Genomic DNA, 120,156 nt, shown 5'->3' with positions numbered 1-120,156 from the left:
GCAAACATTTTCTAGGAGGTATTAAGACTGGTGTTAAGTGTAACTAAGGTTTTTAAGCAGGGAAGATGTTGAATGCAGTACTTTAAGAAGGGGGAGTAGTGTGCAAGGTAGCTGGTTTTGCGAATAGTTTTTACTTTGACATGGTAGAGCTTATGAAATCTTTTTCAGTGCTTGTGATTGAGACAAGAAAATATTTTGCAGCAGCAGTTCTTTTAGCAGAGAAACTTCATTTTGAAGGCTAGGGAAAACATTTCTTGATGAGTCTTTTCCAACCCTTTCTGAGGAGTTTCCAATTCATCTACATAGTCTGGTCATAGTCTTATTTGGGGATATGTAGTGTTTCTCTTGCTTGTAGTGGGGGTATTGTAGCACCTTTTTTTGGAACTGAGATAGAATTCCATTGTTCTTTTTTAATACCACCACCACCACCCCCGATTTCATCTCTGCATCCCATTTCATAGAGATTTTAGAGTTAGAAAGGACCCCAGGGATGGATCATCTGGCTCACAGGAGTTGTGTCATAATGCCTAAGGAGTTCAAATTGTTACAGTCAAAATCTCTAGGTCCTGAAATCTGTTTTAAGATGTTCACTGGGGGATTCTGATGCTGAGTCAAGACTGTTCAAGTCTAATATGTTTCAATTTATAGCTTGCTTTAGGACTTACCAGTGGAGCTTTTTACCTGCTTCTCCTTCCTCCTGTGTCTCTGCCTCTTTCTCTCTCTATCATAAATAAAAATAAATAAATCTTTAAAAAAGGGGGGGGAGGATTCCTGGGTGGCTCAGCGGTTTGGCGCCTGCCTTTGGCCCAGGGCGCGATCCTGGAGACCCGGGATTGAGTCCCACGTAGGGCTCCCGGTATGGAGCCTGCTTCTCCCTCCTCCTGTGTCTCTGCCTCTTTTTCTCTCTTTGTCTATCATAAATAAAAATAAATAAATAAATCTTAAAAAAAAAAGGACTTACCCGTGGAGCTTTTTAAAAATGTAGAATACCCAGCCCTAACCCCAGGGACTCTGAGTAGATTTGATGTTGAAGCTGGGCAGGTATAGCTTGATAAATTTCCCCAGGTGATTCTAATACAAAATTACCTGTAAGAGATTAGTATCAGCTCTCCTTATTTTCTAGATAAGAGAAGGAGATCCCAGACACAAAGCCCTGGTTACTTTCACCCCAGTCTTTCTGTTACACAGTGTCAAAACTTGGTTTGGTTACTTCTGTTTGAGTTCAGCATGAGATTCATGAGTATAGCTTTTTGCTTTACACAGTAAGCTCACTTCTGCCTTTACCAAGCTGGGCCCTTGCTGACTGGATAGGATATGTGGACTCATTTTAAGTTTCTTTTTACAGTTTTTACTTCCCGGGATGAATGTAAGATCTTAATTTGAAATCATGAAGCAGGAACTTAATCTGGAGTGTTATTTATGGTTCTGAGAAACCGGTGCCTTTGAAACAGTTTTGTTTTTAAGTTTCTAGTTTGTAATATATTGTAGGGACTGGACTATTCCACCTTTGTCTCACGTGATAGTTTTGGTTGCTCAAATAACAGTTGATTTAACATTTGTATTTGCAGCACTTAAAGTAATCCATAAGCCACATCTATGATTAAGTTAACTAAAAAGTGCATTGCTTCTGCTACTATGGTATAGTTTAGTTAATAATATAGTATATACTTTAAAAAAAAAGATTTTATCTATTTATGACAGAGAGACAAGCAGGGAGAGCAGCAATCAGAGGGAGAGGGAGAAGCAGGCTTCCCACTGAGCAGAGAGCCCTACATGGAGCTTGATCCTAGGACCCTGGGATCATGACCTGAGCCAAAGGCAGACACCTAACAGCCTGAGCCACCCAGGCGCCCCTAGTAATAATGTAGTGTAAAGTACCATACTTGGGTAAAGATTCCAGATTAAAATGCTTAAGGTAACAGGTTATGTAAGTCACAGCATTCAGTGGGAAAAGGGGGAAGTTAGGTCTGACTTAGGTCTTACTCCTTGTTACTGCTAGGCTTTATGTTGAAATAACTCTTGGGAAAGCAAAGCTACTACTGGTAATGTATTTTGTTTCAGAATCATAGGAAAAGGGAAAAGGCTTTTAGTAAACCAGTCCCCCTGCCCCTAACTCCTGTGATATTAACTTGTAAATTAAATTTGTGACTTAACAATACCATTCACTTATGTTGGTTTTCTCTCTTACTTGCAGGGATTGATAGTTCTTGGGGAGGCACCTCCCCCGGAGCATACAACAACAGATTTATTTCTTCCACTTAGTTCTGAGGTGAAGACAGATCATGGGAATGATAAATTGGTAAGTATAAAAGACAGAAAAGGGGGAATGAGTAAGAATTCCAAAGGTAGCATCAGTACACAGTTTATTCTCTTTAACAAGGATCCTTGGCATTGGCTGAAGGAAGGGGACTGTATCCTCTTTTATCACTTTTGGCATTTCAAGGTCTGAATTCCTGAATTAGAGCAGCATAGGGCCCCTCCTGCAGCTGTGTAGTTGACCTTGAATTTAAAAGCAGCTCCTAACTCCAGACAAAACAGCCAGAGCAAGTGTGGCTTTATGGAGTATTACTGAGAAATCAGGAGACCATGTGGCTCTGATGCCTTTAACAAATAAGGCACTGTTTTGGGGCCACTACAAGATGAAAAGGTTGGACTAGAGGTGTAACTCACAAAGATGTAAAAGTACTCTGAGTTACCCCCTTTAATTTTGTAATGAGGGTAAAGCTCTAATTTTCTGTAATCTTCTCTATCCTTAGAGCCTAGCCCACATCTCCCTCTACCATGATTCCTTCCCTTTTTCTATTTCTCTCAAAACCCAAATTAATTCCTTTAATTTCTGAATCCCAACAGCTTTTTTTTCACTTTTTTATTGGCTTTTATGAATATTAACATTTTTTTATTTAAGTCATTCATTAGAAATTCCAAAGTCCCATTGACAGTGGTTTGTTTGGGAGGCTAGAGTGCTGGCTCTTTAAATTCTGAGTTAAACCAGCTAGTCTTTTTGCATCTGTAAATCAACAAAGCTTGTTATCCTTTATTATTATCATCTTTAGCAGGAATTTATGTGATAATGGTGGAAACTAACTTTCCTAATGAGAGAACTTAAAGCCAGGGATAAATGTGAAGACATTTAGAGATTAATGGTTCTTAACCGGAAAATGGTTTTAAATAAAGAGTAGAATGCCAGATTTTGCTAGTATTCAAGTCCTCAGTTTGAGTTCATTATATGCTATCTATAGAATTATTTTTTTTACAAATGATTTGTGAAAACTGCTTTAGTGATTGCTCTAGCCAAGATAAAAATTGATGCAAGTCCGAGAGAAAACATGGTTAAGTTGGAAGGTCATCTGGTGCTTGGTGGTATGAGGTACAGGAAACATGAGATTTGAGGCATATGTGATTGAGAGTGAGTTTTGTGAAGATACTTACATATTCATATATTTAGGGATTCTAAAAATGTTTGGACCATCTCTTGTAGTCAAGTTTTTCTCAACCTCGGTGCTTGTGAAGGATTGAACATGACAGTCTCTCATTATGTATCTCTGATTTTGGTTGGTTGTATTTACACATGTTCACATATGTGCATGTGTGTGTACCCCTTAATGCCTTGTCCCTTTCCTACCTCCTATTTACTTGCATGTGTATGACCCAGTATTAGATTGTATGATTCTTTTTCTTTTTCTTTTTTATATACAGATTTTATTTAAGAGAGAGAGAGAAATAGATAGTGACAGAGAACACAAGTGGGGAAGAGAGGGAGAAACAGACTCCCCGCTGAGCAGGGAGCCCAACATAGGATTCCATCCCAGGACTCTGAGATCATGACCTGAGCCCAAGGCAGATGCTTAACCAACTGAGCCACCCAAGTGCCCCTAGATTGTATGATTACAATCTAACTGTAGGACAAAACCTACAATTTTGAAGGTCAAGACAACTTCCTGATGCCTAATATTTCAGCTGCCAAGCATAGTTTTTCATTGTAAGAAGGGCTTTTAAAGTTCTTACATTATAGGGACTGGACTATTCACTTTTGTTTCATGTAGTAGTATTGGTTGCTGAAATACAATTGGTTTACTTAGAATTATATTTGTGGTACTTAAGATGATCCTTAAGCCACATCATTAATTTTGCCTTTTTGTTATCCAGCTTTTTTTCTGAAAAGTGATTTATACCTTGTCTTTTTAATTTCGCTTTAAGAATAATCTTAAGTCATACTTGACATGGGCAGCTGTAAATTTTCATACTCCTGTTTAACCACCCTATTTTCCATTTCTATTTTGCCTGTTAATTTTTTTCCAAAATGGAAATATTTATTGCCCCCTCTCACCTTTTTAGTCCCTTTTGAAAAGCATTTGAAGACTTGTGGTTTAAGAATAATTACATCAGAAGTGTTTTAACTGTCAAAATATAGTTTTAGGAAGTTAAATACAATTCTCAAAAGAAAGATATTGTGACTTACTGGTGAAGGTGAGAATGATGAGTGCTGGAATGATATTACTCAGTAGCCTCCAAAACTTTATAATTTTCTCTAAGAATAATAAAGCCATTACCTTTGGAGATATGTTTTCAACTAGAAACAGATCAATTTTAACTCCTCGATGTTCTAAAATTAAACACCCAACCTAAGACATCTGGTATCTAATCAGGTGTAAAGAGTAAGTAAAACACAGTTAAGTAATTTATTAAGAGTTATATGACCCTAGGAAGGCTTTTGTTTATTAGATGATGTTCAAGTGTTACACTGAAAGGATACATATTCATCTTTTTGCCTTATTTACAAACTGAATGAGTGTTCCTTGATTGAACCAATATATATCTGCTTTGGTTATGAGCACAGGATAGGGACGCCTGGGTGGCCCAGTGGTTGAGCATCTGCATTCGGCTCAGGTTGTAATCTGGGGATTGGTCTGTGATCTCGGGATTGGTCCCTCATTGGGCTCCCCATGGGGAACCTGCTTCTGCAGAACTCTGCCTGTGTCTCTGTCTCTTTTTGTGTCTCTCATGAATAAATAAACTTTTTTTAAAAAAACAGTACAGATATTGCAAAAACTGAATTATTTCGAGACAAACAGGAAATGTTCTCTGAAATGGAGTGGGTTTTATTTTTATACCATAGAGTAGTAGGGGAGAAGAAGGGAGAAACTCTAGAAAAATGCCCCTTTAAAAATAAAAGAAAAATTCAGTCTGACTTCCAACTCAAAGGCAGTTTGAAAGGTAAGAGTAGATGGAGGAAATTAAGGGCCTCTGGCTTTGCAGGTGCTGATAAAATCAACTGCTGCACTAATAAATTCTGATATGGCATAAAAAGCCTTCTGAACAAAATGGGTGTGTTCCTGGAAAGAGGAAATGCATAAAGCTGTTGAGAGCTGTTCTCCCATGTTCTAAAACATGTCCTTTCCTTCTTTCTCCTCCCACTTCCCTCTCCTGAATAAATAGTAGTCCCTTTTCCTCCAATTAAGAAAGAACTCATGAGTGAAAAGAGCTAACTTGGAACTTAGGCCTATTACTAAGTAGGAAGAATGCACTTGAAAATTACCAAAGAAAGTCAACAGAATTTCAGAAAATTTTCTGAGATGAAGGCCTCCTCAGTCCATTTGGCTCAGGGTTTTCAGAACTAGAGAGCCACAATCTCATGAGCTTTCAGATTGTCAGGATAGAGGTCACAGCTGCCAAGTAGCTAGAAATTGAGGGAGGGAATAGTGGCAAAGGAGGGAGTCATGGAGGGGTGGTGCTTAGCCCCACAATCTGTAAATCCTTCTCAGATCCTTTAACTTTACCCTTGAACTGTACCTGTTTAATGGAATTTTGACAGAGCCTAGTATTGGTAGGCTGAAAGAGCTGAACAAAGAATGTAGTCACTGCCCACTGCAGTGAAGACAGAATTTTGGAGTTTCAATACTCCCAAGTCTTGGTAAATATTTTGGACTTGAGCTTGACATTGAAACCAAAGAAAGTTCACGCTTTTAGGAGTTTAAGACTTTCCCAGGACTAAGGGACTCACCATAGAATCAAGGAAAAATCCAAAATAGTCTATACTGTGTTTCTGTGAAAGCATGGAAATAGTTAAACAAAATCAAGATTCATTTGGTTTCTAACCAATTAGAAATTTGCCTACTAGAGCAAAAATCAACATGCTTCTGGGAAAAAATAACTGAATCCAGGGTCTGTAACATATCATATACAATATATTACACAATAACAATTTATTACACGTCAATAGAAAAATTGTGTCTCTTAGTCATGAGAAAAGATAGAAACTGATCCTGAAATGACTCAAATTGGAATTAGGAAATAAAAATTTAAAAGCATCTAATAAAAATATGTTTGAAGATTTAAATTTTTTTTTAATATTTTATTTATTTATTTAGGATAGTCACAGAGAGAGAGAGAGAGGCAGAGACACAGGCAGAGGGAGAAGCAGGCTCGATGCACCGGGAGCCGGACGTGGGATTTGATCCCGGGTCTCCAGGATCGCGCCCTGGGCCAAAGGCAGGCGCCAAACCGCTGTGCCACCCAGGGATCCCAGTTTGAAGATTTAGAGTAAAAGCAAGCATGGGGGGATCTCAACAGAGAATTGAAAACTAAAAAAGAGTCACATGGAACTTGTGGAACACAAATTGGAGAATTAAAAAGTACAGTATCTGAATAAAAAGTCTACTGATAAACTAAGCAGCAGATTGAAAACTTAATGGAAGAGAAAGGATCGCGGGGCGCCTGGGTGGCTTATTTGGTTAAGCATCTGACTTGATTTTGGCTCAGTTCATGATCTCAGGTTGTGAGATTGAGAGCCCCACTCTGGGCTCTGCACTCAGCACACAGTCTGCTCTTCCATACCCCTCTGCTCCTTCCCCTGCGCATGTGTTCTCTCGCTGTCTCTCAAATAAATAAATAAAATCTTAAAAAATAGTACACATAACAGATCAGTGGAAATTATCCAACCAAAAAAGGAAAGACTGAATGTAGAACTGCTCAGGAATGAACATAGTCCTGGGGAAATGGTAAGTATGTATACTTAGAGTTCCAGAAGGAGGAGATAACTGAGTGGTACCAGTGGGGACGGGTGGTGGGTTAAGGAAATAATGGCTGAATATTTGAATGAAAAAGATAGTTTTATCGATTGAAGAAACTCAAAAAATAGTAAGCAGGAGAAATATAACATGGTGAAAAAAAGATCTTGCAAGCAGTCAGATGGAAAAAAGATGAATTCTATATAAATGAATATTGATAAGGGTAGGTGACTTCTCAGAAACAATGGAGGACAGAAAACAGTGGGGATGGGATCATTAAAATGGGAGGAGGATGGGTTGCTTCTCAACATTCTGTACATGGCCAAAATCACTCTTTAGAAATAAAGGTGAAATAAAGTCATTTTTAGATAAAAGAAAGTTGAGCGGAATCTGTTGGCAGAATATCTGCACTGAAAGAAATGTTAAAGAATTTTCTTTAGGTAGAAGATGAATAATAACAGTTGGAAGCTCAGATCTGTGGGGAATAAAAGAACAGGGGAAGACACACTTCATGAACAACAAGCATAAGAAAGCTGCTATGAGTGTATTAATACTAGCAAAATAATTTTTAAGACAGAAATACCAGAAATAAAGACAATTTTAAGGGACACCTGGGTGGCTCAGCGGTTGAGTGTCTGCCTTCGGACCAGGATGTGATCCTGGAGTCCCAGGATCGAGTCCCACATCGGGCTCCCTGCATGAGGCCTGCGTCTCCCTCTGCCTGTCTCTCCCTCTATCTCTGTGTGTCTCATGAATAAATAAATAAAATCTTTAAAAAATAAAAAAAAAATTTTTTTAATACAGAGTTTTAAGACAATTACCAGAGATAAAGGACATTTTTACATTGATAAATGGGGTCATTTCATCTAGGAGATAGAAAAGTCATAAAGGTGGATGCTTCAAATACAAGAAGCATAAATATATGTAGATAAAGGATTAGACAAAATCCACAATCATATTTAGAAATATTTACACTTTGAACTCAGTAATTGATAGAATTACTAAACAAAAAATGAGAAAGTAAAAGATCCAAAGAGCAACCAACCATCTTGACCTGATTCACATGTATAGAACACTACCTTTCTCCCACAATACCCATACCTTCTTGTGCAAAGTAGGAATAATAAAGCAATTCCTTACTCTTGTTATCTCCGTTTCCAAACTCCAAAGATCTACATGGTTTTCCTAAGTTCTGCATCAGGCTCATTTGGTGGTAGAATTTGACCTGAAGTGATATTTGTTAAGACTGTTAATATTTTTAATTATCCCTAACTTTTGAGGTAAAAATATTACTTATTTTATAATTAAGACTATTTGGCAGGGAGCAGGTTAAGGTTGACAACAGAATTGAGCAGAAGGTAGAGATTTCTCATATATCCCCTCCCCAGCATAGTACTGCCTTGGGTAATCTCTTCCATGGTCAATTTCCCCAACAAAGTGGTATATTTGTTGCAACTGTTGCAGCCTACTTTGACACATTACAATGGTCCCAAGCTCCATAATTTACCTTACAATTCACTCTTGGTGTTTACATTTTTTGGGTTTGGATTTGTGTTTATGATTTCAAAACACTTAACTCAGTGTGTACAATGTATGACTTGTATGTAAGTTTGTATGAATTTCCATGACACATCAGCCCTCAAAGGGTCTTAGGTAAGAGTTGCTCGGTTTCTGTACCTCTTTAGAAAGTTGATAATTAACTATTGAAGAAGTATAATATGCTTATAATAGCATTTGGTCTGTAATAACATTTGGGTAAAAGCTTACTATTCCAAACTGTGCTGTGTGTCTAGGAAACACCTATAAGCAGAACCAAGGTATCTTCCCTTGAGGGCTTTATAGTCTTATAGCAGGCCTGTAACAGGGGAATATGGGGAAGGGAGGAATTCTCACTTCTAAGGGAAGTCAGGAAAGGTAGCATAATAGAGAAGGATGTACTTGTACTGAGTTCTTGTAGACTTGTTGAAGGATGGCATTGAGAATGAGTTCCAACGGGGGGGGGGGGGGGGGGGGGAGTACTGCATGTATAATATGAAAGGCTTGAGAGAGCCTGACATTGTAGAGGAACTACAAATACTTTAATTTGATGGAGTGTTGGATGAATGGGCCATTTCATAATGAATTTTGTATCTATCTTAATGAGCTTATATACCTCATCCTGTAAGGTAACAGGAAGCTGTAGACTGATACTAGATTTGTGTATGAATGAAATTTGCTTTATTTAATAATAATAGGTAAACTTTTCATTAAAAAAAAAAACTTCTTTTTTTAATGGGTAAAACTTTTTAAAAAATTTATGGTTAAACAGGACACCTGGGTGGCTCAGCAGTTGAGCTACTGCCTTTGGCCCAGGGTGTGATCCTGGAGTCCCAGGATCGAGTCTCACATCGGGCTCCCTGGATGGAGCCTGCTTCTTTCTCTGCCTCTCTTTCTCCGTGTCTCTCATGAATACATAAATAAAATCTTGAAGAAAAAAAGAAACTTACAGAAAAGTTTAAAAAGTAGCACACAGTCCCCACAAACCTTTCACCAGGCTTCCTGTAGTGTGGTTAACTTGCATAACCATTGTACAATGATCAAAACCAGGAATTAACATTGATACAGTACTATTCAGATTTTATTCAAATTTCACTCATTTTCTCACTAATGTTTTTTCAAGAAAGGGGATCCAAAATCCCACACTATTCGTTGGGAATTTCGTTGTCTTGTCTCTTTAAATCTCCCCAAATCTGTGATGTTCCTCCTCTTTGTTGTCTTTCATGGCCTTTGTATTAAGGCCATGTATTAATTGTATTAAGACCAGTAAAAATACTGGTCTGTTCTTTTGTATAATGTTCCTCCCAGTTGGAATCACTTGATGCTTTACCATTGCTAGAAGTTACACATCTGTCACAGTAATAACACAGAAGTGATACTGCGCCCTTGTTAGTATTTTCCCCTTTGTGTAATGGATGTCTATCTCATGAGATACTAGGCAATACTCTCACTCATTATACTTAATCAACTACTAGTGGGTTTTGCCTGCAACAGTTTTTACTGTGGTGTTTACCAAATGGTGATTTTCTATTTCCTGCTTGTTAATTGGAATCCTTTTAGGAAGAACTATCTTTTCTTATTATGTGTTTATTCAGTTTATATCAGAATGGATTCACAGATACTTTATTTTATGGACTATAATCTGTTGTTGTTATCATTCATTCAGTTGCTCCACTTGTTGAGACAACTTTTAGTATTGGACTTCTTTCATCTTGGTCCCTGTGTCTTTTCAGCATGCTCACCTCAGTTATTAGTATTCCCTTTTCAGGCACCAAAAGATGTGCCAAGCTCATCTTGTATTTTACCTGTTCCAGCCCTGGTTCTTTTTACTGGACAACAGAGTTTAGAAACCAAGATCTGGGTACTAGTTGTACTCATTGCTACTTGGTGTCATTGCTTCTAGGACTTCTCAGTGACTAAGCTGGGAAATCTACATTTACATGAAGGTGAATATATATATTAAAAATTGTAGGGCAATATATATATTAAAAATTGTAGGGCAGCCTGGGTGGCTCAGTGGTTTAGTGCCACCTTCAGCCCAGGGCCTAATCCTGGAGACCTGGGATCGGGTCCGTGTCGGGCTCCCTGCATGGAGCCTGCTTATCCCCTCTGCCTATCTCTCTCTCTCTCTCTCTCTCTGTCTCTCATGAATAAATAAATAAAATCTTTTTTAAAAATTGTAAGTTCATTTCGATAACAGTCCAACACAGCAGCCTTCCTCTCCCTTATTGGTACTCATTTCTACCATATAAAGTAGTTTCATAATTGCTAGTTCATACCCCTTGTGAGAAAAAAATTTACTAATCAGAGGACTATATTATGTATGATATCTTTGCCCTATAATATGCAGTCAAAATACTGTTTTCTGAAGTTATGCTTAAGTTAGATTTATTTCTTCTTCTTTGAGTATAATATGTAATTGTTTTAATACAGTATGGTCTTTTGTTAACTATGGTATTCCACTTTTTCTCTCCCACACACAATAGTTGATTTTTATTATTACATGTTTTTTTTTAGTGTGTGAAGCATTACTACAGTTCTAAGAATCAAAGCTGTACAAAAAAGACCATCATTCCTACTGCCTTCTTCCCATTGTTCCCTTCTTTCCTTCTGTTCCCACTTGCTGTAGGTGACTATTTTTATTAGTTTTTGGATTATCTTTCCTATGTTTCTTTTGCACAAATGAGTAAGTGACATGTATATTTTCTTATATCCCGTTTTTTTCTTCCAGGAGAGGTAATTATTGGATAAATATTTTTTAAAGGACTAGGTTTGAAATTGGGATTTGTTTTAGCAAAATATTACTTCTGTGGCTTTTGACAAATGACTTCATTATTGGTGTTTCTTTTTGTAAAATAAGCCTCGTTTCTTTTACCCTTTCCTTACTTTGTGGAGTGATGATGATAACAAGTCAGAGGATAAATGCTTTCTCAGAAGAAAAGCATGCTAAAAATGTAAGCTATTGCCTTTTTTAAAACAGTCCAAGCTATAATCTTCTACCATTAGGTAAGCAGGAACCTCTTTTTTTTTTTTTTTTTTTTTTTTTGAAGTTTTGTGCTCCTCAGGGACCATGAATGGTGTGCCCTATGAAGGTTTTTGAGATAGAGAGTAGAGTGATAGATATTGGTTGAGGAATATTTGACGCACCATATTTAAAAAAAAAAAATTAGGACTATTAAAATAGGGCTGTGGATAGATAGTTGAACAAGAATTTATGACTTTTTGCAGTTACTGTATTTCTCTTGATTTTTGATGCATATTTTCAATGGTGTTGGTAAATATAAATCTTAGGTTTAGTAGCCTTTAGGCTTGTATGTAACAGCCTTATGCTGTTTGAAAATTTTCAAAGTAAATAATTCACAGATGCTTGGTTGGCTCCAATCAGAGGAGCAAGTGACTCAGGATCTCGGAGTCATGAGTTTGAGTCCCGTGTTAAGTGTAGAGATTACATACATACATAAAATTTAAATTTATTTTTGTGTAATCATATAGTTTAAAAGATTTACCTGTTAGAGAGAGAGAGAATGTGTGGGCATGGGAACAGGAAGGACGGGGGTGGGGTGGGGTGGGGGCAGAAATAGACACCCTGCTGAGCTTGGAGCCCAGCATGGGCCTTGATCCCACAAATCTGAGATAGATTGACCTGAGCAGAAACCAAGAGTTGGACACTTAACCAACTGAGCCACATAAGCTCCCCTGTATAGATTTTTCTTTTAACTTCAGTACAGTAGGGGAAATTGAGGCATATATAGTCCCCGTTTTGTATGTGCTAAAATGGAAACTTAGTTAAGTAACTTGATGGAAGTGGAATTTTCAGAAAGTTCCATTCCCAGTTTAGCACAATTTCCTGGCCATGATACTAGTTCATGGAAATGACTGGTGTGCACTGTTTATGGCCAGCAATATTTTGTTGATTTTAAGCAAGACTATATTGAGTATTATTGAGATGAGCTTAAAACATGAAATAATTCGTATAAAACCAAAAAGTAATTTATTTTGAACTAAGAATAAAGTTGAATTTTTAAGATTTTGTTCATTTATTTGAGAGAGAGGGAGACAGAGATAGCAACATAGAGCACAAACGGGAAGGAGTGGGAGAAGCACACTCCTCAAACGAGCAGAAAGCCTGACCCGGGGCCTCAGTCCCAGGACCCTGAGATCATGACCCAAACCAAAGGCAACACTTAACTGACTGAGCCACCCAGGTGCTCCTGAAAGTTGAATTCCTTAGTTTGCTTTTTTTCTCCTTTTTGATAACGTTGGTCAGAAAACCAGTAAATAACCAAAATGGAACTGTTAAATTTTCTGAACAAATAAATGTGTTGCACTTAAAAATTGCTATTTTAAGCAGTTATGACCTGGTATTAATTGAGTGAATTAAAGATACATATTGTGCAGATTATGTGTTTTTAAGTGTGTGCCTTTGATATTTACCCTTTTGCTTTCTCTACTTTTTTGGCAGAGTAAATTGAATGCGCACAGATTCTTAGACCCCAGGAAAATCTACCCCATAAGACTTTAATTTAATTTAACTTAATTTGGTCACACTAATTGGTCTGGCCAAAAGACTGGAGTGATGGATCAGACAGATATGTACTTTCTGTGAATAACAAATTTGAATCTCATTGCTGTGTTATTTTATTCCATATACCTAGCCCTTTCAGTCATGAAAGAAATCACTTCAGTAACCCTCCTTGCTACTAAAAGTGGCATCTCTAAGATCACCCCAAAAGGTAATCCCCTGAGTCTCTGCTTTTGGGAAAAGGGAAATTAACAAATTTTCTATCTCTTCAGCTTTTCTCCTCTTTTCTTTCTGGATGTGGGATGCATACACCCTGAGTCTATCTGAACACATACAATTCAAGAGAAGCTCAATAACAACTCCTGCTTTCTGCATGGGAGAGCATTAAAATCTTTGATCCTTTTTACAGTTTCCCATTGGAAGACTGATAATCTGAATCATGCATTACTTCCCTGAAAATACTAATGATGTAAACCACTGCAGTAGTGATGATCAAGCTTAATTTAGTATGTGATTTTAATATTTGTGAAGTATTTATTAATGTATCTACTCTGCCTTTGCACTCTTTGGGACCACAGGATAGGGAGTGTTTGCTCTTTCTTAAGTGTGAATGCAATTAAGTAGCTTTAAGTAAAATTGTGCGTGTTGTGAGTTGTGTTTTTCTTTTTCCAGATGGAACACTGTTGGAGGATTGGTCTTAATATTTTAAGTTCTTTACATTTGAGAATGAGTGATGAACCTAATTGCCCCAATGCTCTGCTATTGGATCTCAGCGTGATTATAGAATATCCTACCATCCTCTGATAATTCAGTGCCTGCTTGTATGGTTGTGACTGGAAGCTAGGCACATTCCCTCTTTGTGGTTCATGCTCTTGATTGCTTGCTCTGTGCTTGTGCTGTTTTATCTTTGACAAGCATTTCCATGCTAAATAATGTTTTCCCTGTTGACTTCAGTTTTAATTTGGGGGCTGAATTGCCCCCAAGAAAAAAGTTCAGGTTCCTCTAAGAAAATCAGTAAAATTCACATTGAATATTAATGGCATTCAAGTATATGTATCTTATAGGCATGAAAAACAACATAGGCTATTAGCAGTGGTTATCTGTAGGTTGTGAAATTACTGATGATTTGTGCTTTTCTTCAGACTTTTTGTAAGAAAGATAAATTTGTTTTGAAAAGAGATTTTGCTAAAGAATGGCAACATTTAGTCTTGATAGGTGTCCTTACAGTTTATTGTCCCATAATCTCTACAAAAGAAACTAATCAAATGTAGATTCATCCTGTTATTTATATGTGACACCTTGTAAAATATGTAAATGTATAGAATATATCTGCCGTAATGTTAAATGCTAGTATTTAAATAAGCATGAAATTGACTGAAGTTCGTAAGATCAGCATACCAGCAAAAAGTTCACAGTCACAGAAATTCATGTTGAAAGGACTTCTGTAATCTTAGGAAAGCTGTTAACATGCCAGGAGTCACACATCGGCTCATTAATGCAAACCTGGATATTAAATCCTTTTGATTATCTAGTCCTTTGTCGTTCCATGAAGTTTGTTCGGGCTTTTTGAGGTTCCCCCTGAATAGTAAATATTTGTTAGCATTCAGGTGGATATTTGGGATTATCAACTTTTTTTAAAGATTTTATTTATTTATTCATGAGAGACCCACAGAGAGAGAGAGGCAGAGACACAGGCTGAGGGAGAAGCAGGCTCCCTGCAAGGAGCCCGATGTGGGACTGGATCCCGGATCCCAGGATCACGCCCTGAGCCAAAGGCAGACAGACACTCAACCACTGAGCCACCCAGGCATTGCTTATGTACTTTTTTATTTTTTATTTATTTATTTTTTTAATAATTATGTACTTTTTTAAATGTAAAAATATTATCTAAAAAAATTTGTTCTAACACCATTTCTGTCCTGTCATTGTCTATATATGTACATTTATAGTCATCACAGTTGTATTAAAAATATTTTTAATCTTTTTCTAAAATCATTTCTACATAAAAGACTTTTTAAAAATATTTTAAATATCATTTTGGTGTAAAGGAAAAAGAAATGTCTTTTGTGATTATATTTTACATTCTGGTTTACTATTCTACAATTTATAACTGTGCCTCAGATGTTGAGCATTTATATTATTGATATATAGCATTACAGTGACCATCTTTGTGTATAAGATTTTGGGAAATGTGTTTATTGGATTATTTCTTTAAGATAGATTTTTAGAATTGAGTGATAGGAACATCTTTATAAGTCTTGCTACTTAACAAGAGGAGATTGGTGTAGTGTTAAGGCAATGAGTATGTGTGCCAAATTTACCATAATTTTGACATGATTGGCTGATACAGTTGCTCAGGATTTTTGTAGTATTTTAGTACATGTACAAGATACATATAAGAGCATTTTCCCAGTGTTCACTTGTTGTAGTTTGCTTATGTCTTTTTTGCATGTATACTTTGATCTAGTTTTTTGGATAATTTGTATTAAAACATTTTGGTTAGCTTCCCAGTCTATTGTCCTTTCTTGATACTTGCCTACAGCTGGTTTCAGGTCTGCAGATTCTTTGGTGTTTTCTCCCTGGGGGTGTAAAGATCAAAAGAAATTGAGCAATACTGAAAAACAGAATTTCAGCCTCAAAATACTGGCTTTGATATGAACTGGTAACATTTACAGGAAGAAGAACCTAAGAACACCCTAAAGTCATTTTGAGTGTAAGCAGACAAAGCCTACTGCCTTTCTGTGATATTCCAGCAGCAGCAGGGTGGAGGGATAAATGTATCTGTGGCCTTATTGCCTGTAACTCAGAGACTCCACATGACTGACATCTCATGGCTGTACCTATCCCTTTTGAGCCTAATGAGTACATAATTTATTTTGAAGTAGTCCCATTCAAACTTTTCCAGATTCTTTCCCCACCTCCCTTTTTTCGGTTTATGTCCTAAGTATATATTTGATTTATGTAGTTCAGAGATAGTAGTTACTACCTGATAGCATTAGGTAATTAGTTACAGAGCTTTTATTGGTTTTTTTTTTCTATCTTATCATATGTATGTGTATTTACACAAAGTACAATTTTCTGGAAAGAGGTTTCCAGCATCTACCATGAAGTTAAGCAGGTATTAACTACATTCACCTTGCGTCTTAGTTGCCTTGGTAGTGAACCTATGATCCTTACTTGAAGACTCTTACTATGTAATTATTTTACTAAGCTTCTGTTTCATGGAATCATTAAGTCATTTCCCGATCAGTGAGTACTTCATATTAGTCTGTTAAATATTTTGGTTCCTTACTCTTCTTTACCCCAAAGTGAAAGCCAGTTCTCTTAGTTATTTTCTTTTTTCCTCAGCCATATGAGTTTTGTTTTTTCAAATTGGTTGTCAGAAATTTTAGGTGTTTAATTTAAATGATATTGTGCTGATTTTCATTCTGGATGCTATTGGTTAAATGTTAACAATGTATTTTTATCTTTCTCCTTTAGATTGAGTCTGTTTCTCAGCCACTGGAAAACCATGGTGCCTCTGGTCATCCTTCAGAGTCCTTGTCTACCAAATCATGTGGAGCATTGAGACCTGTCAATGGAGTTATTAACACGTAAGTTGTATGTCTTCTGCTTCCTAAACCACTAATCCTAGTTTTAAGACCGAAAACTTATCACTTAATAGTATTGTGCATGCTTCTTACTGTAGCAAGTATATTTTAATTAGCATGCTAATATATTTCCCTTTTATTTATGGTAGCCTAAAATTAACTTACCATGGAGGAAAAAATAAAAGGTCCTACTGTTACTGTGAGTCGTTATGGTTGGTCCTAGCTTGGTAGAATTCTTGAGAAGTGTTTACATAAACTCTCTTACTCTTAGGACAGATTATTAGCTCCCTAAAGGCCATGTTTGTGAATTTGTATTTATGAAAATTGAAGGAATCCCCCTATGTTAGAATAGTGTATACACATCCTTTAAAGTCAGATTTCACAGAAGAACTGATTTTTGGGAAACCCATTAACATTAATGGGTTAAGATTAATCATTTGGGCATGATTAATCGTTTTCTTACCAGTTGCAATTTTCTTGGATTTTTTTATTATTATTATTCATGTTTCTGTTATAGAAGAGAACTCAATCACTTGGAACCTGAGTTTTTCACTTACTAACTTGCACTTTTCAGACATGATGTTAATGTCCACCAAGATTCTTAAAAATAAGCATATACTGTGCTTATTTAGGAAGTGACATGCATCTGCTCCAGAATAATTGTGTCTGTGAACATTTGTAACCAGAGGAGGTTAAAGCGATATCAGAGGCTTTGTTTCCTTGTCTTCTGAGAAGTGAATATTCTTCTTTCCCTTTGTATAGTCTACAGCCTATCTTGGCAGACCACATTCCAGGTGACATCTCTGATGCTGAGGAACAATTACAAAAAAAGCAACGACTCAATCTAGTTTCTTCATCAACTGATGGCACCTGTGTGGCAGCCCGAACACGTCCTGTGCTGAGCTGTAAGAAACGAAGGCTTGTTCGACCCAATAGCATCGTTCCTCTTTCCAGGAAGGTCAGTACCAATGAGACTTGGTTATTGTTAAACAGTGAGCCCAAATGCTCAGATAGAATTATTAGTCTTTTGCCAAGTTTGGTTCATTTGACTAATATTTTCTAAACTTGGCTAACCACCCAAATTTCCTGGGAAGCTTGAGAAAATGCTGGGTTCCTGACAATTGTTTCTAGAAGTTATGTCTTCATTGTTCTAAAGCTGGGCCTGGGACTCTTTTTTATTTTCGGAAAGCAGAAAAACTCCCAGGTATTTCTTGAGGCACGTTTGGAAATCACTGACTTGAGCTTTGTAATAGAAATGGGAAAGAAGAGTTAAGTGCTGCCATCAACACTTAAGAGGAGAGTGATGCACTTTCCACTTGTCCTGTTACCACTGGAAATGGCAATGTGGCATGCGTTCCTGTCAAATAATCTGTGTTAAAATGTTTAAATTGATGTGATGAAATGAATGTTGGTCTTCACAGAGAAAATGGAGATTAATTCACAAATGTAGGAAACTTTTGATTGCTGCCTCTTCAAATAGAGTTGGATTTATTCCAAAACTAATGAAATAATACTTCGGTAAAATTAATACCATGCAATGGTATTAACTTTGAAGAAGATAAACCTGGGTTTGGATCATGACACTGCCATTTAGTAGTTGTGTGATGTGAAACATGTTAACACCCCCTTAATCCCCTTCCCAGACCCTTCCCTTCATCCCAAGCCTCAGATCTCATAGGGTTATTAGAGAGCTCAATGAAATACATGTAACTTACTCATGGGGGTGTCTGGCTGATAAATTACTGGTACAACGTGGCTGTTCCTGTTAGTATTTTGGTTATTATTCACTTGTTCATTCTTTCAATAAATATTTATTGAGCTCCTACAGTGAACTAGGTCTGTTCTATGCAGTGGGAATATGACACTAAAAAACAGATAAAAATATTTCCACTCCTGAAATACTCTAGTGAGTAGAGACAGAAAAGAAAACAACAAAATAAGGATAATGGTATGTCCTATAGTATTAAGTGCTAGGGAGAAAAATGTAGCAGATGAAGGGAATAAGGACTGCTGGGGAGCTCAGATGGAATTAAGCCTTGAGACATTCCAAGGATAAGGAAGAGCCTAGAAAGGAGTGACTAGTGAAATAGAAGGAAAGTGAAGAAAATGAGACCCATGAACAGTAAATGAAGAACATGTGTCAGAGAGGAAGGAGGATGGTGTATGGATGCTGTAGACAGGTCCAGTTAGATGAAGACAGCAAACTGACTCTTGGATGTGGCCGGATTAGGGCTGTTTGAGATCTGTATAAGTTCTTTTGCTAATGGGAGAGAGTGAAATTCTGCTTGGAGTGGGTTTAGGAGAGGATGGGAGGCAAGGAATTGGGGGGGAACTGTTTAGGATAATGCTTTCAAAGAATATTTCTGTAAAGGAGAGCAGAGAAAAGTTTATGTGAAGGGAAATCTTTCTTATGATAGAGCTTTTACAATATATTGCTGGTGAAAAAACTGATGACGAAGAAGGGAGAGAATTGTTGGAACCATTAATATTTGGGCAGTGGATTTTCAGTGTTGGGCCTATCTTATGCAATTGGACTGAAGTGTTGTGGGGTTTTTTTTTGTTGTTTTTTGTTTTTTTTTTTTAAGGAAAGTATTGTAAGTAAAAATTTAACTATCGGGTTGTGCCATTTTTCTCTTGTCAGTTCCTCAGAATTCCTAAATTACCAAATACCAGAAAAAAAGATATTTGGCAAGATTCTCATTGATATTTGAGTCTCAATGTTTTAATTAATATTTCTGTAAATCTAAATTATTTTCTTAGAGGTTGAGGGGTTGATTTAGGAAAAGCAAGAAAACTATATTTAAAGAAAAAAAAAGAAGACGACAGTATATTACTGTCAAATGTAAGAAAGTAGTTTCTGATCATGACTGATGCTTTCAACAACAGAAAAACCTCAACCAAACAAAACCAAAAACCTCACAGGGAAATCGTGTCCTTCCTCTGTTTTGGCAGTTTGCTAATTCCACTATGTCATGATATCTAGGGGTTTTGTAAAAAGTTTTGTAAATTTTTTTTTTCTTCTGTGATGTAGGGTGGCCTCCTGGATTCTTTTTAATCTGTGAACTAGCAAACCTTGTTTCTATTGACAGATTTTTCTGGTCTGTGCCTAAAATCTAATGTACTTTTAGAAGAGACACATAAAGCATACTAAAGACTCTTCGGTCCCAATGCCAGTTTCTAAAAACACAATCATCCTGACCTACAAAAGTGAAAAAGAAATAAATTGAGTTTGGGAAATAAACCATTTGCTGGTTATAGCAGAAATGCAGGAGTTCTGTCAGTGTTGGAGGCAAAGGCCATTCTGTCTGTCTTGATTGCTCACTGTGTCTCCTTGCTCAGTGATGTTTGCTGATGAGCAGGCATCTTGCCTTTTATCATCCTGTGATGCTGGATTTGCCAAGCAAATTTATTCAGTACTTTGTCAAGTGCCCACGTTGTTCCAGGTATTCTTTTTTTTTTTTAAGATTTTAATTTATTTATTCATGAGAGACATAGAGAAGCAGAGGGAGAAGCAGGCTCCACGCAGGGAACCCGACGTGGGACTCCATCCTGGGTCTCCAGGATCCCGCCCTGGGCTGAAGGCGGTGCCAAACCGCTGAGCCACTGGGGCTGCCCTGTTCCAGGTATTCTTGAGATTTCATTGTTGAATAAAGTGCTTGCCTTCGTGGAGCTTACTTTCTAATGACTGACCCTAGATAGCAAAGATGTTAATAGATAAACCATTTTCTGATGTTGGTGAACTTTTTTTTTTTTTAAGATTTTATTTATTCATAGACACACAGAGAGAGAGAGAGAGGCAGAGACACAGACAGAGGGAGAAGCAGGCTCCATGCAGGGAGCCTGATGTGGGACTCGATCCCGGGTCTCCAGGATCACACCCCAGGCTGCAGGCGGTGGCAAACCGCTGCGCCACCGGGGCTGCCCGGTAAGTGGTATTGAGTTCACACTTAACTGTAATAAGATTTGCTTCCAAGTTAAAAAAGAATAACAGGAGCTTGGGCAGCCTGGGTATCTCAGTGGTTTAGCACTGCCTTCAGCCCAGGGGGCCTGATCCTGGAGACCTGGGATCGAGTCCCATGTTGGGCTCCCTGCATGGAGCCTGCTTCTCCCTCTGCCTCTGTCACTGCCTCTCTCTCTTTCCCTCTCTGTGTCTCCATGAATAAATAAATAAAAACCAAAAAAAAAAAAGAAAAAGAATATCAGGAGCTATATTTTCTGGATTAATTTGTTATTGCCTCTCCCACCACATTCCTACCTGCCCAGGAAAGGTGGTTACTAGTATATTTACAAGTATAGAATACAAAAAACAGATGTTTAATGTCAGTGTTACTGGCTTACCTACATATTTTAAATTATCTCTACTACATTATAGAACCAAATATAAAACTCACTTTAGGGAACTTACTCAGTTTTACAGGACAGTCATCTTAGTTGAATCACAGCTGGAATTTTTATCGAGTTTTACCAACATTTCTGAAATTACAATATATGTTAAAATTGAGATATACTTTTAGTGTGATAGCACATTTCTTTTGCTCTTAAAAGGCTATTCTTATGTCATTAGTATCTTAATTCAGTGATACCATGAAGGGTTCAGTAAGATGCACTTGTTGGAAATAAACAGGAATGAGACCTATCAGTAAATAATGAAAGGCTTTGAATGCCCAAACTGTTGATTTGGGTTTTATCAATTAGATTTTAGAGGATTTTTGTTTTGAGCAGTGAGGTGCCATAAGCTATTTTTAAAAGATAAAGTGTGCGGGTAGTTTATGTTTGGAGTCGATTGGCCATAAAAGATACTAGAGTCAATAAGAAAGAGTAGTAACAATAGTAATCCTAGAGGAAACAATAGTCAGACTCAAAGCTCTCAGAATGTAAGAGATTTCAAAACTAGTCCTAAGGAAGAATCACCAGGGAGGGTGTTTCAATATCAAAGTTGTGAAGACAGAGAGCTTTGAGATTGGGAGAATGGGATTATCTTCCACAGAAATCAGTAAGGCCCAGGAGAATTTTATCATCATTTTATTGTAATATTAGTGCATATCGTAATGAGTTGCCTGTACTACTGTGTATTGCATATCTTATGTCTGTTAGGGATCTGGTTTGGTAGATGTTAGCAGTTAGGTAAGCCCCTGAAGAAACACTCAAGTGGGAAATTTTTATAACATGTATCACTAATGTTTATTTCTTGCCCTGCTGCTTCTATGAGGTATGTACAGCTTAATCTAGAACACTAGGTTCTAGGGGCCCCTGGGTGGCTCAGTTGGTTAAGTGTCTGCCTTCAGCTCAAGTCATGATCCCAGAACCCTGGGATCAAGCCTCACATTGGGTGCTCTGCTCTGTGGGAGCCTGTTTCTCCCTCTCCCTGCCACTACCCCTGCCTTGTGCGCGCATGTGTGTGCTCTCTCTTTGTCAAATAAATAAAATCTTTTTAAAAAATGCATTCTTTATTGATGGGCTTGTTATGATAGATTTTGGAGGCCTAACTTTTCAATACTAGTCGAACTTTTGGGAAGAAGCAGGGGTGCCATGTGGACAATTGCAGTCATTATAGAATACAAAATAAATTTTGAAAGGCTGAGATAAAATAAATAGAAGCTCTGATATTTTATTTGTAAACTGTCCTGAAGCCGAAAGAATTTTTTAATGCTTTGAACTAATCTGTGATTTAACAAATGATGAATGAATAGAGTTTTACTTTGATAGTGGAATTCATCCATGGGCATTGCAGTGGGTTTTTAATGGAAATTCCTTTAGAGGGGATCCCTGGGTGGCTCAGCGGTTTCACGCCTGCCTTTGGCCCAGGGCGTGATCCTGGAGTCCCGGGATCGAGTCCCGCGTCTGGCTCCCGGCAAGGAGCCTGCTTCTCCCTCTGCCTGTGTCTCTGCGCCTCTCTCTCTCTCTCTCTCTCTCTCTCTATCATAAATAAATAAAAATAAATCTTTAAAAAAAAAAAAGGAAATTCCTTTAGAGAGAATTAATATAATTTAAAGTATTAAAGGAAAATAGAATTTCTCCATGTATCCAAGTATTCTATTTCTTCATTCAGTTTTTGTTTTCCTACATTCTTGATATTTTTGTGATGCAAATGAGATTTTTTTTCTGTTACTGTTATGAGTGCTGTTGATTTCTATAATCGAACACTTTGAATTGTTTTGGTTGATTAATTTTCTAGATAGGCTATCAGCAAAAAAATAAATCTGAATTTATATTTATTTATAAATATGAATAAATATAAATATGAATGATACCTCTTTATACACTAATGATACCTCTTTATACACTACTTACTCCTTTTCCTTGACCAGATGTACTTACAGAACAGTGTTAAGAAATAGTTGGTCATAGCTGGTTTTAATGGCAATACTTTGAGTTTTGTTTTGTTAGGGAGAGGGAAGGAGAAGGAGAGAATCTTAAGCAGGCTTCACGCCCAACTCCTAATATGGGGATTGGTCTCACACCCTGAGATCATGATCTAAGCCAAAATCAAGAGTCGGATGTTTAACCGTCTGAACCACCCAGGTGACCCTCATGATGATACTTTTATCAGTTCAATATTAATTTTGATATAGGGTAACTTCTTTTTTTTTTAAGATTTCTTTCATTCATTCATTCATTCATTCATGAGAGAGACAGAGGGAGAGAGGCAGAGACACAGACAGAGGGAGAAGCAGGTTCCATGTAGGGAGCCCGATGTGGGACTCATTCCAGGATCCCGGGATCATGCCCCTGGACGAAGACAGGCGCTAAATCACTGAGCCACCCAGGGATCCCCCCAATATAGGGCAACTTCTTAAAAAGAATTGGGACACTTTACCATTTGCTGTGCTTTAGAAAACTTTAAAGTGGGAAATTTTTATAACATGTATCACTAATGTTTATTTCTTGCCCTGAGAAATTCCAAAAGAATATACCTCTGGAAAACTATTAAACAGGTTTGGTAAAACAATGAAACTTCTCAGATCTCCAATAGAGTAAAAGATAATAGAGCCTTTCTCAGATAATGGTTTTTCAGATAAACTCATACAGAATTGTAGAAAGCATTCTTAATTTTTAAATCCTTGTTATCTGTGGTTGTGTGTCCATTCCTCAGTCTTAATTATAGTTGTCTTCTCTTTCTTGATTAATCTTGTCAGCAGTTATCCTATTTTATTGGTTATTTCAAAGATTGGTTATTTGCTGGTAATTTCTTCTTCCTGTGGTCTTGGTTGGTTTTGTTTTGTTTTTCTTCCCTCCTTTCTGTCTTTATTCAAATGCTTAATTTATTTTCTGTTCTTTCTTACGTAATAATAAAAACATTTAACTTTTTGAATTTTCTTTTGAGTGTAGTTTTGGATGTCATTCCACAGCCTTTTATGTGTGAAGTACTCTTTTTGCTATTTGTAACTTGCCTTTGAGTTTTTGAGTTTTCCCAAGATGTACAATTGAGTTTCCAATCTCTGTGAAGGCTTTGATTTTTTTTTTTTAAGATTTTATTTATTCATGAGACAGAGACATAGGCAGAAGGAGAAGCAGGCTCCCAGTGGGGATCCTGATGCAAGACTCCATCCCAGGACCCTAGGATCACAACCTGAGCCAAAGGCAGACACTCAACCACTGAGCCACCCAGGTGCCTGAAGTCTTTGATTTTAATGGATATTTTATTAAATAAAAGTTTTTCGTTTTATATTCAGTTTTTAAACTAGATTTAAAAACTTATTTAGGCTTTTTTTTTTTTAAGAATTTATTTATTTATTCATGATAGTCACACACACAGAGAGAGGCAGAGACACAGGCAGAGGGAGAAGCAGGCTCCACGCAGGAAGCCCGACGTGGGATTCAATCCCGGGTCTCCAGGATCGCGCCCCGGGCCAAAGGCAGGCGCCAAACCGTGGCGCCACCCAGGGATCCCCTAGGCTTATTTTTATTGTAACATTTCATTATTTATTAATAGTCCTCTTATACCTTAATATGCCCATTTATTGAGTTCTTAATTTTAATTTGTAGTTTCTCAGGATCAGAACAAGAGTTTGACCATGTTTCTTAGCTCATAACTCTGTCCCTTAATATTGTTTCACTGTCTTTTGGTGGTAGGGGGAAGGTGATTATTTGTGTTTTGTTTTGGCATAGAATTAAAGTGGTGTTATTTTCAGTCCTTTTATATTGGTTGGTAATCAATTCTGCTCTGCACTGTTCCATGTGGTAGCTCCTATAGCCTTGTGTAACTATTTAAAATTAAGATAAAAAATTTAGTACCTTATTTGCACAGCCACATTTCAGATTTTTGGTAGTTACATGTGGCCACCATATTTAACTCACACAAATATTGAATATTTCCAGTATGGACAGTGTGGCAGGTTTTTTTTTTTTTTATGGCACTATCAAGTCTTCTTTTGTAATAGCTTTGGGTTTTGATTCCCCTAAGTTTATAGTTGCAAATGGAAGTCTTCCAGTTATCTCTGTTACTGTTTTCTGTCCTGTTTGGCTCTTACTTCCTGCTCCTCGGTGTCCTCATTAAATTAAACATGGAAGCGATTGGCATAGTTTGGATGAACATAGTAAGTATTCAGATGTTAGCTGTTAACATTTCTGTCATTGTTTTCATCTCTTTGGTCCTTCCATAGTGTAAAGGAAGAAAGACAAGTTTATTGCTCACATCCTATTTTAATTCTCCAAATCATTAGTTCTGACCTATAGTTCCTCTTAGGTAGGTTTTAGTTCTGCTGCCATGAGTAATTAAGATTTTTTCTTTTCAAATTTTATATTTCCTTTCTGTGTCCTCTTACTGTCCTTTCATCTTCCCTATTTCCATGTGATTGAGGCTCTATTATCTTTTACTCTATTGGAGATATGAGAAGTTTCATTAATTGTTTTACCAAACTTGTTTTATAGTTTTCCAAAGGTATATTCTTTTTGAATTTCTCAGACTTGCTTCCCTATACCTTGTTCTGCAGTGTTTTGCTCATAGTCCTCATGCTGAGGGTTTTTTTCTTTCTTTCATTATTCTTAAAAAATGAGTTGATCTGTTACTTTGAGATTTCACTAGAAAAATTTAGTACCTGAGTGTATTTGTTTCCTGTCACAGTTCTTGAGGCTAGATGTTTGAAGTCAGGATGACAGCCCTTGCTACCTCTGAAGTTCTCTAAAGAATCCTTTCTAAATGCCACTTCCTGCTTTCTTTACTAGTGGTTGCTAGCAAATCTTAGCATTCCTTGGCTTGTGTCAGTGTATCTCATGTCTCTGCCTCTGTCTTTACATGATCATCTACCCTATGTGTCTGGTCTTTGTGTTTTCACATGGTCTTCTTATTAAAGATACCATTCATTGGATTTAAGGCCACCGCAACTCAGTATCACTTCATGTTAAAATTAATCACATCTGCAAAAGCCTCTTACAGATAAGGTCACATTTTGTGGTTCCGGTTGGAACACTAGGGTAGGGTCTGGGATAGGGGGTACTATTCTACTCTGTACACTGGCCATTAGTCTTCGTCTCTGCTACTCATTTGATGGTTTAATCTTTTTCTCAGTTCTAAGCCTGGAAAGATGTTATTCCTAATTCAGTTCCTGGGTTTCAGCAGCTTTCGTATTTAGCATATCTGTGCTCTAGTTAGAGAAATAGTTGGACTTCATTTTACTCCCACTGCCAGTTTTCTAAAAGTCTTCTGCACCACTGAATTTTTTTTTTTTACCACTGAATTTATTTGAAAATTTTGAATTCCCTGTATATGAAAAAACTTAATCAGGTTTACCTGCCTCTTTCCCTAATTTTTTTTAACTCTGTAGGATATAGAGAATAAGATAACAAACGTACATACCACCTTAAATATTAATATCTTGACTTTTTTAATATTTAAAAGAAAATTATAAATGAACATTTATCTTCTGTCATCTCCGCTACCTGCTTCCTTCCCCAGAGGTAACCATTATCATGAATTTGGTGTTTATACTCCCAGTTCAGGTTCTTAGATTTTTACTACATGTATGTGTATATATATCCATGAGCAAAGTGCAGTGTGTATTGTTTCGTCTAATGTTCATATACAAATTTTTATAAATGCCATCATGGTGTACGTATTCTGCAACTTGGTATGTGTTTTTTTTTTTTTAATTCACTGTTGTCTTTTCAAGATCCTCCATATTGATAGACATACTTTTAGTTCATCTTTTGAAAATAGTCCACACTTCCTTAAAAAAGACAATGTTTGTGTGGGTGTGAGTATATCCATATCCCGTTGACTTCAGGGTTCTAAATTTAACTTCTATTTTGCGCTTAGTAATTGTGTTCATATCTTCTGTGTCCTTGGTCTGCTTTCAGTTTCTCTTCGAAATATATTTGGTAGGGCAGCCTGAGTGGCTCAGTGGTTTGGCGCTGCCTTCAGCCCGGGGCATGATCTTGGAGACCCGGGATCGAGTCCCATGTTGGGCTCCCTCGTGGAGCCTGCTTCTCCCTCTCCCTGTGTCTCTGCCTCTCTCTGTCTCTCATGAATAAATAAAATCTTTAAAAAAAAGAAAAAATATTTGGTATATACTATTGTGCAAATTTAAGGTATACGTGTTGATTTGGTCATTGATATGTCTGCCAATTCCAGCCTTAACTAACACCTCTATCATGCCATATGATTATCATTTCTTTCTTAAAGTTGAAATAATTAAGGTCCAGTCTCTTCCCATATTTATAATATAGTACTGTTGTCTCTGTAATCACTATACCATGTGTTAGGTCTCCAGGACTTATCTATTAACTGCAAGTTTATACTTCTAAACAACCTCTCTTATTTCCCCATCTCCCCTTAGATACATACAAATTAATGGTTTTTATTTGTTTTTGCTATCTTTTCTTTCATCATTGTCTTCCCCTTTTGGTCTGCAGTAATGATTTTACTTTAAATAGGTGTCTTGGGGCAGCCTGGGTGGCTCAGTGGCTTAGCGCCACCTTCAGTCCCGGGTGTGGTCCTGGAGACCCGGGATCGAGTCCCACGTCAGGCTCCCTGCATGGAATGGAGCCTGCTTCTCCCTCTGCCTGTGTCTGTGCCTCTCTCTCTCTCTCTCTCTCTCTCATGAATAAATAAGTAAAATTTAAAAAATAAACAAATAAATAAATATGTGTCTTGGTAAGTAAGTACTTGGTAGATCTTTTTCCGTCCCTTTGTTTTCATTTTTTGTATGACGGTTTGTTTTAGCAGAGAGAAATTTACATTTCTCTGATTACTATTAGATTTGGAATCATTGCTTTCATAATTTTTAAGTCTTGCCTTCTCTGTGCCTGTTTTTTTGCAGGGTCGGGGGGGAGCTCTTCTGCTATTGGGTTAATTAAGTCTTTAATTTTATTAAGTAGGCTCCACACCCAACATGGGGGCTTGAACTCACAACCCTGAGATCAAGAGACCTATGCCTTACCAGCTAAGCCAGCCAGGCCACCCCAGTTACCTTGTTTTTAAATACTTACCAAATTAGTCATCTGTAGATTCATAGTTCTGTTGACCAACACATTTGCCATTCTTGTTCGTGGTTGCCATCCCACTCTGTCCTCGCTGAACACTTCCTTCAGTAGCCTTCCAACAAGGGTCTAGTAAATTGTCAAGTCAACCTTTACATACTGTTTTGTGTGTAAATATATACATATGTGTAATTGCCATTATAAATTGCCTTTATTCTTGAATGATGGTTTAACTGCATGGAAAATTTTTTATTCAGTTTGAAGATACTGCATTGCGTTCCAGTATTTATTGTTGATGAAAATTCTTATGTCAGTTTCTCATTCCTCTATAGTTTATGTGTATCTTCTTTCAGCCCCAGTACTTTGAGTTTTGTTTCCATGTTTTACAGTAACAAGGGGCATATTTAGATGTATGAGTTAATTTTTAGCCACTTTGGTCTTAGCTTGTACCCTCATTCTGAGAGTTCTTGTCTGTCTTGAGTTTTGAAATTTGAAATTTATTATTTCTTTAAATTTTCCCTCTCTTTTCCTCCTTAATATAGTATATATATATATAGATTGTCATAGATCGTTTCATTCTCTCTTCTACATTTTCTTTTTTCTTCGTATTTCCACCCGTCTTGCTGTTGTTCTCTGTAGTCTTCTGTGACTGTTTCTTCTGTTCATCAGATTTCTCTCCAGCTATGTTTAGTTTACTATTAAACTTGTTAGTTGTTTGGTTTTTTGTGGGTTGGTTGGTTTTTTTTTTTTTTTTAACTTGTGTGTACTTTTCATTGAAAATTTGTTTATGGTTGCTTATAGAAACATCCCTTTTTTTTTTTGTTTTCATCCTTTCCTAGTCTTTTATGGTGTTCCTTCCTTTATCTTTTTGAACAACTTTAATATATGTACTGTAAAATTGCTTTCAGATTATTCCATTTCCAGAGGCGCCTGGCTGGCTCGCTCAGTAGAACATGTGACTCTTGATCTTGGGGTCCTGAGTTCTAGCTCCCATATTGGGCTTAGAAATCACTTTTTAAAAATTACTCCATTTCTAGTTTGTTTGAGAACAAATCTCCCCATTTTTGCATCTACTGACTGCCTCACATCATTTTTGTCTACTTTGTAATTTCTCAGTGAGCTCATCTGGGGCAGGAGTGAGGAAGGCATGTTTTCTGTAGGAGTCTTGTCTTGTGTGATCCCTAGACTGTGGAAGTGAAAAGCTGTGAAAGCACAGTTTTCCATTGGTCATCTTTTCCATTTTTTAAAAGTAATTCATTTAGAAATATCACCTTTGTTACATATTAAGCTGTCATGTATACTTTGGTCTAGGTCTCCGTTTAAATTTTCTGTAGCAGACTTAATTACTGTAACTTTAAAATATTTTGATATATATTAGAGCAAGTCACTCCCTTCTATTTTTGCTTATCAGAAATTTTATGGGGACTTTTCCCTTTAAATATATATTCTTTCAGTTACAGTTTTAAGATTATTTGTGTAAATCTTTCTTTCTTAATCATTAACAGCTTTAAAGAGCTTTAAGTTTACAAGTTCTAGAGTATTTTTTGTTATTGTTAACAGTCAAGAATAGAATCTTTTTTTCACTTGTATGTTTTTAAATTACAGTTATTTTTAAGAAGGTGACATTTCAGAAAAAGACATGAGGAGAATGGAAAGGCTCATGATCTGGAATTTTGCCTACCATATTGAGGAAATAGCAATGGTAGAGTGAGCAAGGAGAGAAACAGGAAATAAAAGGAAATGAGGTTAGAGAGGGGATAGAGGTGACAGATGGAATAAAGCTTTTGTGCACACCATTGCAAGAACTTTGGCTCTTATTCCTTATGAGACAGGGTACCATTGGAACATTATGAGCTAAGGACTGATGAACCAAGGTTACCCCTACAACTGTATTTTTGTTAGAAGGAGGGGGCAAACAGGAAGATAAGCTAGGAGTTATTTAAGAAATACACATGAGAGAGGCACCTGGGTGGCTTAGTCAGTTAAGCATCCAACTCTTGATTTCGGCTTAGGTCATGATCTCTCAGAGTCATGAGATCAAGCCACATGTCCGGCTTTGTGCTGGGTTTGGAGCCTGCTTAAGATTTTCTCTCTCCCTCTCACTTCCCCCTCTCCCCCTCCTCCTCTCCCTTCCCCTCTCCTCCTCCTCCCCCTCCCTCTTTCCCTCCTCCTCCCCCTCCCCCTCGCTTCTCCTTCCTCCTTCTCTCCCCTTTCTGTCCTCCCACCAAAAGAATTCATATGAGAAAAGATACTAAGACCAGGGTGATTGCAGTTGAGGTGGTATAAAGTGGTCAGATTCTGGATGCATTTAGAAGGTAGAGACTACAGGATTTCATGATTGGATAATGGGGTATGGTAAAAGAAGGGAGTTTTAGGATGAATTCAGAGATTTAGCACTGAACAGCTAGAAATGGGGAAGAGCAGGAGCTCAGTTTTGAACTGAGGTACCTGTTAAAACATCTAAGTGAAGTTGAGTAAGCAATTAAATATACAAATGAAATTATATTAATGGATATACTGATATTGAATAATCCTGATATCCAGAGGCAAATCTCCACTTGCTCAGGTTTGGTTGTTTATATTTGTTGTGATTTTTAAAAATTCTTTTCTTATAAGATACATGTTGTGATTTAAAAAGATAGGTTCTGGGGTGGCTGGGTGACTCCGTCAGTTAAACATCTGCCTTAGGCTTAGGTTCTTGAGATGGAGCCCCTCAGTGGGCTCCCTGCTCAGTGGGAGTAGGCTTCTCCCTCTCCTTCTGCTCCTCCCTGCTCATTCTCATTCTCTGTTTCAAATAACAAATAAATGATATCTTTTTAAAAATAGGTTCATGTATACAGTTTGGCATCTTATTTCTATGTGAATGTGTGTCTTTGTGTAGTTAATAAATATATCCATAGGATAAATTCTAACTGTAGATTTATGCAAAGCATGTGTGAATGAAGTCATTTTAAAGTTGTCCAAACTATCCTTCAAAATAGTTCAAAAACTTACATTTCAATAAATTATATTTAAGATACCTTTTTTTAAAACTTTATTTGAGAGAGCATGAGTGGGGTGGGGGGTGGTGCAGAGGGAGAGGGAGACTCCTCTTTCTGCAGGGAGCCTGACTCGGGGCTTGATCCCAAAACCCTGAGATCATGACCTGAGCCAAAAGCAGCAGCTTAACCAACTGAGCACCCAGGTGCCTCGTGATACTTTTTATATATACTCCTAGGTTATATTTATTAATATTTTACTTTACAGACTTGTTCAAAAGTGAGATTGATGTTTAAGTTACACGTGTGCACAAAGCCTTTGTCAAGTTTTAAGTTAGAATTTTATTTTTATGAAAGGACAGAGTTTTTATTTCTTTATTTTGGTATCAGCCATCTTAATTGAATAAAAAGTTATCTGTTCTTTAATGTTTTTAAAGATTTCACCAAGGAAATAGACTTGTCTGAGCCTCTACATTTTTTTTAGGCATACATAGGGTATTCCCTTCTTAGATGTAACACAAAAATATATAACATTTAAACATCACAGAAATGCATACTGTGTACACACATATTACATATATACACACAAAGTTCCTAGTTTTTCACTTAAATAGTGCTTTTTTGGGTTCTTACATGTTTGCATTTCTTTTTCTTTTCATTAAGCCAGTCTTAACAGTTTGATTCGTTGATCTGTTCCTGTCCACTCCACCCTTGAAAGTGGGTTTAGGAAGAAGGAAAAGGAAAACCCCCAAAAAACAGCTCTTAAATTTGCGGTTTCTGGCATCTGTTTCCTCTTTGGACAATTTTCAGCTGTTAGCTTAACCTCTTCCCTTAGTTTTACTTTATTTTTGCCATATTCTTTTTATTCTACATCTGATCTATTGGCTGTTGACTTAAGTTACACTACAGCCATAAATGAAATGTTCGTTTTTCATACAGACAACTAATTGATGCAGTGGGTTAGTTTATGAGGGAAAAACATACCTCCATTTTAAGATCTATTATTTTGATGTTGGTATATATTTCTAATCTCTTTTTAATGTTTTAAGTTTTGGTACAATTTCTAGATCCTGCCTAATTACCTAAATCCTTCCATTCGTTTACTGTGTCTTCTGTGGTTTTCATCCTCTGCCACCAGCTCTCTCTCAGCTCTCTATCTCAAAATGTTCTCTCTCAGAAAGCCAGCCCTGATTAAAACAAAGTGCAAGGGAGATTTCTTCCCAAAACAGTACCGGTTAATGTTGTCTACACAGTAGTGCCATGTTTAATTGGTATAATTCCCTTTCAGTGGCATCTACAACTGCAGCTTATTAGAATTCTTTTACTTTTGTCCATGTTGCCCAGTCTAACCTTCACCATACCTTCTTTGCATGCTGCCCATCTATGTGGTTGCATGATGAAGGCAGTTGGGGAATGTTGATAAAGACCACATTGTTCTCCTATTTATCTCTTCCCTGTATATGTCTGTAAAGGCAGATAGCTTTCAAGAGATGTATGTTTGTGCGGAAACTAAATGCAACTCTTGCAATTGTTGTTGCCTTTTTGCTAGCAGAGTTTCCATGCTACCCTTTTGTTTTTATGACCATACTACCCTTGCTCAGAGCATCCCCTTCTCATGGTGCTGTTCTGTGGGCAGGTCCTTTTCTTCCAGGATGGTATTGCGGTCCAAATGACTTTTTATGGGTCATGATTTGGCACATGCCAGACTTGTGTAGTCCTAACACTAGAAGCTAGGGATCCTGCATTCAGTAAGACCTGAAGTTCATTCCTCAAAGTATAAAATTGTGGGGGAGGGGAGAGACTTTTTTTAAAAAAACAATATTGTCTTTTGAAGAGTTAGATTACATTTTATTGTGGACTTAGCAGAAGAGGTTAGTTCTTATCCTGCCCACATGTGTACAGAAGAAGTTTAATGGGAATAGTTTCTAGCCCTTTGGATTTATTTATTTTTTTTAGCCCTTTGGATTTAATGTAACATATAAAGACTAGGGTGTGAATGCTCCCCATACCAAATTTATTTTCATTACTTAGGCATGAACTTTATAGCCGTGAATCTTAGGCTAGGTTAAAAAGTGGCTAATGATTTCTGTGTGTAATCCAGGGAAACTAGCGACCTTGTTTTGAGACCACCTGAAAGTCTTTAGGAGTTGTGAAAAGAACAGGAGAGATGTGATTGGTTTATTCAGGCTCCTAAGTGCATGAAATTGCCAGAGAGCAAGTCATGTCCATCTGGGAATCAAGTGCCAACTATTCATCTTAGGGACCGTTGAAAATATCAAGATGGTAGAAACCTTCAGGTTTTATAAGGTGTCCTCAGCACAGCTGCAATAGCTTTAAACTCACGAGTTTGGTACCTAGATAAGTGCTTAGGGCTACGGCTCCAAGTAACTGGATTTCATCATTGAAGAAGCAGCAGGTTTACTTAATTACTTTGAAGGTTAGCATGTTGGACAAAAGGGAATCTTTTAACAAACTAATTGAACTTCTGGTTATTAGTGGCATATAGAAAGGCCCTTTTGAATCTTTGGGATAATGAGAGAGAGCTGGTTTTTTTAGCAGTCACTGAACTGTCCGTTCTGTTTGGCTCTTCACAGGTTCACCGGAACAGCACGATGCGCTCTGGCTGTGATGTGAACCCCTCCTGCGCACTGTGTGGCTCAGGCAGCACCATCACCATGCCTCCAGAAATTCACTATGAAGCCCCTCTGTTGGAACGCCTTTCCCAATTGGACGCTTGTGTTCACCCAGTCCTAGCATTTCCAGATGGTAAGAAAGCCACACAATATAAAGTTTAAATGAGACTTAAAGGCTTCAAAGTGACAGAAAACCAACCAGGATCCTGGTACAACCCAGGTACTATCAAGGTATCAATTTCAGCCAACAGAATCTCTTAGAATTTTGCAGATAGGGTACAGCAGATCCACCAGACCAAAATATGCCACTAAAAGATTACAACTTGCCAGGAGAGAGATGGTCCCCCAGCCTTTCAAGTGGCTCCTGATCGAAAATAAAACCTTGCCTAGTTTTGCTTACAGTATGGTCCCAAGTTTTCCACTAAATATTTCCACTTTTACTAGAAGTCACATGGTAGCAGGAATACTAGATCAAACCCTTTCTTACGGTCAAGGGAGTTCTGATAAGAAGTCCTGAAGCTGTTGCAGGATTTGAGTAGGCAAAAAAAAATTCAATCATTTGAAGAACAGATAAAGGAGAAGGGATTATAGTAATCCTGTGTTTGATCGACTATCAAACAGAATAGGGTATTCTGTAGACTAGGGTGTCAGTGATATTTTTTTTTTTTTAATTTTTATTTATTTATGATAGAGAGAGAGAGAGGCAGAGACACAGGCAGAGGGAGAAGCAGGCTCCATGCACCGGGAGCCCGATGTGGGATTCGATCCCGGGTCTCCAGGATCGCGCCCCAGGCCAAAGGCAGGCGCTAAACCGCTGCGCCACCCAGGGATCCCGATATTTTATAAAGTTTTATTAGAACACATCCATGCTCGTTTGTGTACATATTGTCAGCGGCTACTTTTCTGCTACAGTGGCAGCAACATTACATAGTTGCAACCCAGACTAAACAGAGAGTGTGGCCTGCAAAGCCCAAATTATTTACATCTGCCCCTTTAAGAAAAAGTAAACCTTTGGACCATGTGGATAGCAAGCTAGGCAGGATTTTATTTTAGGTGGGGAGTGGTGGAACAGTAAAATAAACTTTAGAACATAAAGAGAAAACAGTAACACATCTTCCTGTCTACTTCAGATTCAGAGTTAGTTCATTGGCTTTTACCTTCTCTTGCCATTTGGATTATAGCTCATACAACTTAAAATTTTATTTAGTTTTCAAAGTACCTTCCTTGTACTTGTTTTGTTTACTTCTCAGTAAACTTGTAAGGTGTTAAACTTCAGTTTGGTAGATCAAGAAAAGGCTTAGAAAAGTGCTTTTTCTAAGGCTGAATGGCTACTGAATTTATAAATTCGAGTCATCTGGTGCCTACCCTTCGTTTCACTGTAACATGCTTCTTCCCCGCCAGGTTAATAAAATAGAGAAATCAGTTTTCTGTGCATTCCTAGACTTTGCAGATGGAGCCATCAGGAAGACTTAGAAATACTTCTTGGCTTACTCTCCTAGGATCACAGTGTTGAATTGTATGGTCTCATATTTGAGTAAAGAAGCCTGAAGCCTGTAGTTAATTCTGATTCTGATAAAGCCTCTTCCATTCTCGCTGAGTATCAGCTTATAAACATGGTGATCATTTGTCAACAGTGTTACCACATACAGTTGTGAATTGCCTTCCTCATCGCCTAGTCACATATGCTCAGACTGTTTGCCTGACAACTACTGCTCTTACACTTCCTACTCCATCCCATTTCAAGCAGCTGTAGTTAGCACTGATGGAGAACGGAGGGAAAGATGGGGAGATTCCTTTCTCTGGTCTTTACTTTCCTGCCTGCCTTTAAGTACTTTTTCTCCCTGTCTCACATAGCTCCTTACCATGATACTGGGGCTTGGGCAAGAGAGTTGGTCATTAAATCTCCTTACGAGACTGTAAAGGAGAATATAAATATTTTATTATTTCAAGTAGGATGTATGAACATATTTGCCTGTGGATAAATTAGACTTATGGATTGACCTGGGGAAGACAGTTACCATATCTAATATTGTTTTTGTTGGGATAATTTTGCTTTGATCCAAACAAATACCACATACCAAATGTTTGTAAATTTGTAAGATTTTCACAAAGATGCCCAACTCCAGAGGGCACCATTATTCTGTGTGAATAGCACCTTCTAAATATTGAGATACCCATATATCATTGTGTAGAATAGTAAGTAAGAGTGAAGATGAGCAGCCAGTGTAATACTGTGTGGGTCAAATACACATGCACCTGAGCTCTTGACCATCCGTTTACAGCCTCTTCTCTAGAAGGTAGAGATGGCAGGATTTTCAAGTAGTTTAGTAATGTTTCCTAACCAGTTTGTAGGTAGGGTGGTGACCAACTGCAGCTTTTAATCCTAGAGTTCTGTCCTCCATGTCGACCATACACCTCAGCTGTTCACATTAAGTGTGGCTAGAGATGAAAGAATTTGAGGAGCTGTGTGCCTGGCGGGAAGGTGGAGGCTTTAGGGTGTGATAACTCTTTAGTACTCCAAGGAGGAGGAGCTTGCTTCCTTATCAAGCCAGTTAATCCTTAGCTTGAAATAAAAAGGATGTTTAAACCTTTGTGGAAAGAATGTTAACTTGAATTTAGGCTTCATAAGAGCACCACCTGCTGGCCTTTGAAGATCTATGCTATTTTGAGAGAGTTTACCAAGACTGGTAGATATAAGTCTACTGCAGTTTACCAGCAGGAGGAGGAAGTGAGTATTATAAAACAACCTTAGAAAATTTGCTTGAGAAAATGGTGGAAAGTAATGAGCAAAACAATCAAGTGAATCATGGAATGTCAGACCCCGGTGAGCATGAAGTCAAGGTGTTTTCATTTTGTCTGAGGCAGTAGTAACTTAAAATGATATTAGTTTCCTTCTATTTCCTATTTCCTGTTTTAACACTTCTGTTTTCCTGTTATTGACCCTATCAAGCATCGGCACCCTCTCCTTTGATAATGGCACTTTAATGGCATGGCCTATGTGGGTATGGAATGTCTGAAGTCCTTTAGTTGAATGGGTCCCTGTTGTGTTCTCTTCCATTTCATACTTTTTCATTGCTTACTTTCAGGTCCTGCATATCTAATCCATTTCAGCCCTTTAGCTCTACATGGATCTCAGGTGTTATTACTTCTACTTAGAGCATGAACTCAGACCAGCATTTCCTAAGAGATCATTTTTGTTCATTAACTGGGAGATTTAACCGACTTCCTGTTCACTCTTATATGAAAGCAGTTAAACACATAGCATACTTCTACCAAAGTATAACAGCCTGAGTCCTTTCAGCAGTTTATTATTATCCCTAACTGCTTCTTCATTGGGTTTATAGGGGAAATTGCTCTTGATTGTGCTGAATATCTCAACTCCAAGGCACAAGGTGGTATCAATTGTAGCAGCTTCTACTTCAGAGCATTCAGGTGAGGGGAGGGGATTAGGTATGGAGCTGGAGTCTGAGATAACGTGTGCTTACTCTTATTGATTGATATTGGCTTTCTGGACTTAACTCCGTAATTTTTAAAGATGCACCTGAGGTCTTAGGGTGTAGTAGGAAAGAGTGTTATGAGTTTAGCTTTTGCCTGCAGCAGAGGGAGAGCTAGAACATGTGTGCTGAGACGTTACCTGCCCAGACCTAGGCCTGCCACCTCATTTTACAGATAAAGCTAAAATCTGGCTAAGTGGTTTGTTTTTATTTTCACGTTTTACTCAGTGATGGAATTAGGACCTGAATCCAGGCCTACTTATTTCCAGTCCAGTGCTATTTTCCATTATAAATCAGGTCGCTCATATTCCTTCCTACCTCCTTTATTCCTGGCTTAATTTTCAGGTTTGGGAGAGCAATGACAAGGGAAAATAAAAGGGAAAAAAATTAAATCATTAGTCTTTTGTTGTCCCATTATATAGACTTTGCCAATTTTTCTGTTGATAAGGGGTGTCCTGGGATATAGAGGAAGTGTTTTCCCCTTTCTGAGGCCCTTTAGACATTCAGCTTAGCCCAGCTTTCAGAGTACCTCCAGACAATGTTTTACTTTCTACATACCCTTTTCCCTAACCATTCTAAATTGCAACAAAAAAATATATACCAGTAATATGTCAATTCTATTTTTGATTATTAATGGGAAATCCTTTTTTTAAACATTTGACTTTGAAGGGGGGGATCAAACCCCAATCAAGTTTATTGAGGGGCTTGGGGGAAGAGTGGAAAGATTAGGAGGAATATGTGGTCTGGTTAGTATCTCCCTAGCTTTTAGGTTGCTGAATGCTAACCTTTATCTTTTAAAGGTTGGGATAGATGAATTTGTTTTTAAGTGTGGAAAAGAAAGCATGATTATGCAAAAAAAAATTTTTTTTCAGAAGATAGCACTGCCCTCACAATACTATATCTCAGTACTTGTGTGCATACAGCAAATATTTATTATCTCTAAAACTTTAGTAGTTTTCTTAGTTTGTTTGACTGCCATAAGGTCCAGTGGTCTATTCTCAGAACTAGAAAATAATATCTGGTGCTGAGGTTCCTTGCCCATTGGGGGAAAGCATCTCTGAGAACAGAACTATTTTATTCATTCAGGGATATATGTTCATTCCAGTTGTGAGAAGCCTAATGTTCACATTTGTCCCTAAAGTGTCATGAAATCCATGGTATATACTATAGGGAAAGGGTGTTTGAATGAACATGTTTTATATTTTAAAACGGAGCATAATGATGTTTACACCAAAATGAGATACATGTTGTAAGTTAATTAATTCTCAAGTATAAGGCCAATAAAATGAAAACTGCCAAACACTGCTGAAAGGAAATTAAAGAAAAACTAATAAATAGATATACCACATTCATGGATTGAGAGACTTGGTATTGATGGCAGAACAAAAGGCACTTCTCCCCAGATTGATCTGTAGAGTCAGTGTAATACACAACAAGCTCTTTTGTTTTTTGGGCTTTCTGCAAAAGCTTAAAAGAAGAAACAAACCCTACAATTAAGGAAGAATCCGATTCCACTTTATCTACAGCACCAGAGGTTAGAATACAGTTGAGTGACAGCTTTAAAGAAAGGTCTGAGAGAAAATGGTTTCAGTCTAGAAATACTTTTTCTAAAGAAATTACGCAAGGATACATTCTTAGGAAAATAAAAAATGAAATGATAGAAGAAATGGTAAAACAAAAAATAGTAAAAACTATTGTTTAAAAGATTAATTTTAATATTGAATATTAACTAATCAGCGAAAAAAGAAATCTCTAGGTAAGGGATGCCTGGGTGGCTCAGTGGTTGAGCATCTGCCTTTGGCTCAGGTGGGATCAAGTCCCACATTGGGCTTCCTGCATGGAGCTTGCTCTCCCTCTGCCTGTGTTGTGTCTCTGCCTCTGTGTATGTGTGTCTGTGTGTCTCTCATGAATAAATAGTCTTTAAAAAAAAATCTCTAGGTGAGAGGTAAGGAGCTAGGAGGGGGCAGATAGTACTCAGTAGATAATAAATATTTGTTGAATGAATATATCCCGATTAACTGTGTTGATAGGATTAGGTTTAAATGTTTTAGTGTCTAGAAAACTCCATTGATCTACCAAAAGGTGTTTTTAAGATGGGATGTTTAACTTGAAAATAAAAGGCAGAATCGACTTGCTGGTGAGTAAAGGAATGACTCAGTGAAGTTCAGATAAACAGATCTTCCATATGACAGTGCTTGCCCTACTGGGTTCATGCCACTGAGCAAATAGAAGAAGGGTGTGTGTAGATCTCTGCCCACTGGAGAGCCGGTTACTGGTAAACACATCTCAGTTCTTGAGAGAGGAGCCCAGAGGCCAGGTGTCTGGACTAACCTGCAGTGTTTCATGTTTCTTGCAGATGTTCCCACAAACCTGCACTTCCAGAGCATGCTGAAATCTCAGTGGCAGAACAAGCCTTTTGACAAAATCAAACCTCCCAAAAAGTTTTCACTTAAGCACAGAGCACCCATGCCAGGCAGCCTGCCAGATCCAACTCGTAAAGACAGGCACAAGTTGGTCAACTCCTTCCTAACAACAGCCAGTAAGTTTCAGGGGACTGACTTAAATCCTTCAATTATTTCTTTTTCTTTTATATTCTCCAGTTACTGTTTGCTCTGGTGGTATATTGGGGTTGGGAGAGGCAACTGACTGATACAAATTCAGCTCACAGTCTATTTCTACTTGTCTTGGATGTTCTCAGATGGATTTTGAAAGATATACCAGACACCACGCATCTCGGGGCAAGACCCAAAGTGCTCGATGAACAGCTAGCAGTGCCATGGCATTGGTTCCATCTGTGGGCAGGCTATCTTCTGTAGCCTGGTGTCCGATTTCTCTGGCTGAGGGCCCTGTGGGCTGCCTGGCCTATCCTGGCCCTTGTGCTATTTGCCAGGAGCTTCAGTCCCAGAGGACTCTCCTGCTGCCCTGGGTGTCTATCATTGGCCTAGAGAGAACTCAAGAGCTCAGAACTCAAATAAGAAAAGTTTGAGAGAAGATTTCACAGCTCTTTTTCTGTTCCCCTCTTCAGAGCTGTCCCATCACCAAACCCGGCCTGACAGGACCCACAGGCAGCACTTAGACGATGTGGGGGCTGTGCCTATGGTGGAGCGAGTGACAGCGCCAAAAGCAGAGCGCTTGCTCAACCCACCACCACCTGTGCATGACCCAAACCACAGCAAAATGAGATTGCGAGACCATTCATCTGAGAGAAGTGAAGGTAGGGCCAGGCCCGGCACCTCTACCTGCATTTGCATCTGCTCAGGGCTTTCTGGGGCAGCCTGGGCTTCTCTTAATTGCCCCAAGCTTTGTCCTTCACTTTCTAGGAAGGCAGAGTAGAGGGACCCTACCGCTAGTAAATGCAGGTTACTTCTTACTGCTGCAGCAACCTCTGCCCAGCCCCCTACCTCCCATCAACCAGTTTGCTTCACCTTTTTATCCTCTAGGCTTAGAAAGCATTATTGCTTTTACTGTGTATTGCTGGCATTTGTAGCTTGTGCTGGAAGTAGAGCCAGTTGAGGTAGCCATATATTGTTTTTTTGTTGACTTCTGCAGTGTTGAAGCATCACACAGACATGAGCAGTTCGAGCTACTTGGCGACCGCCCAGCATCCACCACATAGCCCCTTGGTGCGACAGCTCTCCACCTCCTCAGACACCTCTGCTCCCACCAGCTCTAGTCCACAGGTTGCAGCGAGCGCATCTGTAAGTACCTGCGTGGGGATGGCTGGACAGCCACTGTGCGGTTACAGCTCCTTGGGTGGCTCTGGAGTGGAGTTTGAGCCCCGGTACACTTGGGAGCACTCAGCTCCCCATAATGTGTTGTTTTTTAAGTTAGAGGGGCTGGTATTTGACCTGGTTTCCATGGTAGAGAGCTTGATACTGAGCCAGACTCTGAAGGTGGTCTGTGACTATTCACAATCTGTGGGGCTAGGTCTCACCCAGCACTCAGCAGTAGCATGGCTCTAATCTTGTTGGTCCAAGAAGTTCACCCGAGAAGGAGCAAGTAGAGGACAGATATTTAGGAGTAGTGGAGGCGTTCTTCTTCCTTATTTTTACTCTTGTGGGTGGGTCTGGAGTCCTGAGAACAGGCCCTGCTGTCAGGGGACTGGAAGGGAGGGGAGGAGGCAGGGCCTTGCTGGTGGTGCTTCAGGTGGTGCACCTAGAACGGTGGGCTCTCCAACCCCCATTAGCTTTCACGGTGCCTTTCTCTACCCCAAAAGCTGTTGGCACAGCCATTCCAGACACATATTCCTGCTGATTTCATATTTTAATTCCTCACTCTGTGCCTTCTCAGACACATACCTAGAGCTGCTTGGTGACCACTGATGGGTTCTTTCTGTGGTGATTATTATAATAATAGTGATAGGGATAATAAAGTGTTTCTTGTGTCCATTCTGCATGCTTTACCTGTGTTCCAACCTCTTTTGATCATGGTAACGCCCTTTGAGATGTAGGTGATATTAAGGATTTTACTTTGCAGGCAGGGAAACTGAGGCTTTTTGCAAGGTTAAGTAAATTGCATAAAGGGAGGTGACTTGTGAGGGTCGTGACTACAATTCAAACCCAGGCAGTGTGACCACAGAGCTAGGCTCTTCCACTGTTCCACTCCTGTGGGAGCCTGAGGCTGGGCGTCAAGGAGATCATTTATGTAGGAGTGCAGGTGCTGTGAGTCCCCCTCAGAGTGGACATCCAGGAACATAGAAGCTTACAAATGGGCTCACAGTGTTCTCTGTCTTTGTTCTTAAAAATCAGCCTTTTCCAAATAACCTCTTCATTCTTCCTTTCTTCACCTCCCATACCCACAAATTTGTCTAAATAGGTGTAGTAATCTGTCACAAACTCAGTTATCCATTAGAGGGTGTCAGACAGCTAAAGGACTTCAGTCTGAACTCTGAGATCCAGCAGTTGGAGAGACTTCAGTGTTTTCTCACTTGCCAGCTCTTGTGTGTCCGGAGGACGTTACTTTAAGGCTTGGATCATTTGAAATTTTTTCTTATTGTCAAGTACAAATTTTATATCTTTACTGACCCTTAAGGCTCTCACTGCCTGATGTTTTCAAAGAGTATGGATTTACTGAATAAAAAGAATGGGGGTGCCTGGTTTTTTCTTCTTTTTTCTTTTTCACTTTCTTTTCTTTTGGCAAAGCACTCCTTATCTTGCTTCTGAGGAACGACTTTCCATTCACATCATTTTGTTCTGCCTCTCTGGCTCTAATCAGGAGAGGGCAGTTGAATTAGACCAAATGAGTGCCTGGTGAAGGCAAGGCTCCATCCTATTGACCTATTTTTTGTTGTTGTCGTTTTTTTCATGGTAGAAAGGTTGATGACGAGGCCAACTCCAGGGATGTTGCCTTCAGCCCACTCCCATCTCTTTCCCTTAAAAATGCTAATAGCAGGCCCAAGAAGATTCAAGGAAAACACCCCTGTTCCTGTCAGCTTCACATTCATTCTTGACCAAGATGTAGGGAAAGCTATCTCTTGAGGCTCCCTTAAGGTATGCTGCTGATAGTGGGATATATAATTTCAACAGAGATGTGGCAGTGGCAGAGGCTTTCAGGTATGAGATCACTAAGCCTTAACTACAGAACTCAGCCAGGCAAGATTTACAGAATTCTCTTCAACCATTTTAGTTCTCCAGTTATTCTAAATTTGTGAGGCAGTGGCAATCTGTTCTCATTTGATAGAGAAGGAAATGAAAGTGAAAAAGTCACAGTGGTAGGCTGAGATCAGAGGTGACAGCAGCTGAAGTCTTGGCCCAGGAAGCACCTTGCCTTTTAACATTAAGACTGTCCTGAAGTGATGGGATGAATCAATCCTAATATTGCCCTGCAGGAACAGAGTAAGGTGATTAGTTTTAAGAAACAGCCTCTTCCTCATCTTGGTTTGCTGACCCCTTCCCTCTGAGCTGACCACAGTTGGGGCTTGGGTTTGAATACAGTCCTTTAGGTGTTTCCAGCTTCATTGTTGTCATGGCAGCACATGTGTCATCCCACTGTTTCCTCTGGCCTCTCAGTTGCCAGTGTCTGTTTCAGGGTGGGGTATTTGCCATCTGGACACAAGCAGCTGGTGGACTTTTTCCTGCATCAAGGCCTTCAGCTCTCTGCTTTAATCCTCCTCTGCCTCCAAGCTGCTGTAGATGCCCACCTCCTCCTCTGACACTGGGTCCTTGTTAGTCTTCTTTCCTAAGAGTTTGTGTCAACCTGTAGAAGGAAGTCTCCTTTCTCCAGGAATCTGAGCTGTGTAGCTAGGGCCACTTCCTCTGTTTCCCTCCACTTAGCTCCACTGATAGAGCTAGAAAACTCTCCACTCTTCCCCAAATATAAGAGCCAGAAGGAGGGGAAATCACATAGGGCTGAGGAGATGGTGGGTACAGACTTAGCTGAAGAGTTCAAATTTACAAAAAGGATGTGCTTTCATGATGTCCAAGGTTAGATGATGGATTGATTGGGGCCTGTCCTCTGAGATCTTTTCAGGATCTGGGAACTCACTTCTCTAACCTGAAGAGTCCCCACTAGGCTTAGTTAAGCATTGCTTTCAGGAGCCACTAAGGGACTAAGTGATAGAGATAACAAGGGGAAGCAGAAAGGATGACTATAAAGGTGGGGGCACAGTTAAGGTGTATGTGGAGTTGGAACCGTGGCACCTATCTTGAGGCCCCAGGGTGCTCACCCCTGCAAAATTTATTAGAAGTCTTCTCTCTTGTGAGCCTATGAAAGAACAGACTTTCATGTGAGCGGGAGGGCCTCCTTGTGGTCACCTGGCAGCTCTCCAGAGGACACTGTAGCAGGAGACCGTCTCCTCAGTGGTGGGGGAGCGGGGAGGGCTGTTGCAGGGCTCCTCCTCCGCCCCAGGACCAGGTGTCTGGGTGCTGGCCATCCTGTTTGACGTCGTATGTAAAAGGTATATGATTTTTTTTTTTAAGATTTTATTTATTTATTCATGAGAGACACACAGCGAGAGAGAGAGGAGAGAGAGAGAGAGGCAGAGACACGGGCAGAGGGAGAAGCAGGCTCCATGCAGGGAGCCCAATGCGGGACTCGATCCCGGGTCTCTGGGATCAGGCCCTGGGCCGAAGGTGGCGCCAAACCGCTGAGCCACCCAGGCTGCCCAAAGTTGTATGATTTGATGTTTGCAGATTTGCGCCTCCCTTTTAAATTCACCTTTGTCTTACAGCAGCCAGTGAGGAGAAGAAGGGGAGAGAGCTCATTCGACATTAACAACATTGTCATCCCAATGTCTGTTGCTGCAACCACTCGTGTAGAAAAACTACAGTACAAGGAGATCCTTACTCCCAGGTAGAGGCCACCGAGAAATAGCTCCTTGCCCTCTTCTTCCCGTTACTGCCCTTTCCCCTTATTTTGTCCCTGCACTTTGGGTTCTAGCCTTAGGTTTTGTCTTCTCTTTACGAGAAGTTCTTCACTGATAGGAGTGAAATTACTTCTGTCTCTCGTTCTTGCATTCCATTGTATGAGCACCAGCCAGACCTCAAGCCACATGCTGGCTGTGGCCATTATTATTTGACAAGACAATATGTTTTGAAGTAGTGAGTTTGTTGTCCACATCAAAGCAGGATTTCACATGTGAATCTTTATTTCTCGCTTTTATTAACAACTTAGGAAATTGGTCAGCGCCATATATGTACTCTCACAGGGTAGTAGTCAGCTGGTGCTGAGTCGTGCTCATCTCCTGTAAACCATTCCTTTGTGTCTGTCACAGTCTCTCAACCAGTTCCCTCTGTGTCTGTCCTTTACGGGGCTGCTGGGGCAGAGGGCAGGGTCATCGACAGGCGCCCTGCTCTCTCACCGTTGTCCCTTCCTGATTTTGCAGCTGGCGGGAGGTCGATCTTCGGTCTCTGAAGGGGAGTCCTGATGAGGAAAATGAGGAGGTAACAGCATGGTCATTTCTCTCTTAAAAGGACACACACGCACACGTGGGTGGGTACACACACCTCAAATGCCTTAAGACCTGTGGGTGTCAGGTACAAGCCCACTGTATTCCTTTCCTGACGGGAAAGAACCTAGTAAGGGCTGGGGTTGGTTCTAGAATTGCTCTACCCATGAACTTGGGTAAGCCTTAACTACAGAACTCAGCCAGGATGAACTTGGCTTGAACTTGAACTGGCTTTCTGGAGGGAAGAGGGAACACTGAAGCTGCTCTCTTGCAGGTTGAAGACCTATCTGATGCAGCCTTCGCCGCTCTACATGCCAAATGTGAGGAAATGGAGAGGGCTCGGTGGCTGTGGACCACGAGTGTGCCACCCCAGCGGCGGGGCAGCAGGTGACGGGGCAGGCACAGGTCACCAGGCCTGTAAGGGGAGGGTGGGCGGTAGGTTGAGCGCTATGTCCGTGGAGTTGCCACTGCTCCTCAGTCGCTGGGTGTATCCATCCACTGATGAGGGCTGAGAGTGCAAAAGTTTCCGGGATTTGGTTGGAACTAAAGAGGGTATGAACAGTCATGGCTGGACCTCTGCTAAACAGTCGGGTCACTGTCCAGTTTTGGCAAACTTGGTGTGATTTCCTAGGCTCTGGGTGTCAGCTGTCTGTGGCATTGAGGGGCCAGTTGAGGGTTGTGGTGACTTAACCAGAGGAGCTTTGGGGGCCTCACAAGTTTACCCTCCTTGGTATAGTGGAGTGGGGTGTTGTGGTCGTGCTTGAAAGAACTGGCCTGCCCTGTCTCCATTTATGGTGAATAGTGGCAGAAGCCCTCGGGATTCCTCGGAGTTCTCAAGTAGAAAGATTTATTACTTTCTTGTTTTTGCTTTTTTCCCTTGACTACAGTTTTCAGAGTCTAGACTAATTTCCCTTCCCTGTGAATTCACTGGGCACTGTGCCAGAGATTAGCCCCTGGCATTGTTGAGCCATGGCTTTTCTCTTGGGAGGATAGCTGCACCCAGTTCTTAAGATCGTGGTCTTGTGTACCTCCCCCTTTACACATCAGTGGGAGGGAACCAAGGCTGTTGGTGTCCATCTGCCTCAGCTCCTCTGCCTGGAATGTGCTTTTCATGCTTCCTCCGCAACCCCCCAAATAAACAGGGAATCCCCTCATCACCCAGGCACTCAGATTTGTACTCCCTGGTGTACAGGTCTTACAGGTCATCAGATGGCCGGACGACTCCCCAGCTGGGCAGTGCCAACCCCTCCACCCCGCAGCCCGCCTCCCCTGATGTCAGCAGCAGCCACTCCTTGTCAGAGTTCTCCCACGGCCAGTCCCCTAGGAGCCCCATTAGTCCAGAACTGCACTCGGCGCCCCTCACTCCCGTGGCTCGGGACGCTCTACGACACCTAGCCAGCGAGGACACCCGTTGTTCCACGCCAGAGCTGGGCCTGGACGAGCAGGTGAGGAGCACTACCTTTGCGTGGGGGTTGGCAGGGTCGGGGGGGATAGAACCTGCTGCAAATGGGTTTGCATCTCACCTCCCATTTTAAAGGGGACATTGACCTTCTGGAGGTACCGTGGAGCTGGGACTGGCTCCTCACCATGGCAGTTTGTCTCCCCACAGTCCGTCCAGCCGTGGGAACGGCGAACCTTCCCCTTGGCATACAGTCCCCAGGCAGAGTGTGAGGACCAGCTGGATGCGCAGGAGCGGGCAGCCCGCTGCACTCGGCGCACCTCAGGCAGCAAGACTGGCCGAGAGGCGGAGGTAGCACCCACCTCACCTCCCGTTGTCCCCCTCAAGAGTCGGCATTTGGCAACAGCGGTCACAGCTCAGCGTCCAACTCACAGATGAGCGGGATACGAGAATCTAAACAGACTCACTAACTATTGGCATTAAAGCTTCAAAAATCTCTGCGTTTGATATTCAAACATCATATGCCGGAAATTTTCACAGTTTTTAGTGAATTTAAGGAATTTAGATTCTACTTTGGTATTTTTTTTGTTTTGTTTTGATTTTTGTTTTGTTTTGGTTTTGGTTTCCATGTTTTGTTGTCACACACCTGAGCACTTCCTCCAGTTGGCAAACAGAAGTTCAGGATAAGACCCTGTTGGCCTGGTCCTGGCACATCCTCTGCACTGTTGAATCACTGGACGTAGCGGTGTTAGATGATCCCCCCTCTCCTCACACCTGTGGGCAGGTGGACCAGCCTGAGCAGCTAGACAGGATGGAAAGCTCCAGCTCCGCATGGCCGCCGGGGTTAGGGTGGGGAGAACAGCACGTTCTGGGCTCCTCCCCTTTTTCCTCCCCTACATCGGTGGCTTGGCCCAGCTCTGGCCCTCGTGGCTGGGTCCCTCTCGGTCATTGGTGCTTAGAGCACCCCCACCATAGCCTCTTGGCCCTAATCCACCCGAGCTCACTGAGCTCAGTCGACAGAATGGCTTCCCCTTATCATCCAGAACTTGGAGACCTAGTTGGGGTCTCCTTTGCATTTGGTCATCTCTGTTTTGACTTAACTGCAGTAACTAGCTGCGGCTGCTCAGGTCCCCACCCTGCCCCTTCGTGCCCTGTCGTCTGCCCCCTACACATACCATCCACACATCCGGACACACCAGTCCTTCTACTCGAACATTTTTACCACCTGTCCTCAGCTGTGAAGGTAGGATTAGGGCTACTTAACTTCCATTCCCACTTCTCTGCAAACTAGGGGGTCAGGGACACGAGCAGCCAGCTCCCCTGTCGAATTCTGTCGTCAAGGGTTGATTTAGTGCTGTTTCCTTCACATCCACTTCCCCGTCAGTGTCAGGCCACCTCTTCCAAGCTCCCCTTGCCTGTGGAACGTTGTCTGGTCCTAGCTGTGGTTCCCGTCGCTCCCTCCTCACCCCCTCGGTTAACCTTGTGCCTGTCTCATGTATGATCACATCACCAAAGGGGGGGCAATAAGGACTTCTTTATTTTTATTTTTATTTTTTTTTGTTGCCATTTTGTAATCGTATAAAAATAGTAGACAAACTGCTTAATGGTTGGGGTTTTTTCACAATTTTCAACATTAGTGATTTTTTTTGATTCTGTTTGCAAGTTAAAGGGTTTGTCATTGTTTCTTTAAAAAAACAATAATGCACCATATCCCTATGCATAAAGTGCTTCTTCTATTTATAAGGTTGAAAATTCTGAATAACCCTTTTAGCATTGTTAAAAAAAAAAAACAAAAACAAAAATGGAAAAAAAAAACCTTGTATTTTGTAAATATTTTCTTTTCCTGCTTTGAGCTGTGTATTGGCAGCGAAACATGTAGCTGTCTTTGTTCTATAGAAATGCTTTTCTTCAGAGAAGCTGATCTTTGTTAATGTCTTGATTCTGTTCGCAAAGCACAGACTAGTGCTTAAAAAAAAAAGGAAGGAAAAATTGAAAAAAATAATAAAAAAAAGTTACAGAATGTTGTGTCACTGGGCCTTTCTTGCCATCAGACCCAGTCTGTATGGCAGTGATGGCGGCTTAGGCCCCTTGCCCTGCTGGAGCAGTCCTCTGCGTGCCCGGACTTGCTCTGAACCTTGGGGAAGTCTCCATTCTGTCAACTGGGTACCCGGCAGGGTCACCTGATGGGTCACTGGGGCGAGGATACAGTGGAGGGCGGGGAAGGTAAGAGGTGCCCGGAGGACAGCATCTCTGTAGGTAATTTTTTTGTTGGATGTAAGAGATTGATCACCTCTTGACGTACCTTCCTTTAGTGAAACCGACAGTATGACATTTTATATAAAATTAGAATTCAATTCTAAATGGAAATTTGACCTCTCACTGTCGATTTTTTTCTGGGGCTGGTTTTTTTCTGGGGCTGGAGTCCATGAGAATGTATGTATTTTGTAGCATTTTTCTGAAGTGGCTAAGTGCTCAGTTCTCTTTGTACAAGACAAGTAGGCAGGCCTGATTCCGCCTTTACTCTTTCTTCTAACTGGTCATGGCAGTCAGGTTGATGCCAGCAGGGAAGCCCCGGTCCTAGCAAAGAATGCCATGAGTTTGGAGGTAGCATTTCTGTCTGTCCGGTGCCCTGTTGCTTCTGTGCCTGCGGTGAAGATCTGCACTGTGTCATTTTCTGCCTGCAGTGGCATAAACAAGCACAGGAGGGGATGGGAGGAGGGTGCGGAGACAACTTTTTGCGACTTTATTTATTTATTTATTTATTTATTTTAATTTTTTTTTTTTATTTATGATAGTCACAGAGAGAGAGAGAGAGAGGCAGAGACACAGGCAGAGGGAGAAGCAGGCTCCATGCAGGGAGCCCGACATGGGATTCGATCCTGGGTCTCCAGGATGGCGCCCTGGGCCAAAGGCAGGCGCCAAACCGCTGCGCCACCCAGGGATCCCTTTTTGCGACTTTATATGAAGACCGAAGGGTTCCTTCTCAGGACCTTGAGCTAATTACTAAAGAACAGTAATATCCATGGGCTACGCTTTTCTGTTTGTTTTCTTTGTGGCATTGGTGGGGGCTCCTTGGTGTTCCTATCCTGGTGGAGCAGACCTCTTCCCCCATCTAGTAAGGATCCAAGGGAGAGAGGAAGGCAGCTCCCTAAGCCCAGGAGGAATGCCAAGCCATTCATTCACCTGACTGGCTGGCCTAGTGTTCTGCTTCAGCCCCAGGACTCTGGGACAGAAAACCATCTCCTACACCTGCCCAGCCTCATCAGGTTTGAATACGCTGGTGTGGTCCTATGGACTCGGAGCACAGCCCTGTGAGGTCAGCCACAGCGGTATTGCCCTTTGATTTGAATCGGGATAACTTGCCAGCACCAGAATCAGAGAATCAACTCAAGTCAGAACTCTTCTTGTACCTCCAGGGCCCTAGCGAGAGCTGTTCAATCCTGATGTCCAGGTTTTAGCAACCTTGACATTTCCTGATCAGAGGTGCGCAAGTTGGAGAAAGACTTAAAAATCCTACATCTTGAGTCACTTTGTCGTTTGAATCCATGCACTGACACCTTGTTTAATCAGTAATAACTTTATTTCCAAATTCACTTTTACAGCAACAATCAGTGTAAATCATTTGTTAAAACACACAATACACCATATGGACATTCACAGACAGGAAGCTAAGCTAAGATGGTTTCATGTCCCTCCCCCCCCACCCTCAAAATTACCGAAGAAATCATGGGACTTGCAAGTGCCAGAAATTGTCCTGCCCAACATTGCAAATTCACGGGGCGAAGTCCGTTAGGAGGGGAGACTGGGCCAGTGCCCAGGGTAACCCTTTTCAAAGCTGAAGAGAAACCAGAAGTCTCGAAGCCACCGAGGTGTAGATGGGACCAGCCGACCACCTCCACCTCCACCCTCATCCCCACCTGTTGGCTTTGCTTGGGGACAGAACAGAGGAAGGAGGAGCTCTTGGCAGCTGCTAGGACAAGCTGCTTGTCTGGAGCTGGTGGGAAAGATGACACGGAGGTGCCAGCGGCTTAGATGGGAGGCTGGCGGGGGCTCCCCTCCCCCCGTGAGACGGCAGCTGTATCTGCAGGCTCCTGTGCAGGCAGCAAGGCCTGCACGTGGCTCGGAAGGAGACCGGGGGAGCCGACTGGATACCTGCCACGAAGGCCAAGCCCCAGGGACCTCGAGCAGCTGTGGGTGATCTGAAGAAACGGGTTACGAGGCAGCTGAACTGCTGCCCTCCAAGACTTCCTCGCCCTCGGTAACTACTTTACAGGTTCCTCCCCCCTCCCCCCAAGCGCCACAAGCAAACCGGAGACGGGCTCCGCACTGAAGTCAACGTAAATGGAACTACTGATAGGTGGGAGCGGAGGGCTGGGAGGAACCAGGCAGCCGAGCCCATCCGCCCCCAGCCCCGCGGGGGACGCTGACCGTGGACGTGGGGGATGCGGGTGGCAGAGTGCCGAGCCCTGGGAAGGGGGGAGGATTGTCCTCATTCAGGTCACGAGCCAGCTTCCCTTTGCAGTTTCCCTGCGGGCACCGACCGGTCTCTGCGCCGTCCCCAGCAGTCCATCCCGCAGGGAGGGGCCCGCGGCAGGAAGGCGCGGCCGAGTCGGCGGCGGCGGCGGCGGCGGTGGCCGCGAGTCTCCGCTCCCGCCTCCGAGCCGCGCTGCCCTGCCCTGCCCTGGCCCAGCCCTCCGGGAGCGGCGGCCGCCTCCGGCCCACACCTTCCCTGCTCGGGGTCGGGCTGCACGCGCAGCCTCCCGCCCTGCAGAGGCCGCTCTGGGCTCCCACCAGCCCCGGCCCGAATCCCGAATCCCGAATCCCCGCCCAACCGGAGCAGCTGAACCTCCTCCAACCGGCTTCGTAGAGGGGGGTCCCTGCGGCAGCCGACGGGGCTGGGGCCCTCGGGGCCGGGGCCGGGGCGGGGGCGGGGGCGGGGGCGAGGACGGGCTGCGGCTGGTCTCTGAGCCCCGGGCGGCTGGGGCTTCTGGCTGTGCCGAGGCGAGCGCGGCCAGAGGTGCGCCTCCTCCCCGGAGCCAGGGCCTCGGGCGTCAGAGTCCCGGGTCCGCCGGTCCCGGATGCTGGGGGAGCCTTTCCAGTCGGGAGGCCGCAGCAGGGCGGAGGCACAGCGGCCCGGGGCGGGGGTGGGGGACATCCCGGCCCCCGAGGGGTGGGTTAGAAACCTCTTCACAAGCATTTCAGGATACATGCGTCCTTTTTTCCCTTTTCGTCATCATAGTCACTCTGGTGAATCCAAGCATAAGCAGACAGATCCGACTACGAGGCGACAGGGTGCAGACGGGCGGGGAGGGGACGGCTATGTATATGCTCGGCTGCTCCGCGGGCAGGACCATCTCGGGGCGGGCTCCGGGGGGCTGGCAGTCACAGGCTTGGGCAAGGGGCGGGGCGGCGCTGCCCTGGGGACCCCGCGGCCTGCCCCCCGCCACCTCTGGAAGCGGAACAGCCGACCTGCTGCCAGCCCAGCTCCGAGCGGCCCAGGCCTGGGAGGAAGAGGCTCTCCGCGTGAACAGGCGTTGCCGAGCCCACCCCGGCCCGGCAGTGAGGAGACGTGGGGGGTCAGGACCTGAGTGAGGTCGCAGCTTCGTTGTGGGGGACACACCAGAGGGTGAGTAGAGACCGAGGTCGCACCTTGTGCCGGGCTTTGCCTTCACTCAGTTACCCCTAGTGGAGAGCAGGTGCCTCCTGCATCCAAACAAGGTCCGTGGCCGAGAAGGGGCGTGGTGAGGCCGGGAACTCGGGACAGTGACGTAATGAGGGGACGGCAGTGACTGGGCTCCGCAAGGCAGACACACGGCCTGGCGGGTGGGGCGGGGGGCAGACAGGTGGCTGCGGTGGCCCTGGGGGGCAGGAGGCTCGGGGCCCACCTCCCAGAGACGCCGGAGGCCCAGGCCGGGGGTGGGCGGGTGTCCCCACGAGGCACGAGTCCTTACAGAGAACGGGTTAGCCCTAAAGTCCCAGGTCTGTGAGGTGGCCAGAATCGTGGCTGCAGTTCCAACCTTCAGAACTCAACAAAACGGGGCTTCCGCGGGGCAGAGGGAAGCCCCTCAGCTCAGGACCCCCACCCTGCAGGGAAGGAGAAGGAGGCCAGCACTGGGGACACAGGGTCAGTCCTCTCGGAGGAAGTGATCCGCAGGGCGCCGCCCACCACCGCCCCTGCTCCCAGCTCGGAGGGGGGCCTGGAGCCCCCTCCCCCCCCCCCCCCGCAGGTGCCCCGGGGGGCGCACACTGACCCGCAGCGGACCCGGGCCACCCAGCGCCCGAGGCCACTTGGTCCCAGTTTGCTGCGGGCAGCCGAGGCAGTTTGCCCTTCCTGCTGCCCTTCCAGGCAGAGAGCAGGGCTCCTCCCCACTGAGTCCCCTTCCCCCCTCCCCCCAGCCTCTCCCGGGGCTCCCCACCCCCCGCCCCCGCCCCCACCCCCACCCCAAGGTTGACGTCGGCCCACGGCTCCAACAAGGCACCTGGTTTCAAATCCTTTGTTGCTGCCGCTGCCTCTGTGACCACCCCCCCACCCCCCCACCCATCCCCGATGGGGCAAAGCAGGGGCACCCCCAGTCCCTTGAGATTCCCCAGAAGCAGCTTTCAGAGCCTCTCCTCCCCCTTCTACTCAGAGGGGGGAAAAAAAAAGAATCAAAAGTAATTGCCCAAGGAAAGGTTGGGTGTGGCCATCTTTTTAAATTGTTTTAAAAATATTTTATTATTATTAGCCCACCCATCAATTTGGAAAGATGAAATTTGCTTTTTCCCGTCACTGATTTTGAAGTCCCGAGCCAGAGCCGAGCGACAAAAGCAGGTTAAGTGATTAACCGATTAACCGGTCTGTGAGGAGCAGCTGGGGGAGGGCAGAGGGCGAGAAGGGCCAGATCATTATTCTTTTTTTTTCCACACTCTCTTCTCTCCACGATCATTGACCGCCCCGGGGGCCTGATCACAAACCCTGCTTGGCCAGGGAGGCGGACACTTCGTCGGCTAGCGTGGCGAGCTGGGGCGAGTCGACCATGTCGATGCTGCCCGTGGAGGACACGTTGCTCAGGTGCCGCGGAGACGTGTCCCCGGACACCACGGGCGACTTGTACACGATCTCCGCCCCGTGGTCGGTCTTGGCTTTGGCGTTCTCACGGAAGGTCAGCTTGTGGGTTTCGATCTGGAAGAGAGGAGGCAAGGGGGGGTGAGTCAAGGCACGGAAGGCCATGGGCCTGGGTGGGAGGGAGCCGTGGTGGCCGCGGCGGGGGGACCGTGGGATCGCCTTCCCCGAGAGAACACCTGCACAGGGCTCCTCTGTCACCTGCCTGGCGGCCACCCACTCCCCTTCTCCCGACGCAGTGACCATGGTTGGTTTCTCGGGCACCCTTCCAGAGCAGGCGAGTGGGTACGTAAAAACCACCGTGCGTGTATGTTTAATCCACACAGTAACCATATCCACGTGCTTTATTTACACTTTGGGCTTTCGACCTAATACCTCCTGCTGTCAGTACCCGCTGTCCCCGATGCTAGCTGACGGGCGCACGGTATTCCACGGCCACGGGCCAAAATGCACCTGCTCCCCCACGGCGGTGGATGGCTACGCCCGCGGTCCCCGTCTTTCGCTATCACAAACACGCTATCACCGTGTCTGAATGAATAACCTCGTGTGTGCATCATTTCACGCTGAAGCGTGGAGGAGACGCCGGAGAAGAGGAAGGGCCATCCCCCGAGTGGCTGCGCGCCAGCCAGGAGCCCACGCGTTCCTCCCCGGCCGCTGCCAAGGACTGGAGGTGGCAGCGACTGTGCGCCGCGCCGGCAGGTGCGCTAGAAATCCTGACGTGATCAAGTCCTTTCTCAAGTAGAGAAGTGATGACATAATCAGGGGTCCGGAGGTCTTGGCTCCACGGATGCCCGGGACACTCAGGGAGGATTTGCCAGAGGCGTGAGCAGCTCATAACAATTCCTGATGAGCCCCCGGGTGGCGGACGAAGCCCTGGGCCCGCTGCGCGTCTGGGGAAGCCAGGAAAATGTATACACGTGTGCTCACCACCCACGGGTCTTCCACGCGACTTCAGAGGTCCGTGGGCCTGGGTAAGGAGCCCCTGTTGCAGGGGGCTTGGATGTGGGTGGAGAGAGAAGCCGAGGCTCCCATTTAAGCTCTACGCTTATTCTGTCCATTTTGGTTCATTGCTTTGCAAAAAGAACCTCGCCATATCGCTGTATTTGAAAGGCCGTTGGGACGTAAGCTTTGATAGGAACATTAATGTTAGTGTCTTGTAAAAGCTTTGTTCTTAAGAGGTCCTGGGAATGTCCCCAAATCTCCCAAACTGGAAGGAGCTCAGGCAGCAGGGGTCCCGTGCTCCACTGCTCCACACATCAGGAAGTGGGGGGCTGAATACGAGGGGCGCTCTGGGATCAGGACAGTGCCTTTGAGCGATGGGCAGGGTGAGCCAGCACAGAGGGGAGTTAAAATAGAAGTTCAGCGGGCAGCCCGGGTGGCTCAGCGGTTTAGCGCCACCTTCAGCCCAGGACGTGACCTTGGAGTCCCAGGATAGAGCTTGGAGTCCCCACATCCAGCTCCCTGCGTGGAGCCTGCTTCTCCCTCTGCCTGTCTCTCTCTCTCTCTCTCTCTCTCTCTCTCTCTCTCTCTCTCTCTCTCCTCTGTGTGTGTCTCTCATGAATAAATAAATAAAATCTTTTTTAATAAAATAAAATAGAAGTTCACACTCAGGCCTAACATTCTTAGACGGCTACAGAGTACCAGGAACCTTCTAGAACATGGTCTCGTTTGGATCTCCCCACCACCCTGGCGTGTGGATAGTTCTGTCCATTTTGCTGTGGAAGGATGAGCTGAGAGCACTTGCCCATCCTGCCCAGGATCACACCTCCAAGCGAGTCAAGCCCAAAGCTTTCTTTAGGACATAGAAGCTTCTAGAGATGGGTGGAGACCTTCCCTCACCCAGGAAGTCACCAATGCCGAGGCCTTAAACCAGGGAGGGGCAGGTGACAGAAGCTAGCAGAGCGGCTGGGCCTTTGCAGAGAACCTTCTCCACAGTCGCAGAGAACTGGGCCCTTCCCCACTTCCCTTGAGGTACGCAGCCTCCCGGGCCCTCTCTGACAAGGGACCCAGGCGCTGAGAAATATTCCTGCACCTTGGAAGCTGAGTCTGTGGAACCACTTCAGGTCCACCTTGGGGTCGAGGGGCCGCATGGGGCACTGTCGCAAGGTCATCCACAGCCCCATACCTTGTCCTCCGCGCCAGCCCACAGCTGTCGGGGAGCTCGGCTGGGGATCAGGTCTGTCCCCGGGCCTGAGTTTGCAGCCTCTGCTGTAAGACCAACCCAGCAAGTGCATCTCCCAAACTGCACCATTGGGCTTTCACCTCAAACCCAACACGGGGTGTGTCTGTTGAGAAGGAGGCCAGGCGAAGAGCGGCGGCAGCATGTGCCGGGAGGTGGGAGGTGTGGTGACTTGCAAGCCCTGGGGCTTCCTGGCCCCGCCCAGCAGGGGTGACAGCTGCCACCTCCAACCAGCTGGGCCACCTGAGGCAGCACCCTTTCTCCTGCTGGGCTGGGTCCCAGAGCCCGTGCCCATTCTGGGAAGCTAGAGGATACTCCTTCTCCTTCCACTCCTGCTCTGTCGGCTGCTGGGAGGCACCGCAAACTGAAAAATGAGCCACTTTCCAGAACTTCACGGCTGCTGTGAACCCTCCTGGGGGCACTTTGGCTGCATTTCTGCAAAAGAGAAGTGCGGCCACCAGCCCACATCCTGTGATGCGCCCAGAGGGAGCTTGCTCAGGGCCACCCGTGCACTCATGTCCCCCTCCCTCAGGCTCACAGGGTGAGACCCTGGGAGACTCCAGAACCTGCGGGGATGGCCCAGGGCCTCAACCGTCCGGCAGCCTCCCCAAGGACATTTCCGCGCCAGACAGGCAGGGGCTCTGCAGGAACCTGGATTTCAGCGTCACTGTTTTGCTCTAATGCCTAGTGACCCATTTAGAAAATCAGGTTAGGTTCCCATGACTTGCCCGTGGTGCACTGGGGCTGGCCTTGGGGCTGGCTGCCTCCTTTTGTGGACGCTTGCCAACCACAGGGCCATCCTGCTATCACCGAGGACAGTGACTCTCACCTTTAAGGGCCTGGAAGCTGGGGGCTTTAGAAGCCCAGGGTGCTGGAGGGTATTATGCTGAGGGAAATAAGTCAGTCGGAGAAAGACAATTATCATATGGTCTCACTCATGTGGGGAATACAGGAAATAGAGGGACCATAACGGAAAGGAGAGAAACCGAGTGGGGAAAAATTAGAGAGGGAGACAAACAATGAGAGACTCCTGACTCTAGGAAACAAAGGGTCGCTGGAGGGGAGGGGGCTGGGAGATGGGGTGACTGGGTGACGGGCATCAAGGAGGGCACGTGATGGGATGAGCACTGGGTGTTACACGTTGGCAAATCAAATTTAAATTTTTTTAAAAAGGGGAAAGAAACTCCAGGTGCCCAGTAAGAATCTCTGGGGTGGGGCGGGGGAGGGGCACCAAATCTGGTAAAATTCCCAGGTGTCTGCAACGTGCAGCGAAGGTCAAGACTCACGGACCTGGTTGCTGAGAATCCACATCAAGCTGATCAGCGCAGGCCCCTGAGCTTTCCTTCCCGGGAACGCTGCGCCAGACTGTCCACCCCGCTCCATTCACAGCCACAGCCACGCAGCTGCCTCCCCGCCCCCTTTACCTTTTTATTCCCTCCGCCAGGGACGTGGGTGATGTTGTCCAGGGACCCGATCTTCGACTGGACTCTGTCCTTGAAGTCCAGCTTCTCAGATTTGACTTCCACCTGACCGCCTCCTGAAACACAACGCACGCAGGGCGCCTTGAGGGAGGGCGGAGCCGGTGATGCCAGGGAGACCCAGCCTTCATTGGAAGGTGTTCTGGGCACAAGCAAGACCTTGCAGAGGGCCTGACGGCAGTTTGCTCCGCCTCTCTAATCAAGCTGGGTGTCAAATATTTGCTCGACAAATTCTTCCTCCTTCGTTAATGCACAGCTCGGTCCAAGAGGAACCCTTCCACACTCTAAACTGATTGGCTTCCAAAGAGGGAAGTCTTTCTGCGTCAACCTCCTGCAAGCCACAGCCCTGCAAGATCTCAGGATGAAGCTAAATGGCAAAATGCACCGCAATCAAGGAAGGGCCCTGACCCTCCTCCCTCCTCAGACACCGGGTGCCGCGCCCCAGTGCAGGGGACACAGCTCAAGGAAGAGACCGACAGCATTCCTTTCTGGAGAAAGGACAAAGCTACCCAAGAAAGCTGCTCACAGTAGTAGGATGGTGGCACCAGGCGAGGGATGGTTTTCACTGGGAGAGACTAAAGACTCCCACGACGTGTCCCAGGGAAGCCAGAACATGACGACACCCATCCCCGGCTTCCGTTTCTACCTGCCTTCTCGCCGCCCAGCCTGAACCAGGCTTCGGGCAGAAGTCGCTGCTCGGGACTCCCAGGGGCAGGGGGTGTTGGGCTCCATCAGCGCTGGGCCATCATGGTAGCGGCCCCACCGGCCCCACCACTTTCCATTAAATAAAAGTAGTTCATTTCGTCACCTGCACTGGCCACGTTTCCAGTGCTCAACAGCCACGTGGGGGTGGCGGCCACCATACGGGACAGAGCAGGTCTAGAACACTGCCATCACCACCGAGAGGCCTGCAGGTAGCTCGGGGCTCCTCGGGGTGCGGGTGGGGAGGAGAGAGGCAAGCAGGGCAGAGCTCCAAGGGCATTTTCTGCTGAAACAGAGTCACAGCAGGAGCCTGGCAACGGCTGGTGCAGTTGGTGAGGCGTCTCCCACGTTGGCTGCGGGCCAAACCGGAACAGTCCCCAGCCAGCCTCGGGAGCCAGATCGGGCCCTCCCCACATGCACCCACCCGGAGAACCACGAGTTCGGGGCCCGGAGCAGCGTCCGCCCTCCCTCCTCACTCAGCCCTGGCCAGCGCGGTGCCCGCTCGGGAGGAGACAGGGCAGCCGCCCGTCCCAGGGCCGGCAAGCTCCCCCTGCGATGCTCCCCTCATCAGCCGGCCCCCCAGATCCTTCCCAGCCACCTTAGTAGAAAGCACCCCCCACCCGGCCCAGTCCCGGTGCTGCCCACCCCCCGCCTCCGGCCTCCCTGCCTTCTGCAAGGCCTACCTGGCTTATGATGGATGTTGCCTAATGAGCCGCACTTGGAGGTCACCTTGCTCAGATCCACTGGTTTGTACACTATTTGCACCTGGAGGTGAGAGAAGACAGCGGGAGACAAAGAACAAAATAGGATGATTTCATCGTGGGCGTCCCGGTGCGAGAAGCAGCTGTGCAGCTCCGGCCCTCAGGACGGCTTCCTGTCGCCCGAGGAGCACGCCCTCCGCACCGTGGGAAACTGGGCTTGGGCTTGCACCGGCCCTGCCCAGGGCAGCGGGGACCTCACGAAGTAACTAGGGGCCTGGCGTGCCCTCCGTGCGTCCCCCGGGGGGAGCAGAGAGTCTGTCATTGCGCAGGGCCCACCCCGTTGGTTGCAAAGAGCCACGCTTTCCCCGACATGGAACGGACATCACACTCAGTGGACACAAGAAAGGGACCACGCGATCCGTTAGTGCGACATTCTGGAAACCTCGTTGGAAAAGCCGGGAAGCTTGTGTCTGCTGGTGGCTGGGCCCCGAGGAGTCGACGGTGGCTGCGCCTGCTCCCCGGGGAGCCTCGCAAAGCCCGCTCCGTGGCGAGAGTGGCGGTCAGCGAGCAGGGCCCGAGCACTCTGGCAGCTCGGAGGCAGGAGCCAGCTGGCGCCTGGACACACAGTGTCCTGGACATTTCAGTTCTTTAGCCCCAGGAGCAAAGCGACAGGAGGAGATGGAACCCATGGGTCAGTCTGGTGAGTGGGAGCACACGGACACACACAGGGAGGGGAGGCTCCCCAGAACCAGCAGGGGGCTTGGCTGCGCCGCCCACCCTCCAGAGAGGAGTGACAGTCCCCGCGCGGCCCACCAAAGCCATAGCTGGTGGGGGGGGGTCCCTGGATGGTCACCAAGGGACCCTTCCCAGAGCCTCCAGCAGCCACCTGTGAGGCCACCTGTGGGAACAAGAGGCCAGTCACCACTCCCTGCCCTGGAGTTACTCAGGAGAGAGATGGCCTGGAGCCAGAGAACCAGAAAAGAAGGAGGGAGATCTACTTCTGTCTAAATCGTCTGGAACAGTTCCAGATGATTTTCATTAATTAAAATCATGCTGGCATTTGTTTATTGATGGACAGTTGATTGAGGGCGACAGGCAACGGCCTGGGTGTGTGGGGTGAGGCGAGGGGAGTGCACAGGAGGCAGCCTTCACCCCGTGAGGGTGAGCAGGTGGGGAAGGAAGGACTCTGGGAGTCAGGTCTGCGAGAAAGAGGGCTCCGGGCCAGGCACCGGGCAGAGAGGTGGGAAGGGGCCACGGAGCCCTTCCTGGGATGAGCCAGAGGGAAGTAATGTAACCCAGGCTTCCTTCTCCGCCCCAAGCCTGGATGAGGTAACAGGGTGTGGAGGAGGAAGGAATGTGGGAAGGCAGAGGGAAAAGGATGGCCTGAGGGTAGGAGCCAGGCCGGGAGGTCAGGTGGCCTGGAGGCTGGGGAGGGAGGGGGCCAGGCCCTGGAGTGGAGCCCAGAGCCAGCCACGAGGTGGGGAGTGTCCCAAGATGGACAAGGAGCTCAGTCTGCCTGTGGGGGAGTCACCACCAGGCTAGGGAAAGCAGAGCCATACACCAGAGGCTGTGGCCCAGGCCAGGGGTCCGGAGCCCCCAAGACACCTGAAGCTGACATCACGCGGGTGCTTGGAACCCCACCACCTTCCACCAGGAGAAGAGCTTTCTGCGAAGGCTCCTACTGCAAACCTGCAGTGGCCACTCGCCAAGGACAATGCTCAGGGCCAGCCTGAGAAACCCTGTGGCTCTTCGCCAGGTCAGAGAGGCTAGCCGTTGAAGGGCAGAGTGCAGGACAGACAGGACGTGCCCGAGGAAGTCCCCTGACGTCCTGGGCCCTGGCAGCAGCAGTGGGAGCGCTCGGTCTGCGCCCAGCTCACGCCCGAAGGAGCTGCTGTCTGCGCCCCCGGACTGCGCAGCCGAGGCCTCCCCGTGCAACCTCCACCAGCCCGCCAGACCGGAGTTAAACCGGAGAGCACGTGGCCTTCCCTCTCTGGCCAGAGCCAGGTCTGCAGTGACACCAGAGCACCCGGAGTCAGAGCTGCAACAGCAGCCACACTCGGCCTGGAGCCCACGGGGGTGGGCGCACCTGCTCTTTCCTCCCGGTGGCAGCAGCAGCGGGACAGGAGGGCAGGGACTGGGGACACACAGGGGACGCTGAGCAGACACTGGTGAGGAAGCGTGACTGGAGCGCCATGCAGCAGCCGCCGGGGAAGCACACGTTGCTCCCTCCCGGGGACCAGAGGGCTCAGCGGCAGGGCAGCAGCACATTGCGAGAATAAACCCTTGGGGCTGGACGCAGAGGTGGGGCCCAGGCTGGGCGTGTTCTGGGGACAGAGCCCCCAGTACCCCAGGGCCAGCCCTGCCACCACCAGCCAGAGGTGGAGACACCTGCTCTCAGAAACCGTCCCCCCACCCAGGGGTGGGCCTCGGAGGGGCTCGACCCTCCCGCTTGGATGTGGCTGGGGAGCGGGAGGGGGCTGGAGAGAGGGGGAGCCAGCCCCAGGATGTCCCCTCTGGGAGGGTGGCGGCAGAGATGGGGTCAGTAGGTGAGCAGTGAGGGTGCCAGCCCCAAATCTCAGGCTCGCACCCGCTGGGGATACCAGGGGTCCCCAAGACATTGGGAGGAGGCCAAATTTAAAGGGGTGCACAGCAAGATTTCTTGGTCAACTCCCAACGGCTGTAGGCAGGGCCCCCTGGTCACGCGTGGGCTCTCTGGCATCGATGTCTCTGCCGGGTGCGGCAGGTTTTACCCCCGAGCCGAGGCCGAGGAATGTGCTCAGCCCTTGCCAACGCGGGACACAAACGTGGGCAGAGACTGGACCTTTGCTGCCCTGAGGTAGGACAGTAGACCTTGTGTCCGCTCATCAGAACAGATGCGCCAGAGCCGTCTACAGAGCCGTCAAAGTGAGCCTGCCCTGCGGATGGGGAAGGTGACAGCCCAGGGCCGGGTGCCGCCACCTTCAGCCCAACCTCCCACGGGGCTTCCAGGAGCCCGTGCGGGTTGTCGGGTTGTCGGGTCTCGTCGACCAGGGTATTATGCGATGCGGACCCGGCCTCCGGCTTTGGGTCAGAGAGAGGCTCGGTCATCTTCCCTATCCTGCCCCTGCAGCCTGCACAGGCCACGGGCACCCCCAGATGCTGGGGCGCTCCTCCGAGAACAGTGGGCACAGCTATGGGGGAGCCTGGGCTACAGGTACTGGGGACACAGCTGGACCCTGAACCGGAGAATGGTTTATTCTCTGCAATGTCTCGCAAATATATACACTCATGCCACTTCTTACAAACCAGAATCAAAGAAGGGCGCAGGGAAAGTGTGAAAGTACTCACACTGCCGCCTCCTGGCACGTGTTTGATATTATCCTTTGAGCCACACTTGGACTGGACGTTGCTAAGATCCAGCTTCTTATTAATTATCTGCACCTTTGATAGCCAGAAAAAAGGATGAGTGACACACCACACCCAGCTCCATCCGCTCTGCACTCACAAACTCCCCTTTGTGGCTTCAGGGCGGGGAGAGGAGGCGCCAGGCTGAGGGCAGGAGGCCAGAGTCACACCTTCCCGGGGGAGCTGCCCCAGGGGACCGTCCAGAACCGAGTGACGGGGGTGGGCGCCACCTTACAACACTGGGTTTATAAAGCACATCCTCGGGAGGCAATTCGCATCACGCGAATCCCCCCGTCCCGGCCCCCCCAGAGCACATCTGAGGTCTGTAAACCGCAGCTGAGTGTCCACCAGGTTGGGATGGAGTGAAATGTGCTCAATTATGTAAATGAATAAATAAATAAAAGGTCCCATCCGTGTCCTCATTCACACACCTGCCAGGCCTGCCTGAACCGTCACGAGACCTCTCTGTGGCGGTCCTCAAGCCTGGGAGGCACTGAAAGAATCATCACCTGCAGATTTTGGTTTTGTGTTTTAAATCCCAGACCCCCGGGATGCCTGGTGGCTCAGGGTGGGATCCCGGGGTCCGGGGATGAGTCCCACGTCAGGGCTCCCTGCATGGAGCCTGCTTCTCCCTCTGCCTGTCTCTGCCCCCCCCCCCACTCTGTGTGTGTGTCTCATGAATAAATAAAAAAAAAAAATCTTAAAAAACAAAACAAAAAAAAGACTGAAATACCAGACCATCAGAGCACAGAGAAGGGCAGTTGGAAGATTCTGTCTTGTCTGCTAGAGCAGTGGTGCCATCTTAACCCGGGTGCCCTTCCCAGCACGAGCTCCCTGCTTGAAAACAAAGTGCCTGACTTTCTGCTCAGCACAGAGAACAGCCACCAACTGGGGTTCCCCACTCAGAGCCAGCACTGCTCCCTGAAATTCTGCAAATGTCACCAACACCTGCATTGTGGCCTTTGTGAACACCAGGTGGTGGCCACTGCTCGGGAGACTCAGGGGACTCAGGGTGGCTGTGGCTGGGCTTGGGGGGGAGGGTCCCAGAGCTCTGGCCTGGCTCAATGGCGGGGAGAAGGGTCCCAAACTCTGACCCAAGAGCCAGAGACAGCCATCAAGGGGTTACAGGTCCTCTGCGAAATGAGGAAATGAGGACAAGATAGCAAAATTTGTCCATTTTACTTTAAAAAAAAAAAAAGATTTATTTATTTATTTATTCAGAGAGAGAGAGGCAGAGACACAGGCAGAGGGAGAAGCAGGCTCCATGCAGGAAGCCCGATGTGGGACTCGATCCCAGATCTCCAGGATCACACCCCAGGCTGCAGGTGGCGCTAAACCGCTGCGGCCACCCGGGGCTGCCCTACTTTTTTTTAAGATTGATTTATTTATTTATTTATTTATTTATTTATTTATTTATTTATTTATTTATTATTTATTTTTTTATTTATTTATTTATTTATAAGATTTATTATGATAGAGAGAGAGAGAGAGGCAGAATCACAGGCAGAGGGAGAAGCAGGTTCCATGCAGGGAGCCCAACATGGGACTCCATCCCGGGACTCCAGGATCTCACCCTGAGCCAAAGGCAGGCACCAAACCGCTGAACCACCCAGGGATCCCCTCCATTTTACTTTTTGGTGTTAAAATGGCCTTTCCTTTATTAAATTGTTAGTTATTAAATTGCATAGATAGCATATATAGTTATCATTTATCTATCAGATAGTTATATAGTTATCATTTTTAGATGTCCTTAGCCTGACAAAATAAAAACAAGGTAATCCTGTCTTGGACCCCATCCCATTGTTTTCCTCAATTTTACTGGTCTGGATCTAAGTACCCATTAAGTACACACCTACCCCACCTTTTTCATTCCTTTTTTATGTTCCTTTAGTTTTTTTTTTAATTCTCATTAGAAAAATAATATAACAGGGGCACCTGGGTGGCTTACTGGATTAAGTGTCTGCCTTCGGCTCATGTCATGATCCCAGGGTCCTGGGATTGAGCCCCATATAGGGCTCTGTGCTCTGCAATGAGTCTGCTTCTCCCTCTCCCTCTGCCTCTGCCCCTTCTCATACGCTCTCCCTCTCCCTCTTTCTTTCAAATAAATAAAATCATAAAAAAATAAAAGTGACATAACATTGATTTTGAAAACCAGATTTCAAAAATTTCTTTTTCCTATCACCCTAACACAACCACAATCACATTCTGTTTTGTTCCCTTGAAGTCACATATCTATAAAACTACCATCATGTACCTACAAATGGTAGTAATTTTTTAGGTACGCTTCCATATCTTTATCAAGTACCATCATCTAAGCATTTGTCTTGCCTACAGTCATGAGGAACATTGTTTTAAATAATATGTCATATTTTGTGATATCTGTGGGATCCAATATTTATTTTATTTTATTTACTTATTTTTTCGATATTCATCTTAAATAACAGAAACTGCCTCACCGTGAACATCTTTCTGCAAGGAGTTCTTTCCATACTGTGAATTATTTTCATAGCAGAGTCCCAGAGGTAGAATTTCTGGGTCAAAGTTATAAATACTCTAAAAATTCTCAATACAATTCTCCAAGTGGCTTTCTAAAAGGGTCAGATTAAGTTACCCCATGAACACCATCAACAAAGTCAATTTTACCACATGGCTACCAGCATCGGGCATTTAAAGACGTGGTTTGCCTTCTTTGACAAAATAAATGGGACTGCATTGTTGGCTTATTCTGCATCTTTAAAATTATTATTACAAGGTTGGCCCTTTGCCTCCTTTTCACTGGTAGATGTATTTTTTTTTCTACAAATGTTTATATCTCTATAGACTCTGTCATTTCTTCTCTGGTTTTTATTTTTTAATTTTTTTTAAGAGAGAGAGAGAGAGAATCTTAAAGCAGACTCCATTCCCAGCATGGAAAGAGCCCAATGTGGGACTCGAAAATAAAATCTTTAAAAACAAACAAACAAATGAAACTGGGTAAATACCTAATTTAGACTCCATGCCCAGCATGGAAAGAGCCCAATGTGGGACTCGATCTCACAACCCTGCAATAATGACCTGAGCTGAAATCAAGAATCGGATGCTTCACTGACTGAGCCACCCAGGCGCCCCTCTTCTCTGATTTTTAAATGTAAAAACCACCGCTCAGGGACACCTGGGTGGCTCAGTGGTTGAGTGTCTGCCTTTGGCTCAGGGTGTGATCCCAGGGTCCTGGAATCGAGTCCCGCATTGGGCTCACTGTGGAGAGCCTGCTTCTCCCTCTGCCTGTGTCTCTGCCTCTCTCTGTGTCTCTCATGAATAAATAAAATCTTTAAAAACAAACAAACAAATGAAACTGGGTAAATACCTAATTCCACATCATCATCCTCATCTGCCATGCCCCCAATTTAGTGACGAAGAGGCCATTTGAGGCCCAGAGAGTTCAGCGACCTTCTCAGATCAGTGGCATTAACTACAGGCTAGCTCTGTGACAACAAAGTCTCACCCCAGCTGTCCTCAACCCGGGTGTCTCATACACCAAGTACAAACAACACTCTCTCTTGGTTAACACTGAAATTCTCTCCTGCTAGCGAGGAGATGCAGTGACCTCACCTCCATCCAGGCTTGAGCAGGAGCAGCAAGTGGGCCAGGCTTTCTCACACTGTTTCTCAGGGGCTTCCTACCACCCCTCTGTACAATGTCTGTGATTTAGTTCATGCCACCCTCAGATTTTAAGGAGTGGGACCTGAACTCCTTCTGCGGAGATCACTACTTTCTTTTTCTTTTCTTTCTTTTTTTTTTTTTAAGATTTTATTTATTCATTCATGAGAGACAGAGAGAGAGAGAGAGAGAGAGGCAGAGGGAGAAGCAGGCTCCATGCAGGGAGCCCGATGTGGGACTCGATCCTGGGTCTCCAGGATCACATCCTGGGCCAAAGGTGGCGCTAAGCTGCTGAGCCACCCAGGCTGCCCAGATCACTACTTTCTACCAGCGTCCCAGACGCTGACTCGCCTGCTTCACCAAGGAACTGGAGCAGTTTAATCTGAGAAAACACACACACGCAAACACACACAATACTAAAACAACAAAGTTAAAAGGATAATGGTAAAAGAAGGAGAGATCATCAGGAATGACAATTAGATTGGTCATTACACTTAACCCTGAGCTTCCTGGAAGCCAAGGCAAAAAGGGAAACATGATGAGCAACATAAATATCTGACAAAGAAAACTTACCAGGTTTGCAAGGAACATAACCTCGTTTTCTGAACTAATCCATTTAAGAAAGTCATCAAATGAATTTAGTGACATTAAGCAACAAGATCTGCAACATATGTAGAAATTTTTTTAATGTGGCTTTTTCTCATTCCGATCCCACAAAAAAGGCAGCAAGTTTTTGTGTGTGTGTGGTTTTTGGCAGCAGACATAAGGATGTTTACAAAGCAGACCTGAATTACTGTTAGTTGGCAATTTAAGTCAACATTTTTTACAGAGTGTTAGATTTACAGAGGGGAGATAAAAGGGTTGGCATTATGAAACTAGAATCCTGAAACTTAATTTCTTGGCTAGAGCAACATGGATGATGTTGAGCCTCGGCTCTGGGCAGACAGTGAAAATCCTCATCAAAGGAAAGAACAACGTTTTCCAAGCTCCAAATTTTGATCCAGGGGACTCAGAGTCAAGGGAGAAATTCCTGTGGTCAGGGTTTGATCCGGGAGGAGAAGCTGGGGTGAGGCAGCTCCACTCTGGTTTGGTCTATTTCCTTGAGGACCTGAAGTGGCCCCAACGCTCCCCAGGCCTTGATCTGATTCTGTGTGGGCTCAGAGCTCTTGAGGTGCTCCCGATGGCTCAGTTCTCCCCCTAAGAGCTCCCAGACTGGCCCAGCGTCCACCAGCTGTCCCTGGCAAGGCCTGTCTCTAGCATGCCCTGGTGCTTGCTGGGCCCAACTTGGCTCCACTAGGGTCAGCATACCCGGTGCATCTTTAAAATGATGGTATTTACAGCAGATTGATCGGAGATACAGACGCTGTGCACAGGGAGAGGTGCCCAGAGGGCTTTCCCCGGAGAGGGTCCCAGCCTGGTGCCATCCAGGGCCTGGCCCCTCAGCTCAGGTTCCGTTGAGTCCTTGGCCCTGATCCAGGAGAAGCAGACTGTCCCAGGTACAAACGGACTTAACTTACTCCACATAAATGTTCTACATGCGTGCTTTTAAAAATGAGAACTGGGACTTTGTTACTACACATAATGAATTTTAAAAATACAGTCTTCAGCGCACCAGCGTGGAGCTAGACGCAGCGCTCTGCTGCCATCTTGTGGCCTCCTGCAATATTGCAGCCCAAGGCCCCAGAGGGTCCCGGCTCCTGGCTGCTTTCCGCCCTCCCCGGGGCCCTGGCATCACCCAGCGACTGGCCTGGATGTTCTCAGAGCCAGCCAGGCCACCTCCAACGTTTGGGCCCCTGTGCCCTTCTCCGGCTGTGACTTTCTCAACCTTGGCAGCCACGAGCACCGCCCAGTTCTGACCAGGCAGCCTTGGCCCTGAGCTCAGTCTCTCGCAGCCTGGATGGCCCCTGGGACCCCGGGTTTCCCTCTGTGCTCTCCACTGAGCCACAGGAGGGCTGCTGAGCGCTCAGCGGTTGCCTTAAGCCCACTGGGCCCTCACCACTGCCTTTCAAAATCTTGTGTAAATGAATAAAACTCCAGCCTAAACCCATGTCCCGCGGCCACCCCAGCTGGTGCCAGTTCTAGATTTTTTTTTTTTTTTTTAAGATTTTATTTATTTGAGAGAGACAGAGCAAGCATGAGCAGGGGGAGGGACAGAGGGAGAAGCAGACTCCTCGCTGAGCGAAGAGCCCAACATGGGGCTCCATCCCAGGACCCCAAGATCACGACCTGAGCTGAAGTCAGATGCCACCCAGGCACCCCAGTTCTGGCTTTATTTTGCTTTTAGTTTGGACATCTCTAGGATGCAGTTTCCCTCTGCCCTCATTCAGCCCTAGCACTGCCCTCATGTACTGCCCTCATGTACCTAGCACTCTGTGCAGGGGCCTCTCCTTGCAAAGACCGATGATGGTCCCAAAAAGGTCTGTCCTGTCTCCTCTGACTTGTTGGTGACACTTCACATCGTGGGTGACAGTCTATAACACAGGTGACCCTCAGTGTGGGGACCCTCCATGGTGGTGGCTGCTGTCCGCTGCATATCCTTCCCCGGCCAACCTGTCTCCTCTTTCCTCTTTTTCTCTAGGCTCAGGGACAGGAACTGTCTGCACAGAGCCTGGCACTCAGAGATGCCCCAGAAATGTCAAGTGAATGAACAAAGGACAGGAGGAAGGAGCCAGCTTTGGGGGCTATTGTATGTCCTATTGCACTGGTTGTGTTTGTTGAATTTATTTCTGCTTTTACCTTTGCTTCTGCAATTTTTTTAAAAGATTTTTATTTATTCATGAGAGACACAGAGGCAGAGACATAGGCAGAGGGAGAAGCGGGCTCCCTGCAGGGAGCCCAATGTGGGACTCAATCCCATAACCCCAGGATCGCGCCCGGGGCCAGACGCTCAACCACTGAGCCACCCCAGCATTCTTATTTTTTGCATTCTTTTTTCCCCTTCACTAAAAACATAATTGCTACGCTGCAGCCATTTCACTTTTTTTAAATAACAAAAGCATTTAAAATGATGAATTCCTTCCAAATTCAATTTGAGGGCACCTCCACAGGACATATGGTGTTTGTTACCAGTGCACATGGAAAAGGCGTTCTTCCTTTTAATTCCCAAGTATTCGTGGTAATGCTGGTGATACGTACACAATCAGGTTCTGGTACTTGACATTGAGGTTAGGGAACAGACCAGTGCAACTGCTCTTTCCCTATATTTATAGGTATTTTTCTTTACAGACTGTATGGATTTTTGGCATAACATCTGATAAATCTTCGATCATACAGCTTAATTCCTGGTATTTAAAAATTCCCCTTCTTGGGCTGCTTGGGTAGTTCAGTAGGTTAAGCATCCGACTCTTGGTTTCAGCTCAGGTCATGATCTCAGGGTTATGGGGTCTGAGATCTATCCCTGCATCAAGAGTCCTGCATTGGGCTCCCTGCTTAGCAAACAGCTTGCTTCTCTCTCTGCCCCTCCCTCTGTTTCACATTTTCTCTCCTTCTCTCTCTCTCTCTCTCAAATAATCTTTTTAAAAAAATTAAAAAAAATAAAATTAAAAATTAAAAAAATTAAAATTTCCCTTCTCAATCACATGGACTTTTTATGCCCTTCTATTTTTTGCTTTTCTGTCATCTACTGTTACACTTCCAGTTACAATGTATTCCTATCCATGTTTTTCTGATTAGAAATGTATTCATTGTAGAAAATTTGGGAGGAAAGGGAAAAACATGCAACCTCTATGAGCCACCACTGGCATTTGTCATAGTTTCATTTTCTCTGTGAACTTTTTATATCAGTAGTAGGCAAAACCTGAATATTTCTACACTATTAATTTTGACTTCATAGTATAACATTTACAAATGTTTATATTTACAAAAAATTTTTTCAAGGTATTTTTCATGGGCTACGTAACATTTTATAGTATGGCACCACCATTAATGACCTCTCTATTGTTAGGCATTTAAACTGTTTTGTTTTGCAGTTATAAATAAAACTCAATGCACACTTTTGTGCTTAAAGCTTTTTCTGAGTTTTGGGTTTCTTCCTTTCTTCGATTTTAGAGTACAAAGCACTTCTCTTGTTCTGTGTGAGGCTACGGGGACCCAAAGATCTCAAGATGACCTTCAGCTGAATCCAGAGGAAGGAGACCCTTTGACAGATCACTGGTTTAGCAGAATGAAGTTGTGAAAACTATGGACATTCCTTCTTTAGGTACAAAAGGACTGTACTGTACTGATGTGCCCTCTTCAGGATGAAAGGATGTCAACTTCACATCACTTACACCTGCAGTGGGTAGTTTTTTTTTTTTATTTTATTTTTTTTAATGTGTTTGGAATGCTGGTTCTTTGTTTCTGTGTCTGAACACCTCCCCACCCAAGAATAGGGCTGGGAGAAAGTCAGGGCAGGGCTGCAGGACACAGGGGGTGGCTTGGGCTGGGAATGAGCTGATGGAGGAGGCAGGTACTTGGCATCTGAGAATGGACAGGGTTAGGACTGCAAGAGGAAAATCAGTCATCAGATCCAGGGTGCACAGGAGACCCTAGTAGAGAGTTGAAGCCAGAAGCAGCAAGTGAGAATCTGGGGATGCTGGGTCTCAGCCGGGACTGCAGGTTGGGAACAGCTGGGAAGGCTCCCCGGGAGATTCTAATGAGCCTGGGGAAGGCTCTGGCACTAGGATTTTGAAAAGAATCCCAGCCCCAGGTGATTGTCTTGCAGTCAGGTAGGAGAGCTGCTGCGGCAGGGAGGTGGGGGGCACAGGCATGCCTGGTCTGGGGTGCTGGCCTTCCTTCCCTTCTCCCCGCAACGTTTGGTGGATTCAGCTGGTTCTGTTAAAGTGGCCGAGTGACTACCAGCATTTTCCTTTAAGAACAATTTTGTTCTGGACTCTTCAAGCAATCCCTGCTCATAGTAGCAAATCATGAAACTAAGAGCAAAGGACAGAGCAACAGAACACAGATCTTTTACGTTTTTTTCCAACCACTGATTTACATTGATCCTCGGAGGTTTTCGGTCCCTGCAGGTTTACAAACTGGACCCTCTTGCTCCTCCTTCTTCAGTATGACCGGCTATTCAGGGGGCTGTGTTATTCTGCAGACTCACAGCGCTGTTCCTTCTGCAGCCGAAATAAGCACCAACTGAGCGCTTACTGTAGGCGGGACACTAGGGGAGGGCACAGGGCCCCCAGGATCTCGAGGAGACCTCAGGAGACCTTAGTCCTGGCACTTTAAAGGCATTTTTCCATGGATCCCATGTGCCGCTTCTTTCCTGTTTCTTTTCTTTTTTCTTTTTTTTTTTAAAGATTTTTTATTTATTCATGAGAGACACAGGGAGAGAGAGAGAGAGAGAGAGGCAGAGACAGAAACAGGCTCCCCGCAAGGAACCTGATGCGGAACTCGATCCAGGATCCCAGGATCAGGGCCCGAGCTGAAGGCAGCCGCTCAACCCGCTGAGCTATCCAGGCGTCCCTCCTGTTTCTTTTCTCTTCATTTTCCCTGGAGATTTAGTGTAGCTCTGGTAGGCTGAGATTTTCTTTGTTTCAGACAATTTTCTCAGTTTTCCATGGGACTTAAGGAAAGCTCCTCCTGTTCCTTTTGCCACTTCCCTGTGTCTTCCTCCAAAGAGTCCTGAAAAAGTTGCCCTCTCTTTTTTAACCCTTCAGCAAATGTGGACATATGTGTGCACCCAGCATGGTGAGGTGGAAATGGGGGTGAGGCGCCTTCCCCCTTTCCTCTCTGAGCATCAGATCACTGGTCCCCATCCACCACACTCCTCTTCCCCCACAGATAGGGCACCCCGGGTGTGGGGGGCAGATTCTGGCCCCAGAAGAGTCCTCAGTGGGAAATGCTTAGCCCTGGCACTGGGTTCTCTGCAGAACCGCTGGACCTGGGCCAGGGGTGCCCACACTTGCCAAGTCAACCACAGGGGAACTCAGGGCTCATGGGGGTGCAGCCTGGGCTGGCAGGGGTGCAGCATGGCTGATGGGGGTGCAGCCTGGCTGATAGGAAGAGGTGGGCGTTTGCTGGTGTGTGACAGCCCACAGGTTGGGGGATACTGATGATGAGTTTCCCTCTCACAGTAATGAGTTGTCATGAGACACTGGTCACAGCCACACAATCTTCTTGTCGGTGCAGAGCTGGCTGTGTGGGGTTTTGTTTTTCCTTTTTCAAAACAAGGGGCAAATGGTCCCTCTATGCTATGAAAATTGGGCCCACAGGGAACACTCAGTGCTGAAAGCCGGTGGGTACATCCCACCACCTTGGCAACAACCTCTCTGCAGGTCCTTGGCCCTCAAAGCCTCACAGAGGGGTCGATTTCAAGCCAACACCCCAACTGCCCCAGAGCTGCCCCTTCTGGAATGAGACAGGCATCTTTCCAAGGAGCAGCCAAGGCAAACACCACAGAAAAGTAAACACAGGCCCAGCGCCAACCCTGTGGACCAAAGACCAGTGGCCATGAGCCCCAGGGATCTACCCTGGGACACACCCAGACCTCCCAAATGGGCAGGAGTCTTTGGGCCCCAAGGATGAGAAAGGCCAGGGGGAGGCTCTGAGGCTCCATGGGGAGCAAAGCACAGGGCGTCAGTTAAGGCACCAACATGGACAGAAAGCCCTGAGACACCCTCCCTTCGTGGGGACCCAGGCCCCAGCCAAGAGTGACATCAAGAGTAACAAGGGCCCCCGCTGTGGAGGAGACAAGTGGTTCCAACTGATTAAAGGGAAATGTTGGCTCTGGGTTCTGTAATGTTCCCCCAGCACAGCAGGAGGCTCACTGCCCCCCAAAAGGCCCAAGCCCAGGAGTCCCAACATATCTGTGCTCCTAAGAGCAGAGTCTTGATCCTCTCTACTCCACAGCTTCCACCCTTCTCCCTTCTCTACCTCCCCCCCCCCACAACTGGTGATACGTGGGGCAGGCTGTTAGCGGCTGAACTATGTCCCCCCAAATTCACATGCTGATGTTTTAACTCCCGTTGTCTCAGAATGGGACCATATTTGAAGACAGGTCTTTAAAGAGGTGGGCCATAATCCAATATGACAGGAAGGAGAGACTGGGACAGAGAGGCACCAAGAGAAAAGACCACGTGAGGACACAAGAAGGCTGCGATCCACAAGCCAAGCAAAGAGACCTCCATAAAACCAGGCCTGCCAATACCTCGATCTTGGACTTCTGGCCTCCAAAACAGTGAGAATATACATTTCTGTTACGTGACCTTAGGCCTTTGGAAGTTCACGTTTCTCCACCTTTAGGAAACCCAACAGTTTCCGGAGCACTCACTTGCCCTGAAGAACAGTTGTTCAAAATAGCACCCCCAAATTCTCCCAGAACCAAGGCTTGGAGAGAAACCTGAAAAAATGTAAATGTCCAATGATCGCCAGAGACACTCACCTATAGATGGGTCGTGTCACGTTCTAAACGCAAGACAGGTTGGGGAACCTCTGTGGGTGCCTCCACTTTGAGAACTCCTCAAGTCATGGAGAAACAACCAACCTCATAATCTCAGATACTGTCTGGTCAGCAGAGACCAAACAGGGAAGGAAAGAACCAGTGCTTTCTCTCCCTTGAGCAGGGCGCTCACGGCGTGGTGGTGACCCCAAGACAGAACTGAACCATACCGTCTTTCCTTGAAGAGATCCAGGAGGGACCCAGGTGCTGTGTGCTGCCCCAGGTGTGGGGGGACCCACACCCCTCCTCCCAGGGTCCTGGGGCCAGCACGCTCCCAGCCAACCCCTGCGTGTGCCCTTACCTTCCCACCTCCTGGCTGGTGCTTCAGGTTTTCAGTGGAGCCGATCTTGGATCTGACGTTCTTTAGGTCTGGCATGGGCACAGGGGCGGTCTGCAGGCGACTCTTGGCTGCAGACGGCGACTTGGGTGGGGTGCGGACCACCGCCACCTTCTTGGGCTCCCGGGTGGGTGGGGTTGGCAGGGACGGGGTGCGGGAGCGGCTGCCAGGAGTGCCTGGGGAGCCGGGGCTGCTGTAGCCACTGCGATCCCCAGATTTTCCAGATTCACCTGGAGAGAGAGGAGGCAGTGAGGCCGGTGCTTGGGGTGAGTGGGAGCTAGAAAAGGCCTCAGGGGCTGCTGCCCGTCCTGAGGGCCCTCTCCCAGACTCAGGGCTGGTGAGGCAGGTGGGAACAAGGTCAGGAAGCTCAGCTAAGCCAGCAGGAGGCTGCCCCTGGTCTCATTTCTAGAGAAATGTCTCTTCTTCCAGGCCTTGTTGTGTAGGGACAGAGACTCCGTTTCCCAGGGAAGCAACAGAGTGGTCACCAAAGACCCTTTCCCGAGGGGACCAACTACCCCATGGCCCTGGGGTCAGGGCACAGAGTCCAATGAGCCATGTGGTCTCAGATGAGTCACTTTCCCTCTCTGAGCTTATGGGTCTCAGCTGGAACCTGGAAATGATCACAGTGGCTGCAGGGAGGGAGGCCAAGCACGGATGCACGTAGATGTGCTTTGGAAAACTCAAGTGCAAGTCTGTGTGGCTTTTCCCTGAATAAAGGTGACATGGTGACAGGACCAGGGGCCACCTGTGTTGGATCTATTAGATCCTTTACCCCTTGGGTGAATTCTAAGCCACTCAGCATGTTGAAGGCCCCTTTCCCAGCAGCCCCCTGCACCCCCTTCCCGGCCCCTCTGTATGTGTGCTCCAGGATGGCAGGCCTGCTCCGTCCGAGTCCACCTGTCCTGAGCTCTCCAGACAAGCCACAAGCCATGCCACCTCGGGCCGCCCTGCCCTGCCCTGACCTCTCTGAGAACTCCCTTCCCCCTACACTGATGCATGGTGGAACCTGTACCTTTCAAAAATTCCAGGAAGGCGGCTGGGGCTGCTCTTTCCCCAACAGACTCAGTCCTGGGCTCCTTCTCAGGCTTCCATCCTGCACTTCCCAGGGCCCCATACACCCTACAGTTACTATTCCATGTACCCCATGAAGCGGCATTTCTCCAGATGTGGCCCAGGGACCCCTGTGTCAGAATCTCCAGAGGCTCAGGTCAGGACCGGGACCAGGAAGATGCAGATTCTTGGGCCCATTCCTGGTGTGGGCTGCGGCCCCCACTACTGGCTCCTCTCAAGTTCCCTGGGAATTCTTGAGCATCCTTGAGTCTCAGAGCCAAGGGACTGGATGCTGCGCCCATGGGAGGGCCTGGTTCTCCTCTGCTCTGAGCTCTACTGTCGCCTCCAAGCTTCCTGGACACCCCGGGCTCTGCCCCAGGAACCAAACAGGGACCTGCAGACCCCAACCTGGAGAAGGGTGGCCCCTGGTTGGAAGCGCTGAGCAGCAACAAAAAGGCAACTTCTCTCATCAAGAGGAGAGTAAGCACTGTCACTTGCAGAGCTTGAATTTCCATGTCTGCTGGATGTTCCTAATGTCGTCAAGCTCAAGTCCTGGCAACAGGACTAACGAAGCTTTTTCTCCTTTTCCACATAGAGAAACAACAGACAGGGCCTCTGCTCCAGGCTCAGCACCCCTGACCTCTGCTCCTGCTTCCAGGCACACAGGCTGACCGCTGGACTTAGGGCGGCTACAAATCCTTTCTGTGCCACTAAACTGCAGATTGACTTTAGGCAAGTCACACAACCTCCTAAGCCCGTGTCCTCATCTGGAAAATGGGGAGCGTGGCCACAGCCTGCAGCGCCAATTTGTAGACTGGATGTGGTATCAGTGAAAGTGTCCAGTGCAAAGTAGGGAGTGCTCACAGGGTGTGTGTTAAATAAATGCCAGCAAAGGGGTGCCTGGGTGGCTCAGTTGGTTGAGTGTCTGCCTTCAGCTCGGGTCATGATCTTGGGGTCCTGTGATGGAGCACCGCATCTGGCTCTCTGCTCGGCAGGGAGTCTGCTTCTCCCTCTCTCTGTGCACGCTCTCTCTCTCAAATAAATAAATAAAGTATTTTTAAAAAATAAATAAATGCCAGCAGGAATTTCCCACCCACACCTGGGTCCAAGCCTCCAGTACCCACAAACAGCTGGAGACATGCTTCCTGCCCCCTCCCCCCCAGAGCCTTGGCACAGGGACAGAAAGGTCCATCAGACAGACGGCATCCGCGTAAGCCACACACAAGAGGAGGGGCAGGATTCCGATGGTTCTGGGTTCAGTTTCAATGTGTGAAACCCACGCTTCAGCACAGGTCCTCTCTGCTCTCCAAACCTGAGCCACACACAGCCACACGCGAACAGCGAGTGCCCCACTGGGCAAGGCAGCCCCAGAATTACCTCGCTCGGATTTTGCCCCCGCAGGGGGTGGTTTTCTCTGCAATTGCTTGGTGGCTTAAAAAGAAAAATCCACAGAAAGCCTCATTATAATCAAGCTTAAACAGGGCCTCGGTGAGCTCTTCTGCATGCTGCAGGCACCGGCTAGGCCAGACGGCAGAGGTGAGCCAGGCGGGGAAGGTGTTCAGAGAGCAGGTGCCCTGGCTGGCGGGAAACAGGGCAAGGTGGCCCACAGAGATCTGTCCACCCAAACACAGGTAAGATCCAAAGAGAAGTGCACATGCTTTTCCCAGTTATGACTTCAGTTGTGTGAGCTGGCTTAGCGCCACGTGAGGAAAAGCAGGATCAAAATCACTTATAAAATCCAATCACAATTCTGTGAATTACCATTGTATCATAGGAATTATATACAGGAAGAAACCATCCAGTGGCCAATCATGAGCAGCCATCCTTGCAGCCACCACCCCAGGGCAAAGGAGGCAAACACCACTGCAAAACATGCAGACAAAGGGCTGTGAGCTGCTGCTCTAGGGCCAGCGCACAGCAGAGATACCACTGAACTGGTCCAGGGCTCTCAAGGCCTGTACAAGATCCTCAGGTGCCTGAACACCACCCCCAAAGCCAAGGAGGGCCAGATGCCCCCTGCGTTGTGCAGAAGCCAAACCCCCTTGCCTGGGACATGGCCCTCTGGGGCACTGGGAGGGAGGAGCTCAGCCTGACTGTCTCCCATCCTCAAAGAGGGCCTCTACTCTTTACAGCCCCACTGGGAACAGAATCACTCCATGAAAGCTTGCCTGATACTCAAAACCACCTGGGTTTTATTCAAAGGAGTGCAGGAAAAAAGGCACAGCATGCAGGTGCTCAGCCGAGATGCTCAGGTCCTGCCAAAGTGCTCACTCCAGCAAGTCCTGCTGTTTTCAGAGACACAGAGCCACCACACATCTCACTTGGGGACTGAAAAACACCTCCCAAGGCCCCAGGACTTGGGGTCCGAGAAACTCAGAGCATCCCCCTCTCCCGCCACTCATTAGTCACGCGGCTGCATTCTCTTCATGCTTGAAGTGAGCTGCTTAGACTTATTCGTGCAAATGCTTAGGGCCTTTCGTCATTGCTCAAAAGTGGAGATTCGATCTCTACCTGGTAAGATTGGCAAAAGGATTAAGAAGAAAACGAGCATTCTGGTGCTTAGTCAGCTACTGGAAGTGATTAATTGCCAGGGGTCTTCAAAGAGGAGGATGGCACCTACTAAGAGATTCCCCCCAGCCCTGGATTCCAGAGAACATTCCTCTTACCGCCCGGTGGGGTCTTGGGGGAGGGCGTGGTTTTCGCTGGAATCCTGGTGGCATTGGCCTGGCCTTTCTGGCCTGTAAGGGGTCGCTCCCCGGGGTGTGGCGATCTTCGTTCCAGTTTTACCATCAGCCCCCTGTCAACCGAAGCACGGTACAGTGGTTTTTACGACTGGGAAAGGTTACTATCACCTAGAATCAATGCCAGCCCCACTCAACCTCCTTGACTCAAAACGAGGCTAAGATCGGAATGACCCTTTGCCTATTACTAGATGCAACAAATGTCTTCCACGACGTCAAGGGTTCAAGGGACACACAAACCCATGGCTCCACCCAAACACCAAGCGCCCTGACTACCGTGTGTTCCGAGAGGAGCTGCTCACTTGAGTTCTCACCATGAGTTGTGCTATTGTGTTTTATAAAAAGGTAACAGAGCTTTTCGTGATGATCGGGCTCATTATCGGCCCGGGGCGCTCAACGGGCAGGACCTTCTGTGCGGACAGCTGCTTTTCCGACTCCATGGGGTTTATCACACTGATGGGGGGTGGTTTCACCAGAGGCCCGTGGAAGACACCGATGAATCTGATCGCGGGTGCTGGCAGAGCTGGGTCATTCTTTTGTTCTCTCCCAAAGAACCCTTAGGTTTTAGTGACTCCTGAGCATGCTAAGAGCCCCTGGCCAGCACCAATCAGCAAACGGGCCAAAGGCTGCGAGCCGCTGGTGCCCAAGCAGTCCGCTGACAGGGCTCAGTTACCGGGTGTGACCTTGACACATAACACAAACTCAGAAAAGAAACTGACATTCACCAGGAATCACAAGATGGTTCAGGGGGGAGTGCCCTTGTGGGACAGGCACTGCCACTTGGTGCTGCATCAACCCCCATCGGGGCCATCTGGAAGCACTCCCAGTTACCAAAGGCACTCGGTTAGGCGGTGATTTTCAAACCAGGGCCCCCTCGGGTGCCGTGGGGGCTGCCATGAGGGAGCTGAGCAAAATAGTACCATGCCCCCCATTTCCCATTTCAACCAGAACTGTCCTTGTTCTACGTGGTGCTTCTAGGTAATAGCTTATCTGAAGGAAAGTCTCTGTCAGAGGCTCAAAACAACATACATCTGAAAACCGTACTAGAGCAGCCTGATTCTTTTCAAAGGTGGTTTCCTTACCTTGGCTTTCATCTCCTTTGCTCCAGAACTGCCAGTTCGGGGTGTGACAGAAGAGACGTGTTTAGGAGAGGAAGATGACTCTGGGCACACGGCGGGGCTGGAGGGTTTGATCAAAGGGTCTGAGCTACCAGGAGTGGGGCGTGTGGGGCTAAGGCAAGGCCTATTTTTCAGGGTTTTAGCAGAGGAAGGTGTGGATGTCTTAAACATAAACATAAATAAAATCAAAATAAAAGTCAGCACATGGGGGAAGGAAACAAACTGAAAAAGGATAATAACTAAAAATAAACAAGGCAGGTAACAGCTTAAAGCAGTGATCTCCAAACTGTCTGCATCACGTACCCCTATTCATCCTTCTTATCCCTGACGTCCGGAAGTGGCTACATATCCTAATGCCCCTGTAGTTATTTATCAGCTAAGTACATATACTACAATGCCAACATATGATGTACATTATAAAACCTATAGAGGACAGAACTTTTAAATGAGAGGAGAAAAAAAATGGATAGAAGTTTTAGAATGTTCTTTAGCTCACTGGATCTTCTTGTGCTGCACCCCGCCACTTTGGAGACCACTGGTTTAAAGGTGTTTCACGCCCAAAGAGTTAATGAAGATCGCCAAAGCATATGATTTGTAGGATGTTTTTCAAGAAAACATCCCCAGTGTGTCATGGGTCAGAAGGGCCCCGCTTTCTGCTAAATTCCAGGTGAGGAGCTCCTGCTGTCCTGCTAACTCTTGGCCTTCTCCTGCCACACCGAGAGTATCATACTTGCTAAAATCAGGATGGTGCCTATCCACGTCTTAAAGATCCTGCCTTATACCTTAGGTTACATGTGCACACATACGCGCACGCACGCACACACACACACACACACACACACTTACTGATTAAAGCCTCAAGCAAAACTAACCATAACCTTCTCTGGTAAATCCTAATCTGGCCAACGTTCACTCTTGAACACATTCTACCTTAGGAAATAGCCTGGAGGAGGGTGGCTAACCCAACAAGAGGTGGTAGTGCTGGATGACCTCACGGACCGAGCTGTCCCTTTGCGGACAGGGAAGCCGATGGACAAAGGCTGGCACCCATGGTTTGTCCTAACTGGCTCTGGGGGACTCTGACAGGGAAGCATGGTCCTGGCGGACGAGGAAAGCTGGGCGGAGGGAGGGTCGTACCTTCAGCCACCAAACCGAGTGGCCGAGTCCAGAGGTATTTCAAAGAGGGAGTCAGAGCTACCAAGCAAGCAGTCTGACCACAGGCTTCATTAGGCTTCTTGGGTTTGTTTACTCGTTGCCCTTGGATCCCCCACCAAAATGGCCGAGGCCCTCTGTGCCACCAACATGGAAGGAGGAGGGCCGCGGGGTGGGGAAGGGTGTGGGGGAGGGACGCAGGCTGATGTCCTGCAACTGGGGACAAGAAAAGTTGGGGGTGGGGACTCCTCTTTCCCTGGGTGCACAAGGGACCCCTTCTGCTGGCAGCACTCCCCACCTGGCGCAGGTTTGGGAAGGATCTGACCCTTTGTCCAGGGCAGGGACATTGTACCCACGTGTGCAAATGAATGAATGAATGGAATGCATGCATGCATGCATGGGGCTGGGATCCCTCGGATACATATCATGACTGGCTAGCAGCCCTTGCTACGGCTTCACGCCTCTAGGGCAGAAGCCCCCAAGTCCCTGCAGGACCCTCAGCTGCCTCACCAGGTCTTGCGATGGCAAACCCTGACTTTTCAGAGGGGAGGGCACAACACGTGCTACCCAAGTCCTAGAGCCACACTCCGCATCGGAGGAGCCCATCAGGGCTCTGGACCCAGGGCTTAGGACCCAGATGTTTTAGGCAGAATTCATATTGGAAATCTGAGATGCCTTTACGAAAAATAGGTCTTCATCTGGGGGGTCACACAGTAGGGTGCTCCCGGGGAAACTCTACTGTGTAGTTATGGGAGAATTTTCCAGGATGCAAAGTCATTAAAGGAGGAAACTATTGCTGACAGGAAACACGGGTTCTGGATGTGCTTTTTGTGGGAGCAGGGGCTTCATCCACTGGTCCTCAGGTTGGTTTTTGAAGTCTGACTAAAGCTTGCATCAAACTGGTGCCTTGGCCAGATTTCAAGATGGTGTCAAGTGCACTGCTGCCCGCTTGTCCACTTAGCAGTCTGGGCGTGTATCAGCTTTCCCACCCCCCATCCTTCCCACCGGACGGCAGCCCCACTTGGAGCTCTGCAGCAACCAAGCTACCTGCCTAGAGTTCTCAGAACACATATCACCTCTTCATGCTTCTGGGCTTTGCTGTGCTGTTCTTATTCCTTGGAACGCTGTTCCCACCCCTGCCTCAGCAACCCTCCTTTATATTTCCTTCCCAGGCTGCCCCATAGGTCCTCTCTTCTAGGGCTTTTCCAGAACCCTCCACCTTAGGTTAGAGGTCACTTTCTTGATCAATGCTTCCTCAGCCACCTGAATAAATGGTATTTTCTATGCACTTCCCATATGTGTGTGTACATATACGCAGCCTGGATCTGCAGTGCGAAGTGTAAGGTGTGCAAAATTCAAAGTTTATTGCAGAAAATCCAAATGTATCTTTGTTTACTATGAACATCTCATTTCACCTATGCTAGTGGAATTGCTTTTAGGAGCATTAATTCCTTAACCTGCTGACTGCTCTTCTCTGGCATAAGCATCAAAGTGAGCAAATGCTGGAATTTTAAAAGTTTGCATGAAGATACAATGCATTTTTTTAAATGACAGTCATCCTTCAGTGACAGATGCTCCCCACGTGTTACAAATAAAAATTCAGATAAGCACAGCCTCTTGATAAATCTGACGTCGGCAGAGGTTTGTGTTTTCGTCAGCTTACCTTGGCTTTTTTGTCATCGGTTCCAGTCCCATCTTTGCCTTTACTGACCATGCGAGCTGATAAGATATAAAATGAAAACACATGTTATACCCATTTGCAGAGCTTATGGAAAGAGTTGGATATAGTTACTCTGATTTCTCGGGATCAGTACAATGGGTTTTGTTAAGCCGGGCTTGGTGGAAACCCAGTGGATTTTCTTTCCCCTTGAATCTGTCTCTTGTTAGTATCAACACAGCACACTGAGGTCACTGCTTGGAGCACCCTGACAAGAGGGAAGAGCAGGCTGGCCGAGGGTGGGAACATGCAGAAGGGGCACAGTGAAGACTCTTCCAGGCACATGTGGGCACAGGGGCCCTCAGGGAAGGTAGACAGTGAAGGCCCCACCTCTCATAGGCTCCTTCCCTGGAGGAGGGGCTGCTCAGCTACGCTCCAACCCCCTACTCAGGCTGTCACCCAAGGGTCAGGGCAAGTGAGGTCCCTTCCCCTCACTATTGGGAGCTACGGTGTCCAGCCCCAGCTGCCCCACCCTCTGACAAGCCCGGTCCACCCCTGACCCAGCGAGGAAGGGGCTTCTCACTGCCTACAGGCCCCCTCAAGGGGACTAATCCTTGCCATTTTCCCAAATTAGCGACAAACCAGTTACCGTCAAACATTTTACAGATAATCTCTTGGAGTTTAGAACCAAACCACTGGCAGCTTTTGTGTGTAGAAAGCCGCAGGCCCTGGTGAAACCACGTGTCTACCAGCATCCTAATTCATCCTTCCCTTCTGTTGATATTCATCGTTGAAAATTCATGATAGATTTTCGTTCTTGGTTTTAAAATCATATTCCCCCTGCCGAAAGGTCCTGCGGCCTCCTGGAGCTTCACGCTGGCTAACGGAGACTGGATTTCTAGAACGACCTAGATTGATGATCTAGCCCAGACATTGTCACACATCACTACACAGCAGAACCACTGGGACAAGTTGATAAAATACAGATTCCTGGACCCACCTGAGGCTCTGTAAGCTTAAGGTGAGGCCGTAAAATGAATATTCATTTTAGTAAGAGCCCCAGGTGGTCCTGCTTTACATCTTCTGCCCAAATCAACCATCACCACCCTCGTCACAACTTAAAGCCTCTGCCAAATCCACATTAGCCAAATTGGGTACTATTGAACAAGTCCTCCTCCAGGAGATGTTAGCAGGTTGGATCAAATAAATTTGGGGAATCTGTACTCTGTGTCTTTCTGAGAGGGTCACAATGTGCATTAGAATGTTAAAGGCTCTGACAAGTCCTGCTGCAGCAAAACTTGCTTAACTTTGCTTTGCCTGTTTTTCCAAACTTAGACCACGGAACTCCTTCCCCCGCTGGAAACATCGATAGAAAATACTCAATAAAACACCATTTCAGGAAACACTGTTTTAATCTGTCAAATCATAGTTATTTGTCCCCTACTATTTGGAATTTAGGATATTTTAAAATAGGATATGGTTTTTGTTTTTTTTTTTTGGTCTTAAATTTTAATACAAGTTCCTCTATCTACAACATTTCAAAGTTCTATCTACATTTCAAGATTCAAAGTACTTGACAAGTAACATCTAATAAAAATTTAACAGATGTTTGCAATTGGCAGCTCAAGTGGCACCGATTTCTGAACCCTGTGAATAATTCCAAAATGCTAAAGGTCTTCAATGTATGAATGTACCCTTGAGGCCTCCTCATCTCCCTGACAGAGACCCCCAACACAGAAGAACCCCCCCTACCATTTTTCCAGCTCCCACAGGGCTGCTGTGGTTGAGCAGGCTGGGGCCGAGGCCCCAGCACAGGGGTTCCTGGGCCCCCCCAAGGGAGGAAGAGAAGATTCAGACGGGAACGTTTTTTGCTCATTGTCTCTCCTGCCACAAGGTAGGGCAGGTAGGGGTGGGAACCATTGGGCCGAAGGCTCAGCATGGGCTCTTGGCTACCCCAAATGCTTGTGTGTGTGTGTGTGTGTGTGTGTGTGTGTGTGAATCACCCGCTATGTGGGATGTATTGTCCACTGACAAAAGCAGCAGAAGACAGGCTCCTGCCCTCTGCGTCTCTGGGCTCTTAAGTAGGGCCCACTTCAGAACCTTCCAGAACCCTGTTCACTGTGCTGAACAGGGAAGAGTATGACTTTCAGTGCAGTCCCAGGTGACCTTCAGCAATTTACTTTATCTCTCTGTGCCTGTTTCCTTGTTGGTAAAGTGGGGCTAATTATGTCCTCTTGGAAGGGTCAGGAGGGTTTGAGACAATGAATTTAGGGCACAGGATAAGCCCTCAAAAGCGGACCAGCTGTTACCCGCTCTGTGGAGGGCGGGCCACCAACTAACCACCCGTGGGCTGATGGACTGTTGCGGATGACTCGAGTGGCTGGAGAAATGAACAGGGTGGAAAGCACTGGGCGGGGTGTTGGTGACATGCAGAGTGGCGGCCAAGCGTGAGAGGAGCACGTGCCGGAGCCGAGGGGAGGAGGAGGCTGCAGGAGGGTGAGCGGCAGTGCCCGGGTGGGTGGTTTAGTGGCTAGCCCTAGGACGTCGGGAGCAGCAGGAGCCAAGGAGGGAGCCGGAAGCTCAGTGGCAGTGCCCGCAGCCTGAGTGGCACACGAGGTCACCGGGAAGGAGCGAAGGAGCTCAAGACACAGACCTTTGAGTTGAGGGACCCGGCTGACGGGCTTCTCTGGCAGAACCGCTGTGGGCTGCTTTTCAGATGGTTCTGGAAGGTCAGTCTTTTTTGTGTCCTCTCCCTCAGAAGGGCCCTGGGGCTCTCGCTCCTCTCCGGGGGGCCCTGGAAGGGCAGCCCCTTCCAAATCCACCTCTGAATGTCCCTGCTCCTTCTGCACGTTGGCTTTTATCTCCACGTGGAAGGTGAACTCGGGGGGCGTGGCCTGCCCTTCCACCGTGGGCCCTGCGCCGGGCCCGGGGGGCTCTGACACCTCGATCTCTGTGGAGACGTTGGAGAGGAAATCGACAGGGAGGCGGATGGCACCCTCAGCTGAAAAACCGGGGAAGCCAGGGGCTCCTCTGGAAGCGGTGTCGGGGGGTGCCCCGCCTCGGGTTGGGGAGCTCTGCGGACCCGGGGAGACCTGGGACGGAGGGGAGTCCTGGGGCGAGGACTCATCCACATCGCGGTCTTCGTCGAAATCCTTGCCCCCCCGCCTCTCTTTGTCATGGTCCCCCTTCAGAGGCGGCCCCTCCTGGCACAGGTCCCCCAGAAGCTGGTGCTCCAGCAGCTCCAAGCCGTGGCGACTTCCCTCTGTGTCCTCAGGTTCCGTCCCCGAAGGCTGCTGTGTGGCCTCCCTGGGGCCGTAGGACACATGCTGGTGGGGTTGACCTGGGGTGCCCGGGTCGGCAGCCTCACCTCTACGGCGCCCTGGCTCCCCGAGGAGGCTCTCCTGGACAGCCTTGTCACTCCCAGACTCTGTCTGGAGACATCCAGGGGAGGTGGGCTTCGGAAAGGCCAGACCCCCCGTGATCCCATCCCCTGGCTTCAGTCCCCACTCCTGGTGGGAGTCCCGAGGGCCTCCTGTCGGAGCAGGCGGTTGGCAGATGGGATGATGCTGGGACTGGCAGGAGAGCACCAGCACGGGGGCCTCTGGCCGTTTCTCCCCCAGAGGCAGCAGGGAGACCCCAGAAGCTTCTCTGCCGTGTTCAGGCTGATCCTGAGAGCTAAGCCCATTGGCCAAGGGCCTCTCAGGTACCTCCCTCTGCTGGCCTGGAACTCTCAACTCCTCTGGGTTTGAAGAGGCATCGGTAGCAAAAGGTTGGCAAGGACGCATCAATTGTTTAAGAGAGAGAACGCACTCTTGAATTAAGAAAAGCACATTTAAACAGCATCATAAGCCCAACTAACAAAATGGAGTGTGTGCTCTGGGCTCATCCTTGTTGCTTTCCTTTGCTCATGATGAAAGTGCTGTTGGTCTATCTAACACGACTCACTGGGTGATGCTGGTGGGCACCTCCCCTCTCCGGGCCTCACTTTTCTCATCTGTAAAAGGGGTGCTCAGACCTGGTGACCTCCAAGGCCCCATTTAACGCCAGGGTTATTCCTCTGCCTGTTGTGGGCTCTGGGTGGGCTCAGAGCATGTCAGCACATCCAGGGCTGCCAGCCCCGCTGTGGGACTGCCTTGTTCCGAATCCATTAGGCTACAGATGCTTCTCCTTCTCTCCAGCGACACTGAGCTTCCTGAAGAGTCTGGCCTCTAGATAGGATCTGGCTTTGATACAGTGAGGACACCCTTTTCTCTACCTTTCTCTTTGTTTCCCCTTTTTGCAAAGTAAAACCAGCAGATGCCCATAAACCAACCCTGTCTTAAGATCTGGAAAATGCCCAAATTTATCATCATTAGGGCTTGAGTCTTTGTTAACAGACTACCATAAAGTTCCTATAAACAGAAGCACGATTTAGATTTATCTGGGTCATGGATCATGGATGGACCTTTTGCATAAGTTGAGACAGATGACAGTGGCAGTAAAGGGTCCTGCATGGCAAAGACACTGCCAGCCAACAAGGCCACTGCTTTCATGGTTACACAACTAGCAGCTGGTGGAGGGCACACTCACTCTTTCTGGCTCTTTGGGCGGTGTTCACGTGAGCCCTCCTTAAAGATCCTGACCGGGCACCTGGGTGGCTCAGTGGTTGAGTGTCTGCCTTTGGCTCAGGTCGTGATCCTGGGGTCCGGGATCAAGTCCCACATCGGGCTCCCTGCATGGAGCCTGTTTCTCCCTCTGCCTGTGTCTCTGCCTCTCTCTTCTGTCTCTCATGAATAAATAAATAAATAAAACCTTAAAAAAAAAAGAATCTGACCATGTATTAAGGACTGGAGAGTCACACTCTTTGATACTCCTAATAAACATTTTTTTTTTTTTTAATTCCTAACCTTCAAACCTTCCGTCTAGTCGCAGGAGAACAACCTACACAGGGGCGTGGCTGTGTGTTAAGTGCCTGCCTTCAGCTCAAGTAGGGATCCTGGGGTCCTGGGATTAAGCCCCACATGGGGCTTCGTGCTCAGTGGGGAGTCTGCTTTTCTCTCTCTGTCTGTGCTCATTCTTCCTCTCTCTCTCTTCTCTCTCTCAAATAAATAAATAAGATAAAACTACCCACACAACTCTACAGCTCTCTTCTAAACAAAACCTAGAACCCCAGAGATGCAGGGAATTGGAGGAGCTGAGAGGAGGGAGGCAGGGAACACACGTGTGCCCACAAGTGTGTGGTTGTGGACATGGCTCACACGTGACCGCCCTCTCCCCTGACATGGTAGAGTCTGTGTAGCTGCCATCAGCTTACCACTGAGAAGCCGACCACAGCTCACCTCCACCCCCACCTTCATGCCAGGGCCTCATGCTCATGATCTCATTCATTTTATGTTCCTAGCATCAACCACGGTGCCCGCCCCGCAGCGATGATCAATAAAGGAATTCTGCATGGGTGAACTGGGGTCCGGAAAATATGCTCATTGCTGCTTCCCACAAGGTCTGCAGGCACCTCACTGGGGCTGTCGGTCAGTCTCCAGGAATAACAGCCTGAAGAGCCCAACAAACCGACAATCTGAGCAGGTGCCTCAACACCATGACATCTCAGCAACCAACTAGCGCAACAGACCAGTCTGAGTGCATGGTAGGTGCTAGTCTTTACATCTCCTTTGCAGGCTGGGTCTCCTTGTCTTCTGGAAAAAGTTTTCCTCCTAGAGCTTCCTAGAAATCGCTTGTGGTCAGAATATTACTGTCCTCTGATATACCATAAGACTGTAAATGATCCTCATGGAAAAAGAGGCAAAGGCCCCACACATACATAGTAAACACACCTTGAAAAGTCATCAATATTTGATTGTACAGTGTGTGTTATGTCTTGACTGAATATAACTAACATCATGCAATTATACTTTTGGAGGAAGGAGATGGGCCAGGAGAATATTCTATTCAGTTCCTAGAATACTATGAAGTGTTCAGTAAGGAATACACAAAGCAATCATCCGGGGGTGGGCGGCAGGGTCCATGGTAAACAGGATCTGGGCAAACAGTGTGGAGGTCTCTGGACTCCGGATAAACTGTCCTCCCACACATCACCCTCAGGAGGTCCGGTCCTCGAAACACAGGAAAGGTCTACCACTCGGTGTGAGCAGGACATGGGTTGGGCCTGCCCACATCTTACACTCAGCTCACTGCAGCGCCATCCTGAACCATCCTTGTCTATCGTAGGTACCTCAAGACACGGGCTGCTGGAAGTTTGCCTTCCGCCGCAGGAACTACAAGATCTGGCAACTGGGCTTTTGTTACCTGGCTCTTTCTAAACCTGAAAACAGACTGTGGGCCTTTGGCAAATAAGCTGTGTTCATGGGTCACGAATGTGTCCAAACTTCACACTGTTTCACTGGAGGGAACTGGCCTTTGTCAATTTGGGCCAGCAGTCCAATCAAGGCATGAGGTGTCAGCTTTGGGAGCGGAGGTAGAAACCTCCATGTTTGCACAGATTTGGTGCCAGATTCCCACTGAAAATGTCTATCTGGTGTTCATCTTTATACACGATTCTAGGCCACTGATGGAAAAAATGTAAAAATTCAGTAGGCACAAAAATTAAGTTCCCACAAAACATTTTGGCCTGATCTTCTCATTGCATGGAATATGTTGCAGGGGCACAAGGACATAGCCTGCAATTTGTAGGAAAATTTTGTAGAGAAATTTATAGGAAAGAACTGGAATCAGGACACGTGGGTGGCTCAGCGGTTGAGCATCTGCCTTCAGCTCAGGGCATGATCCCGGTCCAGGGATCGAGTCCCACATGGGGCTCGCTGCGAGAAGACTGCTTCTCCCTCTGCCTATGTTTCTGCCTCTCTCTCTGTGTCTCTCATGAATAAATAAAATCTTTTTTAAAAAATGGAATCCACTTTTTCCTCTGGAAATAAATGATCATTTCCAGAGGTTATAAAAGCCTCTAATTTTACCTACACTGAAAACTGCGACCTAAAACAAATAGGAACCAGGGTTCTAGTTATTTAACACACAGACTGGGGTTCCCCCTAACCTTGATTATCCTTTCTAATATTTTTTGAAGCTCTCTGTAAGCCTAAGAATGAAAACACACCTCTCCTTGCCACATGAGCTGAGAACATTAGCCCATTATGGGGCAATGACCCTGCTCACAGAGGTAAATAGTTAAGCTTCAAAATATCCTCAAGAGACACACTTCTTTGGGCTAGATACAGTACACTCTCAAGATCATTGACGCCACAAGCGATAGAAAACGAATCTAGAGGTCTCCATTTATATCAGAGGTCTCTGTTCCCTGAGACAAGGAATCTTTAGGATTTATAGGTTTAAGTTCTTAAAACATTTATACTAAATGATTACAGAAAGTTGGTTTCCTCGAACGTGGCTGTTTGGGTCCCTGAGAAGAAAATCGCAATAAGGTCTGAAGGTTGTATAGAAGAAAGTTGAAAAGAAATTGCTTGGTGGAGAGATGGTTGAGGCTCTGTTCCCAGGACAGGCCAGAGGGTAGCCTGCAGAGGAAATTATATTCTGTGCATCTCTGAGTTTCTGTTGGACATTTTTTCTTGACTCCCCACCACATGGCTTAGGAATAACTCAGAAACTGAGGCCCAATGACTTAGGGCCTGGGTACAAATTCTCTTTATAAGGTAGAACTTCTCTAAGCATTGCCATCTCCCTCCTCCCAACCCCCAAGTCGTGGTTGGTGATTCTAGCCCACTGACCTTGAGTCACATGTCCAGCAGCTTGGTCTTCCAGGTTGGGGGTGTCTCCAATGCCTGCTTCTTCAGCTGGTTTAGGTGTCAGCACATGAAGAAGATATAAGCACAGACAGTTACTGTTTGCCAGAACCAAAGCTCTTGCATCTTCCGGTATCTTTCCAAAAACATTTAGGAAAGGCACATCTTATAAGTACCATGGGGCGTACCTCTGGCTCTTTGCAAATCTTATTGCTGGGAATGTAGATGAAAGCGGGTTACTAAGTGAACCCCACCACACCCACACACCTTCCACATGACCAAGATCCTGTAGGAAAGACCTTCTCCACAGGGGGACCAGGGTCCCAAGTGCCTCACTCAACAAAGACACACAGGATGGGTGAGGATAGAGAAGCAGCTTGCTGCTCAGCCACTGACACCAGAACCACGTCTGAGTGGCAGGTGCACTCCTGACCCCAGCCAGGGCTCTGGGGGTACTGAGGGTACAAGGAAGCAGTAGTTGTGGGCTGTGGAGTCAGGCTTGGGCTCACATTCAGGCAACACCATCTACTTAACCTCTCAGCCTATTTCCTCATCTAGACTCCCAAGGTGATGATACTGCTTGCCTCGTAGGACAGTAGTGAGGGTTAATACAAGAATTTGTGTGAATGTGTTTAGCAAATTCCTGGAATGTGGGAGGAGCCCCAAATTGTTCAGTTTCTTTTCTCCAGACTACTGGGCAAACCCCTCTAACCACATGCTAAGAGTAGGTGCCACCTTGTTAGAGGGAGGTTAACAGTGGCAGTGAGTAGCTTTTAGGGTGTCTTGGGCTCTGCTCAGGGAGCCACAACTCACCCCAAATGAAGAAGACCACATCTTCCACAGCACCAAAATCAATCAGCTTTACTGCAATGCCAGTTTTTGCCTCAAGAAGAACCAGGACATCGATCCAGGACAATGGATACAATCGTCCAGAAGAAAGAGTTTATAAAGCAAGTTGGCCACATTTTGACATGCACTTGCCTCATGACCCTAGAAGAACCAACCTGCCCTGAAGGATGGTGTCAGGGAAGCCACCACCCCTAAGAAAGGCCTACAAGTTGCTCGCTGGGCCACCAGTCTTTTCTCCCAGTCCTGCGATATTTAAGTTTTTCCACCTCAAACAGAAATGCCAAGTTACCAGCGTGGGCCTACCATGGAGAGGATGATGAAGGGAAAGAAACATTTCTCTGGGTCACTGGACAGCTCCATGATGACCTTATAAACACCTAGCCTGTGGGCTGTCCCAGAAAGCTGCAGGAAGGGTGGAGGGGGCTGGCAGTGGGCTCCCCATCTGCCAGATCATAAACATGACAGCCCTCTGGGCCCCCACAAGCTGATACTGTGTCACACATGAAGTCAACTGGTGACAGTTCCATGTCATTTTACAACAGCCAACTGTCCAGGAGATGCAGCTCCAAGCACAGATTTGGTCTGAATTTCTTTCTTTCTTTCTTTTAAAGATTTTATTTATTTATTTGTTTGTTTGTTTATTTATTTATTCATGAGAGACACAAAGAGAGAGAGAGAGGCAGAGACACAGGCAGAGGGAGAAGCAGGTTCCTCGCAGGGAGCCTGACGTGGGACTCGATCCCAGAACTCCAGGATCAAGCCCTGGGCCAAAGGCAGACACTCAACCGCTGAGCCACCCGGGTGCCCCTGGTCTGAATTTCTGAAGGCTGTGGTAGAAAAGCTTGGAGTGATAGTAAGTACAGCTAAGTGGCATAGACCCTGGAGATAGAGAACAAGGGGGACACGTGGGGATGACACTATTGCTGTGGCCCTGGGAAGTCACTGCACTCACATGCCAGTGTAGGATTGCAATATCCTGGCCCTAGTGCAGGTCAGAAATTGGAGATCGCTGATAATTCTGATGCCCTACCAGTTCCCAGCAAGGGAGGTGCTCAGAGAAGCCAAAGGGAGTGAGTAGGGTGTGGGACTGTGGCTGGGCCATCACTTTACTACATGGCAGGGGCTCCCATCCCAGCAAGGCAGGGATTCCTGCAGTAGGGTGGCCATACTGTACCCCCAAATGGACCTCAAAGTTTCATCGGCGCACCAAGATGAAATGTTGGCAAATGTGACCTGCCAAAGCAAAGACTAAATTAAGGTAACACATCATTGGAAAAAAGTCCCCCCAATCTAAAACCTCCCTACCTCATTGAGGATGTAAGGGGTAGAGAAGGTGGCTTGGGAGTGTGGAGGACAGCTACATGGCCACCTCCCATCTCAATCCCATTGGAAGGGTTTCAAGGTACCACTCAGAGACACTTGGTGTGTGTCCCCTGTGGTTAGTGACATGGCAGACGGCTGTCAGAATCCCAAGTGGAAAAACCAGGAGAAGATGACCCCCATTTACGGGCCGCCCTGGGGTCAGTCTACAGACCGCATGGTTACTTGGGCAAAGAATGCCCGTGTGTCTCCCACAGACCCGAGCCAGGCCCAGGGCAGCAGTAGCGTAGAGGAGCCTTAGACCACGGCTGGAAGGCCACCAAGAGAAGCCAGCTAACCTCAGCAGAAGTAAGGCTGGAAGTGGATCTTCAGATTCCAAGGGGCTGAGGGCAGTGGAATGTCTGTCGGAAGCAAGTATAGAGGAGGGACCTGCAGGGGGCCGGGGGGTGGGGTGGATAACTGAACGGATGGGCTGGAAGAAGACCAAACAGGGGCCCACGAGAGAGAGTCAACTTTAACCAGGGCAGAGAGCGTGAAGCCGGCTCACACAGTGCCAGTCCAGGACGAATTTTCCTGCCTCCGGTCTCCTCCATGTCCCCAGCCCCTGAGGGGAGGGTTGCAACCCTGGATGGCCTTGGGCTACTGCACAGAACCGGACACACTAACCAGCACTCGCAGATGGCGTTTTGCAACAGAGGAGACTACAGTACTTCTGATTACCTCGGAGTGATGACCAAGTCAAGGGTGGGCTATGGCATTCACCCTGGGAGGGGAAGGGCTCCCCTCACTGACTCAGCTCTTTTGGGAGAGGATGGGGTAACAAAAATCAGGTTATCCAAGATCTCACCCCCTGAGTCAGTCCATGGCCTTCAAACGACCTTCACAGTCCAGGATGAGGTGGACAGGTAGAGAAGGATCACCCCCTTCTCTATCCATTTCGAAATACCAACTCAGGAAGCAGCAACTACTTTGACAAGTCGGGGGTGCTGGACCTCTGCCCAGGTGTTCTCAAAAAAAGGAGCCCCAAGAAAAGGCTGTAGTTTCCCAAATGGCTGCTGGGGGCACCTTCTTTAGGAGGAAAAGAGGACTCCTGTGTGGGGACGTTTCCCTTCCTCTCTATTGCTGGTGAAACCCGGTCCAGAATTCTTCTGCCTTGTTGCGCACCCTCCAAATCACCATGCCCACAGCTGAATCTTTACGTGAGCCTGAAGAGGAGGACAAGATGGGGATGACAGCAAGTGCTCTGGGCCGAGCGAGCCACTTCCTGAGGGTATGGGCAGCTCTGAGGGCCCCCAGCGGCCCTGAGGTCACCACTATTTCTGGTCGGTGCCCTGCCTGAGCTACTCCCATAGTCTGTGTGGACAGGACAGTCTGGTCATGCCTGTTTTGTGCAAATACATTTGAAAAGACAGTCCTAGACATGGATGCTAGATCACAGGCTGAACTCAGGGGCTGTCCCATTAAGATCCTCCGAAGGTGTGGGTCAGTCATCTGGATCTGCCACACACTTGGGTGTCCCTGCCCACTAGGAGGTGACTGTCACTGGGCAGAGTCCCAGCAGGAGTGGAGGACTGAGCTGGGTGTGTATGTGAAGAAGGCAGAAGCTTCCATAGGCCTGTCTCCGAGGACCCGGGAGAGAGCTCTGAGCTGATGTGCTGGCTGAGACGGGAGAGGAGCACTGGAGGGAATAGAAGGTCCTCTGTCCTCGGAGAGGCTGGCAGCCACGGAAGCAACAGAGTATCAAGGCACCAAATTCAGAATGACCCAAGATTCCCAGAACCCGGCATCCACCCATATAGCTGCCTCACTCGAGGAGACCATCACCCCTATCCGCACCCACTTCTCCAAGCAGGGCAGCGGGGCACCCGGCAAGGGTCTCTTCCACCCCGCCATGAGAGTCACCCTCACCTGTGGCTCCTTCTGGGATCTCCATGAGGGGCTGAGCGGCCGCCTGCTCGCCGGGGGTTCCCTCATCCACTAAGGGCGCTGTCACGTCTGAAAACCGAGAGTCGCCTTAGGGGGGCTAGGATGAGCCAGGCCAAGCCCCTCACCTTACTTCTGGTGTTGGAAGCAGGCAGGGGCCGGGAGGCAGGAGGGGACTCGGCGGCATGCAAAAAGCAACACCACAAAGCAGAGCCCAGAGCCGTGCTCCTGCCTGCTTGTCTCCCCAGGAAGCACATTAATATCCTGCCTGGTGGCACCGGCTCATGAGATTCCAGGCCATCTGCTGGGGACAGCCCCCATGTAAACACTGCAGCAAAAGGGACTGTTGGGGGTGGGCCCAGGTGCTTTCAAAGAAGAAATGTTGAAAATCAGAGGATCCCTGTGAGGCTCTGAGCAAGACCTGTGTCCTCTGGGTCTCAGGTTCCTCACCTACGAAATGGGAATATCATTGCCAAGTGGCCTGCAAGTTCTCTCTCGGCTCGGAGCCCATGATTGATGGTTAGCAGCACAGACTCCCCCGTGGGACAGTGAACAAGCTGGTCCTGTCCAGAGTTGGGTGCCCGACAACAGGTCTCCAGATGGCCCACCTTCAGAGCACAGGCCAGAGATAAACCCCGCCATCAGGAGTGGCTGGCGGCCTCTCATCACGGTGAACATTTCCAAATCACTAGTCCTCCCCGAGCACTGCCCTGGCACTCTCCCAGGCTGTTCCAGGCAGACATAAGGAGTTGTCAGCTTTGAAAGCTTTCCAAGAGCCCGAGTCAGTTTAGTCAAATGGAATCCATTTTAATTACGGTTGTCTCGGGAGCAAGCAGAGCAGCCTGGCAAGGCCCAGCCCCAGCAGGGTCCCCTTCCTTGTGGGGTAGGAGGGGAAGCTCTTGGGGCCCACATATGTACAGGATCCAGAGTGCAGCAAGACTTGGCTGGAAGATTCTTCCAGAGTAATGTTGATGGGAGGACTGAAAACCATGATTTGGGAGGCTGCCATGAGGTCTGGTGTTAGGGTTTGAGGACCTTCGCGGGCGGTAGCAACTTGCAAAACTGTCCTAACAAGATCAGCGGGAAATGTCTTGCATCACCAGCTCTAAGAAGGAGAGCAAAGAGCATTCTGCCTGGGTATCTCCTCACTGGCTGAAAACCACGGGGGAAGGGCCACGTCCACTTTCTCCCCCACAGATGCACCCTTATAGCCAGCAATTAGCAGGCACTTCAGTCACTTTCTGAATTCATTCAAAAGTGGACACTTGGGGAGATGCTGGACCAGGTTCTTATCCTGTGACAGCCTCCAAAGTCATAGGCAGGGTCAGAAGAAGTCCTGAGAAGTCTCCTTGGGGATGGATGGAGAGACGGAAGGCCAGATACCACAGAGTGGTTACTCAAAAGCCATCCTCAATGCCCCTCTCCCATGATTTCTCCAACTAATAAGTCTGAAAAGCAAAATGTTCCACATTCCAGCCTCCCCCTTATAGTCAGGGGTGGCCAGGAGTCTCAGCTCTGGCCAATGAGACGTAAGTGGAAGTCAGCTAGCTGGGGCTTAAAGGAAAACTCTTGCTTTCCTAATAAAAAGGAAACACATTTGGTTTCAAGGCCCCTTTGGTCACTTCGCTTTGCTGCTTTCTTCCTGCTCTGAAGGCAGATGTGATGCTTGGAAGTGCAGAGGCCATCTTGTAACCATGAAGGAACAATCCAACCACTCAGGATGGCAGAAGATAGAGACAGAAGAGCACTGATAACACTGGGAACCTGCTGCCCTCTAAACATCTTATTATATGAGACAAACAAACTCTTCATACCTATGCCACAATTAGTTGGGTTTTCCATTATCTGAAATCAAATGCAGTCTCAACTGACACAGAGGGGAAGCAAGAGCAGGTGGTCAAAATCAGGACCAAGCTGCTCTTCAGGGAATACATGAGGAGCTTTATAGTAACCTGACACCAAACATCTAGAGAGGACAGGTTAAATGTGCTGGAGCTAATACCCTGGCCAATGTCCAGAGGATGGGACCAAGGCCAGAGCCCAAGGAATGATGGATACTAAATCAGACCAGTCCCAAAGTGTGAGCTTGGACAGGTACACTGACCTGGCCCCTTCCTCAGCCAAATGGCTGTCCTGGGACCTGGTGGCTCATGAGAGAAGAGCAAGGTAGATCAGGGCTTCTGAAGGAATGTGGGGAGGACAATCGACATGGAACAGAGGGCTTTGTGGGGCTGTCCTCAGGCCCCACTCTGCCACAGATCCCAGCGTCTCCAAATACGGCTGCCTCAAAGCACACACACGACGAAGGTGCCCAAATCTGGCACTGGTCAGCAAGGCGTCAAAGCAGGGCTTGGCTCCCATAACATTCCGGGGCCAGAGCCCATCCTGCAAAGCACCAAACAAGCATGTCTCTAAGCCAGAGGGAGAGGCGGCAGTGAATGCAGCCAGGAAGGGGGGCACGCGGGGCTCAAAGCATGGCTAAGCGCAGGCTGGAGGTATGGAGTTGCTATCTGAATGAAGCAATGAGAGGAGAGCCCACCTTCCGCCGTCGGCGTGCTCTTAGCATCAGAGGTTTCAGAGCCTGGTTCCTCATATCCATCATCGGCGGGGGTCTGCAGGGGAGATTCTGGAACATATACAATGAGCCCCTCAGAATGGCTGCCTCTCCCCACCCCTCCTTTGGGCTTCAGGAGGAAATGGGGAGCAGTGTCTTTCAGAGCTGAAAATCACCTAACATGGAACCCAGGTGGATGGGACATGGCCACATGATGAATTCACAAAGGGGGGCCAATCCCACTCCCACCTTGACACAACTGTGTCCCCACTTGTTCCCGGGCGAGAGGAGAAACTGCCTTTTAATCAGCAGGTGGTTTCAGAGGCAAAAGCTCTTATATTGACAAAAGGGCAGCTGATACTACAAAGCCAAGCTGCAAATAAACCCACTGTGTGTCTTTTCTGATGGAGAGGTTTATGGGAAATCACCACCACTCATCGATGACAAGTAGACATCAGGAAAACACTCAGATCCAACTCCTTCCTCTGAAAAGGAATAAGCTCAGGGCAGACACTGTCCCTTCTAACTGGACATCCAGTTGTGTGTCCGGACTTCACTGAGCATCTTTCATAGAAAGGTCTCCAAGTACTGACCAACAGGATTCGAGTCACACCTGAAATGTCAGCCACAGTTACCCACAAGAAAATTGTCCTTTCAGAATCCAGAGCCAAGGAGGCCCTGCTGGGCTCCAGGAAAGCCACTCCACCTGAGGCGGGGGCAGCCCTGGAGCCAGTTTTCAGGACAGGGTCTGCGAGGCTGGTTTGTGCACGAAGGACCACCCCCACATGAGAAAAGGCGAGTGGTGTTCAATTGTACTGTGAGATCAGACACCCTTTGCTAACTGAAATGCCAGCACTGGGTCCCCAGCCCTGGGGGCGACCATACAGCCAAAGAAGGGCTAATTTTAGACAAATTTTCAGCACACACACAGCAACTTGGTCCTGGGGCTTGCAAAAACTTGCAAACTGTCTTAAGAGGGCTTTAGACAAAAGGTGAGGAAACATCTGAGGAGCGTCTGCTGGGTCTCGTTATTACTAACCAGCCCTGTCTGTCCGAGCATAGGAGGATATGGCATGAGAGTGCCCAGGGCAAGCTTGCCCCAAGCAGGCTCCCCTGCTCTGTCAGAGCCTGCCATCCTCATCGTTTGCATTAGCCTTGTTGAATTTCTTGGAGGGAAGGAAAGAAGGAGGTAGAAGCCTCTTCTGAATGTCTTATCTGGAAGGTATAAGAAGTTAACCCATTAACACCTTTTAATTTCTTATGGTGCGTTTTTCTACCTGTTAACCACTGTCACCTCACCCACCTGGCAGCTCCAGGCTGTATCTAGTCCTTGTCCAACTTTGAGCATCCACAGAAACACTCTTCATTCCAGTATTTTTATGTGGTTTCTTGTCATTATTCAGAATAGCCTGTCACTTATTTAAAATGTTGCTAGTAAAGTGACACTCTCTCCCATGTCAAATTGCTCACTCCCCATATAAAAATAACTCACTCTAAGTCCTTAGAAGCAAGAATAAATCTGATGAAGAACTATGGAAATCTCTTAAGTATCAACTGCTTTCTTGGGAAGTATATTCTTTGGGTAAGCCAATTATCTAGAAATATTTTTCTTTCACAGCAGTGACAAAAAGGTTAGCAACTTAAAATTGCGTGTATGTATACCATATATGTTAGCATAGATATTCTGATTATGTTTTATGTTAAAGAATTGAGTGATTTTAGGAAACATACGTTAGACAACTCTGAGACAGAAAAGAACTTGGTAAACTTGTTCTAACTTTACAAATTGAATTTCATTTCCCCTCCAAAAAGTAAGAATGGTAAAAATCACTTTTCCTCCCAGACTTTTTTTTTAAAGAAATTTCTATTTGAGAACAGTTTTAGATTTACAGAAAAGTTGCAAAGATACTACAGAAAATACACTCCATACTCAGCTTCCCCAATTATTAACAACCTACTTTATTATGGTATATTCTTTGTAACACTGCATATATTTTAAATTTAATTTTTAAACCAGCCTACTCTAAATAGAGCCTCACTGGCACAATTCACATGGGGCAGAATTCAGTATGTGATGGTTGGAATCTACCCATGAGGGGTTCCCAGGGGACCCGACTGAGTGACAAGGGGCAAAACAGACAACAAGGAGCCAAAGCTCTGCTTGTCATCTGTGAACCAGAAAAAGTGACATATGCCCGCAGCAGTTACTGTGAGCATCGCCTGAGACACTGGTGGCAATCCTAGAGTTCTATAGAAATGCCCAAATTACCATTTTAAGGAAGTTCCCTTATAAGCAGGGTCCCACAGACTTTATCACCCAAATTGGGACACTTGAGTGTGGAAGCAGCGATGGTGATCATGACACACAGCAGACTTGTGCAGGGATCTGTGGGCTCAGGTCCACAGAGGAAGGAGCTCTAGCCTCAGTCAGGGGGTCAGTGAACGAGTTTGCCTCAGCCCTCACCCCAAGCTACCTCAGCCAGGGAGGGCTGCAGGGAGAAAGTGGGGTGCTACTAACTTTTGGGATCGAGGTCCTAGGGGCCACTATCCCTCATCCACACACCTGGGGTCAGGGTGGGCAGAGAAAAGAGGAAGCGGCTGGAGAAGGATGGGGGTTAGAGGAGAGAGCAGGACATCAGGAGGTATATTTTCAAATGGCCTCACCTTTTGCCCCCTGGGACACCTGACTGGCATGGATATTTCCCCCTCCTTCCCTCCTCCAGCACCTGGTGCTTGGGGGAGGGTGCCCAAGAAGGCCAGAGGGCAGCCTCTGAGCTCCCCAGGATAGTGTGCTAGTGTACCCTCTCTTCCTTCATGTCCTCCAGCCAGGAGCCCACCTGTCTGATCCCCAGGTTCCTCTGCCTTTGAAACCAGGCCCACAACAAATCCTGCAAGTAGGGATTAATTATTGCTCCTCATTCTTCCCCAACCCAGGGAACCTCCTGGGGACCCCATCTCCTTCGGGGAACCTTCCTGAACAGATGTACCCTGGAAGAGGACCCTTTTTAACTTAGAGCTCCACCACTTCCAGCCATGACTCCATACCCCAGGCTGCCAAGTGTTTTTTATTATTTTTAGCATTAAAAGAGAACAAATAGTCTGTTTGCTATTTTGTCTCCTTAGAAATGGGTCTGGAGGGCAGGGACAGAGCTCTTCTTATGCTGGGGTCCGCCTGGAGCTGCTGGCAATGACGCAGAGGGCAGCATACGAAACAGGAGAGAGGGTATGGTGTTCTCCGTGGGACTCCCCAGGCTCCGTGGTCAGTGGACTGAAACACACGTGTTTGGTAGTGAAGAGAAGGAGGCCAAGACAATTTGGCCCAAAGATGGTATTATAGAATATTTAGAGGTTTTAAAGATGCAGTCATTTCGTGTAGGTTCAATAGGAATCCCAGAGCTGACCAACTCACTGAAATAGGGCCCAGACAGGCTCACATGGAGGACATAGAAATAACAAAGCCAAGCATTTTGCACGCTAGTGCATGCGGCTGGTTTCAAGATTAATAGATGTGGCTAAAGTCTCAAGCGACCACCCCCTATGAATTAGACTGACAAACCCCCTCCAATCTTTGTCACGCTTCCATCCCCACATGTGTCAAATTCTCCTCGGAAAGGTACATTTTCAAATAGCCTCACGTTTTGTCTTGGCCCTTTCAAATTATGAGGCTTCACTCTGTTGACAATCCAATACAAGTGTTTAAAATTCCTTTTAAAATCTGGACATGCATGCCTCCTGCCAGCCCCTTACAGAGCAAGCTCCCGGGGCTTATTGTGTGTGTGTGGCTGTGCACTCACCTTTCAGGCCGTGATCCACGTCCCCCTCATGGTCTTGCAGCAGGGTGTAGCCCCCCTGAGAGGGGAGATCTTTCCCGTATGTCCCAGCATGATCTTCCATCACAGTGAACTCCTGGCGGGGCTCAGCCATCCTAGGTCAAGGCCCACCTGAGGAAGGGAGATAGGAGGATGAGGCCTAGCATGCTAAGCTGAGGGACCTAAGTGGTTTGGGTGGTGGGGTAGGGGCAGGGAGAGAAGTGCCACCTCCCCAGGGTCATAGCAAATGGATCTCTGCCTCCCCATTCCCTGACATGGGATGCCCAACCTCATCGAGGTGTCCTGTTTACCTGTATGTGCATTTAAAAAAAAGGATTTTATTTATTTATTTGACAGAGAGAGAGCATATGCAAGCACAAGCAGGGGGAGCAGCAGAGGGAGAGGGAGAAGCAGACTTCCTGCTGAGCAGGGAGCCCAATGTGAAGCTTAATCCCAGGATCCTGGAGTCATGACCTGAGCCCAAGGCAGACACTTAACCTACTGAGCCACCAGGTGCCTGCTGTATGTGCACTTTTAATCACCTCTAATTGCATCAGTTCCTACCCAAAACCACCCTGTAGGCAGGTCCAGGGGGCCTGCCCTGTTATGCCCAGTACTCTTTCCACTTCATTAAAATATAAATGCTGTTGACCAGTAGCTTGATTTTTAAAAATTTTTAATGGAAAGGGTAAGACCACACAGAAGGCATCAGCAGGTATGGAAAGGGAAGCACAGGGAGGCAAAAGTGATCATTCCATCGCAAGGCAACAGCAAAGCAAAACTGACTCTTGCCCCAAATGTCCTGACTCTGCCCACCCCCAGCTCTGAGTTGAGTGGCCTCCCATGGAGGTCAGGGCTGGGCCGCCACTCACCTCTGGGGCCCCCACCAGGCCCCTTAGATGTGCATTCAGAGGACCAGGCTCAGAAGTCCCGAACAGCTGAAGAGTAACATGCATCCCTCCCACTAAGTTCCAGGCGGAGGGAGACACTGCTGTGGTTCCACAGAACCCACTAGAGATGGTCATCTGCTCATGCTCCAGGATCATCTTTATTGAGAGTATTCAGTGCATTAAAAGTAATTCCTAACTTTGAATTTCTGCACTTTCTGAGTACACCATTTTGCTTTGGTTCATTCATGCCACTTTGGGTTATTCCATTATTTTCATTTTTATCTCTGCAATTTGACTCTCCTGACTTTTACTTTATTATCTTCCTTTTTAGGATTTTATTTATCTATTCATGAGAGACACAGAGAGAGAGAGGCAGAGACACAGGCAGAAAGAGAAACAGGTTCCATACAGGAAGCTCAACAAGGGACTTGATCCCAGGGCCTCCAGGATCACGCCCTGGCTGAGGATCCCGCCTTGGGCTGAGCCATCTGGGCTGCCCTAAAGATTTTATTTTTAAGCAAGCTCTACCCCCAACGGGGGACTCAAACTCATGACCCTGAGATCAAGAGTCACATGCTCTACTGACTGAGCCAGCTGGGTACCCCAACATTTTCCTTTTAAATTACTTATCTTGGGCAGCCTGGGTGGCTCAGGGGTTTAGTGCCACCTTTGGCCCAAGGTGTGATCCTGGAGACCAGGGATCAAGTCCCATGTCAGGCTCCCTGCATGGAGTCTGCTTCTCCCTCTGCCTCTCTCTCTCTCTGTCTCCCATGAATAAATAAATAAAATCTTTTAATAAAAAAATAAATTACTTATCTAATATTATTTATTTTCTACTTCATTTTTATTCTTATCTCTGGGACTCCCCTGTTCTAGCTGCTTCTACTTCCTCTCTTTACCCCTCTGTAATTTTTGGTCTTGATTTTTATTTCTTACCCTTTAAAAATCTCAACTGTCTCTGTTTTGATTTATTTTACATGTATTTACTTGATTTGTTACATATATTTACATAAGTATACATAATACGTGTAAATATATGTAAATAAATATATAATAAACATATGTGTTGACTTATTTTACATAGATTTACATTTTTATAGCATTTTGTTAGTTTTACTTTTAATTTTTACCCCAGATTCATGTCCGCTTTTCATTTAATTAGTATTTTAACTTATTTTGAGATCATTTTTTTTATTTTTTAGATTTTATCTATTTATTCATGAGAGACTCAGAATGAGAGGCAGAGACATAGGCAGAGGGAGAAGCAGGCTTCACGCAGGAAGCATGATGTGGGACTCAATCCCAGCACTCCAGGATCACGCCCTGAGCCACCCAGGTGTCCCTAGATCATTTTAGACTTACAGAAGATTTGTCAAAGTAGCCCGGAGGATCATCTCGTTATTTCTAACTTTTGAAATCCCTTTAAAATCTATTTGCCTCTGTTATCCTTATATCTTTCTACATCGCGCTTGTTTTCTTTTAATCTTTCCTTCAACTGTAACTTTTATAATTTTTCATAATTTTTTTTTTTAAATTTTTATTTATTTATGATAGTCACACACACAGAGAGAGAGAGAGAGAGGCAGAGACACAGGCAGAGGGAGAAGCAGGCTCCATGCAGGGAGCCCGACGTGGGATTCGATCCCGGGTCTCCAGGATTGCGCCCTGGGCCAAAGGCAGGCGCTAAACCGCTGCGCCACCCAGGGATCCCGTAATTTTTCATAATTTTAATCTAAATTTAGTCTTCATTTTCTTTTTAAAAATTTGTGCTGCCATTTCCCTTTCTTTAATTTGCTTTCACCTATGTTCTTTCTTTTATTCTGATTGTTTGCATTCTTTGCTTTAAATCTATACTTTTCCTTTATAATTCGTTAATGGTTAGCCTCTAAGGTTTCTGTTTCCATTTCACGAAGTGTTTTCAGTGCACCCAGGAATGGAGGTGAGGGTGAGTTGCCAAGGGGAGAGCTGATAACACAAACTGGAGAGGTTGGAGACTTCTCCTCCCACCCCGGCCCTTCACCACATCTAGCGCCCTGGTTTCCTGGCTTTCGTGATCGATTAATGACACCTGCCAAAGGCAAGATGTGGAAGGCAAACCTGATGTCATGCATTCCCTAAATGCGTTACGAAATTACAGAATGTTCTAAAATCCATGTCTCACCTGCGACAGATGTTGGGCAGGTCACATAAAGGGTGGGCTACCAGGTGGGAGAGTCCACCTGGGGTGGACCCTTCTCATAATGCTTTCCTGACACTGGTGGTGGAGCAGAAAGGTTTCTGGCACTGCGTCTACACCAGCTGGCCACCAACAGACTTGTGTCCAGCTTCATTCCTCTCTGTTCTAGGGAGGACATGCTGGGGTGGCCGTCTGAGCCCTTCTGTCTATCCATAATGTAGGAAGCTAGAAAGAAGCTAGCAAGAGCCACATGACCTAGGAGGGTTTTAAGAATGAGTTCAGCGGGGGCACCTGGCTGGCTCAGACGGTGGACTGTGCGACTCTTGATCTCGGTGTTGTGAGTTCGAGCCCGATGTTGGATGTAAACATTACTTAAAAATAAAATCTTGAAAAAGAAAAAAAGAGTGAGTTCAGGGAGTCCTCTGCTGGGTGGGTGGCCTGTCCCACTTAGGTATTTACTGCCTATACAGAAGGGGCCTCCTTTCATTCTGAGGACCCTGTCCCTCAGAGAGCACTTAGCAAAGACATCCAAGATTGAAGTTCTCCAAATCTTTGACATCTCCCCAACGATGAACAGGACTTTATTTTGGGCAGATCAAAGTCACCATTCATCCTTCAAGGCTTAGGATTTAGGCAGATCTAAGATCTCCCCTTAGATATGATTAATAGACTGTTGCCCTTAGAAAGCCCCAAAAATGTCAGAACACCTCTCTAAGAGGGACTAGTTCCATTATCTGAGAAGACTATTGCTCCCTACCTCGCTTTAGGAAGTAGTGTCTTCCTCACTCGTGGAGCTTCTCAGGATGTCCCTGGTCATCACTCAAAGGCTTGTCCAGTCCATGAATGACTTCCTCTGGCTGAGTCACTAGATGCAGGGAACCCTGTGCAAACTGCTGCTAAAGATTTAGTGAGCGCTATGAAGTTTTATGAGCTCTGTGGTTTTATTCTTTAGGTTTGATCAATTTCTTTCAATGACAAAGTTTCCCTCCTGAAACATGATGGATATTCAGGTGTATAAGTAAAAATCTCATGTATTGGTTTCCTCTTTCATAAAATGCCCATTTATATCCTTTCTCCTCTGTTCAGGTCTCAGCACTGATTGTAATGACTTGAGTGAGAACTTCATGCATGAATAACATCAACCCTTTCTTATGTTTGTGGCAGATAATTTCTCTAGTTGATCACCTTTATTTTGGTTCTTGATTAATTCTGATCATCAAATTTTTTAAAAGATTTATTTATTTGAAAGGGGGAGGGGCAAACGGAGAGAATCCTCAAGCAGACGCCCCATTGAGTGTAGAGCCTGACCCAAGGCTCGAACCTAGGATCCTGAGATCATGACCTAAGAGACAAAATCAAGAGTCAGCTGCTTAACCAACTGAGTCACCCAGGAGCCCCTGACCAGCAAGCTTTAATAGTAATATAAATTTGTGATTTATTCTATTGCTGTGTGGCACATAAAGATCATCAATATTTTCTGCTATGTTTTCAGTAATCTAATTCTTGACACTTGATTTATTAATTCATCTGGGATTTATTATTTAAGTGTATGACATGAGGTGAGAATCTAAACATTTCCCCCTAAATATAATAGTTAAACCAGCGGCCCAGCTCTATTCATAGAATCTGTCTTCTTGTCCAGGTAAATGAACGAGCTACTCTGCCTATTTATCTGTCCACTTTGGTGCTAGAGATCCCCAAGTGAAGCTTTGGATTGCATGTCTTATTCTCTAGGTGGCCACTCTTCATTTTCTTTTTCAAAACTGTTTGACTTTCTTGCATATTTTCTCTTCTAGATGTCCTTTAGAATATATTTTCCCAAATTCTCAAAATTCCACTGGGATTTTGGCTGGACCTGTTATGTGCCAAGATGATAAAAACCGCTCTTTTCAGAATATTTAGTGGTTCCTATCCAAGAGCATAGTGTGTCTTCCCATTCGTTCCGGTTCCTAAATCTCTCTGGGTAGAGGTGGGGGGAGGTAGTCCTGAACTCTTCTGCTGGGGAGGTCACTCTTGATGTCTTGCCATCTTCTGTGCTGCCTTTGTGAGCGGGACCCTCACCTTCATCATGCTGATGATTTATGAAGGGCTCTGGGTTTCTGCAGCAGAGGTGATTAGGCTGCAGCTCCAAGGCTGGGAATGACCCAGAAGTGACAGGTTCTCCTCAAGGTGTCCAGAGAATAAATGCAAGAAGCATTTTCTAGGTCTCTATCAGACAGATGTGATCCCTTAGCAGAAAAGCTCTTACTCAATAAGCTTGAGAGAGGAAGCTGGCAAAGTTCAGGAGGGTTTTGCAGAATTCCAGGGGTGGGGGGAGCATTCTACTCTTTTCTCTACTCTTCAGATAGTTTGCCCCCAAACCAGTGGTTGTTCATATTTTAAAATCACGAGTTTTAGAGAAAGCAGTTCTTCCAAAGGAGCTTGGGAGGTATGAGATGCCAAGGATCCATATGCACTATGGCTGGCCACATTCTGCTCATGGTTAAGTCACGAAGTCATGAAGTCCCAAAGCCCACCCTCCATTTATGCCCTGAAAAGATGAGCTCGCCAATTAAAGTTCTCTTCTGACAAACGGCAGAGCCACACATCCCAGCCCTAAGACTTTCAGCCAAAGACAGCAGACTGGAAAACACAAAAATAAGCACAGCCCCGAGGTGGGTACACAGCCCAGACTAGACTAGGTCACCACCCCAAGGATCCCTGTAATCTAAGAGAGATGCACAGACAGGAAAATAAACACACTGGGAGTTGTTTTTTTTAAGGCTGCGCTCTGCTTTCTTATTCTTCTAGATCAACCAATTTCTCTCCCTTCTCTCTCTCTCTCTCTCTTTCTCATTTCCTACTTCCTGTTTTCCCAGGCAGTGACTTAAAGGCAGTAGGGTGGGAGGTAAGCAAGAAATTTTAGGAGAGGCACAAAAGTTGAGTTACCAAGTTCGGAAACAAGGTAAAATGGAATTTTTAAAATTGTGGCTTTTATCTGATAATGGTGAAACTGGGGTGGAGGGAGAAGAAAGGTGTGGGTGGGAAGGGGGAGATGGTCGGAAGGAGGAGACTGGCAGGTGCCCCCCCAACAATCTCCAACTTCTTCCTCATTTTGCCAAGGCTGGGCCCCCATGGGTCACAGGGATGTGTAGGTGAGACCCCAGGTCCCTTTTGCTCCTAAAGAATGGGGCCTTCGCAGGCTGCAAGATGGAGCAAACTTTCTGCCTAGCATAGTTCACCTCCTCTGTGCAACTTATCTGAAGAGGCAAAGAGGAACCTTTGTTTTCTGCCCTTGAGGTGTCTAGAGGTGGCTGAGGGAACCCCAGGCACCTAGTCCAGCTAAGTGATCTCTGGAACGTTACCAGGAGACCCTGCTCACCATTTTCCTGGACACTTCCCCATGAGAGAAGATCTAGGCTGACTACAAATCTAGGCAGGACACAAACCCCAGACAGGTAAAGGCCCCCTGAGGCTAAATGACTTGCCCACCACCACTAAGGCAGCCTGGAACCTGACTCAGATTCAGATACTGCTCCCTTGGCCCTGCTGCCCTCTGGGACATGGATCCTTGGCAGTTCTGATGCCTCTGTATGCCCCCACCCAGGCCTTTCCTCCTATATGGTTCTTCAGGGGGTCTGTAGGTTTCTTCTGACCTATGGCAGTCTTTACCTGATGTAGATGAAGACCAAATAGTCTTCCTGCACCTCCTGCCTCTTTCCTATTCTTCCTAATTCTCTTACCCACAGCAATGCAGTTTGGTAATGAGTAATTCAGGTTCTAGAAAGCTCCTTGGGTAAGCCAGGGCAACACTGGACACTCTTTGGGCAGCTTTGGAGTATTAATAGCACCTGCTTATGTGAGTCCTGTCTATAAGCCAGTCTCAGGAACTTGAGAGAGAGAGAGAGAGAGAGAGAGAGAGAGTCTCTCTGTAATGCAACAACCTCATGAGAAGAATCATTGTCCCCACTTTCTGGATGAGGAAACAGACTCAGAGAGGTTCCCTAACCTGTTGAGGGTCACACAGCTAGGAAGAGGCAGAGCAGGGTCTGAATTTGGATCTTTCCATGCTCTAACCCATCCCTAGGCTACTACATCCTACTGGTCGGTGCCTTCCCAACAGACTAGAAAGCACAGCCCTTCTCTCCCCTCCAGCACTGGGGGACAGAAGCTATCCTATCCCGGCTGGAGGGAGAGCCCCGAGGGCAGCCAGCGCCCTGCTGTCACAGTGCAGGTGCCCGGAGTCCGACAAACAGACGGGCTCCCCCCTCCCCACTCCGCTGTCTTCCCCCTCCCTCCTCCTCCCCCTCCTCTATTCTCCCTCCCTCCTTCCCCCTTTCCTCTTCCCCCCTCCTTCTCCCTCCTCCCCCCTCCTTCCTCCCCCTCCTCCCTTCTCCCCCTCCCTCCTCCCCCCTTTCCCCCTCCCTCTTTTTTCCTCCCCCCTCCTCCGTCCTCCCGGCTTCCTCCCCCTCCCCCTCCCCCTCCCCCTCCCCCTCCCTCCGCGAGCCCACCTCGAGGGCGTAGCTGCTCCGGGCCGCGGGGCAGCCTCGCTAGGGGGCAGCAGAGCCCGGCGGCGGCGGCGGCGGCGGCCGCAGGCTTCTCCCGGGGGCGCCCGCGGTGACTCAGCGCAAAGCCTCCCGCGCTCCGGGGGGCCCCCTCCGCAGTGAGGCTGATCGCCCTTAGGCTCCCTCCGCTGAAAAGCCCCACAAGGCACATAGGCGTGCCAACGCACGACCTCGCGAATCTGCCCAACACACTGAATCGTTCCCTTAAAAAGTACGATCTCTTGGCACAGGAGTGCCTCAGTGGAGCTGCTGTTAAAAAAGCAAACACCCTTGGGATGGCTGGGTGGCTCCGTGGCTGAGTGCCTGCCTTTGACTCAGTCGTGATCCCCAGGTCCTGGGATCAAGTCCCCGCAGGGAGCCTGCTTCTCCCTCTGCCTCTGTGTCTCTCATGAATAAATACATAAAATCTTATTAAAAAAATGAAAAAGCAAACACCCTACATGGACCTCTCTCAGAAAGCTGAAGATCCAGTAGAGATAAATCTAGAATCCAAAAAAAACTTTGTTCCCCAAGGTTACTTTGGGGTCCGGCATCCCATGTTTGCTCTGGTCCCTCTTTTGCATCATCAGGAAAGTGCCAGTGCACCAGGGTGGAACACAGGATTCCTCCTAATGACAGGAGTCGTGTTTCAAGTGTCTCCTGGTATGGACTCATTTTATTCACACACCTGCCTCGCCTCCATGATTACGCCTCCTTCAACAGATGGGGAAACCCAGGCACAGGAAGGTTTGAGTAAGTTGCCTCAGGTCTCACTGTAGGGATGCCATGGAGAGGGAGTTCAAAGCCCAGGCAGCCTAGCATCAGAATCTGACCTTGTAAAAGCAGATACTGGTGATCGAATCAAGCAGTGATGGAGATGCCAGGACCCTTGCTCAGTGGAACTAAAGCTTTCATTTCCCTGGAAAATTGCCTCTAGTATTTACACTCTACTCTTTAACACTTAAGGTCCAACTGTTTTACTTTAGGATACAGGGATTAGTGAAAGGGCATGCATACTAGTCTCTGGGGCTGAGGCAGAGTCTGGGCCCCAGGTCATTAGGAAATCCCTCTAGGCAGGAAGCTGGAAGCCAACTGTACCCAAAGGAAGAGAAAGAGCCTCATGGGTTTCAATCAACACCCCCCTTGAGGCTGACTCCTGGCAACCCCTATGGCTGCAGACACCCTTCACTAACAGCTGGTCCCAACTATGAGTGTCTGAGGAGCTGCATCTCCAAAGGTGCTGTCCCACCCACCCCCGCCCCGCCCCTCCACGGTAGCGCACCCAGCACAGAGACAGCCAGAGGGAAGTCCTCAGAGTGCTCAGTAAGATGTGCAGGAGGGAAGACTGCTGGCATGGCAAACCGCAGAGGAGCTCTACAATATGAGCTCATGGTTGCATCATATCACAGTGTACTACGGAATGTTCTAGAACCAAATCTGAACAATAATAAAGATACCCAGATTTTAAGCATCCCTGCCAAATTAAGAGAAGATAAAGGAGCCCACAGAGAGGGAAGCCTTATGTTGGGGAGAAGAAAATGGAATAATCCTGGGCCTCCATCCAAAGAGAACAATCAACAGTTGTATGAAAGCATGAATGAAGGGTGCTTTTTTGGGGGGAGGTGGTGCTGCTGTGCACACACACTGTGTCATGACTGATGTCAGCTGGCTAATGTCCACCATCGTTAGAAAATTTAGATTGTGTCTGAGAGGACAATTCTAGTTTTAAGCCTAAGATTTTTGTTGTATTTTATTTATTTTTTCCATTAAAGGCTTCACTCCTCCTTTGTAGTGGCTGGTATAGTGAAATAGTGCTGTAACATCTGGCAGGGTGACCTATCAGGCCTGGGTGGCCTTTGTGTTCAGAACTGCAGCCAATTTCCCTCCAACCCACTTTCTGACACGTTTTCCATCACTCCGCCTTCAATGAGGACAGCGCTGTTGTGTGAAATCCTGATGGGTGGGAGAGATGGGTTGCTTCGCCTGTGCTGTTCAGGAACCAGCAATGTCCCTGACCACCACTTTAATTCTACCTGAGATGAGTCCTCTGAATTCAGAGCACCAAATGGATAAGGAGGAGTCTCTTCTGATATCAAAGCCAAGAAAAGCAGAGCAAAAAATTGCTTTTCTTGGGCAAATCACTCTTAATCCTTAAAGAGAGAGAGAGACTGAGAGAGAGAGAAAGAAAATGTATTGTTTTATGAAAATGGTTCATAGGGCTCCCTGAGTGGCTTGGTCAATTCAGCCTTGGACTTTAGATATCGGCTCAGGTCATGAACTCAGGGTCCTGGGATTGAGCCCCACATGCAGCCCCACACAGGGTTCCGTTCAGCCCGAGGAGAAGAGGACAAGTGAGGGGGTCCCTCTGGGGAAGTCTCAGAAGTGGTGGAGAGGAGGTAAATGCCAAAAGCAAAACTAGGGAGTCTATGCTCCCCCTTCCATCCAGTGCTGGGGCCCAGATAAAGCAATGGGCAGGCACGGAGAGGATGTGGCAGGTGACTGGCGAGGGACAAACCATGGCACTAAAGTCTCAGCTTGCTGGGAACATGCCCAGGAGCAGTGAGGGAGGCAGGAGTTTGCAAAGCCGCAAGGAATGACCAGAAATTGGCTCCTTTTGCCGTGACATTTCATTAGATGGAAACAACAGGGAAGAGGAGAATGAAGAAGGAAAGTGGTCGTTTTTAAGTTGCTTTCATTTCTATTTGTTGAGTCTGAGGACATCTCTGAAAGACGCAGGGGAGAAGAGGGTGGCGGGAGGCTATTGCTAATTAGCAGCTATCCATCAGTAATGAATGGCCTGAACTCAGCATTGTCTCAGAAGGATTGGAAATAAAGTGTCCTTTGAACACACTTAAGAAATGTCCCACCAGGTCAGGCACACCATCCCTGAATTCCTAAAGGTGCCCTGATATGGCATCAGGGCCAGAGTGAATGACAGTACAGTACAGGGGACGTCAAGCTCACACTCAGGCCAGGCTGCTGCTTACTAGCTGGGTGACCTTGGGTGAGTCACTTAACCTCTCAGAGCCTCCACTGGTTGGTCCATAAAATGAGGAGTTTAAATGAGTTAATATATCTCCAGTGCTTAGAATCTTCACTGGCTTCCAGAAAACACTATGTAAGTGCCACCTGTGGTTATTGCCATGACAACCATATCACCCATTAATTTAGCCAAACCTTTCTGCATCCTGTTTGTATTTTCAGACCAAACAGCTTCACAGGGCACAAGGCCCCACCCCACTTTGGATCCAATGACACGTGGTGCCCCCTTGGCCCTCCCAATGCAGCCTCCAGCCAGGCAGGGCAGATGGTGTACCCAGTGAGATCATCCTCTGGTCCCGTGATGCCTGGAGACAGGGCCAAAATCGTGTCCTGGAGCACCCTGCATGAAGCTGACTCCTTTGTAAGAAGGATGGGGGAGAAAGGAACAACTGGCATGGAGAGAGAGGTCCACTCTATATCACCAAGTGAAAAAGGCAGCTTTAAAAATGTGCTTGTACAGAATTTTTATAAACAAAAAATCCAATAAGTATATGTATATGTGCAGACAAAAAGTCCTAAAGGCTGAACAGAGGTTTTCTCTGGAAAGGGAAATGGAATTAGGAAGAGGTCCTCTTGTTGGAATCTACATTTTTGTTTTATTATATTGTTTTATAAATATGCTTATAATCTAATAAAAAGCAATAAATGCAGTCCCATTTTGGTGATGCAAAACATCTGTAACAGTTAAGGACTTTTCCCACTTCTCCTTTGATTCACAGGTCACAAACTGCCTTCAGCTACTGGCAAGGCCAGAGGGACAGGTAGCCAAGACACTTAACGTTGACTCCAGGCATCAGGATCACTCTGTCATCAGTGACGGGGACAGAGCCCACTTAGGCTGACACTGTGCATGTGGCATTCTTACCTGAGGCCATAGGAGCACCACCTGAAGTACCAGACAGGGGTGAAGGCCTGTGGAGCCCAGGGGGGCCCTGGATGGGAGAGGTCAACATGCCTGGAGGAAGGTAACGAGATTTAGGGGTTGGGTTTGCTCACAGCTGGAGTGTAGCCCTTCAGGTACACAGTTAACACAGAGTCACAGATACCTGGACATAGGACTCTGATGTCACAAACCCTTGCCTATTGCAAGTGTGATTACCTAAATCTAGTGAGGGGTAAGGAGTAATGTGTCTACACTCTACAGAGAGCTGCTATTGTTCGTGCATTTATATCCACCTTGTTCTAAAAGGAATTTAGAGAAGCAGGGACATGAAAAGAAGCTCCACAGAGCCGAAGCTATAGCTATACGAGCCCTAGAAAATGTAACTTCCAAAATGAAGTATGTCCTGTAAGATCCCATGGCTATGTCAGAATAGAAAAATAAAAGCTCTTTAGGTAAAGGGGAAACCAGGCAATTTTGCTGCATCTATGGAGGCTGGCAAAATAGTTTCAATATTTATCAATACGATTGATAATATTTATCAATACAATTAAATTAGAATAAAGAAACGCAAATATTCCCCAGCATGTGACCCCAGGTCATGCCCTCTGATCTTGATAAAATAATTATGCTTGACAACGTGGAGTATCTAGCTGGAGCTGGGGAAAATGAAAAATTGTATGAAGTGAAGAAATTATCTCGAAAGTCAGAATTTTTATTTTTATTTTTTTTCAAAAGTCAGGATTTAAGCACAACTTTGGAACCAGATCCAATCTGGGTATCAGATCAATTAAAATTGACCCATCAGAAATTCAGCTCAGGAAGAGAGGAAATCAAAACCAGGGCACACATTTAAGTTCTAGGCTCCAAGAACACATTTCAGAGAAAGCCCGGACACAAAATGTCTATTATCCAGCAGAAAGATGGACAATACTTAAGTTCAGAAACAAATTATAGTCCAGGAGGGAAGAAGAAAGAATGACTAGATTTTCATCTGAAAGAGAAAAAGTTGGCAAGGAAGAAGTACAAAACACTCTGAAACATAATAGGAAATTAAACTCTACATGGAGAATGAGAAAGCATTATACCCTGGGGGTGGAAGACAAGAGGAGATAATGCTCGCCTGTCGCCTGTCGGTCATCAGGCAGGAGAGCAGGAAAGCAGTGTGACTCGGTGTGGTCATCCCAGCCCGTATCTGGGCTGCTTCTGGGGTCTTCCAAGTGTCTCAGGAGTCACAATCAGAATCAAAATCATAAAGGAATACTTTAAACTACTGAATTGTAACTTTAAATAGGTGAATTTTATGTCATGTGCATTATGATCTTAATAACGGTGTTTTCAAAACATCGCAGAAGAGGCTCAAAATTAAATTTATTTTATTTGGCTTAATCTAAAAATACAGATGCCCTTCAATTCTCCTGTGGGCAGGGAGTTGGAACCCTGGGCCTGAACCGGCTAGAAAGTGATTCCCTCTGAGGAGTGTCTGAGATTAAGAAGCTTGTATACAAACCTCCTTTCAACTGGGCAATCCGGCTTGGGCTCAGATCCTACCCCTGGGGCAAGTTCTTCTGTGATAAAACAAACCACGAAGGTGGCTTCATATTGCTTGTGCATTCTCAGAAGCTTTCCCTTCTTCTGTGGGGAGAGCAGAGGTCTTGGCCTTGGGCAGGGGGCAAAGAGGGTGTATGGCCCACTATGGTGCCAAGGGGAGCCAGGAAAAATGCTGGGCAACAAGGCACTATCCCAGGTGGATGGGCCAGCAGGTTGGGCAGGTCAAAGCATCTTTGTGGGGGAGGTACAATGTCACATCCATTAAAACACAGAACTGGCCGTGCACAGGGAAAGGAGGGAAAATGAATGGAGGAGACAGAGATGCTGTAGAGATGGAGGGTTAGCCTCTGATGGGCCCTCCAAGCCAGCAGGCCCAGGCTGTATTCACCTCTTGTCCTCCCAAAGCTCAGGGTGTGCAGAGGCCAGAGAGGCAGGGCTCGCTGGGGAGGTGCACACATGCATCTGATGTCTTGGGGAAAGGGAAACATCATAACACCCTTATTTCTGAGGACTTTACCACACATCTCCCTGACCCCACGTCTGTGGGATTAGGCTGGAGACTTACGCATTCCTGAGACATGAGTAGGAACCACATTACTTCCCACCTATCCTCTCTACTCTACATGTGGCCTAGTGTTTACTATCAGATTTGTCACCTCATACTCTAATTGTACCCCCATCAGAGGCTCTTTGAGAGTGGAGACTCCTGCCTTTGTTTTTTTAAACCACTAGAAACAACTCAGTTCTTAGAGCACTACTTGGTATGGGGTAGGTGCTCAGTATACCTTCACAGATGGATGGATGAGATGTGGACTGGAAGACACTCATCCCACTTTGTGAAATGATGTATTCTGCCCTAAATGCTAAGCTCTTTCTCACCTCTGGGCCTTGGCACATGCTGGTCTCCCTGTCAGGAAAGCCCTCTTCTCCCCTTTCCCTCCCCTCTGCCTGGCTAACTTCTACTCAAGCTCTAGGCTTTATCAAAGCACTCCTAGAAGCACTTTTAGCAGCCCTTCCTGGCTCTGCCAAATGCCCTTATGTGTGCCCTAATGAACACTTGTCGCGTGGTGTTGTGATTCTCTGGTTACTTGGCGCTGGTACTGGAATGCTAATGCCCTGAGGATGGAAGGGCCATGCCACCTTCTTCACCATTGTGGCTTTAGCACCTGGCCCATCCCTGGAACAAGGAAAGCCCCCAGTAGACTGGTGAGCCAATAAGTGTGTGGGGCAGGGAGATGGGTTTTGGTGGGATGGAGGGGGAGTTGGGTCGACATTAATTGCTAACACTTCCCAAGCTCACAGCTCATGGTCTGTTTTAAACCTGAGAGCCAGCCTGTTCTCTCATGACACAATCAATCCCCTGGGTAACAGATGTACCTCTGACACCCCACTGGAGAGAATGTTCCTCTGTGATTGGAGAAAGAACTCAAATTCTCCTACACCTCTGTAAACAAGTGACCAAAGTAAACTGGATATATAACTGCTATGTCAGCTGGGTGTTGGGCCAACCAGAATGACCTTGAGTTTGTCATCTTTGTCATCAAGCTCTCTCCTGTTTTTGTTTCTTCTTCCTCTCCCCTCAAAAAGACTCATTCTCCAGGCATTTTTCTGGAAGCCCCCACTTGGCTGGAACAGATTCATATAATCCTGGGTTCTCAAGCTTGATCTTAAAGAAAGAGCCCCTCTATGGCACAGAGAGGGGCAGTAACTTGCTCACGGTCACACAGTTAGTCAGCGCTGAAGCCAGGATACAAACCTAAGTCAGGGGAACAGTTCACTGAAGATACCCCAAGTAAGGCAGAAAATCACTGTTTTCCATAACATCAAATCCGCGCATTTGATACTACAGGTCAGTTGCAGTTCTGTTTGCTTAGAAAATACCATAACATGTTTTCCATAAGTACAGAAACTTGTGCTATACAGACTAACTTTGCCCATTTCATAGACTTTACCACTCTTCTCTTTGAGTCCCCATCACAAATCTCAATTTGTGCTTCCTATTGGGGAGGAGAGAAATGATCTGATTCCTTCAGTTTACATCAAGGATGAACAAAAATAGGAGAAAGTGAGTTCACTGAGAGTACAGATCACTTTTCACCGAAGAAAAATAAGGACGTGAGAATCTGAAACATGCTCAGAGAGAACATGTCATGTCAAGAGAAACTGTCCCCAGTGCAGGTCATGCATAAAACCCAGGGCTCTCCTCACATGTGGCCCCAGGGACATTTTGGGAGTAGATGTATGTGCTCTGTCACTGGGTCCTTGGGGGCTCAGGATAAAGCCACATCGTATGATTATCTGTTAAGAACCTGTCACCCTTCAATTCTTCAGTTCAAGAGAAATGGTAGAGTAATTAGAAACCACGAAGAAGACCACTTACAATTATAGCACTCTGTACTTTACTTTTCATTCTTGTGGCTCATTGTTTGGACAGCATTTCCAGGGATCCATGAAATGTTGACTTACAAGCAATATCTAAGGGACCGAGAGTGTCTAAACACCTCAAACCAGTGATTAAAGGCTTGTTTTAGGTGAAAAATACAAAATGAGAGAAAAAACTGTAACTGGGTATAAAAGGAACTCATCTTATTTAGGAAAATCTGGTACCAAAAAAAAAGTGCAATGTGACCAAACGTATTATCAAATATGATTCAGATTATCTGCTTCCTAATTTAGATACTTATGCCATTTTTTCCAGGTCTGGTTTGAAAGCTGTAATTATTAAATCGTCTCTTAAGTAAAACAATGCGCTTGCATTTAGTAAATGTGATAGAATAATAGCCTCTCAGAGATGTTCAATATCCTTTTTTTAAAAAAAGATTTTATTTATTTATTCATGAGAGACACACACACACAGAGACAGAGAGAGAGAGAGGCAGAGGAAAGCAGGCTCCATGCAGGGAGCCTGACATGGGACTCAATCCCAGGTCTCCAGGATCACGCTCTGGGCTGAAGGCGGCGCTAAACCGCTGAGCCACCAGGGCTGCCGTTCAATATCCTAATCCCCAGAACCTACAAATCTGTTACTTCACATGGCAAAAGGGAAGCAAGATTGCAGATGGAATTAAGGCTGCTGACCCACTGAATTTAAAATAGAGTGTTGAACCTAGATTATTCTGGTGGGCCCAATATAATCACAAGGGTTCTTCCATGTGGAATATGGAGGTAGGAGAGTCAGTGTCAGAGCAATGTGACATGAGAAAGACTCATCTGGTCAACACTGGCTTTGAAGATCGATGGGGCCATGAGCCAAGGAATACATACAGCTCCAGTAGCTGGAAAAGACAGGAAAGCAGATTCTCCCCCAGACCATCCAGAAAGGAGTGCAGCCCTGACAACACCTTGATTTTAACCCACTGAGACCTGTGTCAGATGTCTGACTTCCAGAACTGTCAGATAAACATTTGTGTAGGTTTAAGGCACTAAGTTTGTAGTACTGAGTTACAGAAGCAAATAGACAATTACCACAATTAATTTCTCTAAGTCTGCTCATTAATGTGGACTCGTACTTTAATGACCACTTGACTTCGGGGAAAGGAAGGAAAGAAATGGACTGGGACAGCACAGCTGCTATGCACAGGCCTTGGTGAGACCCTGTAGCATGTGCCACATTCGGTCTCCCTTACCCTCTAGCAAGGTGGGTATCGACAGCGCCATTGTAGATGGCTCTGAATCTCCAAGAGGTTGAGGCACTTGTCTGAAGCTTCCACTGGTAAAGTGGAAGCAAGTCTGTTGGCCTCCAGAGTACTTTCTATTCTACGGTATAGCTTTCCTTTCCACTCAAGCTAAATGGTGCAGAAAGCCCACTGGGCCTGCTCTGTCCGATTGTGCACAGGAGAGCCCCGAAATGGTGGCCACATCAGCTCCACAGGCCTTTCTGGGTCCCTTCCTCCCTTCCCTCCCATGCCAGCAGAATTGGAGACCCATAGCTTGGTCCTTCCATGGCCCCAGCCTCTGCACTGTCCCTTGAAGGGGTCACAAACAAAGCAGTACAATGCATCTTCATCTGTGCCAGAGAGAGGCAGTAAATCAAGTGGAGAGTCTGACCCATGAGCCACATGGATGATGGCTAACCAATGTGCTCTTGTACCACATACGTACCTGCACACTATAAGTGGGCACTGCGAGAGAGGGAGGGCTCCTTTCCTACTATGAATAGTGAAGTAGATGGAAGGGCCTTCCTCTCTCAGGTGGGAAGAAATGGAGTGGAAGTCACCCCTATGGCCTTCTCACAATGCTACCCAACCCTAGCCTGCATGCTCTGTGTGTGCTTAGGTGGCACATGTGGCTCTTGAAGCCTCTTGGGTGTTCAGGGAATGCACCTGGACTTAGCTCAAAACAGAGTCTGCTTTGGGAACTGTCCAGATGTGGATAGCTAATGATGTAATGGGGGGAGGGCCTTTTCTCAATCAGAGGATAGGATCCTGTTAATTAAGAAGCAATGCTTTGTGCTTAAAAGGCACAATCCAGACCCATCCATTAGTCTCTTCATTTAAGATCACTTTTAAATAAAAGCCAAGCTGAGCTATAGGAAGCATCAATTATTAACGGACACAGAGAGAAGCGGGCTTCTAAGTGAGAGGCTCGGCATTCACCACCACAGAATGGAGGGAGGCTTGGGGACTGAGGCGTGTCAGCTGTGTACTGAAGTGTACACAGGTTTCTGTGCACAAATGCATCACTGATGCTGTGCTTAGGGGCTGTGTGTGTGTATGTGTGTACCATGCCCATGCATGTGTGTGTATGCCCTCCATTACTGAAGGTGGCCCCAGGATACCTACAGGCAGCAGAGCAGGCCAGCCAGGGAGAAGGTGATATAAATAGGACAGAGAAACCCCACTGGCCTAGCCCTGGCTGAGCAGCTGGAGTTGGAGGGGGGGCTCAGGGACTAGGGCAGTGAGCAGATTATGAGGCAGGCATGTACCAGCCCCCACCAGAGACCCAGAAAAAGGAGCATCCCGGCCAGAGAAAAACACATACAAACCCTGAATGACACAGGGATAGTTTCAGAGCAAAGTGACCCCATAGTCAACTCCATTCTTGGAAGGCTGCCTGCCACGTGCAGGGGCTCCATGCTGGACAAACGGATGGAAGACGTGCTCCCTGCTCTCCCAGATCTGGGAGGGAAGACAAACATAAATACAGTCTGAGACCACAGGTCAGAAGAGAGAAGGCAGATTGGCTTGTGCCCCAAGAGCCTGTGATTTTGTGAGCTAACTATGGAATAGGTGCAAGAGACAAAGTTGTAGCAGCAGAAAGGAGATGTGGGTGGAGAAGGCTGGAGAAGGCTCTGTGGAGCTGACCAGGGGTAAGACTCAAAGGGAGAGCAGACTTGGAGCAAAAAACCCCTTCCTCTAGGCTGGAGAGGGTGGTGACAGGGTCATTATCAGGCAAAGGGGTCATCTCCAGGCAAAGGGACATCATGGGTCAAGAGTGTGACGGCTGAGACACAAGATGTTTCGGAGAAGCCCAGATCAGAGAGACTTAAGGCCAAGTGCCAGCTAAAAAGGCCCTAAGCCAACGTCGGGAGAACAGTTCCCCAAGCCAGAGCAGCCAACAAGCTCTGTGACAGTCCTGTTTGCTGGAAATTAACAAAGAATGAAGAGCCTGCGTCCTGCAGGTTTGGCTGTACAGCTAGTGGTGGAGCCACTAATTCTTGCAGAGTCCAAATTCCCGTACCGCCTTTGAGTTTTGAGGGGGTAAGTAAACTGGCCCTGGCTGTGTGCCCACCTCTGAGCGCCTTTGCAGGGTGATCCTTGGACCATAAGCAGTGGCAGGTTACATAACTCAACCACAAAGAGGTCCTGGCCAGAACCTCTTCATCAGAAAAGTAACAGCAGCATAAAGCCTTGTGAGAGGAAGATGGGCTTGGGAAGGAAAAGAGAGGGGAACAGATGGGGTGGAGGTTGAGGGAAGAGGCAGCAGGAGAGGATGCCCAGGGTCTCCTGAGGCAATGGAAAGGCCTCTTTGGAGGGACAATTCTCAGTACACCCCAACCACAGCCGGTTGTCAAATGCTGGCGACAGGCTCTTGGACACAGCAACCTTGCCCAGAGAGATCTGTAACTGCAGGCAGTTCCTTCCCAGTCCTGCTTCCATCCAGAGGGCAAAAATACACATACTTATCTAAATAGAAGTGTTCCCTCTGCTCTTCCCAATTATTAACCCAGGGTTGTTAAATAGCTTGTAGGATCAGAGGTCCTTCTTAGAGGAGAAAAACATGGAAAGACCTTGGGCTCAGGGTCCACCTTCTGTCTGGTACGATGGTTACTGTCCTCTGCAGATGAGGCAACAGAGAAGCTAAGCAAGTTGTCCAAAGACACCAGTGAGTAAGCAAGACATTAGCCTCCTGGAGCAGAGAGCTCCTTGGGCGGCCCACAGTCTCAGAAAGCAGGCTTCCGTTTCCCGGAGAACTGTCGGCTTTATATCAACTCGGTCGTGCATTCAAGTTCATGCCTGGTCCTGTACTGACTCAGCAAGCAGAAGTCTAGGAACTGAGGCACCAGCAGGCTGAATGGGTGATGGGATCATTCTGGCAATGAAGAAAAGTGGTCTTTTTTTTTTTTTTTTAAGTTAAAAACCACAGGATAAACCACTCTCTGAAAAGAAGAATAAATTCATGCATCATTTAGATCCAACACACTCCCTTTAAATGTCCTAGTGACCACTAATGATCATAATCTAAAGAGACAAATCAATAATGCAAAGTCTAAACAACAAATGGAAGCCTCTCTCTGAATTCAGAGTCAATCGATAGCAAGTGGCTGGAGAGATCATTCCTCCTAAGAAAAACCTGTGAGAGTTTAGTTCAAACCAATTGCTCACTTCAACCTTCTCAAACCTAACATGTTCTTGCTTATCTACTTTTGTTGTGTGTGTGTGTGTGTGTTTTTTTAAGGTGGTAAATAGAGCAAAAGTTCCATCAGTAAACATTTTAAGGGGTGCCTGGGTAGCTCAGTCAGTTAAGCGTCTGACTCTTGGTTTCAGCTTAGGTTGTGATCTCAGGGTCGTGAGATCAAGCCCTAAATTGGGCTCCACACTTAGCAGGGCATCTGCTTGAGATTCTCTCTCCCTCTACCTGCTTTTGCTTGGTCTTTCTCTAAAATAAATAAATCTTAAAAAAAAAAAAAACCCTCAAAAAAAAAATAAACCTCAACATGAAGCACCTGGGTGGTTCAGTGGTTGAACATTTGCCTTTGGCTCAGGGTGTGATTCCAGGGTCCTAGGATCAAGTCCCACATCCAGCTCCCCACGGGAGGCTGCTTCTCCCTCTGCCTATGTCTTTGCCTCTGTGTATCTCTCATGAATAAATAAATAAAGTCTTAAAAAATAAAAATAAAAAATTTAAAAACCCAACATTTTATGGTGCAGACACTGTTGGGAGTCCTGGGAGAGCTGACCTTCAAACCCAGAGTGGCTCCTTCCTGTCCAATAGGAAGGTCAAGGATCTCGCAGGTGGTCTCATCTTCCCTGAACAAACAAAGCATTGCCTTATTAGTTTCAGCCTTAGAAGAATTGCCAACAAAGTTCTACAATCTCCTCTAGGACAAGGGGCTGGAATACAATGTGGGGACCAAGGGCGGGGTAGAAACAGCAGCTGCCACACGGCAAGACAACGAAGTAGAACACTGTAGAGCACCCAGAATCAATAATAAAAACCAGCCTGGTTTTACAAGCATCATGTGCTAGCAATCTTAAACAATATACTAAATAAATAAAATACTCCTTGAAGAAATACTCCTTGAAAAATATTTCCTTGGTCTACATTATAAACAAGTGGTGTCA

General features: G+C 46.5%; 1 protein-coding gene across 1 annotated transcript; it reads right to left on the bottom strand.

Annotated features, from left to right (window-relative positions):
- Nucleotides 1–53,156: 53,156 nt before the first annotated feature.
- Nucleotides 53,157–99,425, bottom strand: MAPT (microtubule associated protein tau). Its single transcript, NM_001110801.1, is given in 14 exon segments — nucleotides 53,157–53,624; nucleotides 57,168–57,280; nucleotides 58,607–58,688; nucleotides 61,952–62,044; nucleotides 73,372–73,637; nucleotides 77,124–77,198; nucleotides 77,200–77,254; nucleotides 78,281–78,478; nucleotides 81,132–81,187; nucleotides 83,779–84,552; nucleotides 88,841–88,906; nucleotides 92,933–93,019; nucleotides 95,487–95,573; nucleotides 99,296–99,425. Coding segments are annotated over 14 exon segments (2,298 nt in total). The 3' UTR covers nucleotides 53,157–53,408.
- Between the last annotated feature and the right edge of the window lie 20,731 nt (nucleotides 99,426–120,156).

Source organism: Canis lupus, chromosome 9 (assembly GCF_011100685.1).
Source record: "Canis lupus familiaris isolate Mischka breed German Shepherd chromosome 9, alternate assembly UU_Cfam_GSD_1.0, whole genome shotgun sequence".
Lineage (NCBI taxonomy): Eukaryota > Metazoa > Chordata > Mammalia > Carnivora > Canidae > Canis > Canis lupus.
The sequence above is the reverse complement of the archived record's forward strand: the minus strand, read 5'-3'. Positions and strand labels throughout refer to the sequence as shown.